Genomic DNA, 142031 nt, shown 5'->3' with positions numbered 1-142031 from the left:
AAGAAAACTTTAATATTATATTTAAGAAATAAGATATTATAAATATTAATATTTGAATTAATTATAATAGATAATCATTGATATATATCGTGTAATCTATGGAGATTTCATCCATATAAAAAAAACAAAAAAATACATTACAGGTATAATTTTGAAAATATAAACTTTTTAGGAATAACAAAAATATAAAAAGTATATAAAAAGATATTTTAAATTTCATTAAAAATATATATTGTGATTTAAAACTAGTAAAATTATTTTCAAAAAAAATAATGAAATCACATATTGGAATATGAACGTTTAAATTAAATGAAAGGTAATAGAGAAGAAATAAAAGATTTTGAAAAGTTTTTAATTGTAGATTTAAAAATACAAAATCAAAATTTTTAAATAACTAAATACCATAAGATAAATATAAAAATAAATAAATAAATTTGATACGTAAAAAGATAGATGAGTGGTCTAGATATAAGAAAACTTTAATACTCGATGTTAGAAATAACATATTATAAATTTTCATGTTTGAATAAATTATAATAGATAATCATTGATATATATCTTGTAATCTATGGAGGTTTCATCCATATGAAAAAAAAATACATTATATATATAATTTGGAAAAGATAAAGTTTTGAGGAATAAAAAAATATATAAAAAAGTTTATAAAAAGATATTTTAAATTTCATAAAACATATATATTGTGATTTAAAACTATTACAACTATTATGACAAAAAGATAATGCAATCACACATTAGAATATGAATGTTTAAATTAAATGAAAGATAATTGAAAAGAACTAAAAGATTTTGAAAATTTTTTAATTGTAGATTTAAAAATACAAAATCAAAATTTTTAAATAAATAAATACTATAAGATAAATAAAAATAAATAAATAAATTTGATAAATAAAAAGATAGATGAGTGGTCTAGATATAAGAAAACTTTAATACTCTATTTTAGAAATGAGATATTATAAATTTTCATATTTGAATAAATTATAATAGATAATCATTGATATATATCTTGTAATCTATGGAGGTTTCATCCATATAAAAAAAACAAAAAATATACATTATATGTATAATTATGAAATGATAAACTTTTTAGGACTAAAAAATATATTAAAAAGTATATAAAAAGATATTTTCAATTTCATTAAAAATATATATTGTGATTTAAAACTATTAAAATTATTTTGACAAAAAGATAATAAAATCACATATTAGAATATGAAAGTTTAAATTAAATGAAAGATAATTGAGAAGAAATAAAAGATTTGGAAAATTTTTTAATTGTAGATTTAAAAATACAAAATCAAAATTTTTAAATAAATAAATACCATAAGATAAATATAAAAATAAATAAATAAATTTGATACATAAAAAAGATAGATGAGTGGTATAGATATAAGAAAACTTTAATACTCTATGTTAGAAATAAGATATTATAAATTTTCATATTTCAATAAATTATAATAGATAATCATTGATATATATCCTGTGATCTATGGACATTTCATCCATATAAAAAAAATACATTATATATAATTTTGAAAAGATAAACTTTTCAGGAATAAAAACCTATATAAAAAGGCATATAAAAAGATATTTTAGATTTCATTAAAAACATATATTGTGATTTAAAACTATTAAAATTATTATGACAAAAAGATAATGAAATCACACATCAGAAGATGAAAGTTTAAATTAAATGAAAGATATTTGAGAAGAGATAAAACATTTTGAAAAGTTTTTAATTGTAGATTTAAAAATACAAAATCAAAATTTTTAAATAAATAAATACCATAAGATAAATATAAAAATAAATAAATAAATTTGATACATAAAAAGATAGATGAGTGGTCTAGATATAAGAAAACTTTAATACTTTATTTTAGAAATAAGATATTATAAATTTTCATATTTGAATAAATTATAATAGATAATCATTGATATATATCTTGTAATATCCATATAAAAAAAAATACATTATATATATAATTTTGAAAAGATAAATTTTTGAGGAATAAAAAAAATATAAAAAAATATATAAAAAGATATTTTAAATTTCATTAAAAATATATATGGTGATTTAAAACTATTAAAATTATTTTGACAAAAAGATAATGAAATCACACATTAGAATATGAAAGTTTAAATTAAATGAAAGATAATTGAGAAGAGATAAAAGATTTTGAAAAGTTTTCAATTGCATATTTAAAAATACAAAATTCAAAACTTTTAAATAAATAAATACGATAAGATAAATATAAAAATAAAAATAAATAAATTTGATACAAAATATGGTCTTCCCATTTAAAACCTCGGAAAATTTTGCATCTTATGAAACTTCCTTTTGTATAGTCTATGGAGCTTCCATCGTTAGCAATGATTGCTGCGTTTTGCTGACTACCAAGACATGGTGGCAAGGGAACACTATTATTGTTAACAATATCTCTTCTATCTCCATTAACATTGTTGGTTCTCATCTTTTTGTGTGTAGAAATAGATGCCACACAATATATAATGTTTAAGAAGTTAAGGAAAGAAGAAAACTACATAAAAACAGAAAACTACATAATAATTAGTTATTAGTTAGCTATAATAATACTTTGACTTGATAACTACATAATATTTTAGTCAATTAGAGACCAAGTTAAAATATTTAATAATGCCATGATAGTAACTTTATAATTATTGACATGTAAACTAATCTTAAACTTTAAAGGGATTTTTAAACTAATAACAATCCTTAAATTCAAGCTCAATAATGATTGGTATAACTATGTTTGAAATTAAAGGTTATGTGGTGAAAAGTAATGAGATATTTAAAAGGAATATATATGGTGAATGTTGATTAGGATAAATTCCAAGTGAAGTATAAGCTTTCAATAGTTATTCTCTGAAATTTCAGATAAGGCCGAAATACTATGAAAATGGATGATCACATGTAAACACTCAAATTAATAAAAAATTTAGATTCACAATATAATGTTTATGCTAATTAACATGTTAATTATATTATGCAGTATGTGAAACCCTGTGGAGAAAACATGCATGTCGTCATGCATATAAAGTTGAAAGCATGTAAATAGAGACGTAGGAACATAAATATTCTCCTATGCATTTTTTTTTTAAAATGTATTCACACTTTTATGCATCTTAGCACACACACATCAAAGATCCTTGTTAATTAAATGGAGTGATGATATCAGCCAAATATGCATGCGATTTTATCCTCCACTACTACTTAAACTTTTCCTTATATTATTGGAGTCAATAAGCTCACAAGGATTCAATAAAAAGCTACTAATCATATACTAAGTTTCTCATAAATGTTTGTAAAACATTATTTTCCTTTTATTTTTCTGTTCTAAAAATATTTGTAGAAAGGTTTCTTAAAAGAGTATAAATTAAAACTAACTTAGTATAAGTTAAAAATCTAATTTTGAAAAAGTTAAACGAGAAAAAGTTTTCCATATAAATAATTTCAATCTATAAATTTTTTTAGGGTTAAATATGTTTTTGGTCCTTCAACTTTAAGTGAAAATTGGAATTAGTCATTTAAAAACCTTGAACTAATTTAGTCTCTTACCTTTATAAATGCGTAGATTTAGTTATTTTAACAAAATTGTATTAAGTTTATTTGACGTTTCAAACACATTTCATTATAATATTTTAGTCTGTATACACTGTTTGACACATGTTTGCTACAATGTTAGGTGAGAAACACGTTTGAAATGTCAAATATAAATTTTTAAAAAATGATTTAAAGGATTAAATTCACGTATTTCTAAAGATAAATGATTAAATTAGTTCAAAATTTTTGAGAGGGACTAATTCCAATTTTCACTAAAAGTAAAAAACCTGCAACATATTTAACCCATTTTTTTAAGATATACTAAATCATAGTATCGCTTTTCAATTCTTTTTTATGAAGTGGGTTTCGTCATAAGAGGGGATGATGCTGAAAACAAAAAGAAAGAGAGATCCAAGTTTTTGTAGGGTATTCCATTGGCAAAGCCAACCAAATTGAAATGGAACGAGGAACTATATCCTTGAAATATGTGATTCTTGTATAACAAAAAGAACCATGAATTTGCATCTAATAAGATGGTGGTGGTCCCATGAATTTGTACATTTTAGCTTCCTTGAGGTTCCATCTATATATGCTTTCATGTCCTTGTTATCGCTTTTTTTAATCATTTCCAATGTCAATGAACAACTTTCTGCATCACCCTTCATAAAACAAAAGTTTCATAAACTTTTCTCACAATATTCCATCATCATCAATGATGCTATATAAATTGTTGTCAACCCATATTCCTATATATCAACTAACATTTATACTTAGAGGAATTTTTCTTTCTCTTTCAATTAGGGTTGGAACTCATGCACATTTATCTAAAGACATATATATAGCATATGGATGTAGATCGAGGACATGTAGCTTTTAATATGTCATTGAAAATAACATCTTATAAAACTTTTAAGTCATGTTAAATAGGAGAGTGGTGTCGATATAACATAACTTTAGTTCAAAGTATTTTTTAAATTAAAATTGTACTAAGTTGATACAATTTTAGTCTAAAATGTTTTGAATTAAAATTATGTCAAAATTATCAAATCTTTTTTCTTGTGTTTTATTCAATAAAAAAGAAAGAAATACAAAATGAAAAGAAAAAAAAAATATATATATATATATATATATAAAAGAAATGAACAACAAATGAGGTAAATAAGAAATATTTAGTTTATTATTACAGTTTTTATTTATTATCGTAAAAAAAAATAAAAAAAATGAAAAAAACTATTCATACCAAAATAATGATGTGAGAAAAACATTTATTTTGGATTTTGTAGCGGTAACATATGAATATCTAGGTTTCTTTTATTTATTTTAAGGTTGTTTCGAAGCAAAATTTGTAAAAATAGGTTTTTTGAATTCTTTTTAATATAGGTTTTGGAGAAAAAAGTGAAGTCGTCAGGTCAAGACTTTACTTTTCAATTTTTATTTTTATTTTTTTGTAACACATTGAAGTTTTAAGTTTTTGTAACACGTTGAAGTTCTGCATTTCAATTTATGTTTACTTCAATTGGGAAAGTAATTAGAAGCCAAGGAAAAGCAAACGGGATACAGCTTGAGATGATGAATGTACATACCCAATCAGGAAAAACAGAAACACTCTGAATTAATTAGGGAAGAGGATGTCTTCAGTTTTAAATTTTTTAAATATATAATCTCTAGAAAAGAAAAAAAAAACTTATAAAAAAAATTTAAAACTGGAAAAGTGTCACAAAATAAAATAAAAAAAAATTGAAAAGTGAAGTCGTCATATATCCTGAGGACTTCACTTTTTCTTTAAATTGATACGGTTCTCATGTATAATGACTTTGCTTTTTTTAAAAAATAAAAATAAAAACCGGCAGGAGAGGAGACAGGACGACTTTACCTGTAATGTCGTCTTGACGACTTGTTTCTATTTTAAAAATAAAAAGTAATCGACCCATTTTTACAATTTTGAGTCCAGAAATTCTGAAATACAAAAAGGCCGAATATCTAGATTATATATCTCTGCTCGTTTCTTTACACTCAAGTTTGTAAAGGTTTCTCTCATTTCCCTTCTTCCTTCTTTCATTCTCTCTCTCTTTTTTTTATACATATTTACTCATTTAAACCACTATTCATCCTCCATTTCTTTTTCACATAATAATTTATATTGTTCTATTTAAATCTTTGTAACAATATCCACACGTATCCCTTTTTCTCTTCTGGAGGTATAAGGTTCTTTCTATTCCTCTCCTTTTCCTGTTTCACCTCTTTATTCTATTCTATACGTGATGAATATCATAAAAAAATTATGAGAATGATTCTGTTTTTTTACTAAAGATTATATTATTCAAAGCATTTAAGTAGTATGATTCTTTCCCACATTTAGCTTGATTTTCCTTTTAAAAACACTTTTAATTTCTTTTCAACAACAACAACACTTGAAAAGGTTGTCGTTTATGTCTAGTACGCTGTATTTGATAATCAAACATTGGTATCAATAGACAAATACTCTTCAAAAATTCAAAGCAACTTTCCCTTTTTGTCCTATGTTATAAAAGAACTATGTTTCGTATGTTACAGAAAATGAAAAATAACATTTTCCCCTAATATGTTAATAACCTATGTATAGATCTTCAATAAGATATGTTAATAACATTTCTACTCTTTTTAATATTTGTATTTACTATATTGAAAATATTTAACAATTTCAATTTAAATGTTCAATTACATAGACCTTTCTTCTTTTACTAGGTAATATAACAAATTTATCTTCTTTATTTTATTATTATTAATTTTTTATTTTATTTGAAAACTCTTTTGTTTATTAAAACAATTTTCGTTATCTCTCAACTATCGACTAAGTTGATATTTGAAAAGTTTTCTTAAATCTATGAAGTATTTTTCATCTTATCATATCTTAATTACACATTTGTTTTTCTTTGTACTATTTTATTCAATGATCTCTAAGCTTGTTTCTAAGACACACATTAAAATATTTTTTTAATATTTTTATTTGTTGTTTATTTTTATTGTGTGTAAATTACTATTTTGGTATTTTTTATATAATTATTTATATTTTCTAACTCATTATCCTACGCGTAATTTTATCATTACAATTATAAATAAAATTTATTTATAATAACATAATAATTTAATGTAATTGTCATAAATTATTTTTATCACCATCCAACATATATTGAAATTCAAATATGAAAGATATATGTTAAAATCTATTATTATTAGTTTAATATTTATTTTGTGTGATTTTGATCAAATGATATGTTATAACTTTTATTAATATATAAAAGAAGATATTTCATTAGAATTTAAAAAATTGAAGTAACTAGACATTTAAACTACTCTTTAATTTAAATATTTGTTTTCTTTTTATACTTTTTAAAACTTTATCAACTAGATTTCATTAACATTTTTAAATGCAATAAATGTTTTGATTCTTATCAAATTTTATTCTGTATTGTAATTTGAAAAGTATACAATTGTAATTTCTTTCTAAATATTTGACATTGAAGAACCAATTCTTCTTTTAATATTGAATATTTAATTCTTCTTTTAATATTGAATATTTAAATATTATGTTTCTCAACCACAAAAATATAAGAAATTTATTCAAAATATTTTTAAAACCTTTTTTATGGTATTGGTTACATTAAAACAATGTTTTCTCTAACATGTTGCCATCAATAATTATTTTTCCACAGTGTCAATTGTGAAGTATTTCTTCTAAATGCTACAATTTTAAAACCCTACAACCATAAATTTATTCAAAACATAACAAGTTTTGGAGAATTATAAAGTTTTCTTGTGGTCATTTATCTTAAACTGTTCCACAAGAAGGTCTTTTGAGAGTAAGGTATTCAATCTTTAAATTTATGAAGGTAATGACGAAGAAAATCATATTTCTAGTATTATCTAATCAAATGTTTTCTTTTTTTCTTAATGGCATAACTAAAATTCATTACATATAAATGTATTGCAATATCTAATATCCTATAAGTTTAATAGTATTTTGTGTTCCTATATTTTTATCAATGATTCAATATTTTGTCTTTCGTTAAATATCTTTCTTTTATTATTTTTTGCATGTTTCTATTTTTTTTAAAGAGACTCAACGTTATTCTTTTATTACGTTAATGTCATTTCTCTTTTTTTTATCCTATTATTGGATAATAAATATATAAAAAAGGTGGATAGTTATATTAACAAATATGACTCATAATCTCTAACGATAAAATGATTCCATCGATTTTTTTCTAGAAAATTAGGGTCACACTTAATCAAAAATAGATAAAATAATATTAAATTATTACTATTAATATAAGTACTAAACCTACTACGAAATATATCTAATATAAGTAATTCCTCAAATATACTGATCTGATTTAAGGTCCTGTTCTTTTTCTGCCTTTAACATAAATGGCTGCCCCAAATCTGATGGGTCTAAGAGCTGACCCAAAGGATAAAACTGATCCTAGTCTGCCCTAATGCGTACGCTTTCACTCTTTCAGAAACCAGCCGTCATCCCCCTTACTCTCATAGGACGCTCTGCTAGGGTTTTGTCCCAAGCCTTCTCGAACTAGCTCTGAACCAGTTCCTACTCCACGTAAGTGCCTCTTTCTAGATCGTATGAGTTCCATTACTTTTCCTTTGTATTTCACAGTTAGGGTTTCGTATTAATCCGCCCCTTTGTTCCGTGTACCTTCTGTTTTCAGCTCATTAGTCAAGGTTCTGTAAACCCTTTCCAGGTACGGGAAGTTAGGGATTTTGAGTGTATGTTGCTTGTAGCTTGTCCTTGAGTTTGCTTTATGTTTGTATGGATTGATCACTATTTGGTTGTGCGTGGAATGCTTGGTATGAATGGTTGGTTTGGAAAACACATCTGCTGCAGGTGAGTCCAGGGCGAGAACTGGTAATCTCACCCAGGCGAGTCGGACTCACCTAAGCGAGTCTGGCGGAGGCTCGCCCAAACCTTTTTCGCCAAAGGTCGCCAAGGCGGCCAACTCATTATTTTGAGCGAGCAAACAACTCGCCCAGGCGAGAGGGTCTCGCCTAAGCGAGATCCCGCGATGATTCCTATTTTTGTTTTGAGCCCTCGCCTAGGCGAAGGGAGACTCGCCTGAGCGAGACCCTCCAGCCTGAGCGAGGCACTGCGTGGTTTGGTGGTTTGGTTGCTCTTGGATGATTGGTATTGTTTGGGTATGATTGATATGATGAGAAATATGTATAATGGATTGCTATGTATGCGGGATATAATTCATGAACGGTGAATGATGGATATTGTGGGAACTTGGCATGCGAAATAAATGAGTGGGTTGGAATTAAAGGGACATGGTATTGATATGAGATGAGGCCCTATATTCATAGGGTGGAAATGACTAGTGGTATGGATTCAACATGCGATATGAATGAGAATTTATGTTCATGGGTTGGTATGAAATTGTAAGCATGATTAGTGTTCTCTCTTTTTTTGATTTATGATTTTTGGTCCGTGTCAATGTGTAATTCCTTGGAGTCTCTAGGTGAGACCTCCGGGGTTGCGCTTTAGTGGTCGGGACGTAATTCCATGGCCCCTGTTAGTGGGTGTCTATGGTGGTGCCCCATCTGTATAACTAGGTAAGGATTCAAGGTAAGGTTGTATCCTGACGCTCTAAGGGGTCAGTTAGTCTCACCTAGAGCAGACTGACTCCTGTGGTGAGGGTAGCAAGAGGCCTGAAATTCATTAAGGGCTAACCTTGTGGTGAGGGAAAACTGATTCATTGTAACACTTGTAACACATAGCTCGGGGGTGAGCATCTCGGGGGTGAGCAGAGGTATCCACCACAAGTGCAAGCATCCGCTGAATCCAACCAAGTTATACGTATCCGGATTAGTCGAGTCATGTCGTAGTGTATTGCCTGAGGAGTCATAACATGCTTGTCTGAGACGAATGTATGATTGTGTAAATATAACTGAATGTATGGATGAATTCTTTTGTGCTCTAGCTTACCCTACTTTCATTGTTGTGTGTTCTGCTGTGTGGTACTCTCTTTTGCGATGATCATCAACTTGTTGGTGTGAGCAGAGGCGAGGAACACCCGTGGACAACAGGGAGGTGATAACTCCGCTGCATAGTCCGCGTGGATTGGACTTTAGTTTCTTTTGGGCTTTTCTTTAGGGCTATGACTCATGTATTTGTTGTTCTTGGATTTATAGACTTGTAGTAAAATCGTTATCCTGTTTCTGTTAGCATCGTGGTGTGCCTAGTTTTGTAGGGATGACATTAAGGATCCCAGTACTGCATTATTATACTATTTATGTGTGACATTTCTTTTAATTATGCATATTAATTAAATGGAACGTTATATTTGACGTGGTCATAATTATTCATATTTTTTTTATAGAAGTTCACTTGTACAGTTATTATTAAAAAATATTGCAACTTTATACAAGCCGCGATAAACATAAGATTGATAATATATAGAGATAAAAAAAAAATATTCGTACTGCATGTAGTATAGAAAAAAAAGTATTCGTACTGCACGTTAGAATATATAAAAAAGATATTTCATTAGAATTTAAAAAATTGAAGTAACTAAACATTTAAAATACTCTTTAATTTAAATATTTGTTTTTTTTTTATACTTTTTAAAATTTTATCAACTAGATTTCATTAATTTTTTAAATGTAATAAATGTTTTGGTTCTTATCAAATTTTATTGTGTATTGTAATTTGAAAAGTATATACAATTGTAATTTCTTTCTAAATATTTGATATTGAAGAAATAATTCTCCTTTTAATACATAATATTTAATTCTTCTTTTAATATTGAATATTTAAATATTATGTTTCTCAAACACAAAAAATATAAGAAATTTATTCAAAATATTTTTAAAACCTTTTTTTATGGTATTGGTTACATTAAAACAATGTTTTCTCTGACATGTCATCAATAATTTTTTTTCCAGTGTCAATTGTGAAGTATTTCTTCTAAATGCTATAATTTTAAAATCCTACAACCATAAACTTATTCAAAACATAACAAGTTTTGGAAGAATTATAAAGTTTCGTGGTGGTCATTTATTTCTTAAACTGTTCCACAAGAAGGTCTTTTGCGAGTATAAGGTATTCAAATCTTTAAATTTATGAAGATAATGACGAAGAAAATCATATTTCGAGTATTATCTAATCAAATGTTTTCTTTCTTTCTTAATGGCATAGCTAAAATTCATTGCATATAAATGTATTGTAATATCCAATATGTAACATCCCATTTAATAGTTTTTCACACTATCAAATAAAACATTATATTATGATTAAGCACAGCAGACAGTAAAGAGAACAGCAATATAGAATATACAGCTGATACAGTCATCCAAAACATATCCTATGAATTCCTGGTGAAGAACATAGGTACTCAAACATAAACTAAAACATCCCAAAACTACAAGGTGCTAATCCGCGAGAACTATCACGGAATTGCTAATCAATCACTCAGCTCCTGCTAGAGAGAGGGGCATCATCATCTGGACTCGGCCCTGCTCACACCAACAGCAGGTGATCATAGCAAGGAGAAAACATAAGGAAAAACAGACATAAACGATAAGGGTGAGCAAACTGAGATTTGAGAGAAAAACGTACAATTCATATTGAAAATATCAATCACAAACATATTGCAATTATACATAAAATTCTAGACTCGATATCCGGATTGTGTAAGCGACATTGGAGCTCTTGGTGGCTTGCACCTGTGAAGGTTCCCAAACTCTGCAGAGTTTGGACACAAGGGGTTATCACCCAACCTCTCACAGGGTAAGTCCCATTCGCGTCTAAGGCTCTATCGAGTCCAAAGACTAGGACCTCCTACTACTCCTCACGACATAATCCATTCTACTCTACATGAGCATGAATGATTATTGGAATTTCAGGATGCCATCCAATACGAATTCCTCATGTCCTTACACACTAACAAGCTCTTATGAATTTCCCTTGAAACTCCATTACAAACACAACTTCTCATCATTCACAATCATCAACTATTCAATTCTCACTATGTTCATAACAACATTTCAAGCATATAGGAGGGTAACTGCACATAATTACAATTCTTCATATCATTTCACTCATTAAAACAAGACTCCAAGCCATCCACTGCAGTGACCCTTGCCCAAGCTAGAAAATCCATCCTAGCGAGAGGCCGTCTCGCTCAGGCGAGTCAATCTCGCCTAGGCGAGACTCTAACAGTGGCGAAATTAAAAACCTGAGCGAACTCTCGCTCAAGCTAGGCTGGTTCGCTTAGACGAGGACAGCTCTCGCTTAAGCGACTCTAGCTCGCCTAGGCGAGACTTCGAGCAGGAACAGGGGTGATTTCTCTGACAGTTTCGCTTAGGCGAGAGCCACTTGCCCAGGCGAAAATACCAGTTTTCAAGCCTGTTCTTACATGCAAGAGTCCAGATTCATCATAAAATCATCAAGACACAAAAATCACGCAATTCAATCATCAATTTAATAATTAAACATGCAACTCAGACTTATCAAGACAAATTCTAAATGATTTGAGTAAAAATTCGTTAACCCCCCTTACCTTTGGAATTTCCACTAGAAATTACTCTTCAACCAAAGATAATACCTCAACCTCCCAACCTAAGGCACTGAATTACAAATGCAATTGGTGAGAACAGATTCTACCACAGTCCAAAATGCTGGAATTACTTAGAATTCGAAAATCAGAATATGAGGGGGATATAAGTTGACTTACGCGTAGGAAAGGAAAACTCAGCTTGGGGAAGTGGTTCTGATCTTGCTTCAGCCCTAAATTATGCAACAGGAAAGAGGGTTAGACCTACTGCAGCAAAGTTTTGGGTGAATTTGGTAGAGAGAAGGCAGAGAAAGAGTAAGGGAAGGAGAGGGTATTAGGGAGAGACAGTGGGTTTTTGTTTTTTATAAAGTGGTGGCAGAGAGGGGTTCTCACATAATATCCTATAAGTTTAGTAATATTTGTTGTTCCTATATTTTTATCAATGATTCAATATTTTATCTTTAGTTAAATATATTTCTTTTATTTATTTTTTACTCAATTGTGTTTTTATAATTTTTTTTTATTTTTAAAAGAGACTCAACGTTATTCTTGTATTAAAATGTTAATGTCATTTCTTTTTTTATCCTATTATTAATTCGATAATAAATATATAAAAAAGGTGGATAGTTACATTAACAAATATCGGCTCATCATCTCTAATGATAAAATGATTCCATCGATTTTTTCTAGAAAATTAGGGTCACACTTAATCAAAAATAGATAAAATAATATTAAATTATTACTACTAATATAAGTACTAAACCTACTATGAAATATATCTAATATAAGTAATTCCTCAAATATACGAGATCTGACGTGGTCATAATTATTCATATTTTTTATAGAAATTCACTTGTACAGTTATTATTTAAAAAATATTTCAACTTTATACAAGCCGCGATAAACATAAGATTGATAATATATAGAGATAAAAAAAAAACATCGTACTGCATGCAGTATAGAAAAAAAGAAGAAGATAGAAGTACATTTACCTAATTGAGCACGTTAGAATCTTTGTGATCACAAGCTAAAGAGAAAAGAAAAGAAAAGAAAAGAGAATAAAAAGTAAAATTTATGTATTATCATTACGAAAATCTTATTCACAATAAAAAAATATAATTCAAAAGAATACAATTTGTGGATTACAAATATTTAAATCATGCAAAGATTAATAAATATGAGTGGCATGGAAAGCACAAAACTAATTATCAATAAAAAATAATTCATAACGATAAATTATTCATCAAGAAGATCCATATATCGGTGATCAAATTTAATTTCGAAATTTTGTAAAACATAATCATCATTTTTATCAGGAGCACCAATCTTTTATTAGGAATGTGTTTCTGTAAGTAAAACAATTTGGTAGGTGGAAAAATAGTTATTAATAGTAACCTATTTTCTGGATAATTAATGCGGTTAGCAAAATATTATTACCAAACTCCAAGTGGGTCTGCTATAACACCAAATTATAATCAGATATTGATTATTGATTAATGTTCTTTCATAAAATAACTATTTTATAATCAAGTTGAAATTTTGTGAACAAGCTTGTCAGCACCACTAAAGTTAAAGACTATCCCACAAGAAATTAAAATAAAAAAATATGAATAAATTAATTTCATTGATTAATAATTTATTTTGGCTATACTTCCGGATCTAAGGCCTATGGAGAGCCTTCGAAATTCTTCAGAGAATTTGAGTAATTAAATTGATAAATTTATATATATATATATATATATATATATATAATAAAGTAAAACTTATTTTATTTTATTTCTATTCTTTTAATTTCTTATAAAAATGTCTCTGAATGAATCTTAAGTTGAAATCAACATTTTTAGATTTTAGAAGGAAATATATGAAAAAGTTTATCTTATATTTTATTTAATCTTGTGTATGTGTAACCCACTATGACGAAAGACGTGAAAGAATTCAAGCTTTTTCTCACTCTCATCCTTCATTTAATTTTCCTGCTCCTCTCTTTTTCTAGAAAACTTTTATCTTTCTTTTATCTAATTTCATTCCTTTGTAAATTGTGTTTTTTAAAAATCGGATAGTAGTTGGAAAGTTTAGGATAATTTTTAATCGATCAAATTTTTAGAGTAAGTTTTTATTTATTTTAAAAGTTATTTATGCGAATTTGTCATCAATTTTAGTGAAATTAGTTCAGAAAAATAATCATTAATTTGGTTAAATTTATATTAAAATTTGATTATATTTAAAAACTTTACTATAAGTCCTTAAATTTTGATGAATTATCTTGCTTAAACATTTGGAAGTAAAGGTAAAATGTGCTTAATATCTTGAGTTTTTTTTTCCATAGAGTTGTGTTTTTGTTTAAAATATATTTAAATGTTTGAATTTGAAATAAGATTCGTATAGTTTGAATGAATGAAATTCGTCATGTGTTATGATTTTTGTATTAGATTATTGTTTTTTAGATAAATTAGTTTAGGTTGTAATTATTTGAAGAACAATATTTTATATTAGTTTATGAGTTTGATGATAATATAGAAGTATCTATAATCAATTAAAATGACGAAGGTTGAATTGAAATCAACGAAGATGATATTTGAGAAAAGATTGGATTGTATTGATCATTTTAAAATGTTTAAAAATTACATTTAATAAAATGACTTTGAATAAAACATTTGAAAACTGATTTGCGTAGTTTGGTTTTTAGATGTTTTTACTGAAGAAGAGATTCTTGCTCAAGCTCAAAACAAAGTCAACTTTGCTTTTTAGTCTTATTTTTACTCAAGAGAACAATATATAATTATTGTTTTATTTTCTTTCCTTCTAGTTTCTATTAATGGTTTTATAAATATATAATGAATTAATCTGTGTACTTGATTGATACGTGATTTTGTTTAAGTGAATTATATGGCATGATAATGTTTATTAAGAATGATGCAAATTTTATTTATAAATATTATAGTTTAATTAATAAAATATTTATACTGTCTTAATTAAATCACTTTTATTTTTAAATATATTATTATTATTATTGGGTGCAACTTATACATTAATAAAAGAAAAACCAAAAGAAAATTATAAATTATATGAACTCAAACTACTCCCTCCCTCTGACAACAAGACATCGTATACATTGCTGCAATTGTCTGACAATATATAATTCAAAATCATATTTTCTCTACCGTAACACATGTTTTACTGAAAAATATGAAACCAAGATGATTTAAGTATACATTATTTATTACACTCAATTAATTTAACCCAATTTTCTACCGTAACACATGTTTAATATAGAATATGAAACCAAGATAATTTAACTGTGCATTTTTTATTACAGTCAATTCAAAATCAATTTAACTCAATTTTAAAGGAAAAAATCCTTCCTAATAATATTATATTTGTGCAAAACTAATACGATGAGATTTATGCTTATATATAATTCTTAAATATGCCAAAAAAAGTTAATTTGATTTCTAATAAAATTTCTTATTCTTTTACATATCTAAAAAATATTTTATTTTATTTTTTCTCTTTGAAAATCTTTTACTCTTAAATGGTCCCTTTGAAAACATATATTTTATCTTTATAACATTTCATTTTAATAGTATAATAATATGGAAAAACATATTAATCAAGTATTATTAATATAGTCCTTTTAAAGATAAAACTATAATAATGTAACATTTATATAACATTTATACAAACAAACCTTAATTATTACTAGATCAATCAAAGACTTTAAAACAAAACATTAAAACTCATATTCTCATTGTATCTAACAATTCAAAATATTGATTACTCATCCTTTAGAGGTGTCTGTGCATCTTCATCTGCTCACAGAATAATGGTGGTGATCATCACAAAAAAAAAAAAGAAAAAAAAACACAACAACCAACAAGTACAAGGATAAGCTAGCTGAAAAGATATATGTATATATATACACACACCATTTAGACAGTGGCGAAAGAATGAAGGGACAGGGGGAGCTAGGGGTGTCAAAACGGGCCATCCCGACCCATTTTGGCCCGGCCCGTTTTTGGCTCGTTTTAAATGGGCCGGGCCGGGCTGGCCCGATAAGGCAAAACAGGTTGTTTTTTTGGGCCCGACCCGTGGGCTGGCGGGCTGGCCCGCCATCCTTTTCCTGATATGTTCATTTTGTTGTCCAAAATCAGATTTTAAATCAGGTCCTGTATATAAATGTAATAGTACTACATATGCATTAATACAACAATAACCTGCATAGTGACTATAATAATAGTCAGGGTGGTCTGTTATGTAACACAACCAAAGATACAACGGCGCTGTTTTCTCGCTTCTGGCAGCCACGCCGTGACTCACGGTGGAGGAGAAGAAGGTATGGCCAACGGCGATGTGGTGGCCAGCGTCTTTCGTGGTGGCCAGCGGCGAGTGGGTGGAGGAGAAGCGAGTCTGTGTGTGTGGCGCAGAGATGAGAATCGGGAAGGAAGAAGAGTCGCAGAGTTGTGGTTTTTGGTGGTGGGGGGCGCGCGCAGTAGTGAGGGAGGAGGGATAATAAAAAAAAATAAGGCACGTGTTTATTTGTTTTAGTAAGTGGTACGGGTCGCGGGCTGGCCCGTTTTGACCCGCGGGCTTGACGGGTCGGGCTGTCATGGGCTGGCGGGCTGAAATTCTTGGCCTGGCCCATACTTTTTCAGTCGGGCTGGCGGGCCGGTCCATCGGGCCAGGCCCATTTTGCCATCCCTAGGGGGAGCCACGGGTCCCCAACAATTTTTTTTACTTTATTTTCTATATATTTAAAAAATAATATCTATAAATTATTACTTTATTTATATTAATTGATTTTTATTTTATTTTATTTTCTATATATTTAAAAAAATATATTTATATATTATTACTTTATTTATATATTATTACCTTATTTATATTAATTTAGTTTGAAAATTCTTTTTTAAAATTTAAAAATCACATTTTTTTCTCTATTATAATTTCTTATACTTTTTTATTTAGTTTCTCTCTTCCGTGCTTCCATTTCTTTCTCTCGTTTTATTTCCATCTCAATTTTCACCATCAATTCCTTATTATTTTCAAAATCAAATTGCACTACGGCAAAATTGAAGAGTTAAGGAACTTTTTTGATCGAACAATTTTTTCTTGAGTAAGTTCATCTTTTCTTTTTTTTTTTTTGAAGCAATATGTTTCCCTCTTGTATGTTGTTTTTCTACGCTCTAGGCATATCTCTATCTCTTAGAGATCATAAACTCATCCTTTAATTGTTGATCAAACTCTTCTTTGTGTAGATAGAGCTATTTTAGGCTTTGAAGTTGTGTAAGGGAAGAACAAGATTAGGAATCTACCCTAAGGTAAGGAAGCTAATCATTTAGAAGTTATTAGTTTTCTTAAAATATTGAGTCTTGCTTTTAAGATTTAATTTGGGATATTCATAATTTTATCTTTTTGTAAATAGGTGAGAGGTGAAAATTTTATATTAGAAAAATTATGATAAAGAGTAAAAGAATTGATTTTTTTTTTCAAGAGGAAGGCTTGTGATGAAGATGAAAAAAATGCATCTACGTCATCTAAAATTGAGAAACTTCATGAGAATCCAAATATTAAAGAATCAATTACGTCTCAAGACTTCAATCGACACAATTCGTTTTTTATCACTTCAAGCTTGTGCTTTTAGAGGTCATGACACTACAAGAATGTAATGTATTAGCGTCCAATATTTGGCGTCGGCTTGGAGACGAACTGTGTTGGAGTCGGCTAATCCAACGTCACACCGACGCTAACGAATGTGATTCATTTCAAAAATATTTAATTTTACAATTGTCGTTTCAACTTTCACTTTCCCCCTTTCACTTTCCCCTTTTCGCGAAAATAACATTTCCCTTCCACGCTCTGCTCTCGAAGAACCCATTTCCCTCTCCCCTCTCTGGTTCCGAACATGCGAGTTTCCCCTACCCCTTCTCTGTTTCTACTAACCCTTCCACCTTCTTGAAAACGTTTTGATTCTCTTCCCCTTTCCATTCCAATTTTTGTGAGCCCTAGATATAGTGTTTTGTGGTGGATTGAGCTTCGTTGAAGATCGACAAAGGGGTTATCGTGAGAGACGAGCAGAGTGGTGGCTTCGTTGAGCTTGAAGGGTGTTCGAAGTTGTGGTTTTATTGGACATTGCAAGCTGTAGCGAGTTCATCCCCGATTTGTGGCAATCTAGCACATATTGTGCTCTGTGAAGGTACTTGGTAAGCAATGGAAACCTTTATGTTTGTATTGGTTATTAATATGCAGTAAGTAACCTAAAAGTTGAGAACTTGTTTGTTATTAAAGGGTCCCGAATGTTGAAGTGGAAAGGTGATTGAGAAGGTGTTCAGAGAAGTGTTGTGTTGGCTGAAGGTTTAGCTTGTGTTGCCGTGGACATTAAAGGTGAGTTTTTGGACATTGTATATGGTATAATTTGTTTTGAATGCATTGTTTATAGTTGCCGGCAATGTGTATAGGTCTTTTAATTATAGGTATCATTCTTATGTAAACCCCATACATATCTACAACAACCCATTGAAGAAGGCCTCTTAAAGTAGATAAATTCAGTATAGTTGCCTAGATCTATATTGAGAAACTTTTCAAGTAACTTTCCGTCTTCCATATTAAATCAAAGTTAGAGAAACTTTTTCATGGCAAAAGGATCTTCAAAGTTGAATTAAAAGGGGTTATTAGAATATAGAAATTACCATGGATAATGCCTGTTAAGTGCAGATGGATACTGGAGAATAAATAGCATTTTATTGCAATGCATACCAGAGAAGTGCATTTTTAGACTTTATCTTTTATGGTATATCATTTTTCATTTTTGGAGTTTGGGTAAATGATTATGCATTGTGCAGTGATAATTATATTGGGTGCAATTACTATATTGAATTAATATTATTTTTTTTTTAAATATTTTTTTGTTTGCGTCGGCTTTATCGTGGGCTTGACCCACTCTAAGTGCGTCCACTTCGGGCGTCGGATTTGCATCCATGGTCGTGGCGTCGGTTTTTTGGAGGACGCAAAAGCGACGCTAACTATCTTTTAGAGTCCGTTTTTAACACTTTGCGTCGGCTTTTGGCCCACTCTAATACGCATTTTTCTTGTAGTGTGATGAAAGTACTGAAAGTCATTGAAAGAGCGTAAAAGAGCACTCTGAATAAAGGTAACTTTTGTTTTTTTATATATTATTGTTGATGATAAACTTTATGTTACTCTTTCATATATATTATTGTTATATTGTTTGGATTCTATTGTCATGAGTGCTTATTTTGAATAAAAAAAATGTAAAAAAATTAATTTTTTTTAATTAAAAGAAATTAATTTTTTTTTAATTTAAAAATAATAATTTATATATAACAAATATAATTTGGCCCCCTTAAAATTTTTGGTCAAGTTCCGCTACTGCATTTAGATATATTTACATATGCATCATCAAACTGTTCTAGACACAATTATCCTGATACATGCATTTAATGTCAGAATCATTAGACATATTCAATTTTGGTGGCCACTACTACTCTACACAGCCATTGTCAATGGGTTTCATCCTACCACTCACAAGGTTAATCCCTTCTGGGTCTTAGGTCATTATCTTGCCCTCAGACTATAACATTTTGCTACTCTCACCACATAATTCATTCTACTTTATATGAGTGTGAATGATTATTATAGTGTCATGATATCTCCTTGCTTGATCCATGCATACGATAAAGAAAATATAGCAAAAGGATTTTCCCCATGAAAATACCTTATAATCTATCCATTCATACTATTGTTTCCCTTTACAACCCATCTACATCATTAGGCTCACAATTAATATCATAAAAACAGGAAAAACAAACAATCATAGATTTCTCATATAATTCCAATAATCTCAACAAAGAAATCAATGGCTCATGCTTGATACATTCACACACATGACATACATACAACAATTTCAATTGGGTCTATACATTCTCACACAAGCATTCGAAAACACATATTAGAAATCATACAACATATGTCTCTTTTAGAAATAATTAGTTTCCATCCTTTAAACAAAACAACTTTTTGATGTATATTGCACCATATATTTCTCATATATTTCCAACAATCTCAACAAATAAATCAATGGCCCATGCTTGATACATTCACACACATGGCATACATACTACAATTCCAATTGGGTCTATACATTATCACACAAGCATTTAGAAACACATATTAGAAATCATACAACATATGTCCATTTTAGAAATAACTAGTTCCTATCCTTAAAAAAAAAAACTTTCTCATGTATATTACATTGCAACTTAACAACACATTTTACAAAATGTTTGAGACTTTAGAAATAAAACTATAGCTTCTACAAAATTTCAAAAATTACGTTCTTACATTCAAATTAAAGATAATTGAGTTAAGAACACAATGTAGAAAGAATCAACCTAATTAGACAATTGTAGAAAAAGTTATGCATCGAATAAACAAGGTTAAAGTTGTCAACAACCTAATCAACTTACAAGAAAAACTAGGCTCACTACAGATCTCTAACTCAAGATCTAACCAATCACAGTAACAAACTCAGTGTCTAGGACCCGTTGTTAAAATTTCAGCTTAATTTGACGATCTCGAAAACACCATTTTCAGACCCCAAATCATACATGTAATGACTTAAACTTGTTCCTTTTAAAGCCTACACATGAAATATACATTTTATAGCACCCAACATGAAATCAAGACCTAGAATTCCAAACAATCACAATTGTTCCGGTACACCCAATAAATTCCACTCACTTAGGAGTCAAGATCAAGCGTAGTTTAAATACTCTTTTCTTCCTTCATCCTTTGAAACGTCTTTTAAGAGCAAAACCGTGACAAAGCTTCACACTCCAAAGCGAATAATAACGAGAGAATATAGATATTTAGGGAAAAAATTGTTTAAAGATAAAGGGAAAAGAGACAAACGGGAGGGAGAAGTGAGTTTCTTTTCTACTTAAAAAAAAAAAAGTCTTATGTTTTGCTTTTTCCTTTGAAAATTCTTTGATACGTTTTTCATAAAACAATGACATGCCAAGTCAACGTAGACAATTCAATGGCAAGAAATGGAATACAAAAGAAATCAGAAATCAAAAGACAATATTTTATATTTATTAAAACCAAAAAAAAAAATATCTAAAGCACATTTGAAGAAAAAAAAAACATATATAATTCTTTATAAAAATTATATGAAGAAAATTAAAAGGCTTATTAAACACGCAGCATATAGAGGGTACAAAATAGAGTAGTGTCTGAGTGTGACCCAGTTTAAGGGCAACCATGCAGAAAAAAACATGACGGTCGTTGTTTCTGCAATTTTCAAACCGTGCCAGCCACTGCTACGTTACCTCCATCACTTCCACTCACCAATCACAGCTCGACTAAGGTAAAGACAACACATTTTTTCTTAAATACACACAAACTTAAAATCTTGTGTATATAAATATGACAATAATATAAATATACAATCTTTATTAAAAAATAGGCAAGTGGGAGGCCTAACATAGACAATAAACATAGGCATCTAACAAAGGAAGCATCTTCCTTAGGTTGCTCCCACCTTTTGTTGGGTCCCCTTTGACATTATACCAAAGTCAATGCAAAAACCTTGCGAAACTAAAATAAAAAACACTAAATCCATGAGGGAATTAAAAACTCAAGAACAAAACAGTCTCACTTTCGTATCGACTTTTCATCTCTATCCTTTTCTAATAGAATCCATTTTTCTTCTCAGTATAAATAATTAACAATTACTCAACTGGGTCAGTGCTCCACCAGAGCATTCTCTCTTCTCTTTTGGTTCATACAAAAAGTCAGCGCCATTCTCTGTGTCTGCAATTTCACCTTTGCCCTCTAGCAGTTGTTGTCTCCATCGGGTACAACAGAAACAGAAGAACCAGACAAACACAACTCAGATTTGTTCTGCGAGGATTTCTAGGCATACCCACCACAACCTTTTCTTCAAAAAATGACTCATGAGGATTGGGATCTCTTTGCCATCGTTAGAAGTTGTAAAGCTGCCACCTTTACTGCCACCACAACCACACAAAACCCACCCACCGTGACTTCCACCGCCGCTTCTATATCTCCGAACACCACCTCTTGCTTCGATTCCGGCCACGAGAATGGCTCATTCTCTTTCCCCAATCTTGTGCAGCCACCGACCAATGAGTCTCAAGAGCTTCACCAGTTGCTAATAAACTTCAACCCCACCACCACCACCTCCACCATTTCTAGCACTATCACTAGTGCTATTGGCATCAATCCCAATTCCACTTTTTCTGAAGTTGCGGGATTCATTGGACAACAGCATATACAACAAGGTCATCACCATCATCTTGTTCCTGCTCCCACAAATCACACCTCCATTGGAGCACCCTCCACTACTGCTTTTGACAGATTCCAACACCAGCACCAGCACCACCAACAACAGCATCAAGCCCAAACCCCAGAACAACAGTTACAGAAGCAAAATCTGCCTCAACTTCGAGCATCCCAAACAAGTCCTATTCTTTCACCAACTACGCAATCACAAACACCCAGATCAAGAAAGAGGTAAACCATTTCAATTCCCGATAATAAACGCACTTTACTCAATCTCATTACATTAACAGAAAAACTCAAACTTTTTTCCCATACGGAATACCCCATACGATAAACCCACCACATCTTACATCAATTTCCATTTTTCTCCACAGAAAGAACCACCAGAAGAAAATTGTGCGTCATGTAACCGCAGACAACCTCTCAGCAGACTCATGGGCATGGCGAAAATATGGTCAAAAACCAATCAAAGGCTCTCCGTATCCAAGGTAAGCAAATAATCGAACACCTTATATACGTATATGAAACATTCTCTCATCAGGTCACAGTAATGTATTCACAAACACTACACTTCGAATCCCGTTTTTGATCACAAGAAAAACTCATTCAGCATAGTCTAAGAGATTTTATTTCATAGGAACTATTACAGATGCAGTAGCTGCAAAGGCTGTGCTGCGAGAAAGCAAGTGGAGCGAAGCACCACCGAACCCAACACGTTCATCGTCACCTACACCGGCGAACACAAACACGCCAAACCCGTTCACCGGAACTCCCTCGCCGGAAGCACCCGGACCAAGCCATCTCCGACCCGTTTACCCGAAGCCAACGAAGCTGTTTCTGGTATCAAAGAAAACGCGTGTTCATCGACTTCTGAGCTTTCTACCACGTCGTTGAAGTCCGGCACGCCGGAGAACGAGGAAACAGTCGCCGCCGGCGAACCTGATTTGCCTGCCATGGAAATTGACCCTGACGCGTTGTCTGATAACGACTACGACCTTCTGATACCCAACACGGGTGCCATGTCGGACGCTGTTCTCTTGGGGTTGACCAATGGAGCTGAAACAAAGACATCGGATCCGAATAGCGAATCCGGGTTGACCCAGTCCAAATCAGACCCTTCTTCCAACCCGTTGTAGACTCGGATCAGTTCATGACCCGTAAAACTTGCCATATTCTTGCGTATTGTAATGGTACCAATTTTTTATATAAATATATAATTTTTGTCTTAAATTATGCATATTTTTTTGTAAACATGTATAAAGATTACTCTAAAAGATAATTCTACACTTTTTTTCTTGTTTAACCCTAATTATTTATTTTAAGAACATCTTTATATTGTTTCTTTGAGTTTTCTCTTCGGAACGTATCAATCAAGTAAAGATGTACCTTATTTTTATAGGTGTTAGATTAAAAATAGTCTCTTAAAAGTTAGTATTAATGTAACTTATTATGTTATTTATACATTAAGTTGAATAATATTATATTAATTTAAAATATAATCAAATTATAATACATAAATAAATATAAATTTTACCAACACATAAATTTATGATCAAGGAGGGAGAATTATTCAAATTTTGGAAATAAAATCTTGATGAAGTTTTTTTTTTTAACTTTTTTTCTATTATAAGCAGGAATAAAATATATGTTTTGAATGTTACAAATGCGTTGGACTACTTTTAGCGATTTATACTTAGTTTACATCACGTTTTAGGACACTCAATTATATTATTTTTTAATGTTGAACATAATCATTTATTTAAGGTTTAATTAATCGGAAGGTACCCAGTTTGGTACCAGAGTGTCAAATTGGTACCCGCTTTTAAAAAAGTATCAATTGCGTACCCAAATACATTTAAGTGCATCAATTGGGTCCAATAATTTAGACGCCGTTACTGTGGTTAACGTTGACTGATTTAAGTTGGTCTGAGAAGCAAGAAAATAATACGTGGCCATCAGAGAATTAGTGACGTGGATATTGTTGGTGGGAGAAGTAATTTAACGTTATGGTGAAAATTAAGTGTAGAAGGCAAATAATTAAAAACGAATTTTGGTAAAGTTACTGGTGTAGTTCGAAGAAGAAAAGAGGGGAGAAGTCGAGACCGGCGAATCGATTCGCGCTTGCTTTCACTGGCAATCAGTACATGATCGGAAGCATCCTTGACAGCGACGTGGGTTTAGCGGTGGAAGAAAGGTATGTGTTCCTGCCATTCAGTAGACGAACCACTGGCGCAGGCATTCACTGCCATTTAGGGTTTTTGGTTTTGTCTGACATTGTGGTAATTTTTGGGGTTTTGTTCAATGTATTGATTGTTTTGTGTGCTTTTATTGCTGTGTTGTTGTTATTTGTATTGTGGTGCCGGTGTTGGTCCCCCACTTTCAGATTTCTTTATTCATTTGGTCCCCCATTACATGTGACGGTGACGGTGACGGTGTTGCGTTTATTGTGTGGTCCCCCTTTGTTCATTTTGTCGCTGTCTTTGTGTGTTGGATGGTATGGTTTGTAATTTCTTTTTGATTGTTTGGGCATTTTCATATGTGACAGGGATATATAGATAGGAATATAGTACTTCATATGGAAGAAAATTTCGAAGTTGTTTTTCACCATGGGGGAAGGTTTGTTAACGATGGGTCACTGAAATACGTTGGAGAGAGTAATATTTTGTCATGTGACCTAGACAGATGGAGTTACTTTGAGATTATGTCCATTTTGAGGGAAATGGGATACGTCAATGTGAAAGAATTGTGGTATTCAGTAGGTGGAGGTGTTGTATTGGATGGAAGGCTGGAATTACTGAGCGATGATAGAGGTGCATGTCACATGGTGAACATCGCCACACTAAATGGTCAAGTGCACCTATATGTGGTGCACTTCGTCTGTGAGCTTGTAGTAGTACATATGATAGAGGGTGGGACTGAGACAGAAGTTCGTGTGGATGGTGCAGTTGAGGGTGAGGTTGATGTGGAAACTCGGGGTGATGAAGAACCTGGTGTGGTGGGTGGGGTTGAGGTGGAAGGTGCAGTTGAGGTGGAAGCTGCAGGTGAAGGTGAGGGTGATATGGAGGCTGCAGTTGATGTAGAACATGTTGGGGTGGAAGTTGGTGAAGCTCCTGCAGATAAGGGTGAGGGTGAAGTGGAGGTTGAGCATGATGACCAAGCTGCTGAAGTGGGTGGTGCAACTGAGAATGAGGGTGAGGTGGAGGTTGAGCATGATGAAGAACTTGCTGAAGTGGGTGGTGCAACTGAGAATGAGGGTGAAGTGGAGGTTGAGCATGATGAAGAACATGCTGTGGAGAGTGAGGAAACAGACTATGAGGGTGATGATGATTATGAAGTGAGGAGTTGGACTGATTCTGAAGAGGAAGTAATGGGTGAGGATGAGTTATTTGATGTTAGAATTGAAACCGAGGAATTGGAGGATGATTTGTTTGATGTTACTATTGAAGGAGGAAGTGACCCAAAGGGTGAAAATGTGTTTGACAGGGGGTTGTCTGATAAGGAATGGGAGTCCGAGACTTTAGATAGTTGTGGAAATAATGATGCAAGTGATGATGATAGAGATAGGTATGGTAACTTTGGGATATTCTCCATGCCCAAAAGTATGGAAGACTATAATTGGGAAGTTGGGACGTACTTTATTGATAAGGAAGAATTCACTGACGCTATTAGAACTTATGGTGTCCAAAGTGGGAGAAAGTTAAAAATTTTTAGAAATGACAAAAGGAGAATTTGTGTGAAGTGTTTGGGTGCCAAGGGTAAATGCAAGTGGTATGCATATTGTGCTTATAAAGCACCACAAAGTACATGGCAGTTAAGGAGAATTATCGACAATCAAACATGTAGTAGGGAATTCAATGTGCGTTTGATGACTTCAAAGTGGTTATGTGGAAGGTTGGAAAAATCACTCAAAGAGAACCCAAATATGAAGTTGACTGATTTGAAAAACAAAATTGGGAGAAAATGGAACATTGGTGTTTCAAGATCAATGGCCTTTAGGGCTAAGAGTATGGCATACAAGAACATTGATGGGTCATTCCAAGAACAATATAAACGTGTTTATGACTATGCACATGAGTTGTTAAGGTCAAATCCAGGTTCCACTGTCAAAGTCCATGTTGATGAGAATGAGGGCAACCCAATTTTCAAACGACTATATGTATGCCTCAAGGCTTGTAAAGATAGCTTCTTCTGTTGTAGGCCTATTATTGGTGTAGATGGCTGTTTTTTGAAGGGAAGATATGGGGGAGAACTGTTAACAGCTGTGGGCAGAGATGGAAATGACCAAATGCTTCCATTGGCATACGCTGTGGTAGAAGTAGAGAACAAGGAAACATGGACATGGTTTCTTGATTTGATGATAGAAGACCTAGGAGGAGCTGAAATTTGTTCTAAGATCACTTTCATGTCAGACCAACAAAAAGTAAGTAACTATATCCATGTGGTATTTGATGTTTAATTGTGATTCCTTAATATTTGACCAATCAATTGTTATGTTCTAAAAATTACAGGGACTGCTTCCAGCATTGCAAGAACTGTTGCCTGGTGTGGACCAAAGATTTTGTGTACGTCATATATATGCCAACTTCCGCAAAAAATTCCCTGGAAAAAATCTGAAGAGACTACTCTGGAAAGCAGCATATGCCACACACCCACAAGCATGGGAGGCTGTGATGAGGGAGATTAAAGAGTTGAATGTTGATGCTTTTAAGCATCTCATACAGATTCCCCCAAGGCATGTTTTTAAATATTTTTTTATATTTACTGCAGACGAAGAACCTCACCACAATGATAGCGAAAACCCAATTCTACAATTAGGGCACAACACAATCTGATTTTTAAATATACCACCACGTCACTGTACAATTATTTTTTCAGCCACAACTGCTCTTTAAATTGACACGTATCCATTCACAAATGCCACATCATCTCATTTTTAACGCCGTTTCTCACAATTTAACGGTATGGACCCAATTGATACACTTAAACGTATTTGGGTACGTAATTGATACTTTTTTAAAAGCGGGTACCAATTTGACACTCTGGTACCAAACTGGGTACCTTCCGATTAATTAAACCTTTATTTAAATAGGGTTAAGTATGTTTTTAATCTCTAAACTTTCATTTAAAATTGGAATTCGTTCCTATCTAAAACTTTGATACATTTTTTTCCCTAAACTTTAGAAATAAATGAATATAGTCATTTTAACCCAATTATGCTAACTTTTTTTTATGTGTTGAACGTGTTTTTCATGTTAGTATTGAAGTTGTTTACGTTGTTTAACACATTCCTGATTCAATATGTACCGAGAAATATGTTCGACACCTTAAGAAAAGTTAACGTAATTGAGTTAAAAGGATCATATTCATTCATTTTTAAAGTTTAGGGACAAAAATGTATTGAAATTTCGGATAAGGACGAATTCCAATTTTGGGTCAAAGTTCAGGGATTAAAACATATTTAACCCATTTAAAATAAATATAAACAATAATATTTTATTAAATTTTTATAATAAATTAAAATTATATAGTTTAAATTATTATGCAAATTGACGTACATAAAAACAGTTAAACTTATGAAAGTGTTGAAGAATATATTTATGCTTTATTTAAAGATTTTACTGTAAGATAAATTTTAAATATACATATTTTGCTGTTTTGTATCATATTTATTGTTTACATAATTGTATATGAAGGTAACTATTAGTTAATATATTTAGACTTTCCAGTTTGAAATTTTTTTAATTTACATCGTTACGATGAATTATCACATCTGAAATTTTGTCACTTTGAAGATTAAGCTTCGTCACGGTTTTAGATATTTTATAATTAATCTTTTGAATAGGCTTATGTACGAAGTCAAACTTTTACACAAGGTTAAGTATTAAATAAACCTATGAAATAAACTGGTTTCCCGACATTACTTTTTAATGAAAAAAAAAAAACAATTTGAGGATGGTAACTTGTTTTCATTTGTTTTTATTCATTTTTATTTATTTTTTGACAGGGACTCCTGAATCCGTAATCAAATATCATTTGGCTAAGTAAATTTATATTTAAAAAATACTTTTTTTTGACATACCAAATTCTTTTTTATTAACATGTATTTCGTTTAATATTATTACATAATAAAGATTTAATAACATTTTAAATGTTTTAAAACAAATTATAATTAATAAATATTTGATAATTCATTTATATTATGGAATATTTTTTATATATAAAACAGTAACTGCGGAAGAATATTATTATCAAAAAGAGAAATTTTGTTTGCTTGTGATATCTTGTTGACCATGTCAAAGTTTGAAAGACATCATTATCAAGGTGGTGGCATGGATAGCACCAAAACATACCCAATTTATTAAGCATGTAACATTTAAGTTTTTTAAATGAACAGCATTTAGGTTTTTTTTTTTTTTATTAAAAACGGTGATGTTCTGTAAACCTCAATTCATAAAACTTTTCTATATTAATTATTGTTAGAGTAATATATTTTTAGTTAATATCAGCGAGGGTATGTAGGTATTGTCCGATTTAGAGTATTTTACTTCCGTCACGGTTTTGTTCTTAAAAAACACCTTAAAGGATGAATGGAGATAGGAGTATATAAACTTTACTTGACCTCGACTCGCAATGTGGGATTTATTAGGTGTACCGGAACATTTAGCATCATTCATTAATATTGAAACAATTTATATAACAGTAAATCAAGAAAAAAAATTAATAATACATTACAATATTTTTAATCCAAAAAGATTGAACAAATGTCGGTAACTTTACATTATAATATCGAAACATAAGTTTTTTTGGGACAAATTATATACACTAAAATTAAACGTATTTGGGAGGTGGGGTATTATAAACTAAATTAACTTTTTTGATCATGATAAACTTGGTAACTAAGGGTTATATATGTATACATGTTTTAACAAAATTATATAAAAGAAAATGCAAGAATTATTTATAGAAGGTTTGAAAATGAATGTGAAATGACAAATTTTGAAATGCACAAGTGGGGTGTTTCATGTGTGGACTCAATGTAAAGAAAAGTTCCCCACCTGTGCAAACCCTAATTTTGTTTTTATTTGATCTATTAAAATGTATTTCTCTTGTACCAACTAGTAGTTGGCACTGAAGTCAAACCTTTTTTATTCCTAGGAGGATGAGCTGGTCAACCATGTTGTATTGACTCTTTTCATGTTGTTTCAATTATTGTGCAAAAAAAGGTCACATTTAAGGTGGGAAAAGAAAACATCTATGTTCATGGATATAGTATTGTTTGGGACAAGTATTTAATTAGGGTTGAGTGATACAAGGGTTGTTTAATGGTCATTGTATGATGTAATATGAATGATGCAAGTTGTTTTAATATAAAGTTTTGTAAATTTGTGAAATTGTCAAATTATTTTAAAGGGGTTAAGGGGTGACCTAGGGTTGGGGTTTGAAGTGGTCTTAGGAAGTCATATTCTGGGAATTAAATTCAACTTGTTTAGGTCATTGGGAGTATGTTTCTTGAAGAAGATAAATAATTATTATAATAAATGGTCGGTTTAGTTCTCACTTCTTTTTAAATAAGATTTTTTTAGGTTAAACAATCAAAATAATATCTTAAAATTATAGAAAGAAAAAAATAGAAGAATTTTAAGTTGGTATGTTGAATCCTTCCTACAATTTTTTTTAAAAGATAAAAATTATATTGATCAATATCACATATATCCTCAAAAACTAAGATGGGTGTAGAAAAACCCAATTCTTTAAACAGAAATAAGATGGGTGTATTACTCAAACAATTATAAGTATGTGTGGTCTGTTGCATATTTGGGACTCTTGCTGGTTCATGGTTGGAAATGGGCTTCCTTTTCACTCTCGATCTCGGCTTTTTTTATGCACCTCCAATATTACTAACTGTACCCTCATTCTACATATGAAAAAAGAGAGAAAGTTTGAGAGAGAAAGAAAGAGAAACAGTGGGTTTGGTTGGAAGCTTATTTTGGAAAGCTTGTTTCGACTACATTTTCCAGAGAGCTTGTTTTACAAATTTTGTTCGAGAATGCATCTCATATATTTAAGATAACTTATTGTAGAAAACTCAATCTCAGAAGAATCTCATATGCCCTAGAAAGCTTATTCTAGAAAAGTAGTTTTTAAATTAATTGTATATGTTCTAAAAAGCTTGTTTCAATAATCATATTCCAAAAGTCCTATTTTAGACATCATGTTTAAAATATTTCGGATAACTTATTCTGAAGTATTTTTAGAATAGATGATTCAAAAATCATTTTTACAAAAATATCAATTTAAAAATAATGGGACTGCAATTAGAAATTATTGAGATGCATGAAGAAAAAGCCTTTAGTCTCTTGTAGACTATAACAAAGCCCACAAAATGTTGCCGGCCAAACTTCTGAATCTGTCTTCAAACATTTGGTACTTGATACAGAAGTCACGATGGGTTTCGATTGGTGAGTGATCTGGTTTTACCATAGGTTTGAACTAGGTTAGTTCAAGAAAAATTCAATTATTTTAAAAGTGGATTGAACTGAATTGGCTCATTGGTTCATTTAACTTATGGATTAAACAGTTCAAGCCGGGTTGAAGATGAATTGACCCACTTAATCCACTAACATTATTTTACAATTTTTTTTTGTTTTAAATTTTTTAAAATTTCATATTTTTAAATACTAGAATGTTGCTCAATAATATTTGAATAGTTTGAATGTTTAATTAATTTGTTTGTCATATACGTTCATACTTTACTTTTTAACTATAATCTTTTTAATAATATTTTGAGAATTAGGTGAACACTTTGATTCCACTATTATGACAAATAAATTAAGTCAACTTTTACTCTTATTGTAATGCAATCAATATATCAAATAAATTGTAAAAAAGAACAACACTCCTAAGTGAGTCAATTCACTAACTCATCAATCAGTGGAAGATTGACCGGGTTGCAAAATTTTTGACTCATCAAAAAGTGAGCCGGATTGGACTAGCTTTTTTTTAGCGCAACTCATGATGAACCAATCCATATGAACCGAGTTGGCTCACTTTGACACTCCTAACAAACAAATTATTATGATTATTAAACTTCAATTTAAAAAAAAAAAAAAGACATAATGTAGATTTTGTTTCTATAACAATTTCTATTCATCTGCATGTTTTATCGTATAGTTATGATTTCATCATTTTCAATATTTACAGTAAATTATATAATAAACAACTTTTCAATTTGGTCAGATTGTCAAATTAATATAACGTGAAAAGTGATTTTTTTTCTTCTTAAAATTAGGTGTAAACTTTGTTTTAAGAAAATATGTAAGCAAATTATTTTGCAGTAAGTGGTTGTGGTTGAGACCAACTAAATCATAGTAAAAATTAATAAGATATCATAAAGATATTAAATGAAAAAAGTATAATCATAATAAAATTACAAAATACTATTTATTATTGGTTTGATTAAGATGTTAAGAAGTGAATTTTAAATATAACTTAATCTCACAACCTAATATAAGGTAAGGTTTGCACCTATTTATATATTGTAAAGTGGCCTTATATTTAGTCAATGTGAGACTTTCAACTCATCCTTTCACACCGAGTCATATACATTTCGAGCATGAGACTAGACATTAATGAGTGGTCTAATAGCGGCCAGATAGCGGATGAAATAATATACTCAACAAACAACAAACTTCACTTAGATAATTCTAACCATGACTCTAATACCATGTTGAGAAGTAAACTTTAAGTCTAACTCAACCCTACAATACTAGTTTGTGAGGTGAGGTTTGCACCTACTTATATATTATAGATTCATCTTATCCCTAGTAGATGTGAGATCTCTAACACACCCCTCACATGAGTGTGAGACTGGACATTAATGGGTGGTCTAATAGTGATCTAATACCAGGTGACATTGTAGGCTCAACAAACAACAAAATCTCTTGATAATGGATGACACAATAGGCCCACAAACAACAAATCTCTCTAGGATGAACCCTAACCCATGACTGTGATATCATGTTAAGAAGTGAAATTTAAGTCTTACCCAACTCTACAAAATTGAGTCATATACATTTTGAGTGTGGGACTAAACATTATTGGTTTGATTAAGATATTAAGAAGTGAAATTTATTTGGATGAGTGTGAGATTAGACATTAATGGATGATCTGATAATGGTCTGATAGTGGGTGACACGACAAACTCAATAAAAAAACAATTTTTCTGATGGCAACAAGTGACACAATAGGTCCAACAAACAACAAGTCTCACTAGGATAGGCTCTGACTTATGGTTCTGATACCATGTTAGGAAATTTTAAGCTTGACTAAACTCCACAAAATCGAGTTAAATACATTTTTGAGCGTGAGACTGGAGATTATTGGTTTGATTAAGATGTTAAAAGGTGAACTTTAAGTCTAAATCAACTCCAAAAAAGAAACTTGTAAGCTGATATTTGCAACCTCTTATATATTGTATAGTGACTTTAACTTTAGTAAAAGTGAGACTTCCAATATAAGAAGAAATAAATTTATAAATTATTAGGCTAAATTAATCTTTTAGCCATTATTTTTGTCAAGAAGTGTCAAGTTGGTCCTCCAAATTTTTTTTGTCTCAAATTGGTCTTACTTTTTTTAAAAGTGATTCAATTTGGTCATTACTGTTAGTTTTCACAAACCGTGTTAAAAGTCAGTGTCACGTGTCAATTTATGGTTTTTAAAATTTTTATTTTATTTTAATTTTAGTTACACATGTCACTTCAAGGTTGTGTCACGTGGAGATAGTCTCAATTTGATATCTACATTTGTTTTTTAGTATGTAGTCCCAATTTTTGTAGAAAGGAAGCAAGTTTGTTCCTCCTAAAATTGACACTCAATTTATTTTTGGTATAAATCTTAGGGTTAATTATGTTTTTCGTCCCTCAACTATTGCTAATTTTTTGTTTTAGTCCCTCACCTAACGTTTGCACTATCTTAGTTCCTGACATTTTAAATTGGATGGAATTAGTCCTCAATTTTAAACTCCATTAATTTCAATTGACACTTGTCAAATGGAATGACATATCAGAATCTGTTTTCAGTTGACTTAAATTTTTTTTGCATGCGGTTATTTTTTTGGTAACTTGTGAGGGTTTGTTCTGTGCGTCCTGCTCCACCACTCCACCAGTGGCACTGTCACAGTGGTTCCTTCTTCCTCAAAGTTTATGGCCACCACAGATAACCACCGCAACACCCACTACAGGCGCGTCTCGCCTGCGTTGACAGCAGGCCAGCTCCTTCGATTTCTCTCTTTTACGCGACTCCGCCTTCCTCTTCGCCCTCTGTTACACCGAGTTCGTCGTCGACATTCCAGTTGTCGGCGGCTCCTTCTGCTTCCTTCGCATCGAGCTTGGCGACTTCCTCGCCTTCGTCGCCGCCGGCAACATCCTGCTGGAGGTTCAAACTCGGGTTCTTCTCATTACCAACGACATTGCAGTTAGCGGTACCCACAAAAATTTAACCTGGCTGAATTCCCTGATCACCACATTGGTGATCACATTCATAATTATAATCGGCTTCATCCACGGAAAGGCATCGAACTTGTCGCCATTTACTCCTTTCGGCGTAAACGGTGTGTTCAACTCTGTTGTCGTGGTGTACTGGTGGCTGAAGAGACGAAGAAGCCTTTGAGGGATATCCCCATTGGTCTGGTTGGGTAAATGAGCATGGTTACGGTTATCCACTGCTTGATGGCTTTGTCCCTTGTGAGCATGGTGAAGTACACTAAGATTGATGCTGACGCTGCTTACTCTGTGGCCTTTGTTCAGATTGGGATGAGTTGTGCGAAGTACCTTATGGCCTTTGTTCATTCTTGGCAATAGTTGAGGGACTAAAAACATAATTAACCTTATGTTGATATTTTTAATAAAATTAACAATTTTATTAAATATTTCTAGAAATATTTAATAATTAAATTTAAACATTATACGAAATACATGTTTGAAATCATGTTAGTTAGAGTTTAAATGTGATTATTAAATCTACTTGAAACGGAACACAAATCATGCAATAACAAAATACATGAACAAATTAAAATTAATAAGTTAAATAGTATAACTCAAGATTCAAGTATTAACTCTATTAATTCACCCATGAGTTGACCTAAATATTCCGTATAGATTTTAAATTTTGTTTAAAAATGTTTCTATAAATTGTCAGTGCCACGTGGCATTGTAATTGAAGCAACTCTGTCTGATTGACACGTGGCACGTTGACTAACAACTCTGTCTGAAAGGGACCTAATTGAAGCAATTTTCAAAAGTTGGGATGCAATTGACACTTTTTTAAAAATGGGTACCAATTTGACACTCTAGTACCAAACTGGGTACCTTACGATTAATTAAACCAAATATTTAATAAAAGTTTCAATTTTAGTATGTATATCAACATAAGATTTACACAAAAACTAAATTAGGTCTCAATTTAAAGAGAGGCAATATTGTTTTATTTTTAACAAAAATTGGGACTAACTTAAAAATAAAAAATAAATGTAAAGATCAAATTGAGACTCTCTTCATACACAAAACCTTGAGGTGACATGTGTAAAAACTTTTAAATTCAAAAAAAATAAAAAAAATAAATATAATTTAAAAAAATCACAAATTCACGTATGACACTAACCGTAAGAACTAATGACAATTCAACAAATTAAATTACTTTTAAAATAATCAAGAATGAATTGACACAAATAAAAAAAACTAGAACACACTTATACTTCTTAACAAAAATAATAACTAAAAAGAATAATTTAGCCTAATATAATACACAAATTAATTATCCCTGCACCACTATTTGTCTGTTTTAGGTAAATAGATTCAATTCAAATAAAATCTAAATTTAATTAAAAGTTAATGCAATTAAAATTTTACCTTTTCTTTTTCAGATGCAACTCTATTATTTCTTTTAATGAAATCTTAATTAAAACAAAATTAAATCCAATTAAAAATTAAGAATGTTCTTGACTACACCCTTCATCTACTTCTACTTGGCTAAATGAATGGTTTAAATTAAAATAAAATCCAATTTAAGTATAGGTCCATCTCTTATAAAATTAAGAACATCAAAAGTTAGATTTGAAAATACAAACAATTTATTATGCAATAAGCGTTATTTAATCTTATATAGTACTACTTGTTTGGTGCAAGTTACAAGAAATCAATAAATACTTAATGTAGAAACATGTTAACCTAATATTCAAAGATTAAAATATGTTTAACTGAAATTTAATTTGAAAGCACAAAATACAATAAACGTTATTTAGTAGTTTATACACTTAGTCTGCTTGATTGATTGATGCAAGTTCCAAGAAATTCAATATATTTATATTTATATACGAAGAATTATATTATTTCATTATTATTTTAATATTAAAAACCGAAATAATTAAATTTATTAATTAAAATAATATAAATTTATATAACAAATTTTCTAAATACAAAATTATCTTTTAAAATTTTTAAGCAATTCTGATATAGAATAAGTACTTTTTAATTTTTATGGTAAGTTTATGTAATCAATTTTTTTATATTCCAGAATAAGTACTTTTTAATTTTTATGTTAAGTTTATGTAATAATTTTTTTATATTGCTAAATTTATGTATTTATAATTAATAATTTCAAATTTTAAAATATTATTTATTTTTTTAATATATGGGATTTTGTTAGTTATCAAGAATTTTGTAAAAAGTTATCAAGTTACAAAAAAAAATTCAATGAAGTCTTAAACTGATACTTTAATTTTATTTTATTTTTTTAAAACTTTTAATATGTTTAACATTATTTTTTGTTGGTTTTTATATAAATTTAAACTTTTTTATGTTTAATTATATTTTAATTTTTAACAACATTAAAATGTAAATATTTTATTATTTAATTATTTTTAAACTTTTATAGGTAAATATTAAATAAAATATTAAATGCAATCTCATAATACTTAAGGATATTTTTATCTTTTAAATAAAATAAAACTGCGTTATTTAAGTAAGATTTTATTTATTATCAAAATTAATTAATATAATCACTACTCTTTTATGATTTAAACACTAATTAATCTTTTATATCTTAAAATGTCAAGCTACATGAAATTCAATAAATATCTAATAAATATTATATGGTCCAGAAATATTTAATTACTTAATTGAATATTAGTACATTTTGATGCCTTAGAACATTAACCAATCATATAGTTACAAAAAATCAATAAATATCAAATACAAATTTTAAAGATCTAATTATATTGGGCTAATTTGATTTGTAAATAAATACAAATATAATTTATCCCATGATAAATTATATTTATTGAATTTCATGTAGCTTGTCATTTTAAGATATAAAAGATTAATTAGTGTTTAAATCATAAAAGAGTAGTGATTATATTAATTAATGTCATGTGAAACTCCAAAAATATATAATGTGGACCTAGCAATTAGTTTCATGGTTAGAAATTTGGTTTGTAGCGTTTTTAACTACAATCATTTACAATTCTAAACATCACAAATGTCACACTTTTTCATAATGTTTTTTTTTTTATATATAGGAAAGTGATTTTGTTCACTATTAAACACAATAAATATATCCACATGAGAGAGCATAAGTTGAGACCTCATTATTAGCTTTTTCAAAAATATTAAAAGTAACAAATAACAATTAATATATTTATTAATAAGGGGATAATTCAATAAATGTTTGCTTTCATTTTCTCAAGTTTTCTTATTAAACTATTATTCTGCTGCTTTCATAATTTACGTTCTCATCATACAAAAATTAAAAATAAACAAAAAATTGGCTCACAAAAAAAGTAAACAAAAATAATGCTCACATTATTTCATAAACTTCAAACTTCGTCACATTACACAAAGTAATACATTTTAGATCAATTTTTCTTTTTCCTTATATGGAAAAAGTTAATAAAAGAAAATGACATACCATGTAACAACATACAACCCAACCTCTCAAGAAAGTTGTTGCCATGGTAAAAAAATATGAACATAAACCCTTCTAAGGTTCTCCATATTCAACTAAATAAATAATTCAACACAAAATATATGCAACTGATTTCCCCACCTTTGAACCATTACAACTTTAATCTCACTCTCAAAAATATAAATTAATATATATATTTATTTATTTATATTTGAGGGGTGGGAAGGGGGTTAACAATTTAGAACAAGAATATGTTCTTCGTCCCCCAGAATTTGTCAACCTAATTACTAACAATAATAATATTATATTTTTTATAAATATAAAAATAGTTTTATTTTAAAATAAATTATATATAAATTTTTTGTAAATATATAAATTTATATTCTTATATCATAATTTTTTTATTGAAATCCTCATGGTGCAAATAAGGTTAAATAATGATGTAGAAAATAATTGCATAATTATCTTCTTTGTCATGCTTAACCCTAGTTGTACTTGAGGTATATTATATAACCTTTTTATATTACTCACACAACCTTAACCGGAGTATGTGAGTTTTGTTGTTGCATCTTTGAGGATTATTGAGTTTTGTTGTTGCATCTTTGGGACTCTTCATCTTCATGCTTGCAATTTTGTTTCATTTTCACTTTTGGTCTCTTCAAAACTTTAACAAACCTCACACTGTGAATGTTGCATGCAAAACTTCTGAATCTGTCTTCAAACATATCTAGTACCTGATTAAACAAAAGTATTATAAAATTGAACTTTTAAGAGATTTAGCCTATTTTTATTCATCATGTGCATGGTTTTCATAAACATGTAAAAATATTAGAGAAAAAAGATACACCAAAATTTCGCCAAAATTTCACACATAAATTCTCTTTAGGACAACTAAATAATAGTAAATTTTTTACAGAATATTATAAGATGTTAAATGAAAAGGGTAAAACTATAAGAAAATTACAAATAAATAATGTTATTTTTTGGTTTGGTTAGGATTATATGGATTTATAAATCATAAATATATTATCGAAATTAATGACACTTCTATTTGGTTAAATTGATTTCGGTTAGAGTCAATTAGCCCACGAGTTCAATCCAAATTAATCGATTCAATTTGAAGTTTTTTTGAATTGTTAAGGTTTATCTGATTTTATAAATATCCCTAATTTTACATCCCTTTCAAAATAATCAATTCAATTTTGAATAAAAAGGTGAAAAATAAGATTATTATGGTATAAAAATAAAATTATTAGAGTATAAAAATTTTATTTTTTATGAAAAATCTTTAGAGATTGAAATCAAATAAAAATTTGTTAGATAGGAAAAAAAGTACTATCATGAAAAGTTAGAGAGAAAAAAATAGAGAAATTATTGCTCAAAAACAAGTTTAATGGAAATTTGAGGAAACACATATATCTAACTCTTGAATAAAGAAATTTTACAAAACGATGAAAGCTAAAAATATAAAGAGAACAAGATTGGATCTTAGGTTGTTCCATTAATAGAACAAGTATATTCGAGAATCAAGAAAATTATTATAAAAACTCATGAAGAAATAATCACATACCTTTCTTAATGTAATAAGTATTCAGAGATAGTTCCGCACACTTTTTTTATGGTATGTTTTCAAGTTTATTTGACAATGTTTTCACATAGGCACCAAGGAACCTTTTATACTAGTTTTAGCATAGAATTATTAAAAGCACATTAATTGTTTAACTATTCATAAATAATATTTTCTATAAAAAAAATTAGAAGTCTCACTTCAACTAAAGATAAGACAACTTTATAATATAAATGTAGATGTAAATTTCATCTTACAAATCAATTTTGTTAAATTGAATTAGACTTAAAGTTCACTTCTTAACATAGTATCAGAGTCATTGTTTAGATAAAGTCTATCTTAACAAAATTTGTTACTTGTTAAACATATTGTTTCATGCGTTATCAAACTACCCACCATTAATGTTTAGTCCTATGTTTGAGATGTAAATACCTCGGTGTGAGTGATGTGTTGAAAATCCCACATCGACCAAATAAGGTCAACTTAGAATGTAAGTGTGAATGCAAACCTTACCTTACGAACCGGTTTTGTGAGGTTATGATAGATTTAAAGTTCACTTTTTAACATAGTATTAAAGTCATTGTTTAGATAAAGTCTATCTTAACAAAATTTGTTACTTGTTAGACATATCGTTTCACGTGTTATCAAACTACCCATTAATGTGTAGTCCTACATTTGAGATGTATATACCTCTGTGTGAGTGATATGTTGGAAGTCTCACATCAACCAAAGATAAGGTCAACTTAGAATGTAAGTGTGAATGCAAACCTTACTTTATGAATCAGAGTTTTGTGAGATTAAGTTAGACTTAAAATTCAATCCTTAACAAAGATAAAAAAATAATATTAAAATTATATATGTTACTCATAAATCAGATCGGTTACAGAGACAATGAATATGTGTATTTAATCGTATTTAATTATTTATTTATTAAGAAGACATGTATGACAGCAGATACAAATGCAATACCAGTTACTTCATAATTATTAATAAATTTTATTGAATATTTTTTAAAATTTAAGTAATAAAAAATATTATCTGTGAAAGAAATATAAATCATAAATAATGGTTTAAAGTTTGTTTCATATATATTTTTTATTTAAATATATGAAATTGAAGTTTTTTAAAAGATTATTTTTTTTAAATTATATTTTGGTGTAATTCATTTTAAATTGTTTTAAAGAAAAAATAAATTTATTTACATTAATATTTTATTCAATAATTTGATTTAAATTGTACATAAAATTATATTTTTATATAAATTAATATTTAAAAATTATTTTAAATAAATTTATTTAAGTTTGTTTATAAATACAATATAAAAATATTCATAAATATCCATAAAATATGTGAACATAAAAAAAATTTATGAACATTTTTTTTCACAAATATCAACCGAGTATCAGAGCATGTGTTTTTTAGACGGATCGATAATATATAAACATTATTCCGACGTGTTGTTATCCTTAAGTTTCTAATTTGATTAGTTGACATTTGATAAATTTTTAACTTCAAAGTTTTGAATTGATAAGTTAAAATATCTATGTTTTTTTTTAATTAATTTATGAACTAGTTGAAAATATAATATATATATATATATATATATATATATATATATATATATATATATATATATATATAATTTTCTAAATTTTATTATATCAATAAAATTTGAGAAACACATTTAAATCGTCAAATAAACTTAATAAAATTTTGTTAAAAAGACTAAAATCAAGCATTCATATGGGAGACTAAATTGGACAAAAGTTTAGAAGATTGACTAATTATAATTTTCATTAAAAGTAATGTTAATTAAGAAATGTGTTTAAAACGTCAAATAAATTTAACAAAATTTGATTAAAATGACTAAATTTATGCATTTTTAAATATGAGAGACTAAATTGTACTAAAGTTTAAAAGATAAACTAATTCAATTTTCACTAAAAGAAAAAACCATATTTATCTCAAAAATCTAAGTAGGTTCACACATTTGCTAAAATTGAAGAGTTGCTTATATAACCCATTTTCTTTAATTTATAAGCACTTGTTTTTAAATTTAAGCTTTTCATATGTGCATATTAAAATAATACTTTTACTTGCAAACATATCCATCCAATTGGAAATTGTCATCCTAAAGTGAATATAAAAGTGTTACTTATTAGAAGTGAACGTTCTTAGCGCACTGGTTAGCAAGACCCTTTAGAAGATATGCAATAAAAGTCAATAAAATTTAATATCAGAGTTAACTTTGAACTTCTACAATTAATTTCATTAATTACACCTTAAACAATGTCTTTAGGCACTGGTTAGCTGGACTCTTTATAAAATATGCAAAGAGTCAATAAAAGGTAATTAGTCATTTTCACTTAGTTGTTTGGTACAAGTTACAAGAAACTCAATAAATGTTTAATGCAAACTTTGAGGTAATTAGTCATTTACACTTAGTTGTCTTGTACAAGTTACAAGAAACTCGCGTATTACAAACTTAGAGCATTCAATAACTATAAGAGTACCAACGTTTTGACACTTATTTTAGTGTTACTCCCATTTGCCACTATGCCAAGTGGGGAGTTTATTATCCTTTTTAACAAATCACAGACCCATAGACTTGTGTAGAGGAAAATAGTTTGGTAAATTATTGCTTTGAATTTTTTATTTTGTATTTCATTTTTCCTCATGAGGTGGGTCAAATTTTTACTAATCATCCATTGGTGTCCCACTTGTTGTGCCATAAGCTATGCAATCTAACGTGTGCCTTAACTATTCTCAACAGAGGTTTGCTGTCGATTGAACCCTAACCCTAAGGTTGTGATTGTGTGGTTTATTTTGGGTGTATATTTCATTTTGGTTGTCTCCTTTTGTTGTGAAGTTGGATTTGGGTTTGTTTTGTTCTTAGTTGATTTGTTTTGTTTATGAAAAGTGCTAATTTACTTGTTTTGGTATATGTTTTTGACACTTAAATTTCACAAAATTGATACAATCTTTAGTAAATCAAACCCCTTTTTGTTTAAAATTACAAAATTAGGTATTGAAAATTAGAAAAACATGAAATCGATGGATTTTTGGTGTTTTACAAAGATTTTTGAAATAATTAAAGAATGATGCAGCCAAGCCTAAATCTAACACTCAACACTGAATACAGGTTAAGAAAGAATTCAAATATGACCTTTGTAGCTAAGCAATGATATTGGTGTTGAGCCACAAGAGGAAATGTTCACAACTAGGAAACCTTGAGCACTAAAGTAGGGAGATGAACCATGAAGAAAACTCTCTAAGGTGTGTTTGGATTTGAAGATGGATTTGATAGAATGAATTTAAGTATATTTAAGAGGAGAAAGAGGTGGAGGCATGGTTGTTTGGATTAAGTGCAGAATGGTATGATTTGAGTGAATTTGAGATGAAAACGTGTGAAAGTTTATGTATGATGTGATAGGTACCATATATTAAAAAAATGTTTTAATATATAAAATTATATGATTACCATTTTATCCTTGATCATAAAAATAATTTAAAATAAAAAATAATTAATGTAAATTATGTTAAAATAATTACTTTTATTATTATTATTATTTAATTGATAATAATAATAATAATAATAAATTATTATTCTTATTATACTTGTTATTATTCATTTTATCATAAAGTTTAATTATAATTGTGTGTTAGGAAAAAAAACAAAACTTCATAGGTCAAACACAAGTTAAGATTGTGAAGGGCTACAATTAAAATTGTAAGGCAAATGCGTAATTTTAACATGGTGACTGTCTTTCACAACAATTCTTCTCTCCATAGCAGGGACACTCCTTTGCTACTTATCTTCAAATTCTTGCTCGTATTTCAATGCATTTCTTCTAAAACAAACACACAGAACACCCATTTTTTTCCTCATGAAGACATCATCAGAAACAAACACAACATAAGGGAGGAAACCTCTAGCGTTGACCATCAAAACAAAAGCCTAAGCCAAAGAGAAAACCTTCCAAGGAAGGAACCCTTAATAGCTTATCACCTTAATTGAAGTTGAAGTTATGTTATATTTTTCATGATAATAGAGTCATGTTTTGTTTTAGATATACTAATTTTGGCTTTTCTCTAGAACTATTCTTAAACACTTATGTAATATCTTTTGTAAGAGATATGGGAGGGGGAGAACAACTCCAAAATCGTTGTGCCCAGATCCATTATCATGACAAACTAAACTATCTTGTGTTGGGATTGAATGTAAACTTTTTTTATTCTCTGTCACGCACACGCACACGCACACGCACAAATAAAGAAATTTGCCAAAATTTACGAATTTTAAATTATTTACGAATTTTATCGATGAATATTTTTATCAGTAATTAAAATTCCAATTTAACAAGGGATAATATGAACATATTTATTTTTATATATAAAATCTGTTACTAAATGTTATTTTACCAACAAATTTATGTCCAACTATAAAATTTTCGTTAGTAATTAAAGAATTTCTTGTAATATGATATAGGTTAAAAAGACTATAACAAAAATGAATTGAGAAATAATTTTGACCTACATCGATAAATAAATAATTTCAAGAACAAAAAAGTAATTGATATAAATGTTAACTAAAAAACACTCTACCAAAAAAAATAGTCCTATTGGTATCTGGTGTCCATAAAACGAAAGCTCATCTAACATTTGTTAAAAATATATTGGCCAATATTGTTTAAAAAGAAATCTTAATTCACATTAATCAAGAAATAAGCATGACCTATACTCTGATCAATGTTTGGTGAAATCAAACCCCTGATTATCATGAATTGAAAATAATATTTATTGATATTAACTATAATAATTATGTTTAATACTGATCGGAAAATATAATTATCTTGAAAAAAACTCGTCAGTTTTAAAAAAATATTAACTTATATTAACGAAAAAAATTGAAATAATGATTGAAAATAATCATAATTAATTTGAACTTGAAAAAGAAAACTCTATCAATAAAAAAATAATATCAAGACAATGGTGTTAAACTAGAAAGAAAAATAAAATAAAAAAAGACATAGATTTGATAGGAAAAAATACAAAAAAAAAATCAAAATCTTATTTAAGTATAATTTAAAATGATCTAATCTTAAATAATCAAATCTTTCTAATTTCAATTTACTTTAAAAATATTTATCCAAATAAATTATTTCGTCATATAGATTTTAATTTTTTTAATTAAAATGAAAGACTTTTCTAAAAGTCTCTCATTTAAACACAAAATGAAGGAGAAAATAAAATGTTTTTGAACAGCGATGGGAATGATCCACGGATGCAGGGGCAAGCAATGAGATGAGAGTTTCTCATTTTCCAATATTACATTTTTAGGTCAAACCATCAATTAAAAAAAAAAATCCTATAAAAAATCATGCATGATGTATTAGCCTTAAATACAACATTTTTGTCTTGTATATGCTAAAATTATTCTTTGTAGTGCAAAATTGATGTTTGTTCCTGCAGAGAACAAACAAGAAGTCAGGCACAAGAGTCACCTTACCATGTAGTCCGCTATCTCCTCAGTTGGCCTCTTCCCATTCGATAGATGTCGGCTTGAACCCAGGAGGGGTTACCTGCAGAAGAATCTCCGAAGCTCAAGTAAGTCAAAGCTCAGGGAGTCAAATCAGCAATTAATGAATGCGTACCTTTAAATGATGGGGTCCACGTGTATTTATAGAATATTAATGATGTTTGACTATTGTATGGGCTGGGTTTTGTCTTGGGCCCCAGCTTGGGCCCCAGCTTGGGCCATGAGTGGGCCTGGTCCTAAAACAGGTCTTAGAGGTCTATTGAAGATAGGGTATTGATGTTGGTTAACTTTCTAGACAAGTAGTCGGTTTCGGCCGGCTACCTGCCCAGATGGCTTGTGCTGGTGGTGTCCGGGTACTAGATGGTAGGTGGTTTTGACGTGTATACTGTTTACTTGATTGAGTTTGGCTAGGTACGGTACACCAGTCCCCCAGCCTTGTCCGATATGGGTTGTCGGTCAAGGATGATATGTGTTGGTGAACTAGCAAAACCGACTAGGTGTGATACACCAGTCCCCCAGCCTTTAAGTGTGGTGAACAGTGTTAAGGCTTGGAAGTGTCAGAAGGTAGGTGAAAAGGCGTCAGGTGGTCACATCGTTAAAATTTTGGCGCCGTCGTTTTTTATGTGTCATATCCTTCATAATGATGGTGTCGATTGGTCTGGGGTTTCATTTTGGCGGGAAGAGTTTTAGTCGTTTGGGATCGTGGACTATAAATATGGGTTTGAAAGCAGCTGAGGGTTCACTTGGTTCATTTGCGAGTTTCGAAATCAGAGATCTTGTGCGCATCATATTGTCCGACTAGTTCCCAAATTCCGCCGATATCTTTCCGTAAAAACGAAAACAGGTATGTCTAGTAGCGATAGCTCATCGTTATCTGCGTCTAGTAGTAGTCAAAGTACTGAGTCGGATAGGAGTAGAGATGACCGGCTTCGTGGAGAGGGTATGAGTGCTGGAGTTGGCACAAGCGGGATGCCAATGGAGGTGGTGAGGGAGGTCCGAGAAGATCCTCCTGAAGAGCTGGAGGAAAGTAACTGGCCGGCTAAGGGCGGTTATGCGTGGGTTGCATCCGATGTTCGTGACCAGTCATCACTGTTTAGGTGGTCTCGTCTGCTGAATTCTTGGCTAAACTGTACACCCGTCATATCTAGAGGGGTCAGTGGAGATATTGTTTCATTGGAAAGAGTGAGCGCCATCGACCGGGTATGCCACAGGCAAGAAGGGGCTACCGAGAAGTTCTTTTATATGTACATGTGCCATTTTTCTCAGCTTCATATACGACTACCTTTCGACGACTTTACTATGGGCGTGCTGCGGGCTTTGAATGTGGCGCCTACTCAGTTACACCCTAATAGTTGGGCTTACTTACAAGCCTTCCGCATTCTGTGCGAGTCGTTGTACTTGGAGCCTTCACCTTATGCGTTCTTGTATTTTTATGATACCAGACCCCGGAGGCCGGCTACCTGGCTGTCATTGATCAGTCGTCCTAGCATTAGCAGGTTGGATGCATTCTCCCAATCTTTCAAGCACTTCAAGGACGGATACTTCAAGGTTGTAGTGAAGGAGGGAGGCGAGCCGTATTTTTTGAATGCGGATGGGAGTACAAAATTCCCTTTTAGTTGGACCAATAACCCTTCGCGTTACAAGGATATGGGAGTGGAGGAGTTGTCGTCTGGAGACAAGGAGGTGGTTGGGATGTTGTTAAAATTTGTGGATAAGTTGCCCACTAAGGGCTTAGTTAGGGTTTATAATTCGGTGCATCCGATTATAGATATTGAAGGTATCTGTTTATTACTTAAGCTGTGTTAATGATGCTAAGTTGTTTTGATCCGAGTTGTGATATGTTATTGCAGGGCATATGGCGCAATCTGGTAAGAAGAACTTGGCGCTCTTTCAGGCACTGAGGAAGGAGATGGCCGCCAAGGCCAAGGAGGCTGGGAAAGCTGGTGTTCCCAATCTGCAGGAATCCGTGGTGGAAGTACATGTACATGGCGGCACGAAGAGGAGGCTGAGCTTCCGCCTCGACCTGGGAAGGGTAAGGATGTAAAGAAAATAAGGGCAGCTATCCTCGGGTCAGGTGATGGGGCGGGATCGGCTAGCGGGGAGAAGTTGCCGGAGGCCGGGCTAATTGAGTTGCCAGAGATATCCGTGAGGAAGGACATCTCAATCAACTTGCCCGATACTATTGTGAACTCTATCGATAATATGGAGGTTGATCATATTGTGAGAACCATGGTTGAATTTGGGAGTAAGGCATTAGTGTTGGGTAGACGTGTGGGGTCCCTTTACAGAAGGGAAGTGAAGGAGGTGGGGGAGTTGCAGGGTAAGGTGGACAAGCTGGCGGAGGAGAAGGCGGCGTTGGAGATGGAGAAGGAAGGGTGGGAAGCTGAGAGGAAGAGGTTGGTGTCATGGAAGGTTCGTTGTTTAGATTCTGAGGAGAAATTGAATAAGCGTATAAGGTAGCTGGAGGAAGACTATGAGGATCTAAAGGACAAGTATGACGGGGCTGTCGGTGAGTTGGATGACTTGAAGAACAGTGTTATTCAGGAGCATATAAATGGTTTTGAGAAGGGGTTGCGGCAGGCGGCCTTCTTCTACAAGGATGTGGATGCCCTGGATTCAAGGTTCGATGTGGATAAAGATGTGGTTGGTGGAAAGCTGGTAGGGGAGGATGAAGAGGGTGGGGAAGAGGTTGGGAATGAGGCGGCCGAGGCAGAGAAAGATGTGGATGTGACCGTGGAGGGTGATGGCAACAAAGCAGCTTAGGATGTAGTTTTTATGTTGTTCTATTTAGCAATGAATCCTAAGTCTGTAATAACTCGTACAATATTTTGACTTGTTTTTAATGTGATGCATCTTGTGGATATATATGTTTTGTGGTTGTTGATGATAGCATATGTGATAGGAATATGCGATATGTTGTGTTGTATGCGTATTTACCTAGGGGAGCATTGTTGGCGTTTGTATGTTAACCACGAGTAAAGGGTGTTCGACCCAGGCCGCTTACTTGTGGTAAGGGTGGGGAACTTAAACGAATCAACCACGAGTAAAGGGTGTTCGACCCAGGCCGCTTACTTGTGGTAAGGGTGGGGAACTTAAACGAATTAACCACGAGTAAAGGGTGTTCGACCCAGGCCGCTTACTTATGGTAAGGGTGGAGAACTTAAACGAATCAACCACGAGTAAAGGGTGTTCGACCCAGGCCGCTTACTTGTGGTAAGGGTGGGGAACTTAAACGAATCAACCACGAGTAAAGGGTGTTCGACCCAGGCCGCTTACTTGTGGTAAGGGTGGGGAACTTAAACGAATCAACCACGAGTAAAGGGTGTTCGACCCAGGCCGCTTACTTGTGGTAAGGGTGGGGAACTTAAACGAATCAACCACGAGTAAAGGGTGTTCGACCCAGGCCGCTTACTTGTGGTAAGGGTGGGGAACTTAAACGAATCAACCACGAGTAAAGTAGTATAGAGTCATAAAGTAAGGAACCACTCATTTTATTTATTCAAATGGGGGTGCCTCGTTAAAACCTCCTTGGCCAAAACCCTCCTTAGGGAAAAAAGACCAAGTGAGGAAAAAGAGTACACCCGTGGTTACAAGTATGGATCCGCTTATGGTGTATGTTCAACTGAAATAAAACTTGAGGTGGGATACATTCCATGTGTTGGGGATTTCTTCCCCAGATAGTTGTTCTAGGCGATAAGCCCCACCTCCTGTGTCTTCTCGTATGCGGTATGGGCCGTCCCAATTGGCGGAGAACTTGCCATCCTTCTTTCTAGCACTGCTGGCCATTCTCCATACTAGGTCTCCTATGACAAACGATCGCGGGTGCAGGTTTGCGTTATATTTCCTGGCGGCTCGTTGTTTGGCGGCGAGATTGCGTATTTGGGCTTTTTCTCTGAGTTCGGGAAGGAGGTTGAGATGCAAGGCCATGTTTTGGTGGTTGTGAGCTGGGTCGTATAGTTCTCGGCGCAGGAATGGTTCGCCAATTTCTACTGGTATCATGGCGTCTGCGCCGTAGACCAGGCTGAAGGGGGATTCGTTAGTTGACGATTGCGGGGTGCATCTGTAGGCCCATAGTACTTCAATTAACTCTTCTGGCCATCGGCCTTTAGCGGTATCCAATCTTTTACGCAGTTCCACGAGGATAACTTTGTTTGCCGCTTCCGCCTGTCCATTGGTCTATGGGTGTTCTACAGAACTTGTGATATGTTTGATGCCCAAACCGGTGTAGAATTTTGCTAGTTCCTTGTCAATGAATTGTCGGCCGTTATCTGTTATGATGGTATGCGGTATACCATATCTGCATATGATGTCCTTCCACACAAACTGCTGGACTTGCTGGGCCGTGATAATGGTCAATGGTTTGGCTTCAATCCACTTGGTGAAGTAGTCAACGGCTACGATTAGGAACTTAACCTGTCCTTTGCCGGGTGTGAATGGGCCTAGGATGTCCATTCCCCATTTAGCGAATGGCCAGGGGGACAATATGTGGTGTAACTGTTCTTGTTTTTGATGTATAAGGTTGCTGTGCTTCTGACACGGTTTGCATTTTTTGACGTAGTCTTGGCAGTCCGCCTCTATTGTAGGCCAGAAGTACCCGGCTCTGAGAATTCTTGTGGCCATGGTGCGCGCGCCTGAATGATAACTGCAGATTCCTTCGTGTAGTTCCTTAATGACGTACTGAGCTTGTTCTGGCATGACACATTTAAGTAGGGGATGGCCGTATCCGCGTTTATAGAGGTCGTCGCCTACCATAGTGTACCTGGCGGCCTTGGCCAGCCAAGTTTTGTCCGCGTCGGCCGGGGGGTTGCCAGTTTTGAGGTACTGAATGTAAGGGGTGGTCCAGTTTGGGTTTTGGGTAGGGGTGAGATTGTCTGAAGGGGTGTGGGTTAACGTTTGGCAAGTGTGTGTGACGGAGGGTGTGGATAGTGTTTGCTGTAGCAAGGACCGGTTGCGGTTTTTGAGTTTGGTGCTGGCTAATTTGGAAAGGATGTCGGCTCTGACATTGTCGGTTCTGGGTGTGTGTTCGACGCGGACTAGTTTGAAGGCGGATTGGATGATTGCGCGGGCCAAATGGTAATATTGTTGGAGGACGGGGTCTTTGATTTGGAACTCGTCGTTCAGATGACCTACTGTAAGTTTGGAGTCGGTTTTACATGTTAGCTTTTTGACGCCTACTTCACGGGCTAGAGAGAGACCGGCCAGGATAGCTTCGTATTCGGCTTGATTATTCGACGTTTTGAAAGCGAAATGAAGAGATTTCTCAATGAGAATGTCGTTGGGGCCTTCCAGTACGATGCCGGCACCTGCACCCCTTGGGTTCGAGGAGCCATCTACATGAAGCGTCCATTGGTCCTCGGTAGGTGTTTGTTGTAGGTCGTTGACGAAGTCCAAGAGACATTGGGCTTTGATGGGGCCGTGTGGTTCATAGCGGATGTTAAATTCGGAGAGCTCCACGGCCCATGACGACATGCGCCCGGCTAAGTCTGGTTTTTGCAATATTTTCTGAATTGGATAATCGGTCTTGACGGCTATGGTGTGGTTTTGGAAATATGGACGTAAGCGGCGTGCGGCGTGGACCAAGGACAGGGCCAGTTTTTCTACCATTTGGTATTTGGTTTCAGGGTCTTGGAGTGTCCTGCTTACAAAGTAAACAGGGTGCTGGGTGCCTTCTGCTTCTTGGACAAGGGCAGCGCTGACGGTGTGATCGGTGGCCGTGATGTATACTAGCAGGGGTTGGCTGGTGTCAGGTTTGCAAAGGATGGGGGGTGAGGTTAGGGATGCTTTGAGCTTGAGGAAGATTTGTTCACAATCTTCAGTCCACGTGAACCGGGCGGATTTCTTTAGGAGCTGAATTATGGGTTGAGTTTGTTCTGCTAGTTTTGGTAGGAAGCGAGATATAGCCGTGAGGCGGCCAATTAGTCGCTGTACTTCCTTGATGGTGGTGGGGCTACGCATCTCGATGATGGCCTTGCATTTTTCGGGGTTAACCTCTATGCCGCGCTGGGTTAACATGAAACCGAGGAATTTACCTCGGTCCACGCCGAATACACACTTTTCAGGGTTCAGGCGGAGGTTGTACTGGCGCAATGCGGAGAAAACCGCCTCTAAATCTATAGCGTGTTGATGATGGCTTGGGGATTTGACGACCATGTCATCAACGTAGACTTCGACACAGTGTCCTGTGAGGTGGCTGAAGACTTTGTCCATTAGCTGCTGGTAGGTTGCCCCAGCGTTCTTGAGGCCGAAGGGCATGACTCTATAGAAGTAGTTGGCATCATCTGTGATGAAGGCGGTCTTGTGCATGTCTGCTGTGGCCATGGGTATTTGGTTATAACCTGAGTATGCGTCCAAAAAGCTAAGTACTTTATTTCCTGCCGCGCCGTCTACAAGGCGGTCGATGTTGGGTAGGGGGTAGGCGTCGCGAGGGCATGCCTTGTTTAGATCTGTGTAGTCCACGCACATCCGCCATTTACCATTGGCTTTCTTCACCAAGACAACGTTAGAAAGCCAGGTGGTGTAATGCGCTTCATCTATGAATCCTGCGCTCAGCAACTTCTCGGCCTCTATTTTGGCTGCCTGTCTGCGTTCTTCACCAAGTTTGCGTTTTTTCTGAGATACGTAGCGGGCTTCTTTGTATACCGAGAGCTTGTGGGATGCGACGTTAGGGTCTACCCCTGGGAGGTCAGCGGCTGACCAAGCGAAGAGATCCGTGTTGTTTGTGAGGATGGGTGTAATTGTGGCACGCTTATCAAGACTTAAACCAGTGCCCAAGTTGATGGAATGGCCGTTGGGGAGTGCCAGGGGGGTTGTGTCCTCGACTGGTTCGAGGCGGGCATCTCGGCCTATTCTGGGATCAAGGTCTTCACCGGATAAGGCTATGCGGGAATTAGGTGGTCGCGCGATGTGGTTTGTCTGTTGGATTGGGAGTTGGGGCCTTAAGCTTGCCATGTAGCATTCGCGTGCCAAACGTTGGTCACAGTGGATGGTTAGGATGTCACCGGATGGTGCTGGGAACTTCATGGCCAAATGCGGGGTGGAGACGACTGCACCAAGGGTGTTGAGGGAAGGACGGCCCAGGAGGATGTTGTAGGATGTGGGTGCGTCGACTATCAGGAAGCGGATTGAGATTGTTTTTGTTTGGGTTCCTTCCCGAAAGACGGTATGGAGGTCTATGTAGCCCCGGATAGATACTTGTTCGCCAGAAAAGCCGTATATGGGCTCGTCATATGGTATCATAGCGGTGTCAGGGAGTTGCAATTTCTGGTAGGTGGCCCAGTAGAGGATGTCAACTGAGCTGCCTTGGTCCACCAGTACTTTTTTAACGGCATAGTTTTCGATTTCAACTGTGATGACCATGGGGTCGTCTTGTTGGTGGTCGAGGCCGTGGAAGTCGTCATCTGTGAACACGATGGGGGGCATACGTCGTCTGTGATGGGATTGGGTGATGTGGTTGATGGATTGTATGTGGCGAAGGTGTTTCTTTCTGGCAGACGAGGTGGAGCCTCCGCCTGCGAAGCCGCCAGAGATGGTGTTAATAGTGCCTCGCAAGGGGGGATCGGCAGGGGTGATGTTGGTGTGGGCGGGTTGTGATTGTTGGTCATTGGGTTGGGTGGGTTGGTTATTGTGGTTGACGCCGCTTGGTGGTCGTCTGTGGTCGTGTCGTGGAGGGTGGTGGGTTCGGGAGGAGGTGTGGTCATCCCTGCGGATGAAGCGGCGAAAGTGGCCGGCGCGTACCAGTTCTTCGATCTTATCCTGGAGCGCTTTACACTCTTCTGTAGTATGACCGTGATTGCGGTGGTATCGACAATACTTGGTCATGTCAGCGTTAGGAGGGGTGGTTGTTTTGCGTGGTGGGGGAAGGAGGTCAGCCTGGAGGGCTTCGTCGAGGATGCGGGAGCGGGCTACTGTGAGTGGGGCGTATCTGGTGAAGCGTGGTTGGCGGGGTTCACGTGGACGGGTATCAGGGCGCGGGTGAGGCTGTGGGGTGGGATTGGGAGTGGAGGTGTTGGCGGCATAGTCGTTACAGAATTTGGTGTGAAGAGTTTGCATTTCTTCCATGCGAACGTAGTCAGCTGCGCGCAGCTTGAGTTCGTGCATGGAGGTGGGTGGGTGGAGGTAGACATTGTTAGCGAAGGGTCCGGGTTGTAGGGTGAGGGTCATACATTGAAGTATCATCTCCTGGTTGAGGTGTGGTGTACGAAGGGCTGCTTTACTGAAGCGATCGATGAATGTTCTGAGTGGTTCATTGGGCTCTTGTCTGATGCCCAGTAAGGACATGGTGGTGGTTTGGTGTGGGCGGCTGCCGGCGAAATGTGTGGAGAACATGTGGGAAAGGGTGTCGAAGTTATCAATGGAGTAGGGTGGGAGGGTGGTGAACCATTCTAGGGCGGGGCCTTTGAGTGTTGTGGGGAAAGCTTTGCAGAAGACTGCGTCTTGGGATGTATACAAAGCAACATGTGTGATGTAAACTTTCAGGTGTTCATCGCGGTCGGTTTCGCCAGTGTAGCGATCGAGGTTGAATGGTTCCCATTAAGCTGGGAGAGGGGTGTTAGCGATAAAATCTGTGAACGGGTGGCGGCGTCTGGGCTGGTGAGGGGGGAGAATGTGGGGTGGGGGTGGGTGGTTGATCATGGTAGGAAAGGTGGAGGTGATGTTATGAGGAGGGATGTGGGTTGTGGGAAGATACGGGGGGTTGTAGGGTGGGACGTATGCGGTGTGGAGGGTATTGGGTATGTTGTGGGGAACGTGGGTGGTTGAGGGTGCGGTAAGTCCTGGGTGACCGGGTGGGAAGTGTTGGGGGTGCGTGGTGGTGAGAGGGGTTTGTTGGGTGGAGGTGAAGGTGTGGGGGGTGGGGTTGTATTCACTTTCTTCCTCTGTAGGTTGGAAAGCCGGAGACTTCACAGCTTCAGAGGTCTCTTTGGCTTTTCCCTTCAGGTTGGCATCTGCCTCGATCCTCCTCCTGAGGCGGGAGTTCTCTTGTTTGAGCGCTTCCATCTCTTCAGCGTTGCGCTTCTTCAGGTCTGCGAGTTCCTGTTGCATCTTCATCTGGCCGAATAAGATGGCGGCCAAGTCAGGGGTGACGCCAGAAGGTCCAGAGGGACCAACGTCAACTTGCTTGCTAGCTCCAGCTTTGCTGCGGGTAGAAACCATCTTCAGAGAAAAGCGGGTACTAAGGGTGTTTGTCTCGTGCCCCACGGTGGGCGCCAATTGTTCCTGCAGAGAACAAACAAGAAGTCAGGCACAAGAGTCACCTTACCATGTAGTCCGCTATCTCCTCAGTTGGCCTCTTCCCATTCGATAGATGTCGGCTTGAACCCAGGAGGGGTTACCTGCAGAAGAATCTCCGAAGCTCAAGTAAGTCAAAGCTCAGGGAGTCAAATCAGCAATTAATGAATGCGTACCTTTAAATGATGGGGTCCACGTGTATTTATAGAATATTAATGATGTTTGACTATTGTATGGGCTGGGTTTTGTCTTGGGCCCCAGCTTGGGCCCCAGCTTGGGCCATGAGTGGGCCTGGTCCTAAAACAGGTCTTAGAGGTCTATTGAAGATAGGGTATTGATGTTGGTTAACTTTCTAGACAAGTAGTCGGTTTCGGCCGGCCACCTGCCTAGATGGCTTGTGCTGGTGGTGTCCGGGTACTAGATGGTAGGTGGTTTTGACGTGTATACTGTTTACTTGATTGAGTTTGGCTAGGTACGGTACAATGTTCTATAATTATATTTACAACAAATGTTTCAAATAAAAACAACTCTTAATATGAACAACCATTGTAACCATCAAATTAACACTAAAAATAAGAAAGAATCCAGATCAAAACCAAATTAAAATTAATTCGTGCATAGTTCTTTTCATCTTGATATTTTGTTTTGCTAACACGAAAACAAGTATAAAAATAAGTGTAATTGTATTAGAGGAGGGTAAGGGAAGGAGAAGAAAGACACAATTTTCTTTAATTGAGCTCCGATCTTATCCCTTTATAATTTTTAATCTTAATTTAATAATTAATATTGTTTGTTCTAATTTATCATTTTAAGATTTGTTTTTCATTTAAAACATCCTTTTAATTACATATTCAATAAATAGATATAAAAGGTATATTTATCGAGGGTTAAATTATAGTTTTATATGAATTTTTTGTTTCAAATTTTGTTAAAATGGGATAGTAAAAAAATTAAGTTATTTAAATTTTAGTATATCTAAAAAAATATATTATGTTAATTTGATATATAAATAATTTTATATTAATATCTATTTGTATATACCGATTTATGAAAGAATAATCCGATTGAATATTAATGTATTAAAGTTAGCGATTTCTTTATTCTTTTCCGGAAAGTTTCAAATTAAAAAGTAAAAGCCTTTGGGAAACGGGCTATTTACAAGCCCACCCGATTTGGGCCATTTGGGCCAAGGAGCTACAGGCCCAATCGGGGGCTTCTCCATTTCGAAGCCACGCACGCTCTCATTTCTCTGTGAGACTCGAACAGCAGCATCGTGTTTGGAGACATTGGGGGAGAGTGAGATCGTAAGTGAAGATGTTTCTACGTGCGGTGGCGCGGCCGTTGATGGCGAAGGTTAAGGCTTCCACGGGGATCGTGGGGTTGGAGGTGGTGCCGAACGCGAGGGAGGTGCTGATCGGACTATACAGCAAGACGCTGAAGGAGATCCAGAAGGTTCCAGAAGACGAGGGTTACCGCAAGGCGGTGGAGAGCTTCACGAAACACCGGTTGGGCGTGTGCAAAGAGGAGGAGGACTGGGAAGCCATCGAGAAACGGCTCGGTTGCGGCCAGGTCGAGGAACTCATCGAAGAGGCTCAGGATGAGCTCAAGCTCATTTCCTATATGATCGGTATTCTCCATTGCTTCTTCCTTTTTATTTAATTTTCTTTAAATATTTTGTTATGAATTTCCCGTTGAGTGGTTTGGTGGATGATCCTGTGTGGGTTGTGAAATCAATTAATCTAATGGTAGAGTAATCTGGATTCGACTTTTGTATATTTTTTTTTTGTCGGTTTTAATTGGCAATTTCAATTTCGTCGTGATCCTTGATATTGCATAGAATTGCTAAAAATGCGGCTTTTGCGGTAGCAAATGTGGTCGTGCAAATGATGAATTTCTTAGGTTTAGTTAAAATTTTTGTTCTATGAAATGACCGCTGGCAGGTCATCTAAGGTTACTGTTGATTTTTGTGATAAGAGTATGACCATACTAAATCCTTTGGACTTGTATTATTCTCACAGTTTCTGATTAGGATCTTGATCTTGTGTTAAAACCTTTGCATTGCTTTACAGATTTTCAAATACTTGTTCAAACATTATCATCAGTGACATTTTAATAGTAATTGTGCTGTGTTATGCTATCCTGCTCAAACATTTTGGATTGAGTCAGAGGTACGATAAAGATAGTAAATGCAATATGAAAGTCAGTTAGTTCTCCATCAGTCATGTTTATCACCAACATTATGCAAAATTCCGTAACATAGCTCTATCAAAGCCGTCTATACTATACATTATGCTCTCTCCCAGGCCAATCAGAGTTTGAACTAAATGAAGGGGAGCAAAACTCCTTTGAATATATATTCTCCTGTACATGCAATTTTCTAACAAATACATTTTCAAGCCTAGCAATTGTTCTGCAACCACTTCCTCATTTTTGTTACTTTTCACTGCCCATGAGAATTTTTTAGCCTGTTCAAACTATGAATGTGTAGTTACATCTTGTGAGCATTCCATTTTTTTATCCACAATCTGTACCTATTGTGCACAATATTTATGAATATCTGTACAATGCCGAAGTTGGAAATTTACCAATCTAGTGCAATTTGGAATGGTTAATTTTTTTTTAAACTTATAAAGGTGGGTACCTTCGTACTTTTTTAAAAATTTACCTATTTTGGTTATTTTGTTTCCAAATTGCACCAATATAGTAAAAATCCCGCCAAAGTAATGGGTAATACTTAAATAATTCATAATACATTTAGAGAATATTAATTGTATTGGGTAGAGTTCAAGCATTAACTTTGGGGCATTTTTTTCAAATGTAATGCAATCTTAACTGGATGAAAGAAAGTTGACAGGAAAGAGAATCTTATATCATTGCAACATTTGGGAGGGGGTAGTGATAAGTGGAAGGGAGATACTTTACCTTAGCTGAGCTTTTTCTTCCTAGGAAATTGCACTAAGTTTCATTTCTGTGTAAGAATAATTAGCTATTGATTGCAAAGGATGAATATACTCTAGTTTCATATAAACGTTTGAACTTTTGTTAGAGATTGATATCAATTTTCGGTTGATTTTGTTGCTTAAAAGTGGATGAGTCAAATTATTGTGTGGAACAAAGTTGCATGTACATTTCATCTCCTGATTTACTTATCCCATTATGATATATTATAGGGTCACTATATCCTCTGTTATCCTTTAAACTATTTATGTGAGTCTTCAGCAATTGTAGTATTGGTAAATGATAATTAACAACCAATCATTGTCATTCATCATCTGTTGCATAAAAAAATATTTTATTTCCTAGGCTGGTCATGGTTGTAAACTATTTCCTATACAACTTGTAAACTATAAGAGCATTTAGTATATAATGCAGCTCGGTCAATATTGGTCTTGATGGTCCTGAATATATTTCACTTAAGATCATATGCATGAGAAATTCCTTAATTTTTAAGCATCTAAACTTATGGTCTTTATAGCTTACAAATCTAAGTGTAGTTAGCCTTGATTTTTTTGTACATGGTTATTGAATTGAGATTTGAATCGTGATTATTTTGTTACAAAATTTTTTGTATGTCTTGGTGTGACAACTTGGTCTGGAATAGGTTGAGTAGTAATTTTAGTGCTCTTTGTCCACATGTGTATACTGTGTATATGAATGGGGATTTTACCTTGGTTAGGGTATTTTGAATTTTGCTAATCCAGGTTGTTCACATTATGAATTTGGCAGTTGTTGGCTTTTCCTTTTATCACAAATGCAGCCTAGTTCCAAAGTCTTTTGTTATTTCTTGACAATGGTTTTAACTTTGACTCTTCCTTGCTTTAATTGAAATCTACATTTTTTCTGTATCTCCTAATTTTTGCTGTTTTATAATCATTCTTCTCACTATATAACAAAAATTAACTTGCCGTTTCAAGTTTCATTATTTTTACTTTAAACCAGACATTGAACTAAAATTTTCGTCATGGAATAATGAAAAAGTATAATTATTTTGGAATTCTTTGACAACATTGTTTTCACTCTTATTCAAATTTTTGAGAATGGGAACCCAAGTAAAAACAAAATAACATTTTTGCATGTAAAAGTGAATACGAAAGAATATGTTCTGCATTCAAACAAATATTTATGACTTAGTCTCTATATGTATTATGAATCTCAATTTTGTTCATCCATGTGCAAATTTATTATTTATTTGAAGAATTTGAAATTCTTTGAAGGAAAATGACTTGTCTGTGTGAGAAAATTAAAATAAAATTGAAATTGAAGAATTTTAAGAAAGTATATTAAATAACTAAAATAATAGAATTTGAAATTCACTCAAAAAATAAGAAAATTGAAATTTCAGAAGTTGTGGAATTTATCAGTGGTTAGGATGAAAAAGTGCATAGGTCCAAAAAGTCGGGTCTAGGTCCGAAGGTTGAGTTGAGTTTGGGTAGAAGGGGAAGTCGAGTCAGGCCCGATCTGAAGTCATGTTGAGTTGGCCTGGATCGAAGGTTGAGCTGAGTCCACACGATTGAAGGTCGTGCCGAGTCAGCACAATCGAAGGTTGTGCCGAGTCGACCGAAGGTCGAGTCAAGTGGCTTGGACAGAAGGTTTAGCGGAGTCAAATTCTTAATCTAGTTTCTACGTGCAAAGGATCAAATTAAGAATGTGTTACACACATCCCAATTAAGAATGTTCTGCTCGTAAAACAACCAAATTAATAATGTACATGTATAAGCACCAAAATAAGATTTCGTAAGGGTATTCAGAGTGACAGAGACTAAATTGATAGTCTAAACTTAAAAGGATAAATTTAATGAGTTTTTTACATATATATAAACCAAAGTTAGAACTCACAAAATATATATAGATTAAATTTAAATTACATGCGTACCTTGAAATGTTTTTGCATCAATTGATTAGAAATATGATTGACATATATTGAATGTATATCCTTGAATGCAGAGTGGGAACCGTGGGGTGTTCCAGATGATTATGAATGTGAGGTGATTGAGAATGATGCACCTGTTCCTAAGCATGTTCCTCTCCACCGGCCACCTCCTCTCCCTACAGAATTTCACAAGACACTAGAGACACTTTCGTCGCAATCAGGAAAAGATACTCCTCCTGCTACCTCTACTGAATCACCGTCCAAGACATGATTTGCGCCCACTTTAGATCTTTGGTTGATCAATTTGACCATATTTTTCTTTTCTATGTTGAACTGTTGTAGTTTGCATGAACTATTTTCAGACTTGAAGCAGTTTTTTTTGGTAGAAAAGCTGAGCTTCTAAATAACTTGAATGGTTTGGAATAACAAGTGTTTCTTGTTTCAATTTACAAGTAAATAATATTATGCATGGAATAATTTAGCTCACAGATTCTTAATTAATATTTTATTTATTTATCTGGATTACACCACTGTCGAATATGTCTACATAAACAAAGTGAAGTACTATTCCAGTGAGTCCGCTGGACGGTTTCTTTCTCCAAATACGTTGAAACTGCATAATTAACATTGTCTCGTTCACCTTCCAAACTGAAATTTCAAGAATTCTGTTTGGCCTATCAAAATTTTCCCATCTGAATCACACACTTACCATTACATTATTTTTCATATGCTCAGGAATTCGTATCACATTTATAACATTAAATGGCCCAGTCAGAATATTAGCTTTTCAAAAGTTTGCTTAATCACACATGAATATGATGATAAGAAGTCATGTCAGGAGTAAGTTAGAAATCCTGCATTCTATCATCAACCTCTCCAACATTCTACTTTTGCGATTTCTTGGTTTTAAAACATCCCAAATTTAATATAAATTTCCATTATTTTATACATTATGCGATGTTTGTTTGACATAACTCGCATATCCTTGGCAATATATTTCTCTACTTTACTTTCTATTCTCAACTCTGAACTTATTCTATAATTTCATTTGCAACACACCCTTATTTTATATTCAATATTTAAGATGTCTTGAATTTAAAATGACTATTTTTCATTTTACTTTTTGATCAACTATATGTATATAGTAAATATTTAATCTCTATAAATAAGTTTAAAACGGTGGTCATCACGTTATACGTATAAAATTTCTCCATAAAGTGTTTTACAAAATTGGCAACAAAGGCACTCATCAAGATAATGAAACTTTCCTTAAGCAAATATATGAAATGTAATTAACTAAAAAATATGTCAGACCGAAGTTTGGATTATAAGAAAAGTAAGAGTGAATTATTAATAAAATGTATGATAATTTATATTTCACTACAAAGCACAATGCTTAATGACGTTTATAATTTAATAAAAAGTAAAACTTCAAACAATAAGAACATGCAGACTATAGTTTCCAATTGACAGTGAAGATGTTTTTTATCAGCATACTAAGGGAATTTGAAGAAACCATTGCCTTGAAAGATGGAGTCGTACAAGAGGATGGATTCCAAGTGCCTGAAAATTGAAAAATAAAATGCAACGAATGTTAGTTATTCGAAATGTGTACATTAAAATAAACAAAATTCCCATTCTTATTCACTAGAAAAATATAGTTGATATGTTTAAAATTTGGAGTAATAAGAATAATAATCAAGTTAATTAAAAAAAAAAAAAACTAATGATAGATAAAAAAAACTATGGAAAAGAACATGATTTCACGGTAGCAAGGGAAACCATTGTTTGTTTATAAGACCATCAAGTGTTGAACATCAATGATGTTATTGCTATTTTATTTCGTAATCATGCAAACTTTTCATTCAAATTTTGAAAAAAGGTTGTCCAGGACATAGTTTTATTATTACTTTTTAAAGTAAATAAACACTAAATGCATTCAACATTCAAACAAGCAAGAAATCATGATCTTGATTAGTTAACATGCATGTTTACACATTTAATTGCTCTTGCGCAATAAATCTTATGTCTTTGACATAATTAGTTTCAAAACTAACTAATTGAATTGTAAAGATTGGTTCAATATTTAACATACAAATTATACGTTAGTTTTATTTTAATTAATTAAATGTTGTAGAAATAATAAAAAAGATATATGATAATGCACATATAATATACAAAGACAGCATAATTATATAATATTATAATGTTATTACCTGCTAATCTTTCTCGAGCTTAAGCACTCTAGCAAAGATTGCTATCTTGACATGAACATTGTCTTCTAAATTATTCAAGAAGTTGAAATATGCACGTTGCCATGAACGTTTCAATAAGAGCGAGCCAAATACCATCCAAAAGCTTATAATAAATCCAATTGCCATACTTATAAAAAAGTCATTATTGAACAACGAATATTCATATTTATCTTTATGAACTTTAATATTTGGTTCTTGTGTTGACCCACCTTCAATACATAATTTCTCAAGTGGTGGTCCACAAAGATCAAGATTATCTTCATAAGTGGATGTACTAAAACTTTGTAATTGTGTACCTGTTGGGATTTCTCCAATTAGATGGTTATGTGACAGATCTAGCACACCAAGTCCATAAATTTGAGCAAGACTTGGAGGAATTGAACCAACAAGTAGGTTTCTTGACAAATCAAGGGAATCAAGTGATGCTAACTTTCCAATGTTTGAAGGAATTTTTCCAATCAAATTGTTTCTCGATAAATTCAATGAAATCAATCCACTTAATTTCTCTATTTCTACAGGAATTTCTTCTGAGAAATGATTACTTGAGAGATCAATGCTTTTTAAAAGTGACAAACCTTCCTTTATAAAAATATGTTTTGAACCTTTCCATGTCAACCATGCACTTAAATCAAATGACATGCTATAGTTAGACCAATATGAATGAGTTTCATAATATATGGAAGATGTTAATTGAGCCATTGAAGTAAGGTTGTTTATGCATTTAGGAATTTTTCCAGATAAGTTGTTTATTGAGAAATCTAAGAGATGAAGGTTTCTTAGACAACAAACCTTAAATGGTAAACTCCCAAAGAATTGATTCTTTCTCAAACTTAAAAATTTCAAATCTTCTCTTGTTCCAATCCAGTCAGGGATAGATCCTGATAATTTGTTTTCTGACATATCAAACATTACTAGCTTTGTACAATTTCTTATGGACAAAGGGATTCCTTCTACTAAATTGTTGTTACTCAACAACAATGCTTCAAGATTAAGAAGCCATCCCATTGAAGTAGGAATTTGTCCTGAAAATTTATTATGACTCAAATCTAAATAAACTAGTGAGCTCATTTGTCTCCAACAATCTGGGATATCTCCGGATAAATGATTATATGAAATGTATAATTGGTTTTGAATTGAAATTGTACCATCTCCACATAAATATGAAAGATGATTTGAGAATTTATTTTTTGATAAATCAAGAATTTGAGAATTCCGTAGAAATAGAGGAATAGAACCTTCAAATTGATTTGATCCAAGGACCATGGACCTAGAAACATATGTTGATGAAAGATTTGGAATTGTACCTTGTAGATTATTGTTTGAAATATCCATTCTCATCACTTTTTGTAGAGGTAATTTAGTCCAAAACCATTCAGGAATAATATCTGATATTGTAGCATTTGAAATGTCAATATTAATAAATTTTTCTTGCGACTCCAACCATTTGGGAAATGTTGGACCTAGCTTGCAAGATCCCAATTCTATCGTTAACAATTGAAAAGGTGGGACCCAATTTTGGGTAAATGCCAAGCGCAATGAGTTGTGAGATAAGTCCAAGTGTTGTAACTTAGACATATTAGCAAAGTGGTAGTCAGTCAACACACCCTTTAAAGAATTTGAATTCATGTTGAGGCACTCCAATGTAGGTGGAAATTGAATCTCCTTAGGAATCTCTCCATTTATCTTATTCTCCATAAGATATAATGTTTTCATAGATGTGAATATGGAGAAGTCGGGTAAGGTGCCATTGATTTGATTACCGCTTAGACTTAATTGTTCCAATGAATATCTAACACATCCAGACAAGTGAGAAATTATCATTGGAAGCTCATCACTTAAGTTATTATCAGACATGTCCAAGGAGAGTAATGAACATGCATCCCCAAATGATTTTGGAATTCCACCTTCTAATGAACTTGAGCTGATTGACAAATTCTCCAAAGTAGATGGTAACTTCACACCTTCCGGTATCCTTCCACTTAACCGATTTCTATCAAGAAATAGTGTTTTCAAAGAGGAGAATACCGAAATGTCAGTCAAAGTGCCAGTGATCGCATTATATCTCAAATTCAAATCTTGCAATGAGTGTTTAATGCAACTACTGGACAAATTACCAAGAATGTAGGGAAGGTGTTCAGGCAAATAGTTTGAAGCCATGTTTAGAGATTGTAAGGTGCATATATTTGTGAAAGATTTAAAATCCATGACCTTGAAATTATTATCAGAGAGGTCAAGATGCCTAAGCGAATTCTTGAGCGTGCCAAAATGACTTGATGTGGAACTTTCCAAGAGGTTACAATGAAGGTTAAGGTCAACAAGGTTGGAAGTGATGTTTGACACCCACTGGAATACCAATGGTGACGTTAAGGTGTTCCAACTAAGATCAAGGACAGAGAGGGAAGTAGAAGAATTGAACTTAGACGGTTTGGATGAGAGAATGAAATGATCGGAAAGGTTACAATCAACTAAACTTAGTTGTCTTAGTTTGGGTAGCTTGGCAATCACTTGCAGCCAATTATTAGAACGATCAAGAATCGATACACCTATCAAGGAAAAATGGGTTAAAAAAGGGAGATTTGAGAGCCACTGACCTCCATCTTCAATTTTTATACCTCCTCCTCCAAGATAGAGCTGTTCCAACTTGGTGAGATTTCCAAGTTCGGACGGTATATTTCCTTCAAAATTATAGCAGTTGAGACGAAGATGTTGTAATTGGGAGAGATTTCCAAGATAAGATGGTATATTTCCTTCAAGAAAATTGTTCCCAAGATCAAGATATTGCAACTGGGAGAGATTTTCAAACTCACGAGGGATTGAACCGTTCCAAAAATTACTAGCAAGATTTAAGTATTTCAATTGAGAAAGAGAGCCTAACTGCCTTGGAATTTCTCCACCAAAATCACAAAACGACAGATCAAGGTATTTCAAGTTTTTGAGAGAACCAAGAAACTCTGGGATGTGACTGTCTTCAAAGGAATTATAACTGAGGTCCAAATATTGTAATTGTTGCAACTCCATCAACGACTTGTGGATCTCTCCGCCTATATATTTATATTCATAATATACATATTCGTCAGGAAACCCACCGGGAAGGTGGAGGCCTATAATATGATCGGTGAGGTTGGTGCAGCGAATCCCCTCCCATTGGCAGCAGTGAGGAGTGTTCCACGAAGAGAGCATGCCGAAGTCATCAACAATGGCAGCCTTGAATTGGAGCAGTGCTTCCCTCTCCTCTGGAATGCATCTGATTTTCTGTTCACCGTGAACAACCTGCGACACCACACACACCATAAACATCATCAATCCTAATCGAACTGGATTCTTCATTGACATCGTTGTGGGTGTTATCATGACAAAGGAAAAGTGACGAATAAAATGCAGTAGTGAGTATTCAAACTGGATTGGTATTGATGACTTAAGCACTCTCCATAACCACATATATATATAACATTCAATGCATCCACTGTTCATAAATCACCAAACTCAAAACTACTGCGGCTGCCATTCTTTTCTTGAATTCATACTTGCCAAAAAGAGTTCCATCCTTGAAAATTTTCAAAAATTATTTAGCAACACCTTTACAACTTTTCCAGAGCTAAACAATTATTATTTCTATTTCATATTTTACAATTTTGCTATATTAATTACTTTTGCTTAAGTGTTATTAATATCAACCAAAATTTTTACCATAGTTATCGTTTTCCTGTTCTTTCATTACTTTTTATATTTGGACCATTTAAATATGAATTTTTATATTTGCGTATATATTTCTATTCTATTTTTTAAAATCTTTTTAGTGTATAAATGATATAAAAAATTGTATTGACTCTATCAATTTTATTTTTATCCTGTTTAAAAGCTAATACAAATTACCTAGGAATTTGTATCTTAACTTCAAAATTTATTCCAGTCTTTTAATGTATCTAAAATAAAACAAGAATATATATTTTTTTTTTATAGTTACGGATTATGACTTAAGTTTTAGGTAATTTTCTAGTGTAATGTTTGAACTAAGTTTTAGATATGATTTTTTGAATATAATGTCGAAAAACAAATTAAGATAACTTCCAAAACTTAATTAATAAAAGTGAATTACACAAGTCATTAAAAAGATAAGAAAATCTAATATTAGAATATTTTCAATTGTTGGGATTCAGTTTCATATGATTTTTATTATGTTTATACTATTTTATGTGAACATATGATTCTATCTAAATAGTTTCATGTAAGTAAAAAAATTTGGAGAAGAAGACTCGAGCAATCATCACGTCAAACAATAAATGCAACAGTTGTATGGTCGAACAAAACCAAGAAAACTTTGAAAATTGAGTCATCCGTATTCCACAAAATTTTTAACAATGATTTCAGAGTTCAATTTGTCTTGGTGTTATATTCTAAGACCAAAAAAAGTACGATCTCTTGTGGTAAGATCCAACAACAATTACATTCAGAGAGAAAGCGCATTAAAATAAGAAAAATATTTGTTGACTATTAAATTTTAATAACTTTTTTCTTATAATTTTAGTTGAGGTGGCCACGTAACTTTTTATTTTTTCCATTTTCTTATTATTCTATATTCTAAAATTACTTATAGAATATTACTTTTAAGTTATAATAAAAAATTATTAAAATATCACTGTCCTTGAAATAAATGAACAGGACAAAGTATGTCTTGTGGTAGAAACTCATTATAAAACTCACTTATAGTTGATAAAGATATTCTTAAGAATCAAAAATATTAATCGAAAATCTCACATGAAGACATAAAAAATTTGAATAACATAAAATATAATTATAACTATTGAGCCAAAGTTTTGTGTTAAAAGGCGGTAGGGTAGTCTTCAATAAAAGCCAGAATCAAAAGCTAGAATTTATCATAAACTTTTATAATCTTTAAAAGCTAATACAATTCTAGGAATTTTTTTCTTGAATTCAAACTTTATTTCTGCAATTTACCGAGTCTAAAATAAAAAGGAATATATTTTTTAAATAATGAACGATTGTCACTTAAATTTTAGATATTTTTTTACTGTAATGTCGAACTATGTTTTTGATATAATTTTTTACTGTAATGTTGAAAGACAATTTACAAATAATATAAAAATCTTAATAAAACGTTACACAAGTCTCTAAAAAATAATAAAATTTAATATTTTTTTTCAGTTATTAGTGACCAAAAGTTGTCAGTTACTATAATGACCAATTTAGATATTGATTTGCAAAATAAAAAATTATTGGTTATTAAAATAGTTACTATTATGAATAAAAAATTATAATTAATCGCTAAATTAGTCACTAATTAATTAAAGACTAATTTAAAAATCAATTCCCTTGGTAAGAAAAACCTTAGTAACTAATGTTTAGTGACCAATTTCTTTTGGTAGCTAAATTTTAAAAACCAATTTGGAGACCAATTATAATTTTTTATTCATAATAGTAACTATTTTAGTAACCAATAGTTTTTTATTTTGTAATTTGATATATAAATTGGTCATTATAGTGACTAACAACTTTTGGTCACTAAAATTAGTTGTTAATAATGCATTTTCTTGTGGTGTAAGAGAGTTCCAAAGGGGTTACATCTTTGCTTCAACATTTAAAAAGATTTAGCTCCTCTGACTAGATGAGAACATTACAACATATGGAAGAATTGTCTCTTCTTTTACCCTCAAATAATGTTTACTAAGCACAAGGGAAAGTGTCTACAAAAACTCTATAGGAGTCTCTCAAAAGAACCCTCACAAAAAGTCTCTCTAAACAAGGGTGCAACTCTGTTTTTATAAATTATCCAAGGTAGTGTCAGTAGTGCATTTGTGGCTTTAGTTGTATAGTTTCCTCCGTAGGTGGTTTCTTATATGGATCAAGCCTCATACTTCGATGTTGTAGTTCCTGAGATAACTTCCTAAAGAAGGGATCTTCATGGCTTAGCCTTAGGTTCAATGCTTGAGGTTTCCTTCTGCAATAGGTTTACTAGTGTGGTGGCTCAAGCCTCAACTTTACCGCCCAACTGCACCGGTGTCAGTTTTGCCTAGAATTGCTTGAAATTTATTCATTTTCTTTATTTTTGCACTTTGACTCTTTCTTGATACTAGGAACTGCAAATTAAAAGTTAGAGATTATACATTAATTAAAAATGTAATCAAATTATTACATATAAATAATTTTATCATAGTATAAGACTTTCTTAATTATTTTTCTTTTGAATAAATAGTTGATTAAGTATAACAAGTATTGGTATATTTATTGAGTACCATAAAAATAAGAAAAAAATTACAATATTAATACAATATTTAATTTTGTTAGTTTTGTTTAAACTTCATTAATAATTAAGATAATTGAATACGTATTTGATTTTAGTCATATGTATTTATTAAAGTAAAAATGAATGTCATTATGCAACAATTAACACAGAAACCTTAAAGAATTCTAAATTTGCAAAGTAAAAAACTGTTGTTTTAAATTTTGTATGAAGATTAGGATAAGTCACCACCTGATGATCAAAAATTTGAAAATGAGATTCGAGAGAACTCAAGACGATTCACTTGTGTGAGCTTAGCGAATTTGACTACCAAGTGTTTGGGTTGCCCGACAATTGGTAATGTCGTTGAGTTAAAATATTTTCTAAAAATATTAGAGGACTCAAGATGGTTAGGTCGCCAGACGAGGTATGACCTCATTAGGAAAAATTCTTAAATTTTCACTCCACTACTTGGTTGATGGGCAAGTTAGTTTTCTCGTTGAGTGAAAATATTTTCATAAAATCCAAAAAGCTCAAAGGGAATTGGATACTAAGCGAGTCAAGTATTCGTTAGGCGAGACCACCTCTTGGAGGAACTTGGTGGGCAAATGATGAGGGTGATTGGGTAGGTGTTATTATTTGAAAACTCCTAAGGTATACACATAAATAAATAAATAAATAAATATAAATAAAATGGATGAGACGGTAAAAAAACTTTACTATGGAATTCGTAAAGAAGTCTATGATATATCAATAAAATTTTACATATTTTATAGTATGCAGCGAAAAACACAAAATTGCAAAATTTCATAATTTAGGATTATACTAATTTGAGAGAAATATCACAATAGAAGAATAAAAAATGCACAAATAATAATAAGATACTAACATTGATTTATGAGAGATATTGTGATAAACATCATCGATCCTAACCGAACTAATCGAACTGGATTCTTCGTTGACAGCGTTGTGGGCGTTATTATCATCACACACAAAAATTGATAGATAAAATGCACTGAGTTCTAAAACTGGATTGGTAATGGTGACTTGAGCACTGTCAATTGCCAAAATATATAATTTTTAAATTCTAGTTTTGTAATATATAAATTATAGATGACCAAGTTGCTGATACTCAATTAATTGCTGCTGATACTCAATTGATATATTAAAAGCACACAATTACGTTTTTAATATGAAAGTTTTAATTTTATTATCTTTATTTTAGTTTAATTACAGGTTTGGATAAACAAACACGTGTCTAATATTTAGAAATTGTCACATATATTTATTAAAAAAATAAAACATATAATTCATCTTAAAAGATTTTTTTTATCATTTATCTTTATTTTATAAGTTTAAAATTCTTAGTCTTCAAGACCAATCATACCTTAATATCATTATTATTATTATACATATATCCTCCAACAAATATATTATTACCTTATTCAATAATTTCACAAAATTGAAATACCTAATAATTAAATTACTTGTAATTGAATTATCTTCATTTCTTAACTAATTATCACATGAAGTAAATGAAATGTCTTATATTTCAATTTTATTATTTGGATAAAATAATTTAATTTCTAATTTATAACAAAATTAACTCTGTCTTTTGAGTCTAACTTAACTTAGATCGATCAAAACTGGTTTGACCTAGGTCGATTCAAATTGATTCTACCTCACTCGATTCGAATTGATTCAGCCCGAGTTGACTTGACTCAACTACAACTAAGTTAGATTAGTTTAAACCTTATGTCAAGGATAACTCAATTCGACCTTCAGCCTAGGCCAACCTAGCTCAAACTTCGGCCACAACTGACTCAGCTCAAAACCATCTCGTTAGACCTTCGGTCTGGGTCGACTCGACTTGACCATTGGCCTGAATCGACTTGGCTCGATTTTTGACACGGGCGACTAGGCTCGACCTTTAACCTGGATAAACTCGGTTCAGATCCATCTCATCTCAAGGTCAACCCAACTTGACTTTCGACCATAGTCGACTTGGCCTAGAGCCATCTCGTCACAACCTTTGACCAAAGTCGACTCAGCTCGACCTTTGGCCTGAGCCAACTTTGCTTGGCCTTCGGTTTGGGCTAGCTCGGCTCGACTCGACCTTCGACCGAGCCAACTCTGCTAGACCTTTGGCTTGGGCTGACTCGACTCGACTTTTTTGACTTGTGGACTTTTTTTGTCCTGAGCAATGAACGATCCCACAAGTTAAGAAATTTCAAATTCTACTATTTTATTTATTTGAAATACCTTTTTAAAATTTTTTAATTTCAATTTTCTTTTAATTTTCTCATCAAAACATGTCAATTTCTTTGAAAGAATTTCAAATTCTCCAAATAAATGAATTACTTTCTTAAATTACTTCATCCAAACACACCATAAAGAGTTTGGCTAAACAAGGCTCAATTAGCATTATTAGTCCTAAAGTGGCTAAATAATATTAATAGATATATTTGTTAGTGTAGTTATCGTGTATTAACAAAATACATGGTCAAATCTGGGTAGTTTGATTAATATCCTTTTATACCATATATCAACAGAAATGGTTAACCTAGTCAAAAAATATATTATTATTATTATCATGTTGATTTATCATAAATATGGTTAGTTTTTAGGGTTAAATATGTTTTTGGTCCCTTAATTTTCAATGAAAATTGTAATTAATCTCTCTTCAAAATGTTGACTCAATTTAGTTTTTCAATTTTAGAAATGTGTGACTTTAGTCTTTTTAAGCAAAATTTATTAAGTTTATTTGACGTTTAACACGTTTTTCGGCTAATATCAAAACATAAAAATATCAAATGGCGTAAACAACTCAAATATTATGATAAAACACGTTAGAATAAAGTCATGTAGTGTAATGTTTGAACTAAAAGCATCACTTGAGTTTTATATATGATTTTTAGTGTAATGTTTGAATAAAAAATTACAAACAACAAAACATCTTAAAAAGTGAATTACTCAAATCATTAAAAGAAATAAGAAAATCTAATACTATTTTATTTATCATGTACACTAAATAAAAAGAACATAAAAAGGATTGGAGCAAATCCCAATCCAGAAGCATCATCACGTCAAACAATAATTGTGGAAATTGTATAGTGGGATGATCCCGTATACCACTTTTTTCAAACAATAAATGTGGTATACACTTTTTTCAAACAAAAAATAAATGACTTTGAAAATTGTCATCTAATTACAGAAACGGAACAGAATAGAACTTACGCGGAATCTTCCTTATAATTTTAATGAATCAAAATAATATACTTAAAATTTATATATTTAATATTATTGTATCTAATTTAATAAAAATAATATATAATCTAATATATTTATAACTATCAAATATATATATATATATATGAAAGAATGTTTATTATCTTTTTATATTTTTGAATTTATGATAATTAAATCATAATTAAAATTTTCATTTAATTTTTTTTACAAATTATTTATAAAATATTCATCTTTCATCTTATTAACATTCATTTGATTCAAAAAGTCTTCACAAACTTTTATTTCATTGTTATGCGATGAGTAATCATATTATTATGTTTTCATCTTCACCGACAGTCTCTCTATCAATTTTAAAAAATAAATTTATTCTTTCGTTTTTCATCAATATACCTATTTAAAAGAAAAGTTGAAGACTAAAAAATAATTTATCATAATCTAATCAAAAGTTAAGAGACATAATTACTAAGAAAACTATGATAATCAAGTTATAATTAAAAATCGACTATGAAAAATCACATAGTATATTGCTTCTTCTTCTATATTAATAAAAAATGAATATATAAAAAGATCATGAGATAAAAAATAGTTTTAAATCTTAAACAAATATTTTACTATCAACTAAGACAAGAGAAAGTTATCTTATTTATTTATTTAAGGTTTAATTAATGGTATAGTACCCAGTTTGGGGCTACTGTGTCAAATAGGTACCTGGTTTTAAAAAAGTGTCAATTGCATCCCAACTTTTGAAAATTGTTTCAATTAGGTCCCTTTCAGACAGAGTTGACTAACGCTGTTAGTCAACGTGCCACGTGTCAATATGTGGTTTTTTTGATTTTTTTTTAAATTTATTTTTTTTTTAATTTTTAAACTTTTTTTTAAAATTTTTTTTTAAAAAAATTAAAAATGCCACGTGTCAAGTCCCTGTGTGACACGTGGCATTGTTAGTGCCACGTGGCATTGTAATGCCACGTGTCAGTGTCACTATCAAATGTCATTGTGTTGATTTCGATTTAGTCCCCATATACGTCTTTTTGTTTCAATTTAGTACCTAAGTAGGTGTATCTGATTCAATTTTGTCCCATTTTTTTTTAATAATTAAAATATTTTTGTAATCCATTTTTTATAAGATTAAAATTAATTAAGTATAAATATTTTTACAAAACTAAGTACTAATATTTATAATGTTTTTCTCAATTTCAGACCAAATTTATTATTTGTATAAATGTTATACTAATATTTTTTATTAAAAACGACTTTTTAACATATTACTTTATTAATTACTTTTTTATTAAGTACTCATGTTTTGTTAATTTTTATTTTTTTTTCAAAATAGAACAATATTGTCTCTTACTAATTTTAAATCAAAATTTTTATTGGTACGAATGTTATACTAATTTTTTTTTTTATTAAAAATGACTTAATAAAATGACTTTTACCACTAAATTTTAATATAAATATCAAATACTTAATTTTTGTAAAACTTTTATACTTAATTACTTTTAATTTTATAAAAAAATATTTTAATTATTAAAAATTATTAGGTCAAAATTGAATCAAATACACATAAGTAGGTAGTAAATTGAAACGAAAAAACATAAATGGGGACTAAATCGAAATCAACACAATGACATCTGATAGTGACATTAACACGTGGCATTATAATGCCACGTGGCACTGACAATGTGCCACGTGGCATTTTTATTATTTTAAAAAAATTAAAAAATAAAAAAAAAATTAATTTTTTTTTTAAAAAAAATCAAAAAAATCACAGATTGACACGTGGCACGTTGACTAACGGCGTTAGTCAACTCTGTCTGAAAGGGACCTAATTGAAACAATTTTCAAAAGTTGGGATGCAATTGACACTTTTTTAAAACTGGGTACCTATTTGACACACTAGCCCCAAACTGGGTACTATAGAATTAATTAAACCTTTATTTAATAATGAAAGAGAAAATATGAAAAAATATGATAGAAATACTGAATTTATGTCTAACTTCTTTTAAGTAACAAAGAAAATAAACATGAGAGAAGAATTCAGCATATGAAAAACTCAAAAGACAATGAGAGAGAAAATAAAAAATATCTTAATAATTTTATTTCTTTATATATTTGATTTTATGTTTTATTATTTATTGTTATACTTTATAAAATAAATAAAAAATACTTAATTTAATTTTTGTTAATTTTGAATATACTATTATTTAATTTAAAAAAATCAAAAATTTATATAATTTAAAAAATTAAATATAAAATAATAAAAAAATAAATAAAAAAAATTGGGGGAGGGGGGGCGTAACCCCGTCTGCCCCTTCCGACCTCCACCACTTGGAACACTATTTTATGTGAATATTATTTTATTTGGATTGTATCATGTAAGTAAACAAAGAAGAAAAAAGAAAAGCTAGAAAAGACTTGCATCAATCCCATTCCAGACGTGGAAATGTTTGTGAAGTGCATTGGCATCTTCTGTGACATTCCACGAAAGAAACAAAAAGACTTGGCAAAGACGTGTAAATTGTACAGTTGAATGGTCCCTTATACCAAATTTTCCGAACTAAACAAAAAAGACTTTCAAAATTATGTCATCTCATTATCGAATAGAACCACGTATACGATACATTTCATATTCAAACTACAATAAAACAAAAATAGATTTGGCATCAATTTTTTCTTAATGCTTTTTTTTGTCGAATTTATGTCGTACTTGTTATAGGCGTTAATTTATTTATATTATTTTTTCGAAAACAGATTCTAAATAGTGTTGATTAAGTTGGTGTTAATTTGTCACTAAATTTAAAATTAAAATTTTAATTAAAAAAAGTTTAGTATTGGCTTAACCAACTTTAATATGTTTCTATTTTAAAATTTATTAAATTTAACATTGATATTAAATAAAATATATTTTTAGTATTAATTTAATTTGCATAAGTTTAGTTTGACACCAGTGATAGTAATTTAAAAGTTTTTCTGTATAACACCTTCCTCTCCAGAAAAATAAAATACAATTGGAAAAAAAAATGGTACTGGATGAAGGAAATGAATGAGGAGGAAAATATAAATGAAAGAGATATGTATGGACTAAAGAGATGAGTAAATGAAGCACATAAATGTGATAAGATTTATGATAATTCATCTATGATATATTCTGTGGTCACTTATATCCTTTGTTAAACTTTTACCTATTTATTTGTATGGACCCATTTCTTTGGTGGCTGTGTATACAATATAATAGCTAAAATATTTCATTACAAGCACAACGCTTAATAAAGTTCGTAATTTAATGAAAAGTAAAACTTCAAACAATCAAAGGATGCACACTACTTTCCCAATTCACAGTGAAGATGTTTTTATGAGCAGTAAGGGAATTTGAAGAAACCATTGCCTTGTCCAATCATTAACAAAATGTTGGAGTCACCAAAGAGAATCCTTCTTCAAGGGCCTGAAAATTTAAAAATAAAATAAAATGTTACTTCTCTTAAATGTGTATATTAAAATACATAAAATTCTTATTGTTATTCACTAAAATTTATATAGTTAATATATTTAAAATTTTGAAGTCATAAGGATAATAATGACAAGTTTATTTCAAAAAAGGAAAACTAATGATAGATAAAAAACATCTCATAAGTTTTACTCGGAAAAACAAACTTGCAAACTTTCCATCCAAATCTGCAAAAGGTTGTCCAGGATAGAGTTTTATTGAAAAAAAATAACCCAAGTAAATAAACACTTAATCAGCATCCAAAACGAGAAAGAAGTTACGATCTTCATTAATGAACATCTTATATTTACACATTTAAGTTTTATTGAGCAATAAATGTCAAGTCTTTGACATAATTGTTTCAAAAGCAACTATTTGTATTTCAAAAAGTTATTTCAATATTTAACATAGATTATGATATTTTGACCCACTTTTGACCTACCATTTTAATCACTCTTCAATTATCTATTTGGATTTTTTTAGTGGACTAATGTGATAATCTAAGAGTAACTGAAGTAGTGAGTTAAAAATATGTCAAAATATCATTATCCATTTAATATAATGATTTTTTGTTATCGGTGAAATTTGTAAAAGAAATAAAAAAAACATGATAAAGGAGAATTAAAACGAGAAAAGTAAACAAATTATGTAAGGAAAATAATGTATTGATCAATTAAATTTTACTCACCTTAAATCCTTTTTCTGAGAATGGCTACTTTGACAAGAATGTTATCGGTTAATTTATTGAAGAAGTTGAAATAAGAATGTCGCCAAGAACGCTTGAATAAGATTGAGCCAAATACTATCTAGAAACTTAGAGCAAATCCAATTGCCATACTTATGAAAAAATCATTATTAAAAAAAGAATATTCATCTTTATAAACTTTAACATTTGGTTCTTGTGTTAGCTTCCCATCAATACACAGTCTTTCAAGTGGCAGTCCACAAAGATCGAGATTATTTTCATAGCTAGATTTATTGAAACTTTGTAGTTGTGTACCAGTAGGAATCTTTCCACTTAAATGGTTATGAGACAAATCTAGCACACCAAGTCCATAAAGTTGAGCAAGACTTAAAGGAATTGAACCAACAAATCGGTTTCTAGATAAATCAAGAGAATCAAGTGATGTTAACTTTCCAATGTTTGGAGGAATTTCCCCAGTCAAATTGTTTCTTGATAAGTTCAATGAAATCAATCCAGATAATTTCTCTACTTCTACAGGAATTTCTCCTGAAAAATGATTGCTTGAGAGATCAATGCTTTTTAAAAGTGACAAACCTTCTTTCATAAACCTTCTTTCTAAACCTTTCCATGTCAACAATGCATTCAAATCGTATGACTGGCTAGTTAGAAAAAGACCATTCTTTAAAAGATATGAATGATATCTATCATTTATTGAAGATGTCGTTTGAGTCATTGAAGTAAGGTTTTTTATGCATTTAGGAATTTTTCCTGATAAATTGTTTATAGAGAGATCCAAGACCCGAATGTTTCTTAGATAATAAACCTCTAAGGGTAAACTGCCAAAGAATTTATTCTTTCCCAAACTTAAAATTTGCAATTCTTTTTCGTTCCCAATCAAATCAGGGATAGATCCTGATAATTTGTTCTCTGACATATCAAGCATTACTAGCTTTGTGCAATTGCTCAAGGAGAAAGGGATTCCTTCTACTAAGTTGTTGTTTCTCAACAATAGTGCTTGAAGATCAAGAAGCAATCCCATTGAAGTAGGAATTATACCTGAAAAGGTGTTGTGACTCAAATCCAAATAAACTAGTGAGTTCAATTGTCTCCAACAATCTGGGATATGTCCGAATAACTTATTGTAAGAAAGGTCTAAATACAATAAAGTTTGGATAGTACCATCTCCACATAAAAAAGAAAGAGGATTTGAGAATTTATTTTTTGATAAATCAAGAATTTTAGAATTTCGTAGAAATTTAGGAATAGAACCTTCAAATTGATTTGATTCAAGGGACATGGAATCAGAAAGATGTGTTAGTGGAAAATTTGAAATTATACCTCGTAGATTATTGTATGAGATATTCATTGTCGTCACTTGTTGTCGTGGTAATTTAGCCCAAAACCAGTTAGGAACAATATCTGATATTGCAGCATTTGAAATGTCAATATAATAAAATTTATTTTGTGTCTGCAACCAGTTAGGAAATGTTGGACCTAGCTTGCAAGATCTCAATTTTATCATTAACAACTGAAAAGGTGGGATCCAATTTTGGGCAAATGACAAGCTTAATGAGTTGTCAGATAAGTCCAAGTTTTGTAACTTAGACATATTAGCAAAGTGGTAGTGAGTCAGCACACCCGTTAAAGAATTTGAATACATGTAAAGGCCCTTCAATTTAGGTGGAAATTGAATGTTCCAAGGAATCTCTCCATTCAGCTTATTGTAGTGAAGATATAATTTTTTTATAGATGTGAACGACGAGAAGTCAGGTAATGTGCCATTGATTTGATTACTTTGTAGACTTAACTCTTCCAATGAATATCTAGCACATCCAGACAAGTGAGAAATTATCATTGAACGCTCATCACTAAAGCTATTATATGACATATCCAATGAATGCAAAGCACATGCATTCCCAAATAATTTTGGAATTCCACCTTCAATATCTATTATCGGATGCACCGAATTATAAACCCTAACTAGGCCCTTAGTGGGCAACTTATTGACAAACTTCAACAACATCCCCACCACCTCCTTATCACCAGCCGACAACTCCTCTACTCCCATGTCTTTATATCGAGAAGGATTGTTGGTCCAGCTAAAGGGAAACTTGGTACTCCCATCCGCATTCAAAAAGTGAGATTTACCCCCTTCCTTGACGACGAATTTGAAGTACCCGTCCTTGAAATGCTTGAAAGACTAGGAGAAGGCATCCAGTCTGCTGATGCTAGGGTGACTTATCAAGGATAGCCAAGTAACCGGCCGCCGAGGTCTAGTATCGTAGAAATACAAAAAAGCGTAAGGAGTGGGCTCCAAGTATAAAGACTGGCACAAGATGCGGAAGGCCTGCAAATAAGCCTAACTGTTCGGATGCAGCTGTGTGGGTGCCACATTCAATGCCCGCAACACGCCCATGGTAAAATCGTCTAGCGGCAATCGTACATGAAGTTGAGAGAAGTGGCACATGTACATGTAGAAGAACTTTTCGGTAGCCCCTTCCTGCCCGTGGCATACCCGATCAATAGCGCTGACCCTCTCCAAAGAAACAATGCCCCTACTGACACCCTTGGAGATAACAGGTGTGCAATTCAACCAAGAGTTCAGTAAGCGGGACCACCTGAACAGAGACGACTGATCACGAACATCACCAGCCACCCACCCGTAGCCGCCTTTCGCCGGCCAGTTGCTCTCCTCTAACTCTTCGGGGGGATCCTCCCGAACCTCCCTCACAACCTCCACTGACATCCCACTGGTACCAACCATAGAACTCGTACCCTCGTCACCAAGCCGCCTATCTTTACTCCTCTCCGACTCAGTACTCTCGCTACTACTAAACGTATACATGCTATCACTACTAGACATACTTGGTTTTGTTTTTTACGAGAAGATGTCGGTCGAAAGTGGGGACTAGTCGGACAGTATTACGTGCACAAGATCTCTGGATTCAGAATTCTCGCAAATGAAACAAGTAACCTCCCATCTGTTTTCAAATCCACATTTATAGTCCACGATCTCAAACGACGAAAATCTTCCCGCCAAAATAATACCCCAGACCAATCGACACCATCATTAAGAAGGATATGACACTTCAAAACGACGGCGCCAAAACTTTTCCGATTTGACCAACTGACACCCCTTCACCTAACTTCTGACGGTTATAACTTCTTAGCCTTAATACTGTTCACCACACTTAAAGGCTGGGGGACTGGTGTATCACACCTAGCCGGTTCTGCTAGCATATTAACACATATCACCCTTGACTGACAACTCACATCGGACAAGGCTGGGGGACTAGTGTACCACACCTAGCCAAACTAGACCAAATAAGTAAACAATGTGCATATCAAGGCAGCCAAGTATCCAGCCTAGGTTGGCTTAGCCTAACCTACACCAACGTAAGCCATCAAGACAAATAGCCGGCCTAGACCGACTACTCCAGCATATCCGCTAAGTTTAGAACCTAGGCCGACCACTCTAATGAACTCAACATAATGGAAACGTCCACGTCCAATAAACCTTAAGGGCCTGGGTTTGGGCCCTGGCCCACTCACAAGCCCCACCTAGAGCCCAAGTCAAGGCCCAGCCCATGAAATGGTCAAACGTCATTAATGCTCTATAAATACACGTGGACCCCATCATTTAAAGGTACGCATTCATTAATCACTGATTTGACTTTCGGAGAACTTTGACTTACTTGAGCTTCGGAGACTCTTCTGCAGGTAACCCCTCCTGGGTCCAAGCTAACATGTATCGACCGGGAAGAGGCCAACTGAGGAGATAACGGACTACATGGTAAGGTGACGCTTGTGCCTAACTTATCTTATTTGTTCTTCTGCAAGAACATAAATGAAATTTTTTATCATATTTATTCTTATTCTTTTATGTTCTTTCATTAGTTATTATTTTCGTATTCTTTCACTTATATTTGAATATTTAAATACAAACTTAAAAAAAAAAGTATATCAATGTATTTAATTTTTTATATTTAACTGCTCATACTATTTTCTTTAAACATCTCCATAAAAATTAAAAGTTAGACATGAAAGTAACATACTTAATACATATTTAATACATAAAACACAAAAATGTAATAAAAACTTCACTGAAAATAACCAAATTTAAGAAAGACTTAAAACTTAATAATATATCTTACAATTTTATATTCATTCATAAATAAGTTTTTTGTTATATAATGTTACAATAATAACTTAATTTTTTACAACAATTACCTTCCTATTAATAGTTTCTCTTAGCGGAGCAATAAGACGTTAAAAATAAAAGAGTAAAGAATTTTGTAGTGTGTTTATACTATTTTATGCGAACATTATTTCATTTAGATGGTATTACCGTAAGTAAATAAAAGGAACATAAAAAAGATATTAGCAATCCAGTCCAGATTTGGAAAATTTGACGTGAATGCATTGATCCCTAATATTGCATTCCATGAAAGAAACCAAAAGACTTGGAAAAGACTTTTAAAAAGACGAGAAACATCATCACGTGAAACAATAAATGTGGACATTCAATAGGAAGATGCTCCCTACCACACTTTTTTCTATGACTGAGAAAATTCATTCATCTCATTATTAAACGACTAAAGTTCTATCCATTTATTTTATTTAGATAGTATCATGTAAGTAAATAAATAAATAAATTATCAGCCAAAAATATATATTAATATGAAGTAAAGCATTACTCTAATCCTTTTACACCATATTTACAAATAATAATTTCCAAAACTTTACTTCTAAATAAATTAAAAAAAATCACTTTCTTCTTTGCGAACCAAACACCCTTACCCGAACACTTACAACAAAAGCATAAAAATGATTTGAGCAATCCCATTCCATAATGCGTGAAAACTTTTATAAACTGCATTGGACTTCTTGTATAGCATTCCACCAAAGAAAAAAAAAAAAAAAACTTGGAAAGGACTTGGAAAAGAGTGGAAGCATCATCACGTAACACAATAAATGTGGAAATTGTATACCGGATGCCTTTATACCACTTTTTTCCTAAAAAAATAAAATAAAAGACTTTGAAAATTGGGTCATCTCATCTTTAAATAGAAATGGCAAAAATATATGTTTCCTTACATAATGGGTAATGAATATTTTGATATTTGTTTATAAATGGTTGGATTGGGATATTATACTGTTTTTATTGTTTGTAAAAATTAAAATTTAATTTATATTTTATTAAATTAAATTTATTTTTAATTTTATTAATATTATATTTTAAATTTTTTATAATTTTATTTGAAAAAATTATAAAAAATATATATTTTAAAAATATTTGTAGTTATGCGAGTATCTACAAGTAAACGGGTATTTGATGGATAAACCGGATAAACATGTAAGTAGTGCATGAACTTTTAATTTCTTGTAACTATTTGTGCTCGACCTGACCTGTTGTTATCCTTATTTATACTTATATAAAAATATTCTATTTTTGTGTTTACAATTTTACTTTAAATATTATCTTTTATAAATTTTTAAATTAAAATAATTATTTTACCATTTTTATTTTTTAAATAGTCTCTTTGTTAGATTTAACTATTTTATTAATTTAATTTTTCTTTTACATTAATATTTTTAAACTAAAATAAATATTTTTAACAAAAAACTATCTACAAAGTAAAGAAATAAATAGACCTTATAATAAAATTTAAAAAATTATTTATATTAATTTAAAAAATTTTTAAAATAATACACATGCGCAGTGCATAAATTTTCACTTGTTACGAGACAACTTCATATTCAATCCAGAGCAAGACTTAATCTAACTTTAAACTTTAAATTTTAAACTTATTTTAATCATACAAAATATAATATACAATTTAATAAATGAAATGTAGTTTTTTTTTTAAATTTAAAAATTTAGTTAAAAGTGAGTTTATAAACTAAATATAAATTAATTTGGTTATTCCAACTAATTCAAAATGATTATTTTTAATTTTCTTAAAAAAATTAAAAATTAAAATATAATTTTGAAAGGGAGCCACTAAAAAAATAATTTTTATTACCGGTTTAGTTTTGCTGGTTACGCCGTAAAAAGAATATAAATTCGGATACTTTTTATTACCTGGAACAAAATTTTTCACGCTATTTTAATATTTTTATTTTTTTTCAAATGTTCAAATGGTAGGTTAAAATAATTTATTTTAGGTTTAGTTATTTATTTTCTTTCTATTTTTGTTTAAAAATATTAATTTGGTCTCTTTATTTTTATAAATTTCAATTAGGTTCTTAATTTTGTTAAATAATATCTAGGATGTCCTTTCTCTTAATATGTAGTAAACAATGTTAAGTAAACACTGAGGTGACATGCTTATTTGTAATTTGTTATGAAACAGATCATAAAACGTGAAAGTGATTACTAACGTGATACAAAACAAAAAAAAGAAAAAGATTATTTAATATTTAAAATTAAATTTGAAAATAGGTTTATGTAAATAAAACAAATTGGAGATTCTACTTATATTATGTTTTCTAGGGTTCGAAGGTTAATTGGGAACACAGAGCTTGAATAGGGTTATGGCACTGCAAACTATTCGCAACAATATCATAGCATCTACTCTTATATCTACAACAACCATTACGCTGAGTTCACTTATTGACATTTTTGCTAGTAGTACCTGGAATAGTGACGAGCCTTTCACACCTTACAGTAATAGTTCACTCATTATTAATACTTTTTAACAAAAATAGGAACCACTGACATAATTAAAAAGTGAATGAATTTTGTTATTTTTGTTATACATGGGATTTTTCTCCGACCTTTCAACGACATCACAGAACACCAATAATCATAATGCATGTTCTCTTCCTTCCCAACTCTCTCATCCTTCTGCACCATCCTCATACAAAATCTTATGGATTTATTCGCTGGACAATATTAACAACGCTGAGAGTCTTAAGGATTACTACGCTTATAAATTAGGACGTCCCGTGTACAAATCAACCATGACTCTATTCTAGGGGAAATGAATTTAATTAATTCAGAAATCATTTGCTAGTTCAAAATAGTACATGATGTGACTATTGGAGCAATGAGTAATAACGAAATTGGATTTTGAAAAGGCGTGATGTGAGTAAGTGCAATTGGTAGATTGGATCGAAGTGGATCAGCTGGTAAAGAGCTGGGTAAAGGGTTAATAAAGTTAATAAGGACGTATTCATCATGTACATCAAAACGGAAAAAAAAAAAGTATTTATCTAATCTAATACCTCTAATTCACCATCTTAAAGGTTAAAGTGAAAAATCATATTTCTATAACTACTTGTCAAAATTTTAGTCTCACCCAACAGTTAACAAAACAGGAATAAAAGAATTTTATTGATGAAACTTAGGAGTAAAATTCAAGTGGCTCTTGGTGTCCAACGTTAAACCCTTGGTATTCACGCCCTACGCGACCAAGAGAATTGTCTAACATCTCAGATATGTAGAGCTCACTATCAAGTGAGCGTCCAGAGAATTATCCCTGGCAGTGACAGGTCTTTAGATAAAAATTAAAGGATATTATGTTAGAATTAAATGACGAATTAATTTTATTACGTAATTCATTTAAAATATTATGATGAGCTCAAATGTAATTTAATAAAATATTATGATTTCCTTACTGCATTCCATTCTGTATGATAAATGCATAAGTTGTTATGAAGTTATGTGACCCTCATAGATATAAGACTTTTCAAGAAGAAAAAACAAGGTTCAATTATATCTTTAGTTTCATTTTCGTAGCAAAATGTCAATTTAGTCACTTTTTTTTATCTTAATTTAGTCTCTATTTTAGAAAATTTGATGTAATCAAGTCATTTTTATTAGTGGTGCAATAACAACATTAAAGAGGTGTTACGTGTCAGTTCCTGAATTTTTTAATTTTTTTTTAAAAATTAAAAATTTAAAACATGTCAAGACGTGCCATGGGGAGTGACATCGTGATGCAGTAGTGACAGTGCCACATGTCATTATTATGCAAGATGTCATTTCCTCGTTCTCAATTTGGTCTCTGTATTTTTATTTTTGTCTCAATTTAGTTCCATTATTTGTAAAAATTGAGCAATCTTGTCCCTTTCCAAATTTTGAAACCAAATTTAATTTTTATGTAAATGATACATAAATACTTCTATCAAAATTGATTTTTCTAATAAATATTTTTAACAAGATTAAGTTTATTTAAATTTATGTTCTGCATTGAACTTCATTTAAAATTGTTTTAAAGTTGTTAATAGAAAATAATGCTAATAGAAAAAATAATTAATAAATTATATTGATATTTTATTACATCATACTTTAATATTATTTTTTATTTGAATTTATATTTCAAATAATTGTACATTTTTAAAATGTGTAAAGTTCAATAATTTCTATACATATGTTTGAGTTGGTGTGAAAATAACAATTATATAAATTTTAAAATAATTTTAACCATTTTATATATCAATCAAAAACAAATAAATTTGAAATTTGAAAATAATTTTAAATAAGGTTAAATGTGAAATATAAATTTAAATAAACTTAATTTTGTTAAAAATATATAATAAAAATATCAAATTGAATAAAATTATCAAATTTAATAAAAATATTTGTATAACATTTATATAAAAATTAATTTTTTTTTTAATTTGGAGAGGGATGAAATTGCACAACTTTTACAAAAATTTGGACTAGATTAAGACAAAATAATAATACAGTAACCAAATTAAGACCAAGAAGATGACACCAGACATAATCGTGATACGCGATACTGTCACTGTCACATCACACGGTCACTAGCACGAGATTAACTTGACACATGATAAATTTTTTAATTTTGTTAAACAATTAAATAAAAGTAAAAAAATTCAGAAACTGACATGTGTCACCATTTAACAATGTTACTGCATAACTAAAAAAAACACTTAATTACATCAAAAATTTCAAAGTAAGGATCAAATTAAGATAAAAAATAAAAAAAAATTAATATTTTGCTAAAAGAATAGAAACCAAACACAATTTAAAAAAAATAAAGAGAGAATAGCCGACATATTAGGTTAAACACTGAATTTGGAATTGTATAAAGTGGCGTGATCCCATATACGACTTTGTAGGAACAAAACAAAAACACACCTTGAAAATCATGCCAGTGCAATAAAATTCGAAAATTGATATTTCAATGTCTTGTATAAACAAAAATTTATGCACCAATTATTAATTGTTCTGTGTAGTTGTTGATTTTTGTAGAAAATAATTTTAAAATTATGTTTGAAATTATTTACAAATAAATTGATAACAGAAAAATATTTATATTAATTAATGGTATGCATGAAAACAAAATTCATTTGTATTTGATGTGGATATTGGCTGTAATAATTTTAGATTTCTTTTTAACTTATTTTGTTAAGCATGTTATACATATTCAGTTGTTGCTAATAATAATACGTAATAGATAAAGTTTTTTTTTTTTAAATGTAATCACAACTAAAAATTTAAACAATAAAAATGTTTAAACTGAAAAGGTACATATCCCTATTTCTTCTAAACATAATTAAATATTTATTAAACACAAAAAAGAAAAGATGCAGAAAGTAATCTAAGTTTGGGGAAGACTTGGAAAAGTCTCCGTCAACCCTTATCAGAAATAACTTATGGCTAATACTAAAAGCTATTAGTTGGATAGGAAACTGTGATTAAAATATCAACAAATTTGAATAGTTAAATTTTAGATTAAAAGATGTAATAAAAAAATATGGCAGCATTCATAAAAATATATAAAAAATCATCACTTTTTTAAAATCTTGAAAGAGTGTTTATTATAAGATGTAATCCTTGTAAATTTTAAAACTGTTATTTGTTATCCAAGTATGATGTTATATATATTCTCTTTCAATTTACATGTGAAACCAAAAATTAAGTGGCCATTTTAGTTGATGTTTATACCAGTATTATATAATATCATTAAGTAAACCTTTCAATAAATTTAAAATAAAAATAATATTCATTTATGAACATTTTTATTTTTTAAATAAAATAACATAAAATTCATCATTTAAATAAAATAAAATTATATTTATGATAATTAGGTTAAAAAAAATCTTGTTTATTTAATCTGCCGTCCATCCATCTAAAACCATAATTGTCTTCACATAAACATAGTTTTGTTTTGAGTATAGATAAGCTAAACTATTTGACCAAATCAATACATATTGACCAAGCTATTTTCAGTAATACATAAATAATAATTTTAAATTAAATAGATGATAAAAATATTGGTTATCAAATAAAAACAATTAATAAATATTTTTAGAATTTAAAAAAATTTCAAAGTATTTTAAACATTTTTTATGATTTTAATCGTTAAAATATAATATATTTTGTAGCATTGTGACGGTTTTTAACTGTTAAAATATGATGTACTTTTTGGCGGTTTTTATATTTTGTGACGGTTTTTAACTCTTGGTATTTTCTTTCTAATAACAATTCTAGTGGTAAAAATTTTTTGTACAAATAATTTTTGACATGTATAATTTTGATGATTTTTTAAACCGTTAGAAATTTCATTTGTGACGGTTTTTATTTCTAAAACTTGTAATTTTAATCGTCACAAATATTCACTCTTTTGTAGTGAAAGAAGGTTTCAAAAAAAAATTTGTACTACTAATATTTTTATTAAATTAATTATAATATTATATTTAAGAAAAAAGGCCTCAAATTTTTTTTAGTACTAATATACCTCTTTTAAATTAATTATATAAGAAAAAAAACCTACAAAATAATATTTTATTACTAATCTAGCTCTATTAAATTAATTATAAGTTTATGTGTAAAAATAAAATTTAATTAAATTATTATTAGTGTCTATTAATTTTTATTGGTATTAAATATGATATTTAATTAGTTAAAATCTTTTTTTAAGTAAATTATGATTTTGTTTACGAAAAAGATAATGATTAATTATCTTTATTTTCTTATAATCAATCTTAATTCTATTTTCTTCTTTTATCTCTATGTGACTTGTGACTTTTGTTTTCTCTCCTTGCTTTCTTATATTCATCTTCTAGAGTCTTCTTTTAGGATTTGAGTTTTGGCAGGTTACATTTCTTGAATCCTATGTTGCTTGTGTGTATCAATCTTTTGTCCTCATTTATGGTTAGTATGTTTTTTCTTTCTGTTTGTTGTTGTTTTTATTTTGTTTGTTGGATTTCTATAAGAATTAGAAATACATTTCTTTTGCCCAATTATGTTTTTCGATACTTTTAGATTTACATGTTTATGGAGAGTTTTTTTTTTTTTTTGCATATATCATGACAAAGAACTAAATTTTTTTTACAAAACTATTAATTATATTACGATTTAGTATGTTTTTGGTGGATAATAGATTAATTGAAGTATAATTTAAAGTTGAGATTGAGTTTTCTGTAAAAAGTTAATTTAAGTTTAGCGATAAATAGATTTACTATTGAGTTGAGAGGAACAATACATTTTTTTTAATTATTTTAATTAATGATTAATCTTAAAATGATTCATGAAAAAGTTGAGACTTGAGAAGGAGAAAGAGACTTAAAACTTCAAGATATTGTAAGTCTACTATCAAGTTTACTTTCTTGACACCCCGAACCAGATCTTATTGTTTTAACTCATTTGTTTCATCTAGATATCTTTAGTAGTGTTCTATAAATTATATATATATATTTTTATTTTATATAAAAATATGTAGATATGTTAACTAGAAATTTTGAATCAACTATTTAAAAATCTAGAGGAAGAGAATAATTGAGCTTTAATTGCATAATAAAAAGGAGCTATGAATAAATTTATAAAAATAGATAAGAAAAATGAATTAGAAAATGCAGGTGGATGCTCTTTGAATAAAAGATAATAATATAGATATAAATGAAACCAACAATAGAGAAAGAGAAGTAGTTAGTGATGAGTGTAAGACCCACTAATTTAAATAATTAAATAAATCTGAATTTAATTAAATGAGGGTAGTAAAAGCCTTTATCACAATTAATTATAACCTTTATGATGTGGAGAAGTATTAGCTCAAATGGTTGAGAGTATTTGATTGACATTGACATCAGCATTTGTATGGTTATGGGTTCAAACTTGGGGAACCTAAATTAAACTTCATTTTTGGCTATTTTTGGATTTGGCTTGGAATTTGAAGGGTTAAAGGAAAACCCTAATAGACATGGCAGCCAAGGGGAGGGGGCTGAAAAACAGAACCTAATTAGGACATTGAATGGTAATTAACTTAGGATTAATGCCATTTTCGTTTTTTCTCAATAAACCCACATTATGACCATTTTGAAAAGGGCATTTTGAGGTAGGAGAGAAGGTTTGGTTGGGCTGTCATTGGGGTTGCAGAAGAGAGCACGAAATTGTGAGTTTTGGTGAGTGTTGGGTGAGGTTTTGGGTCTGAGTTGGTAGAAGAGCAAGAAGGATATTGGCGGACGAGGATGAAATAGAGAATTTATCAAATTAAGCAAGGAATCCAGGTTAGGGGAGTTCCTATTATGTGTTTTAATTTTTGCTATCGTTTAATGATGTGTTCTGGGTCATGCTTGAAATGAAAAACTTGTAAATTCTTGTCCCTTATGCGTTTTCTGGATTTTTCCAGAAATCGCTTAGCGGCGCATGATGTAACACCCTCTATTTTATATTAATTATATTTAACTTTCTTGTTTAAATATATAGAGTGAAGTAATTTTATGATTTCATAAGTAAATTGACAAAGGGTTTTATACAATGTAAAAGATGATTTATTTATTTGTGCTAACTACTTATTTTGCGTTGTGTAAGTAAAAGTGTGAGTAAGGCTTCATTAACCATTGGATTAAGCCGAAATTTTTATAAAGCATTCTTAAAACATAGTTCTTCAATATGAACGGTGAGATTTTGAATTGGAGGTGTATGCAAAGAGCAGTTACTTCCGCACTTTAGTGTAAAAGTAAGGTCTCCAGCTGCTGTGCAGTTCTGAGTTACCTTAGTAAATATTTTATTCCCGCTTTGTTAACCGTTGGATGAAGATAAAATTTTTACACAGAGTTACTAAGACATAGTACTAAAGTTTGACCGTTTGGATTTGTATTTAGATCTCTTTGGTGAGAGAAATAAGTTTTACAGTTTGAACTAGCGTCAGTTACGTCCTGTTTTGGGTTATTTTAGTAAATATTTGATTCCCGTTTTATTAACCGTTGGATCGAGCTCCAATTTGTTCGACCAGTTCTAGAGACATAGGTCTTTAGTTTCACCGTTGGGATTTACAAATAGAGTTGTGTGTTAAGAGATATGAATTTTACACTTTGGAGTGAAAACAAGTCTTCTAGAAAGTCAACAAGTCTTCTTGCAACTACCATGAAGTCTCCTACAATGAGAATTTCGACCAAGCTTCTCTATATGGTCAAGATAAACTTATCCTCACTAAGGAATCTCATAAATTTACCATCAATACATCCTTATCCCTTTGTCCAAGATTTTTCCTATAAATAGGACTTCACTTTACACATCTTCTTCACAAAATCCAAAACAATATAGAAGGAAAGGTATAAACTCTTGTGAAAAAAATTGAAGTTGGAGAGGGAAATCCAGAATCTTGAGGTCTTCATTTTCATCTTAGAGTATATTTAGCATCTTCAAGGTATGGGGGGTCTATCTCAAATCTCTAAGTCTTTATCTTAGCAAGTTTTCTTTAAGTATACAATCTATCTTCTTGATTCTGAAATTTTTATACATTATCTTGAAATTTTGAGTTGAAAAATGGATTCCTTGGGTATGAAAACCTAGGGTTAAGTTCAAGAATCATCTTATTTGGAGTTTTACACAAAAAGTTACAAATAAAACAAGTTTGCTATTTTACTTATAAAATTTTATACGGAAATTATGTTTTAATTATGATTATTGTTTTGATTAATTTTCTGTAAAGTTATTGTGAAAGAATGATTTATGCTTGGTTGTTTTTACTATTTTGAAAATTGTGACAAATTAAAAATGCAGTTGTTATGCTGCCAAAATTTTGTGAAAGTCTCAAGAATTATAAAGATAATGCGAAAGGATGATTGTAAATTAAAGTACAGAAATAAAGAATAAAAAGGACTGTATGGATAGTACAGAGATACACTGGGTATAGAGTCCAGAGAAAGGTCTGATAGACCTAGGAGAATCGAGGGTGGTGATATAGATACCCTGGATTGACGTATACAATTAGCCGGGTATTCGAAAATTCACAGGCCTCACACTCTATTCTCGACCGTCCTCTTGACTATACTTTAAGACCAGGAAGGTGGAATAACGTTCACGTTGTATCCGTGAGAACGTTTAGCCTGCTGGCACTATCCATATTGGCATAAGACCATTATGATTCGGAAAAAAATCTAATGGCAGTGTTTGGGACCCAAAGTATATAAAGAAAGAATATGATATAAATATACTAATGAGTTGAAACTCGGAATTATACAAATATGATTATTAAAAGATTGATAATGAGGATTTTGATATCCTAAATTTAAAACATACGGAAATGATTATTTTATTGATTAATTTGATTTTGATATTTTTGGCATGGTTAGTTATGACATTATGGAGATTTAAACTTTTGTGAAAATGTTTCATTCAATTGAAAGTTTATTCAAATGACCATACTTTGAAATGTTATGATGAAGTTTTGGAGTTAAGGGAAAGACTCACCCTTACTTTCTTTATTTTTCAGAGGAAGAAATTGGAGACCTAACATGTAACAATGAGATTGTTTAGCCTAACTTTTCTTGTAACCTTGGATTATGTTAAAGCTACAACTGATATGGTGTAACTTGTTTGTGATGTATTTCAAACTAAAAGTACCTTTAGTTGGTTGTAAAAGTATAAACAAACATCTCTTACAAACACTTATATGTATGTTAACATTTTATTCTCATAAATATCATGTATGTCTAACAGATGATACATTCGAGTGATGTATTATTATTATTTTTTTGTTTGGTATTTATTAATTGAATACAAATAAATTTTTCCTTAAGTAAATGATACATTAGACAAGTAAAGAACATCTAGTAGCACCGAATTCTAGTTGGGGTGTTACACATGAACTGCCGCTAGGCGGCACATGCATTTTGCACCCAGTTTTCTGGGTTTCTTTATGAATCGCCAGGTGGCCGAAGGAGACCCGCCAAGCGACACCAATGTATTTACATTATCTTTTATGGTTTTGGGTATTTTTAGGGTATATGTGAGGTGGCCGTGATATTTATGTGCTTGAATGTGAATTTTGATGAGTATGATAGACTGTGTATATTATGGTTATGTTGGAATGCTGATTTCCGATCTGAAATTGGGGGCTAGGGTTATGTTGGGGATTGAAAACCATTATGCATGATATAAGTTAGTGATCAGTCCACTGTTTGATGGAATGGGATTATTATATGACATATACATATTTGTTGCCATGTACGAGCATGTGAAATTGTCTATCATGGGCTTGGTTGATGATCCTTTCTGAGTTTCTGCTATGATTGTATGCAAAGGAGAATTATGCGGGATAAATTGTGTGTATGATGGGCAGAGGGGTGTAAGGAACTATAAACATGAGATATAAAATGAGAATACATGAGAAGTAATAATGGAGACATAAGTGTAAGTTAACTAAATGAGAATATGTTGGTATGCACTGAAAATTTTAGGAAGATTATGACCATGTGTTAATTTGCCAATAAAGGTAGGATTGGTATGAGTGATATTGCATGTGTGGTACCTGTTTCTTAGTCAATTGTTTGTGAAGGCGATTTTGTGATAATCTATTGGTGCTATGTTTGGTAAAACTGCAGTGGTATGAGTTATATAGTCATTAGATTGTATGACCAAAAGACTGTGAGCATGTGTGCATGATGATGATTAATTTGGTGGTGTTTTGAATGGATGTGATGTAATCTAGTTATAGATTTATGACTGGAAAATCATGTTGTGCTGCAATTCCATGTGCTGAATGTTTTGGGATCCTTTGGGATCTGTTTTAAGTGTCAAAAACCAGTAGCATTGCGCTACTGGTATGGCGCCTGGAGGCGTGAGCGAGCCGCCAGGCGGTAGAGTCACACACTAGTGATAGTAGTCACTCTGCGCATAGGGCGCCTGGCGGCAAGGATGGTCCCACCAGGTGAAATGGTGAAACAGAAGGTCTGGAAGTGGGTTGGCGCCTGACGACACGAGATGGGTGCGCCATGCGGTGACGGACAATGAGGCGCTTGGCGGTAGGGTGGAGTCCACTAGGCGATGACGGTGCAGTGAGGATTCTGTTGGCGCTTGGCGCCTGACGGTGTGTGATGCTCGCCAGGCGGTCTGGACCCAGATTCTGCCTAGTGGCGTGAGATGCGCGTCAGGCGGTTTTGGTTCAGTGATGGTGTGCGAGGAAAGGTTTCTACACAGCCTTTGGTGACGTTCATGATGCGAGGCTTTGGTTGGGGGCCTAGTTACGAGTGTATCTTGTATTGGGGTAACACGTGACCACTCTAGGTTGTAGCCTGATGGTTTAGGAAGTCCAGTGGAGTGTGCGAGTTGTGGCTCGTACGACGAGGTTTCGGGTGATTGTCCTCTTCAATGTATTCTGATAGAGTTTTGGTAGTTTGGGAACAACTACAAACTTATGTTTGTTTTGGGAAACTCACCTTGGTGTCACGGTGAGATGCTGTGGCAAAGTTATTCCCACGTGTGGACTATCAGGTGGTGGCCTGTAGTCGGAGGGGCGAGTAGACATTCGTGCAGCAGAGATCGATCATTGATTTCACCTAAAGAGTATAAAAATGATAGATGACTAATGCAAATGCTGGAAATGGAGAAGTAAGAAAAAGGGAGAAGAATACTAACCTGGGTTTTAATGTTTAGATGTTGTATTTAATATTATATTTGTTTGATTTTATTTAAATGAGCTCACCCTATCTGTGTGTGTGTGGCGATGATCATGTAACTTGTTGTTAAAAAATAGATTTGTCTAATATTCTTAACCACGAAGGGATCTGAATTGATTAATGAGTTTTTCACTTGTTTAATGTGAATCTTGAAGGAGTCTTTAAGTCTTAAAGCTCAATTAATCAATTTCGCAGTTCTGGGTTAATGGACTGTTTAAAAACAATTAAGAAAGATTGTGAGAGAAGAGAAAGAAGCAATACACCACAATTTATACTGGTTCGATTCAAAAAGAATCTACGTCCAGTCTTCTCCTAAGTAAACCCACTTAGGAGGATTCCACTAATACAACTAGGATCCAAGAATTACAAGAACACCTATATAATTCTAGAACCTAAAACCCAAGAACTTGATCTACCAATCAAGAACTCCCCCTAGGAGCAATGCATCCACACAATTGCACCTAGGCCTACACTTCACACAATGAAGCAACTGTAATCAGGAATACAATAAACAGAATCAAGAAACGAATACACCTATGTTGTGCAGATTTGACAATATGCTCCTTGATTCAAGCAAGACCCATCATGGTAGAATCAACTATCAATCTTCTTGGATCTGCACTTGAATGATCTTCCAGAATGATCAATCTCTCTGTTACTATCAGAAGGCTCTCTCTCAGAAGGAAAAACTGCGTGATTTGTCAATGCTCTCCAGTCCCAAAACAGATTCTAAAACCAGCTTTTGTACAGATTTTTCTGTTGTCATTAATTGATTAGCAATTTACCTAATCGATTATTGTGAGTGTATTTTCACTGCCTTAGTGCAGTACTCACAGCTAATCCAATAGTTAAACAGCTAGCCATTCATGTTTGCACCAGCAAGAATGTAATGGTCCAAAGCAGCACAAAGCAGGCCTAATTTACATCTGATAAAGAAAAACTATTAGCCTAATGCATAACCTAACTAGACCAAATCTATGTTCTATTCTAATCCAGTAGACATCATCAAAACCATTCTTCATTCATAGGTGAAGTAGCTCCCCCTACCAACACTTGTTCATGGGAGCAGATGTTGATGCAGGTGAGCAGACTGATGCATAGAGACGGAGTGGGGATCTCTCGGGGATTTTATCACTGGTTTATTTTGTTGGACTATGGTTTTATTGTAATAGTTTTATAGACAATTTTATCTGTAATATGGTATTGCCGCAAATTATTTTATCTGTTTTGGCGCGTTGAACTTAAGGTTTTAAATATTTTCCGCGATTTGGGAAATTGATGAATAATAAATGAGGTTGTTTATCAAAATTTATTTTTTTATTTATTTTAATAAGTAATTTTCGGCTAGGACGTTACATTGAAGATAATTTTGATTCTCAAATCCAAGATAACAAGGAGGAGATTGAGAGACTAAACGATGATTCTACTTTTAATAAAAACATATATGATCTAAGCTAATGGAAGAATATTAATACAAATTTAAGAGATTTATTTGTAAAAAAAGGTTATATTAAAATCAATGATATAACTTTTCCTAAATATATACATTTTAGACCATTTTTTTCATTAAATTATATTCAAAGACTTAATTTTGTGCAAAAAAAAAATTAAGTTTGCTTTTAAATTTCCCAAATTCTAGACACCCCTGTGAAAGGGTAAGGGTTTAATTAAGGAGAGAGACGATACCGGGTAGTTAATATTTATCTAGTCAAAGGTCAAATGAGAACCCATTCTCTCTTGTATCTTTAGGAGTAAGTTGGGCCAAAAAGAAAAGAACGTATCTCTTTTTTTTTTCTTCTTTTGTTTACTTTTTATTTTTTTCTTTTATTTTATTTTCATTTCTTTCTCTTCTTTTTCTTTTTCTTTTTCTTCTTTTTATTTTATTTTATTTTATTTTTTGTGTGTATGTACTTTTTAAATATTTATAAATTATTTGAATTTTAAAAATAATAATTAAAATGGTAAAATTGAAAAACAAAATATATATATATATAGGTATAGTTATAGTTATATATAAAATAAATTATAGTTATTACAAAAAATAATATAAGTAATATTGTTTAAAATAATAATTTATTATGAATAATTATTTAAATTTGAAAAATTGTTATTGAAAAGATAAAAGAAATAAATAATTTTTTAACAATAAGTAATTATTTTTATTTTAAAAAGTAGTTACTAATGATAAAATTGAAAAATATTTCTTTTATAATAAATATTATTTAAACTTAAAAAATAGTTACTAAGAGGGTAAAATTAAAAAAAAAAAAAGACATCAAATATCAAATATATGTATCTCTTATGTTATATGTTATAGATTATGACAGTGGACAGTGATGGATTCATAAAACTTGTACACTGTATTTTTTTTTCATATCTCTTTAGTTCTTGCAAAATTGAAATTGGGGTCAAATATCTGAAATATATTTAACTAAAGTAATATGTCAGACCGAAGTTTGGATTATGGGAAAAGTATGAGTAAATTGATACTTTATATTTCATTACAAACACAAGACTAAATAAGGTTTATAGTTTAATTAAAAAAGTAAAATGAAAATATGCATACTAGTTTCCAAGTTGACAATGAAGGTGTTTTTTAATAAGCACACAGTAATGGAATTTAAACAAACCATATATAATTTCCAACTTATTACCTTATCTAAGCATTATAACAAGTTCAAATGTTGGAGTCCTACAATATTACGACGTTCAATTGCCTGAAAACAAAAATAAAGGGGTTAGTTAGGTTAATCACACGAAAAAACTAGGGGGCAATCATGATTTTTCATGGTAGTAATTAAAATCATTAATAAATAAATTTTCGAAGGAACAAGCAGGTTTGTTGCTATTTCATGTCCCCAAATAAATAAAAAATATATTATTTTCACTTATAAATATATACAATGAATTAAAGAATATCTATAGTGATACTCACTAATGAAACAACTTTTAAACTTAAAATATGCATTTTAAATACTCATATTTTTGAAACCCACTTATTTAAAATATAAACATTCAACAAACATATAAAAAAAGGATACAGCTGTTTAATTTATTAACAAATACTTATTTTAAAGACTAATGATAATAAAATTTGCTTCAAGATACTATCAGTATTTGATAATTTTATTTTAATGAACAGATATATAGAAGTAACAAATAAAGACTTGGTTGGGAGACCAAATAAATTATATAAGGACTATACTATCATTACCTGTATCCACCTTAAATATCATCGTAAAGACGTTTACTTTGTCATTAATATTGTCCGCTAAACTGATCAAGAACTTGAAATAGACATGTCTCCAAGAACGCTTTAATAAGATTGAGCCAAATACCATCCAGAAGCTTATAATAAATCCAAAAGACATACTTATGAAAAAATCATTATTGAAAAATGAATATTCGTCATCATGACCTTTAACATTTGGATTTTGTGTTTGTTCTTCATTGATACACAATTTCTCAAGCGGTAGTCCACAAAGATCGAGATTATCTTCATAACTAGATGTACTGAAACTTTGTAATTGTGTGCTAATTGGAATTTTTCCAGATAAATAGTTATGTGACAAATCTAACATGGTAAGTCGATCAATTTGAGTAAGACTAATAGGAATGGGACCAACTAGTTGGTTTCTTGAAAGATCCAAAAATTCAAGTGATGCAAGCTTTCCAATATTTGAAGGGATTTTCCCTATTAAATTGTTTCTTGATAAATTCAATAAAATCAACCCAAATAAATCCTCTATTTCCATCGGAATTTCTTCTGAAAAGTGATTGCTTGAGAGATCAATACCTTTTAAAAGAGACAATTCATCATTCATGAACATTTGTTTTGAACCTTTCCACATCAAATTGCCATTCAACTCATATGATTTTATGCCTCCAGATTCCCATGTTCGGAAACTATAACCGTGATATTCATATGAAGACATGTTGTCAGCCATTACAACAAAATTTTTTATGCACTTAGGAATTTTCCCGAATAAGTTGTTGATGGAGAGATCCAAGAGTTGAATGTTTTTGAGATAGCAAATTTGCATTGGTAAAGTTCCATAAAAATTATTACTTCCCAAACTTAAAAATTGCAGATTTTTATAATTACTCCCAATCCAAGCAGGAAAAAGTCCAGATAATTTGTTTTCTGCCATATCTAACATTACTAGCTCTGTGCAACTTCTCAATGACAAAGGAATCTCACTTATTAAGTTGTTGTTTCTCAACAACAATGCTTGAAGATTAAAAAGTGAACCCATTGAAGTAGGAATTTTTCCTGAGAAATTATTGTAACTCAGATCCAAATAAATTAATGACTTGAAATGACTCCAACAATCTGGAATTTGTCCAGATAATTGATTATTTGATATGTCTAATTGGTATAAAGTCTCAATTGTACCATTCAAACATAAAAACAAAGTAGAATCTGAGAATTCATTTTTAGACAAATCAAGGATTCTAGAATTTCGCAGAAATAGAGGAATAGGACCTTCAAATTGATTTGATCTAAGTGACATCTCATCAATAAGAAACTTCTGTGGAATATTTGGAATTATACCCCGTAATTTGTTGTATGAAATATCTATGGTCATCCCTTGTAGTGATAATTTACCCCAAAACCATTCTGGAACAACATCTGATATTGAAGCATTTGAAATGTCAATATAATAAAATTTATTTTGTGTCTTGAGCCATTTGGGAAATGTTGGACCTAGCTTGCAAGATCTCAATTTTATAAAGAACAACTGAAAAGGTGGAACCCAATTTTGGGTAAATTCCAAGGCTAATGAGTTGTCAGATAAATCTAATTCTCGTAACCTAGACACATTAGCAAAATTGTAATCAGTGAGCACACCTCTTAAATAGTTTGAATACATGTGGAGTTTCTCTAATTGGGGTGGAAATTGAATATTCTTAGGAATCTCTCCATTTAGCTTATTTATATAAAGAGATAATCCTTTTAAAGATGTGAATATGGAGAAGTCAGGTAGTGTGCCATTAATTTGGTTAGAGTTTATATCTAATTCTTCTAATGAATATCTAGCACATCCAGACAAATGATGGATTATCCTTGGAAACTCTTCACTGAAGCTATTTTGTGACATATCTAGTGAACGTAAAGCACATGCATTTCCAAATGATTTTGGAATTCCACCTTCAAACTTGTTTAATTGGATAGACAAATACTCCAATGAAGGTGGCAATTTGCTACCTTCATATATCTTTCCACTTAATTGATTTTCAGTAAGATCTAATTTTTTCAGAGCTAAAAATATTGAAAGATCAGGAAATGTACCATTAATCTTATTTCCTTGTAAGCTCAATTCTTGTAATGAGTTTCTTGCACATCCAGATAAGTGATGAATTATCACCGAAAACTCTTCACTCAAACTATTAGAAGACATATCCAATAAGCACAAAGCACATGCATTTCCAAATGATTTTGGAATTCCACCTTCAAACTTGTTTAATTGGATAGACAAATACTCCAATGAAGGTGGCAATTTGCTACCTTCATATATCTTTCCACTTAATTGATTTTCAGTAAGATCTAATTTTTTCAGAGCTAAAAATATTGAAAGATCAGGAAATGTACCATTAATCTTATTTCCTTGTAAGCTCAATTCTTGTAATGAGTTTCTTGCACATCCAGATAAGTGATGAATTATCACCGAAAACTCTTCACTCAAACTATTAGAAGACATATCCAATAAGCACAAAGCACATGCATTTCCAAATGATTTTGGGATTCGACCTTCAATAGAGTTCAATTGAATTGAGAGAGACTCCAATTTTGGCGGTAATATGATGTCTTGAGGTATCTCTCCACTTAAATGATTTTGATCGAGGAACAATGCTTTTAGAGATGAAAATACTGAAAGCTCGGGCAAATTTCCCGTGATGTGATTATTTGACAAATCCAATTCTCGCAATGAGTATCTAACACAACCACTAGACAAATGATCAAGAATGGATGGGAGGTCTTCTGTCAAATTGTTCATATACAAGTTTAAAGAATACAAGGTGCATATATTCGTGAAAGATTTCAAATCTCTGCCCTTTAATGTATTAGAGCGGAGGTCAAGATACCTAAGCGAATTCATGGCCATACCAAAATGACCTGATGTGGAACCCTCCTGGAGGCTAGAAATAAGGTGAAGCTCAACAAGACTGGAAGTGGTATTTGAGACCCACTCAAATATCATCGGTGACGTGAAGGTGTTGAATGAAAGATCAAGGAACGAGAGGGAAGTAGAAGAGTTGAACTTAAAAGGCCTAGATGACAAAATGAAATAATAGGAAAGGCTACAATCAATTAAACCGAGTTCTCTTAGTTTAGGTAGCTTTCCAATCACATGCGGCCAAGTATGAGAACGATTAAGATTTGATACTGAATCCAAGTAAAGATGGGTTAGAGATATGAGATTTGAGAGCCACTGACCTCCATCATCAAGTTTTAGAGCATGATTCCCTATAATATAAAGCTCCTGCAAATGTGAGAGATTTCCAAGCTGAGATGGTACATTCCCTTCAAAAGAACTGTCTCCAAGAGAGAGCACCTGCAACTGGAAGAGATTACCAAGTTGAGATGGTACATTTCCTTCAAAAGGATTGTTTCCAAGATAGAGCTCCTGCAACTGGGAGAGATTTCCAAGCTGACGAGGGATAGAACCCTCCAGAGAATTCCCAGCTAGATTTAAGTATTTCAAATGAGAAAGAGAGCCTAACTGACTTGGAATTTTTCCGCTAAAACGACAAGAAAAGAGATCAAGGTATTTCAAGTTTTTGAAGGAACCAATAAACTCTGGGATGTGACTGTCTTCAAAGGAATTATAACTGAGGTTCAAATACTGTAATTGTCGCAACTCCATCAACGACTTGTGGATCTCTCCACTTAGATGAAGGTCGACAATCTCTCCATGAAGGTCGAGACTCAGAATATGAGCGGTGAGGTTACTGCAACGAATCCCCTTCCATTGGCAGCAGTGAGGAGTAGTCCACGATGAGAGCATGCCGTAGTCATCCACAATGGCAGCCTTGAATTGGAGCAGTGCTTCCCTCTCCTTTGGAAGACATCTCACTTGCTCTTCACCATGAACAACCTGCAACATCAGACACAGCATAAACATCATGAATCTGAAACGAACCGGATTCCTCATTGACGTTGTTGTGGCTCTTATCATCACACAGAAAAAGTGATGGATAGAATGCAGGGAGTATTAAAGTTTGATTGGTGTTGGTGAATTAAGCAATCTCCATAACCACATATATACACATTCGATTCATCCACTGTTCATCAATGACCAGTGTTTATATATTTAATATTTTACGCTTTTCAAATCGTATAATGTTTTTTGTAAATATTCATACAAATTGGAAATGAAAGTGAGATCTTTAAAATATATTTAATATTTATTTATCTAATATTAGCACAGAGGCACGTATTTGTATTATATTAAAAAATATGTAACTAAAAAACATTATAATAATTATAAAAAAGAAAAATGAATTATTACACTACAATAATCCTTGAAATGACTTGTCAGAAGATACCGTCAACAGAAAAATCAAACACTAAAAATAATACTTAAAATGACTTGTCAGAAGATACCGTCAAAAAAATAATAATCAAACACTACAATAATTCTTCAAATGACTTGTCAGAACGTACCGTAAAAAAGAAACAGAATTTTATTATTTAATAGTATTTTTATAATTTATATAATAAATTTTAGGCTGATAAAAGATGAGATAAATTTATAATATATAAATAGATATAATATTATTTTATAAATGAATTTGTTAAATTTGAATTAAATTTAAAATTTATTTTTTAATATAGTATCAAATATATTAATAGAATTTATCACAACAAAATTGATTAAGTTTATTGTTTCACCTACTCTCATAATATTATCAGACTAGCGATTAATTATACGTGGAAAATATTATGAAGTGCAATTGTCCCTTGTATCACATTCCACAAAACAAACAGAAAAAAAAAAAAAAAAAAAAGACTTAAATCGTGTATAATGGGATGGTCCCTTATACCACATTTTCCAAACAAAACAAAAAGATTCGTCACATTACAGTAAATACAACCACATATTGAGCACATTTCATGTTCAATCCATCTCAACTCAATTTACTTGGTATGCGTATTTTATTTTAATTTTACTTTTTACATTTTATTATTTTTTATTATAACAATATTTGTATAAAAAATTAATTATATTCATATATTTTAAGTATAATTACTGATTTAGTCCCCTAATTTTTTGATTTGGTTCAATTTGGTCATCTTATTATTGGTTTGTTTAATTTAGTCCCCCAATTTAAAAAATGTTCAATTTGGTCATCTTTCGTTAAGTTGGAGTTAACATCATGTCCGTATAGGACACATGTCAAGTTTTGAAAATTTTTTTATTTTTTATTTTTTTATTTTTTAATTTTTATTCTAAATATTTATAAACTACCACGTGTCAGGTTACCGTCGTGCCATGTGGTAGTTTACCATCTTGACACGTAGCAGTGGTAATAGTTGTTTTCAATTTACTTTCCTATTTAAATCTAAGTTCAATCCAGTACTCTTATTTTGTAAAATAATCCAATTTTGTCTTCTCCAATTTGAGATCAAATTATTAAATAAGCTTAATTACAGTATATATATACATATATAATGTTACAATAATTTTTTTTTAATATATACATCAAATCACTATATTTAAATACACAAATTATTTTATTTTTTACATTATTACCTTTTTAATTTTTTACACTTGTAAAAAATAAAATAATTTGAGTATTTAGGTGTAGTGATTTGATGTATAAATTCAAAAAAATTATTTTAACATGTATATACAAGTTATAATTAAGCTTATTTACTAATTTGGTATCAATTTGAAAAAGACAAAATTGGATCGTTTTAAACAAATATGGTACTAAATTGAACCAAAAATTTAAAAAGAGAACTAAATTGAAAAAAACACATGTCATGATGATAAATTGCCACGTGGCATGACGATAACCTGACATGTGTCATTTTATAAATTTTAAAAAAAAATAAAAAATTTCACAGCTTGACACGTGTCATGTATGGACACGGTGTTAACTCCAATTTAAATAAAAGAACCGAATTGAAACCTTTTAAATAATTGGAGAATTAAATTGAACCAACCAATACTAAAAGGACCAAATTGAACAAAAAAAAAATTAGAACTAATTACTAATTATATCTATATTTTACTATCCTAAAATAATTTGAACACATTAACTCAACATTTCGCGTGTTTCCGATAGTTTTAAAAGATAATGGATAAGGCTACCGTATTTAGCACCCTTAAAGATGTCTAAAATATTAATAAATTTAAATAACTAAACTATTACAATATAAAAGCAATATAAGAAAATAGGGCTCATTAAAGAAATGTATAAAAATCGATACTATTTTAAACTAGAAGAGGTTTATTATAATTATAAATATTTAATTGGAAATAATAATAATACTTATTTTATTTTATAATTGTTAAAAGTATTAACCATTTAATCACTAACTTGTTGTCATGTGTTGGTTACTCTAATTGTTGCAACCTTCAAATAAATTCATTACCAACATTCATGCAACACCATTTGGACGGATCATATATACATCTATATATAAATCTGAAAATGTATATACCGAATCATATGATCTACTCATAAACACAATATTTATTGGTTGGGAATTTAATTATGAGTCTAAGTCTCATACTGAGTAAAACTGAGAAAGTGAGCACTATATAAGAATGAAGACTGATAAACTTATTGTTTTAAGGTTTTGGATTAAGAGTCATGTCAATCCCTTATGTGTGGATTGTCCTCATGTCTCATTGATGTTGTATCTTCCCGGTAATCTCTTCTCTCAAAAGACCCAACAGTGGTATTAGGGGCAAAGGTTCGTGTGGTGACCAGCTCAGACAAGTCCTTGTATTGAAAGTCTTCCTGACAATGTGAGTCAGTTAAGTGTGTCTCGTTAAGATGAAAGGCTACTCGTGGCTTAAAAAAAATACTTTCGCTCGAGGGAGAAGTACCAATGTGAAGGGACTCACATTTGAAGGGAAGATTGTTAAGAATTCAAGTGTGAGTCTAAGTCTCACGTTGAGTAAAGATGAGAAAGTTGAGCACCATATAAGGATGAAGACCCCAAAAACTCATTGTTTTAAGGTTTTGGATTAAGAGTGATATTAATCCCTTATATGTGAGTTAAGCTCATATTTCATTGGAGTTATATCCCTTGATGATCCTCTCTCGAAAGACCCAACATAACATAATCCACTTAGACATGGTCAAAATATAAAAATGTTGTATTCGGATATTTGTTAATAATCCACGTCCAAATTTTGATTTTTTGTTAGGATAAATATTTTCTGAACAACAAGTTTAGAATTTTAAACTATGATATTATTTATTTAAGTCCAAATATTTTATGTGATTTTTTTAATGTAATGTTTGAAAAAAAAAATGTTACAAACAACATAAACATTATAATAAAAGTGAATTACACGACCCAATTAAAAAACGGAAATCTAATATAAATTTTTTTCAATATTGTTTGAGTTTCAATTTCATATAATCTTTATTATGTCTATACTATTTTATGTGAAGATTATTTTATTTAGATAGTATCAATGTAAGTTAATAATAAAAACAAGAAAACTCCGAGAATCACTTTATTAATAAAGAAATAAAATAAATATAAGGAAACACATACACAACATACTCATGCCTTTTAATCTCGATTACACACACACTCTCGAAAACTCTTATTACAAAAGTATAAGAAATAAGAAGAGTCAAATATAAGCTTAAGGTGTCTTTGACTCAACACAAGGAACATCGTGTACTTAGAACCCATTATATAGTCACTAACACTCACTCCCTTGGTTGTCTTAGGCGATGTGGGACTTTTCAAGACATGTTATTTTCATCAGCCCAACATTCTCCACCCTAATTAAAATAAACACATCTTCATTGTCTATACCAGCAATCATACTCCACCATAAGGGGTATCACTTGGAATCAAGTCGTCCCGAGAATTTCCACTTGAAATCAAACTATCCCAAGAATTTCACTAGGAATCAAACCATCCCAAGAATTTCCACTTGAAATCAAACCATTACAAGAATTTCCACTTGGAATCAAACCATTCTAAGAATTTTCACTTGGAATCAAACCATCCCAAGATTTCCAATTGGAATCAAACCATCCCAAGAATTTCCACTCTGAATAGTCATCCCAAGAATTTCCATGCACCTTGCATCAATGCTAACTCATGCTCGTGTATAATCACCACACATCTTGCATAAATGTTAGTCAATCCTCGCACATAAACATCATACACCCTTTTTCGGAACCATGTCGCAACCCACGACGTAAAACCACACCACAAATCGAACATCTGCACTTCGGAGCCACCGTGTCGTTTGACTCCCTCATCGGAGATGCAACACCTACCAGCGTATCACCTCCATTGACTCTTGTTGAAGCATATATGTAAACCGTAAAACACTTCCTGCACGAACATGCCGCAAACTGTGACTCACACAAATCAAATTTCCATCGTGCATCACTCACCAAGCCATGCGAGCACCAACTGTGTTGTCCTCCACAAATCCAGGAGCATCTCGCCACACGTGAACTCCACTGCAGATCCAACATGACTTACCGTCCTTGCACCACCACAAACTCAATTGTAGATTCATCGCGTCAACACAACACTAAAATTGATCCTTCCATCAAATTTCGCATTGCAACTTCAACAACCAAGGATGATTCTCCAACAACAAGGAATTAATCTTTTCTAATGTGGAAGATCATACTACATTGCAACCACATGGCATACTAAGAAAAAAATCCTACCGAACCATAGCTCTTAATACAACTATTGGGAAAAACCCCCCGAGAAAAACTTTATTAATAGAGAAATAAAATAGACACAAGGAAACACATAGACAATACACCCATGCCCTTTTGCCCCGAGTACATCCACACTCTCCAAAGCAATAATTTAACCCAAACCTCACAACGATCTTATTACAAGAGTATAAGAAAAAAGAAGAGTCAAATATAAGGTTGAAGTGTCTTTGACTTGGGACAAGGAACATCATGGACTTATAACCCATTATATAGTTACTAACACTCACTCCCTTGATTGTCTTAATCGATGTGAGACTTTTCAAGACATGTTATTTTCATCAAGAAAAAAACAAAATTAGAAACGACTTAGCAATCCCATTCCTCACATGGAAATTTTTGTGAAGTGCATTGGCCTCTCACGAGACATTCCATGAAAGAAACAAAAACACTTGGGAATTGTATGGTGGAATAATCCCTTATACCAATTTTTCCGAACAAAACAAAAAGACATTCAAAATTTTGTCATCTCATTAACGAAATAGAACCACGTATACGATACATTTCACATTCAACCTCAAAAGTATATAGATTTTTGCGTCAATTTTGGCTTAATGTTTTTTTTTTTTTTTTTAAAATCCGCAATAATTAATCAATAGTATTGAATTTGTGTCGCATTTGTTAGACATGTTAATTTATTAATATTAGTTTTTAGAAACTGACTTTAACTATTATTGGTTAGCTGATGCCAATTTATTACTAAGTTTAAAATTAAATTTCTAACTGAAGGACTTTAAAGTTGACTTGACGGACTTTAATTCATTTTTATTTTTAAATTTATTGGTATGCGTATTTTATTTTAATTTTACTTTTTACGTTTTCATTATTTTTTTTATTATTATAATATTAGTATAAAAAATAATTATATTCATTATATTTTACTATCATAAAAATAACGTGAACACATTAACACAACAATATATTTATTTCCGATAGTTTTAAAAGAGAATGGATAAGGTCAGATGTAACATTTCAATTTTAGCAGCTTAAAGATAATAAAATCGGATATTTCACCTTAGTGTTCAAAACAAATAAACAAATGTATAAAGTATATTAATACAGTCTTACAAATTATCGGACTATATAAATATATCAATTATACATACCAAACATTTCTAATTCTAATACAAGCTAACAACTTACAACAACTTCCCATTGAGACCTCCTTCTGACCTAAAAGATGGCTTCTCAACCTCCAGAGGTGCCTCTGAAACTGCAACCACCACTGCTCCCACCGAATAGGTGATCATCGCAAAAGAAAAACATACAACACAAGACAGAAACACATAAGAAGGGTAAGCTAATGACTTTTAAAGAATTTTCTTAAACCATGTAATATTGATATATCTAACAACTACAGACAAACAAATATTCATATATATATATATATATATATATATATATATATATATATATATATATAAACTACGACTCAACTAATCCAGATACATGCATTGAGGTCGGATCTAGTCAGTTCTGCACTTGTAGCGACATCTCATGCTCTGCAAAGCGACGAGTTAAGAGTGAAAACTCTACCACATACAAGGTAAGTCCGTTAACACCTATGGTCAAGGAAAAACCCCTAGGCTAGTACCTTCTGCTCCTCTCACCACATACCACATTCCTCTCTACTTGAGAATTTGAATGATTATTAGAGCATCAGGATAACTGCCAAGACAATCCTTACCACAATCCAAACACTACCACAATCACTACTAATCCTCCTTGGGGTAGCATCAACCAATATCAACTTAGTCTCATATAAAAAATCTCATATTGTATACTCATCATTCATAATAATTACAAAGCTTATGATAACTAAAATACCACCCAATTTAACTCAAAAATACAAGTTTCAGGCTCTAACTCACTCGCCCAACTAGTAGCACTCACCCAGCAACTCGCCCATGCTCATCTAGCCACTTGCCCATGCTCGTCCAACTAGTACCACTCGCCCAGCCACTGGTCTAGGTTTGGAAGTTCCTGACTTGGAAATTCGCCCAACGAGTAACACTTACCCAGCGAATCTGCCTAATTCTGCAGATCAGTGTTCTGCATAATTCTACAGATTAGCTCACTCGCCCAACGAGTACCACTCGCCTAGCGAGTGTGCAACTTTGTAGAATTATACAAAAACTGATCTAACCTATTTTGTGCATCTTCAGCCAACCCGTACCACTCCAAAACCAGTGCAAAGATCATTCAATTATCAAACATCAATTCTATCTAATTATCCATACCAATTGAATGTAAAATACATCTAAACCACCAATTATTCTCAATTAACAAGAAAAATACACATCTTCATAGTTTTCAACATCACAAGCAATTCCATATATCAGATATATCAATCAATCACAAATTAAACACACAATATGCATTCTTAACATGTTTATGAATTAAGACAAAGAAAGCTTCCCTTACACATGTTAGTGAAATGGTAATCACTAAGCACACCTTTTAAAGAATTTGAATGCACGTAGAGTTCCTCCAATAAATGTTATTATTATTATCATGTTGATTTATCACAAAAATGGTTAGTTTTTGGGGTTAAATATGTTTTTTGTTCCTTAATTTTCAATGAAAATTGTAATTAATCTCTCTTCAAAACGTTGACCCAATTTAGTCTTTCAACTTTAGAAATGTGTGACTTTAGTTCTTTTAAGCAAATTTTATTAAATTTATTTGACGTTTAACACGTTTTTCGGCTAATATCAAAGTATAAATATATCAAATGGCGTAAACAACTCAAATATTATCATAAAACACATTAAAATAAAGTTATGTAGTGTAATGTTTGAACTAAAAGCATCACTTGAGTTTTATATATGATTTTTAGTGTAATGTTTGAATAAAAAATTACAAACAACAAATGTGGATTGGAGCAAATCCCAATCCAGAAGCATCATCACGTCAAACAATAAATGTGGAAATTGTATAGTGGGTTGATCCCGTATACCACTTTTTTCAAACAATAAATGTGGTATACACTTTTTTCAAACAAAAAATAAATGACTTTGAAAATTGTCATCTAATTCCAGTAAGCAGAAAAGAATAGAAGTTGCGCGGAATTTTCCCGAAAACTTGAAGAATAAACTAATATATTTAAAATTTATATATTTAATATTAGTGTAATTAATTTAATAAAAATAATTTATAATCTAATATATCTATAACTATTAAATAAATTATATATATATAAAAGAATGTTTATTATTTTTTATATTTTTAAATTTATGGTAATTGAATCATAATTAAATTTTTCATTTAACATTTTTCAATGTAAATAACTAAATTATTTACAAAATATTCATCTCCCATCTTATTAACGTCTATTTGATTCAAAAAGTTTTCACAAACTTTCATTTCATTGTTATGCGACGAGTAACCATATTATCATGTTTTCATCTTCACCCACAGTCTCTCTATCAATTTTAAAAAATAAATTTATTCTTTCGTTTTTCATCAATATACCTATTTAAAAAAAAGTTAAAGACTAAAAAATAATTTATCATAATCTAATCAAAAGTTAAGAGACATAATTACTAAAAAAACTGATAATCAGTTATAATTAAAAATCGACTATGAAAAATCACATAGTATATTGCTTCTTCTTCTATATTAATAAAAAAATAAATATACAAAAAGGTCAGGAGATAAAAAATAGTGTTAAATGTTAAACAAATATTTCACTATCAAATGAGACAAAAAAAATTACCTTATTTATTTATTTAATAATAGAAGAAAAAATATAAAAAAAATGAAGATAGACTGAGTTTATGTCTAACTTTTTTTAATAACATAAAAAAATAAACATGAAAGAAAAATACAATATATAAAAAACTCAAAAGATAATGAGAGAGAAAATAAAAAATATCTTAATAATTTTGTTTCTTTATATATTTGATTTTATATTTTATTATTTATTATTGTACTTTGTAAAATAAATAAAAAAATATTTAATTTAATTTTTATTAATTTTGAATATAATATTATTTAATTTAAAAATACGAATAATTTAAAAAAAAATTAAAAATTTATATAATTTAAAAAAGTATATATAAAATAATGAAAAAATAAATAAAAAAATTGGGGGAGGGGGCCCGTAACCCGTCTGCCCCTTCCGGCTTCCGCCACTTGGAACACTATTTTATGTGAATATTATTTTATTTGGATAGTATCATGTAAGTAAACAAAGAAAAAAAAAAAGCTAGAAAAGACTTGCATCAATCCCATTCCAGACGTGGAAATGTTTGTGAAATGCATTGGCCTCTTCTGTGACATTCCACCAAAGAAACAAAAAGATTTGCCAAAGACTTGTAAATTGTACAGTTGAATGGTCCCTTATACCAAATTTTCCGAACAAAACAAAAAAGACTTTCAAAATTATCTCATCTCATTATCGAATAGAACCACGTATACGATACATTTCATATTCAAACTACAATAAAACAAAAATGGATTTGGCATCAATTTTTTCTTAATGCTTTTTTTTTTTTTGTCGAATTTATGTCTTACTTGTTATAGGCGCAGTGACGGAACTAAGAGAAAAAATTTAGGAGTGCCAAATTAAATTTGTTATATATAATTTTTTTAGTTAGATTTTTTTTTTCATTTATTCTCTTCATTTCTTCTGCTTTAAACAAGCATAATAATAGAATTCAAAAAAATATGACTATTATTTGTTATTATATCATGTTATTATATCATGATACTAACCATGAATATCATTTTAGATCAGCCCTTTGTACCTTATCAATTTGATTTGATGGGTATTGTCAGATTTGAAGACGCTTTTCTCATATCGCGTTCTAATTAATTTTTAAATTCATTATATATAACTCTAGGAACTTTAGAGATTTGATTTTCATTCTCTTGAATTCTTGGTTCTCATGAAAAGTTTAGTTAACATATATGCAGGTTTTTCATCTTTATCACAAACCCCCTTCTTTAAAAAAAGAATCAATTTTTTTACTCTTTATCATAATCTTTCTAATATAAATTTATCACATCTCACCTATTTAGAAAAAAATAAAATTTATATTAAGAAGTCACAATTATCACATTGCAAGACATAACAAAACTTATACCACTTTAATTAAATAAGCAACAAGTATAAATTTAAAACTTAAACAAAATTACCATAGACAACAGAAAACACAAAATCCATAAATTTCATAATTAAAGATTATAATAATTTAGGAAAAAGTATAATTAGGGTTCATACCAATTTCATCAAAGAATCCCTAAAATCATAATTAAGTTTATATTAATTTGAGATAAACTTAATTTGGATAAACATCCTAAAAAGATTAATAAATTTGACGTACATAAATCATAATAAGATACTAAACTTGATGCGTGAGAGATCATACAAGAATTACTTCATCTCAATCTATATGTTCCCCAATCTCTGTTTTTCCATCTATCTCTTTATATTTATTTCTCCTCATACACTTTCATGATAATTTACACGGTGAAAAAATCCTATAGCCAAAAAAAATTCTAATCTCTTTTGTAAATCAATGTCTCCAACTAATTTTTTATTTTATCTTTTATTATAATTTTCATAATATAAATAATATATAAATAATATATAAATATAATTTTAAAAAATATAAATATTTATATATATATATATATATATATATATATATATATATATATATATAATAAATTCAAAAAAAAAAAAATGGGGAGCCGTGGCTCCCCTCTGTTAATACATAATTCCGCCACTGTATAGGCGTTAATTTATTTATATTATTTTTTCGAAAACAGATTCTAAATAGTGTTGATTAAGTTGGTGTTAATTTGTCACTAAATTTAAAATTAAATTTTTAATTAAAAAAGTTTAGTATTGGCTTAACCAACTTTAATATGTTTCTATTTTAAAATTTATTAAATTTAACATTGATATTAAACAAAATATATTTTTAGTATTAATTTAATTTGCATAAGTTTAGTTTGACACCAGTGATTGTAATTTAAAAGTTTTTCTGTATAACACCTTCCTCTCCAGAAAAATGGTACTGGATGAAGGAAATGAATGAGGAGAAAAATATAAATGAAAGAGATATGTATGGACTAAAGAGATGAGTAAATGAAGCACATAAATGTGATAAGATTTATGATAATTCATCTATGATATATTCTGTGGTCACTTATATCCTTTGTTAAACTTTTACCTATTTATTTGTATGGAACCATTTCTTTGGTGGCTGTGTATACAATATAATAGCTAAAATATTTCATTACAAGCACAACGCTTAATAAAGTTCGTAATTTAATGAAAATTAAAACTTCAAAGAATCAAAGCATGCACACTACTTTCCCAATTCACAGTGAAGATGTTTTTATGAGCAGTAAGGGAATTTGAAGAAACCATTGCCTTGTCCAATCATTAACAAAATGTTGGAGTCACCAAAGAGAATCCTTCTTCAAGGGCCTGAAAAATGAAAAATAAAATACAATGTTACTTCTCTTAAATGTGTATATTAAAATACATAAAATTCTTATTGTTATTCACTAAAATTTATATAGTTAATATATTTAAAATTTTGAAGTCATAAGGATAATAATGACAAGTTTATTTCAAAAAAGGAAAACTAATGATAGATAAAAAAGATCTCATAAGTTTTACTCGGAAAAACAAAACTTGTAAACTTTCCATCCAAATTTGCAAAAGGTTGTCCAGGATAGAGTTTTATTGAAAAAAAAAAAAACCAAGTAAATAAGCACTTAATCAGCATCCAAAACGAGAAAGAAGTTACGATCTTCATTAATGAACATCTTATATTTACACATTTAAGTTTTATTGAGCAATAAATGTTAAGTCTTTGACATAATTGTTTCAAAAGCAACTACTTGTATTTTAAAAAATTATTTCAATATTTAATATAGATTATGATATTTTGACCCACTTTTGACCTACCATTTTAATCACCCTTCAATTATCTATTTTGATTTTTTTTAGTGGAGTAATGTGATAATCTAAGAGTAATTGAAGTAGTGAGTAAAAAGTGTGTCAAAATATCATTATCCATTTAATATAATGATTTTTTGTTATTGGTGAAATCTGTAAAAGAAATAAAAAAAACATGATAAAGGAGAATAAAACGAGAAAAGTAAACAAATTATGTAAAGAAAATAATATATTGATCAATTAAATTTTACTCACCTTAAATACTTTTTCTGAGAATGACTACTTTGACAAGAATATTATCGGTTAACTTATTCAAGAAGTTGAAATAAGAATGTCGCCAAGAACGCTTGAATAAGATTGAGCCAAATACCGTCCAGAAACTTAGAGCAAATCCAATTGCCATACTTATGAAAAAATCATTATTAAAAAAAGAATATTCATCTTTATAAACTTTAACATTTGGTCCTTGTGTTAGCTTCCCATCAATACACAGTCTTTCAAGTGGCGGTCCACAAAGATCGAGATTATTTTCATAGCTAGATTTATTGAAACTCTGTAGTTGTGTACCAGTAGGAATTTTTTCACTTAAATGGTTATGAGACAAATCTAGCACACCAAGTCCATAAAGTTGAGCAAGACTTGGAGGAATTGAACCTACAAGCCAATTTCTTGACAAATCCAGAGAATTGAGTGATGCTAACTTTCCTATGTTTGAAGGAATTTTTCCAATCAAATTGTTTCTTGATAAGTTCAATGAGATCAATCCCGATAATTTTTCTATTTCTACAGGAATTTCTCCTGAGAAGTGATTGCTTGAAAGATCAATGAGTTTCAAAAGTGACAAACCTTTATTCATAAACATTTGTTCTAAACCTTTCCATGTCAATAATGCACTCAAATCATATGTCATGCTAGTATCAAAAACACCAATCTTGAAAAAATATGAATGATATCCATAATCTATTGAAGATGGCGTTTGAGTCATTGAAGTAAGGTCTTTTATGCATTTAGGAATTTTTCCAGATAAGTTGTTTATTGAGAGATCCAAGACTTGAATGCTTCTTAGGCAACAAACCTCTAAAGGTAAACTCCCAAGGAATTGATTCTTTCCCAAACTTAATATTTGCAATTCTTCTTTTGTCCCAATCCAATCAGGTATAGATCCTGATAATTTGTTCTCTGACATATCAAGCATTACTAGTTCTGTACAATTCCTCAAAGAGAAAGGGATTCCTTCTACTAAATTGTTGTTTCTCAAGAACAATGCTTGAAGATCAAGAAGTGATCCCATTGACATATGAATCTTTCCTGAAAAGTTGTTGTGACTCAAATCCAAATAAACTAGTTTGTTCAATTGCCTCCAACAATCTGGGATATGCCCAAATAACTTATTGTATGAAAGGTCTAAATAGAACAAAGTTTGAATGGTGTCATCTCTACATAAAAAAGAAAGAGGATCTGAGAATTTATTTTTTGATAAATCAAGAATTTTTGAATTCCCTAGAAATTGAGGAATAGAACCTTCAAATTGATTTGATTCAAGGGACATGGAATCAGAAAGATGAGTTAGTGGAAAATTTGAAATTATACCTCGTAGATTGTTGTATGAGATATTCATCGTCATTACTTGTTGCAGTGGTAATTTAGCCCAAAACCATTTGGGAACAATATCTGATATTGCAGCTTTTGAAATATCAATATAAAAATATTTGTTTTGTGTTTGCAACCATTTCGGAAATGCTGGACCTAAGTTGCAAGATCTCAACTTAATGGTGAACAACTGAAAAGGTGGAACCCAATTTTGGGTAAATGTCAAGGCCAATGAATTATCAGATAAATCCAATACATGTAATTTAGACATGTTAGTGAAATGGTAATCACTAAGCACACCTTTTAAAGAATTTGAATGCACGTCGAGTTCCTCCAATTGGTGTGGAAATTGAATATCCTTATGAATCTCTCCATTTAGCTTATTTTCAGAAAGATATAATACTTTTAAAGATGTAAATGTTGAGAAGTCAGGTAGTGTACCAGTGATTTTATTCATATGTAGATATAATTCTTGCAATGAATATCTAGCACATCCAGACAAGTGAGAAATTATCATTGGAAGCTCAACACTTAAGCTATTACCACTCATGTCGAATGAGTGCAGAGCACATGCATTCCCAAAAGATTTTGGAATTCCACCTTTAAAGAAGTTTCCACTAATTGACAAATCCTCCAAAGTAGATGGTAACTTCACACCTTCAGGTATCCTTCCACTTAACCGATTTGTATCAAGAAACAATGTTTTCAAAGAGGAGAATACTGAAATGTCAGACAAAGTGCCAACGATGTGATTTAATGACAGGTCCAATTCTTGCAACGAGTGTCTAACGCAACCACTGGACAAATTACTAAGAATGGAAGGAAGGTCTTCTGTGAACTTGTTTGAAGACAAGTATAAAGAATGTAAGGTGCATATATTTGTAAAAGATTTCAAATCTTTGGCCTTGAAATTATTAGAGGAGAGGTCAAGATGCCTAAGCGAATTCTTGACCGTACCAAAATCACTTGATGTAAAACCCTCCAAGTGGTTAGCACTAAGGTCAAGCTCAACAAGGTTGGAAGTGATGTTTGACACCCACTGGAATACCATTGGTGACGTGAAGGTGTTCTGAGAAAGATCAAGGACAGAGAGAGAAGTAGAGAAATTCAACTTAGAAGGCTTGGATAAGAGAATGAAATGATCGGAAAGGCTACAACCAACTAAACTCAGTTCTCTTAGTTCGGGTAGCTTCGCAATCACTTTTAACCAACTATAAGAACGATCAAGATTTGATACAGATACCAAGGAAAAATGGGTTAAAGAAAGGAGATTTGAGAGCCACTGACCTCCATCTTCAATTTTGATACCTCCTCCAAGATATCCTCCAAGATAGAGCTGTTCCAACTTGGTGAGATTTCCAAGTTGGGACGGTATATTTCCTTCCAAATAATAGCAACTGAGACGAAGATGTTGCAATTGGGAGAGATTTCCAAGAAAAGACGGTATATTCGCTTCAAGAAAATTGTTCCAAAGATCAAGATGTTGCAACTTGGAGAGATTTCCAAACTGACCCGGGATTGAACCGTTCAGAGAATTCGAAGCAAGATTTAAGTATTTCAAATTAGAAAGAGAGCCTAACTGCCTTGGAATTTCTCCGGCAAAATCACATGACGACAGATCAAGGTATTTCAAGTATCTGAACGAACCAAAAAACTCCGGAATTTTCTTGTAACCAAAATAATTTGAACTGAGATTCACATACTGTAATTGTGGCAACTCCGTTAACGACTGATGGATCTCTCCGCTTATATAACCTGTCTGAATAAAATTTGGATATTCACCAGGAAGATGGAGGCTTAGGATATGGGCGGTGAGGTTGCTGCACCGAATTCCCTGCCACTGGCAGCAGTCGGGAGTGGTCCAAGATGAGAGCATGGCGTAGTGATCGACAATGGCAGCCTTGAATTGAAGGAGTGCTTCCCTCTCCTTCGGAAGGCATCTCATTTCCTGTTCTCCATCAACAACCTGCGACACCACACACAACATAAACATCATCAATATGAAACGAACTGGATTCGTCGTTGACATTGTTGTCGGTGTTACGATTGACAGAGAGGAAGTGTGATGGATAAAATGCAGTGAGTATGAGTATTTAAACTAGATTGGTATTGGTGACTTGAGCACCGTCCATAACCACACCTAGTTGTAACATTCAATGCACCCACTGATCATAAATGATCGCTATTCATTTCATAACATTAGCGCAAAGTCAAACACGTATAAGTCAACCTTGTTTTTATTATAATAAAAAGTATATGTAATTAAAAACATTATAATCATTAAAAAGAAAAAAAATGTTATTACACTACAGTGATATTTTAAATAACATGTGTCGGTAAAAAATAGGACTCTATAGTGTGGGTTAAACGAAATTTAAAACAACAAAATGTATTTTTCATAATTTATGAATAAGTATAATAATATTTTGTGTTGATTAAAATGATGCCAAACAACTCAATCTTAGCAAGGAGTTGAATATAAGTTATTTACCTAGGAGTGGTTGTGTTTCAAGCGATATCAGTCACATCTCTTTAAACAATAAAAACATTACACCCTAGTTTCCCAATTGACCGTGAAGTTTTTTTTTTTTTTTTTATCAGCACACTAAGGAAATTTGAAGAAACCAATGGCTTGTCCAAGCATTAACAAACTCTAGTGTTGGAGTCATGAAAGAGGATGGGTATTCAAGTGCCTGAAAATTGAAAAACAAAATACAAAACAATGTTACTTCTACGAAATGTATTAAAATAAATACAATTTATTTTTATTCACTGAAAAATATAGTTGATATATTTAAAATTTTGAAGTAATAAGAATAATAATGCCAAGTTAATTAAAAAAAGAAAACCTAATGATAGATAAAATCACAGAAGTTTACTCGAGAAAAAAAAAAATCATGATTTCATGGTAGTTATGAAAATCATTTTTTTTTTTAATAAGACTATCAAGTATATATTGAACATCAGTGATTTTATTGCTATTTTATTTTGTTGTCATGCAAACTTTTCAAATTTGCAAATAAACACTAAATGCACTCAACATCCCAACGGGAAAGAAGTTATGATCCTGATTAATTAATAAGCTATATTTACACATTTAATTATTCTTGACCAATATTTACTTATTGCAAAAAATTAGTTCAATAATTAATATAATCATTATTTATTAACTTTATTTTTTGAGAAATAAAATATGATAATGTGGAAAAAAAACAAACAAATTAGACAAGGAATATAATATAATGACCTATTAAATTTTATCCAAGATGGCTACTTTTGACATGTATGCTATCCAAATGTCATGTCAAGAACGCTCGAGTAATATTGAACCTAACACCGGCCAGAAGCTTGAAACAAATCCAAATGTCTTGTCAAAAAACGATTAGAAAATGAATATTAATCTTTATGAACTTTATGACTTTTATGACCTTTATAATTTGGATCTTTATGAACTGTAATATTTTTTGGTTTTTTTTTTTTTTAAATCATCAGTACACAATATCTTAAGTGGTGGTTTACAAAAGTTAAGATTATCTTTATAGGTGAATGTGCTAAAACTTTGTAATTGTTTGCCTCTTAGAATTTTTTCGGTTAGATTGTTGTGGGACAAGTCTAATACACCAAGTCCATAAATTTTGACAAGATTTGGAGGAATTGAACCAAAAATGAACAAATTGAGAGAATTAAGTGATGTTAACTTTCCAATGTTTAAAAAAAAATTTCAATCAAATTATTTCTTGATAAATTTAATGAAATCAATCCAAATAATTTCTCTATTTTTATAAGAATTTCTTTTAGAAAATAATTGCTTGAAAGATCAATAATTTTAAAAAGTGACAAACCTTTATTTATAAACATTTATTTTGAATCTTTCTATGTCAACCACGCATTCAAATCGTATGAGGTATGAGGTGGTGATATGAGATATACTGTCAACAAACAAATATTGATGTCTTTCCTAATATATTGAAGATGTTGTTTGAGCCATTAATAATGCATATAGAAAATTTTCAAGATAAGTTGTTTAGTGAGAGATTCAAAAAAGATGAACCTTTTTTAGACAACAAAATTCTAATGATAAACTTCCAATTCTTTCTCAAACTTAAATTTTGCAATTTTTTTTTTCCGATCCATTCGGGGATAATTTCTGACAATTGGTGGATGCTCAACTTTAATTTGAATTGATATACAATACTCATGAAAAGTATGAGATTTAATTTTACGAGTATTATCAAAATATATTTTTTTAATCGAATAATCTGGAAAATAAGCTCTTAATTGTATTAATAACTTTGCAAATACTTGATTGTAAATTGATAATAAACAAATATGTGACCATTTAGTTGATGCATCAATCAAAACCATAAAATGATCCACATGGTGGGTATATTGGATCACAAATATCACCTTGCATTCGTTTTGAATATGAAATTGATGTTAGAATTAATTGACAAATTAATTCTATTATGTGACTCATTTGAAATATTATGATGGACGACCCAATTGTGATTTAATAAAATATAAGGACCTATTGGTTATTATAGGAAGTCATAATAAAATAAATAAAATAAAGCTCAACCCAACTTGATGGACGTTGGCTTATAAAAGGATATTAGGATTTTGTCTCTGGTCATAACGTTCTCTCGCAATAAGCTATCAAGGAAGAAAGTGTGAGAGGAGTAACGAATACAAATAGATAGATTGGATAAAAGGAGGTTAAAGAACGCAATATTATTGGATCTCTCATGGATCAAGGTTAGTATCATATTATGATTTATGAGCATGAAAGTGTGATTATAACATGTGAGAATCATGAATCTTAAGATAGTATAGCAGTTCTTTATAATGAAGTATTATTGCATGGAAACTACAAAATAATTTGCATGTGGTATCAGAGCCAAGTTATTAGATTTATGATTCTCCAATTATGATGCTTTTTCCAAAATTGTGTTATCGTGAAATTATTATAAACCCTAATTATGAATTTAGGGATTTTATGACAGTATTAATCCTAATTATGAATTTAGAAATTTTATGCTATAATAAACCCTAATTATGATTTAGGGATTTTATGATATTATAAACTCTAATTATGATTTTAGAGATTTTTGAAAGTAAGATAAATCCTACTTATGGATTTAAGGATTTTGAAATTTATATTGTTTCCCAATTGTATGAACCCTAATTATAAGTTTTAGGTTTTAGGGATATATTGTTAATTGAAGAATTGCATTGTTATGTTTCTTTAATGTTTTTCTTTTATGCTTTAATTGACTTCAATGGCATGATGATGAAAGTTTTTTCTTGGTTAGGTGTCCTTTGTGGGCATCAAGTTTAATGATGGATCAAACAAATATTTAATGTGCAATTGTAATGTTTATTTCCGTTGTGTTTTAACTGCAAAATAAAAGGCTTGAATTATTATGAGAATTTCTTGAATTAAAGAAATTGAATGTTTGAATTGCAAATTCCATGAATCAATTATTATTGGATTAATTGTTTGTTTTTAATGGATCAAGTGTGGTGATATTATTGAATTGTGTCACCAATTAACGTTAATATTTTTATTATATGAATAATGTATTTTTAATTTACAATAATGTGTATGTTTTGTTATTGTTAAATTAAAATTAATGAGAATGCTATGTATGATTTATAGAAATTAAATGTATATTTATTTATTTGAGATCAAGTATGATAAATTTTGTTAGTCACCAAAGTGGCCAAAATTTTAAAGTTTTTTTGATTTCAAATTATTAATGATTTTATTTCAATTACCCGTAGTATGGATGCTAAATTATGAATAATTGATTTATGGGTTAATTAAAGTTCATTATTTTAAGGTATTTTAGGATCGCCCAAAGGTTGATTAGTTGTTTTTATAATTAATGAGCATGAGGTTGATGCATATTTTAATTATCAATAATGTTATATAATATGATCAACATCATTATGTTTATGTTTGTATATTAGTGGATCTCCCAAAGGAGAACATTAGTATGCATATAATGGTTATTTATGTCTAAATTTGTATCTAATTTAGTTTTATGACTCAAAGCATTGATGTTAGGCATGTGATAATTGAAGTTATTGTTCCAGTATCTTTATATATTTGTTTTAGTCTTCAATGGGTCGAATTTTCCTGACTAGATTTTCTGTAAATGTTTATGCGAATGAGCATAGCAAGCAACATTAAGGTTGCTCTTCCCAAAATTGATAATGTGAAAGAGTTTAAGAAATTTGTGGAAGAGCACTCCCAAACCGTTGATAAGTCCCTTATTGGGACATTGATGAGTACGTTGACCACCATGAAGTTTGATAGTTCGCGTACTATGCACGAGCACGTGATCGAGATGACAAATATCGTAGCAAGACTTACGTTTCTAAGAATGGAAGTGGATGAAAATTCTCTCAGGTGTTCATTATGCGAAGAATCAAGGAGCTTGAGAGAAAGTTGCAAAGAAACATGGAAAGGGTAAAAGACAATTAAAGATTAACGAGTCCTCAACCAAAATCCTCAGAAGAAAAATGGCAAATGTCATTTCTATGGAAATTCTGGACATTTCCAGAAGGACTGCGTAAAGCGTAGAAAGGTGAGCATAATGCTCACTTATGTTTTGAATCAAACTTAATTGAAGTTCCCCATAATGCTTGGTGGATGGATTCTGGATGTACGATTCATGTTTTTAATGTGATGTAGGGATTTTTTCAACCCGAACCATAAACCCAAATGAGAAGTTCGTCTCCATGGACAATAAAGAGAAAGTTTCAATGGAAGCTGTCAAGATTTATCTTCTAATCCTTGACATTGGACATCACTTAGACCTTATGGATTTTTGTATGTACCTAGTATCATTAGAAATTTAATTTCTTTGTCTAAGATTGATATTGCTAGATAGTATTTTAAGTTTGAGAATGATTGTTTCAGTTTGTTTAACTGTACTTGTATGATTGAATTCGGTACACTTTATGATGGTTTATATAAATTGAATTTGGATAATTTATATGCTGAAACTCTTATGACCTTACATCACAATGTTGACACTAAACATAGTTTAGTGGATGAACGTTTTGCTTACTTGTGGCATTAGCGTTTGGGACATATTTCCAAAGAAAGAATGCAAAGATTAGTAAAGAATGAAGTCCTTCCGAATTTGGATTTTACTGATATGAATGTATGTGTGGATTGTATTAAAGGCAAACAAACAAAACACACAAAGAAAGGAGCCACAAAGAGCACTCAACTTATTAAAATCATATGCACCGATATATGTGGTCCGTTTAATGTAAATTCCTTCAATAAAGAAGTATTTCATCACCTTTATTGATGATTTTTCGCGTTATAGACATGTCTATCTACTGCATGAGAAATCTCAATCAGTGAATGCCTTGGAAGTTTATATAAATGAAGTGGAAAGACAATTAGACAGAAAGGTGAAAATCATAAGGTTAGATAGAGGTGGTGAGTATTATGGAAGATATGATGAAAGTGGATAACACCCTGGTCCGTTCACTAAGTTCCTTGAGAAACGTGGTGTTTATGCTCAATACACAATGACAGGCACACCACAACAAAATGGTGTATCAGAAAGGCATAATAGAACCTTAATGGATATGGTTAGGAGTATGCTAAGTAATTCATGTTTACTTGTACCGTTTTGGATGTATGCTTTAAAGATTGTCATGTATTTGTTGAACAAGGTTCCTAGTAAAGTTGTTCAAAAAGACTCCTTTTGAGTTTTGGACGAGTAGGAAACCCAATTTGAGACACCTGCAGGTTTGAGGTTGTCAAACAGAAGTAAGAAGATACAATCTGCAAGAAAAGAAACTGGATGAAAGAAAAATTAATGGATATTTCATTGGTTATCCAGAAAAATCAAAAGGGTATATGTTTTGTCGTCCTACTCATAGTACAAGAATCGTTGAAACTGGAAATGCTCGGTTCATTGAGAATGGTGAAACTAGTGGGAGTGAAGCTTCACAAAGTGTGAGATTAACAATGAGCCAGTAATAGAACAACCATAAGAAGTAGTATTAAGAAGATCTCACAGAGATAGAAAATTTGTTATTTTGAATAACTATGTGGTTTATCTACAAGAGTCAGAAAATGACTTAAGTATTGATAATGATCCAGTTTCATTTTCAAAAGCCATTAATGGTGATAATTCTGATAAGTGGTTAAATGCCATGAAGGATGCAAGAGAGTTGGGTGTAAATGACGTATGGGACCTTGTGGAATTTCCTGAAGGATGCAAGAGAGTTGGGTGTAAATGGTTTAAGACTAAGCCTGACTCTCAAGGTAATATCGAACATTACAAGACTTGACTTGTTGCCAAAGGTTTTACTCAGAAAGATGGTATTGATTATAAGGAAACATTTTTGCATGTTTCTAGGAAAGATTCTTTTAGAATTATCATGACATTAGTAGCTCATTATGATCTTGAGTTGCATCAAATGGATGTTAAACTTGTCTTTCTGAATGAGGATTTAGAAGAGGGTGTTTATATGGGCCAACCGGTGGGGTTCACTAAAGAAGGAAAGGAACACATGGTGTGTAAACTTAAGAGATCAATATACGGACTTAAGCAAGCTTCTCGACAATGGTATCTTAAGTTTAATGATACTATTGTGTCCTTTGGATTTAAGGAAAACACTGTTGATCGGTGTATATATCTGAAGGTTAGTGGGGGCAAGTTTATATTTCGGATTTTGTATGTTAATGATATCTTGCTTGTGACTGATGATCTTGGTCTATTAAGTGAGACTAAGAGGTTTCTCTCTAATAACTTTGAATGAAAGATATGGGTGAGGCGTACTATGTGATAGGAATAGAAATATTTCTTGATAGATCACAAGGACTGTTAGGTTTGTCTCAGAACACATACATTAATAAAGTTTTAGAGAGATTCAGAATTGATAAATGTTCAACATCTCCCGTTCCAATACAGAAAGGAGACAAGTTTAATCTCATGCAATGTCCAAAGAATGATTTGAAACGAAAACAGATGAAAGATATCCCTTATGCATGTGTTGTTGGGAGTTTGATGTATGCTCAAACATATACGAGGCCAGATATTAGTTTTGCAGTTGGTATCCTTAGTAGATACCAGAGTAATCCAAGACTGGAGCATTGGAAAGCTGCAAAGAAAGTTTTAAGATACCTATAAGGAATAAAGAATCACATGCTTACTTATAGAAAATATGATCATCTTGAGGTGATAGTTTATACAGATTTAGACTTTGCCGGTTGTATGGATACAAGAAAGTCTATATTTGGTTATGTGTCTCTTTTAGTCAGAGGAACGATTTCATGGAAAGTGTGAAGCAGTCTGTCATTATTGCATCCACCATGGAAGCTGAATTTGTGGCATGCTTTCAAGTCACAGTTCAGGCTAATTGGTTGCGGAACATTATTTCAGGACTTGGAGTAGTCAACAATATTGCCAAGTCACTGAAAATTTATTGTGATAATTCCGCAACAGTCTTCTCTTCTAAAAATGACAAGTATTCCAAAGGTGCTAAGCTTATGAAATTGAAATACTTTGTCGTTGAAGAAGTTCAGAAACATAGAGTGTCAATAGAACATATTAGCACAAATCTTATGATTGCTGACCCTTTGACAAAAGGGTTACCACCCAATTATACGTTGGCCATGTAAAGAAAATTGGCATTGTGTCTACTAGTGAATGTTAAATGTTGAATGTTAAAGTTATTAATGTTTATGTGACACTCTAAGCTCTTTAATGTATAAGTTTCTAAAGGTTGTGTTTTCTTCTTTATGTTTATGCATGCAAATTATGATGAAGAAAACAAATTATGTTATCTTATTATTGAAAAAAAAAATGACATTATGTTTGAACTCATTAAAGATTTCTCATCCTAAAGTCATATTAAGGAGAAAGGAATGATACAGTAGTACATGGAAGGAATCATGTCGAGTGAATAATGTATGACCGCCATGACTCTTATTATCTATGTATCTTTGATTATGAATAATGATTGAACCAATTAATGTAAGGTCCTTTAGTGCGCATTATGTTTATGTATTAGATCACATAATGTTATGACATCATATGAGTCAAGTGGGAGAATGTTAGAATTAATTGATGAATTAATTCTATTATGTGACTCATTTGAAATATTATGATGGGCCCAATTGTGATTTAATAAAATATAAGGACCTATTGGTTATTATGGGAAGTCATAATAAAATAAAATACAACTCAGCCCAACTTGATGGACGTTGGCTTATAAAAGGATATTAGGGTTCTGTCTTTGGTCATAAGGTTCTCTCGCAATAAGCCATCAAGAAAGAGAATGTGAGAGGAGTAACGAAGACAAAGAGATAGATTGGAAAAAAGGAGGTTGAAGAACAAAGATTATTGAAGAACGCAATATTACTGGATCTCTCATTGATCAAGGTTAGTATCCTATTATGATTTATGAGCATGAAAGTGTGATTATAACATGTGAGAATCATGAATCTTAAGATCCTATAGTAGTTCTCTATAATGAAGTATTATTGCACGGAAACTACAAAATAATTTACAATTGACTCATTTCTAATTTTTCTTGTGATAATCTTATTATCAACTTTCCTGTGTGAATGTATAATACATGAGAATTCATTGGTCTGAAAAAGTCTTTTGACTCTTAAATGTGTGTCCACAAGAGTTTTTCAACCTTTTTTTTCGCATAATAATAACTGATCATGCCAACCAAGGAATTCATTTTGATTCGTAAACTTCTGGTTTACCATGAGAGGCATTTTAATTGTACTGATATATGTGTAGTACAAACCATCCAACTGATAATGCCAAACAAGGCATTCATTTTGATTCGTAAACTTCTAGTTTACCATGACATGCATCTCAATTGTACTAATATATGTGTAAACTATAAGAGAAGTTTGATAATTTCTCCAATACACTTTTTTTTTTCAACTCATTTGTAGAGATATAAAGATATTTCATCTTTTTTTCATTATTGTTTGTCTCAACATGATATCTATTTAGACAAATATTCTTGAAACTTAATAAATTTCTATTCAACTTCTTGGTAGAAGTATAATAGCTCTCTCGGAGCCTTCACATATATTTGTAGTACTATAAATAATACTAACATTGGTGTTTCGCATTACCAAACAAGAAAAAAATTTATTACTCTTAAGAATTGTATAAACATAAATAACAATATGATTTTTTTTAACACTCTCATAACCAATGAGGTGATCAATCTTTCCATTTGGTTTAGCAAATAAAATAATAATATCAAGATAAGTAGCATCCATATTGCCATAATTAGAATCACCATCTTCATAAGCAAAATGTGTTTCTATTATTTGTAAGATGCTTTGGTGTACGACAAGTACAACTCAGATGGCCTTTACTATCGTAATGATAATATATACTTTCATCTTATTTACCAATATTTTCATGTGTTTCTTTTCCCTTTTTCACATTATTGTGCCACCTTTGGTGACAAAATGTGTCTTTGAAATTTCTTTCATAACCATGTCCATAATCAATATCACGATCATGAAAATATAAATAAAATGTTGTTGCATTCACTTTTGAGAATGGAGCAGAACCAATTGGACAGATTTCATGATTTTCTATCAAAAGCTCAGTGCTTTGTTCAATTATACAAAGACATGAAATAAATTCATAATATTTATTGCTGCATTCACTTTTGGGAATGAAGCATATTGAATGGATCTCATGATTTTTCATCAAAAGTTTCACTGCTTTGTTCAGTCATACAAAGGCATGAAATAAATTTATAATATTTATTGTTGCATTCACTTCTGGGAATGGAACAGATTGGATGGATCTGATGATTTTTCATCAAAAGCTTCATTGTTTTGTTCAGCCATACAAAGGCATGAAATAAATTTATAATATTTATTGTTGCATTCACTTCTGGGAATGGAACAAATTGGATAGATCTGATGATTTTTCATCAAACGCTTCATTACTGTGTTCAGCAATACAAAGGCATGAAATAAATTCATAATATTTATTGTTGCATTCAATTATGGGAATGAAGCAGATTGGATGGATCTCATAATTTTTTATCAAAAGCTTCATTACTTTGTTCAACCATACAAAGACATGAAATAAATTTGTAATACTTGTTTATTTGTGAAATCTCTTTTCACAATATTGTTCTCGTAGGAACAAATTAGTTGTTCAGATGCTTTATTTCCTTTTTTAATGGTATCACCAAGACTCATTGGATCTAAATGTATTTCAACATTTAATATCCAATATAAGTAATAAGTAATTCTTCCTTGTAATATCAAAGGTCACAAATTCAAATTTTGCAATGTTTCGCGTGTTTAGAACTAGTACATAAAATAATAATAATAATAATCACCATGATAATAAAAATAATAATAAGACGGAGAAGAAAATTGATAAAGTCAAACAATTCTTATCCGAAGAATAAACATATAAGATAAAATTGTAAATGAAGAAAGGATTAAAAAGAGTCTAGATTGAGACACGCAGAACATTTTCCTTGAAGAGAAAAAAGAAAACTTCCATTAGCCCTCAATTGGTTGAAGCATCGTGCGATAACGTATTATAAATAAAGCTAATAATAGAGAGAAAGAATAATAAAGAATAGAAGGAAGAATAGAGAATGAGAGAATAGGGAGCAATTTCTATGTCTTATTATTGATAGGAAGAGTCCTATTTATAGATAGAACATTTAATTCATAAAGGAAACAAATCAACTAGTTAATACAAATATTTATATAAAGAGTGATGTGATGAATTATATGAGTAAATGTATCAAATCAATGGACAATCATTAATTCATAACATTAACTTTCTAAACACTTTAAAAACTATTTATAGTCTTCTTTTTGTTTATTTGGTTTTTAAAAAGGAAACAATTTTGAGAAACGAGAATTGTAATTGTTATTTCAGAGACCTTAAAGTGAGTAAAGAAATCACTACACTTTAGTTTACATACATGATGACCTTATAAATAATAGGAAAATTATACTTTGATTTCGATTTTTTTTTTTACTTTCATTTTATTCTCTAACATGGCTTAACATGAGCTATTGATTCTTTAAGAAAAGTAGTAATACATTAGTCAATAACACACGTTAAACCACATTAAGAAATAAAGGATATGATTCGAAAAATGGAAGTCATAGTATAATTGTTCTAAATAATATTTGTAGCGGCATTTAAATGAATGAAAAATTTAAGGGCATGGGAAATAAATTAGGATGTGCAAAATTATGATGTTAAATACATGAAAATTGTATGGAAATAAAGAAAAGCATGCTAAAATGAACTATTAATGAAGAGCTACAATAATATTATCTCGTAACCTTTTGCTGTATTCAGTGCTTTACAGAACATCTTTATTTTTTAATACTAATATTTGTCTGATAAATTGTTCAACAACTAGAACTTCTGAATATCATGAATCCAATTACCATCCAAAAACTTATAATGAATCCAAATGGCATGCTGATATAAAATTCACGATTGAAAAAGGAATAATTATCCTCGTGAATTTTATTTTTTTTCTCTTCTGGTGATAATTCGAAATTACACAATTTATCAAGTGGTGGTCCACAAAGATGGAGATTATCTTCATAGCTTGAAGCATTGAAACTTTGTAATTGTGTGCCCTGAGGAATTTCACCAACTAAATAATTATGTGATAAATCTAACATACTGAGTCGATCAATTTGAGTAAGACTCATTGGAATTGAACCAGCCAGTTGATTTCTTGAAATGTCCAAAAATTCAAGTGATGTAAGTTTACCAATATTTGAAGGAATTTTTCCACTCAAATTGTTTCTTGACAAATTCAATGAAACCAATTCAATTAAAATCTCAAATTCTTTTGGAATTTCTCCTGAAAAGTAGTTGCTCGAGAGGTCAATGCTTTTTAAAAGTAGCAATCCATTATTCTCAAAAATTTGTTCTGAACCTTTCCACGTCAAGAATGTATTCAAATCATAATATTGAGGACCCCCAAAATGTGTGGTCTCAACTTCATACCAATGGCCACTTTTTGAAGATGGCTTTTGAGTCATTGAAGTAAAATTTTTTATGCATTTAGGAATAAGTCCAGATAATTTGTTTAATGAGAGATCTAAGAGTTGAATGTTTCTTTGGAAACAAATCTGCAATGGTAAGTTTCCTTGGAAATGATTCTTTCTTAAACTTAAATATTGCAAGTTTCCTAATTCACTCCCAATCCATGCCGGGATAAATCCGGATAAATTATTTTCTGCAATATCTATCATCACTAAATTTGTGCAATTCCTTAAGGAGAAAGGAATGTTATCTGTTAAGTTATTATTTCTCAAAAACAATGCTTGAAGATCAAGGAGGGATCCCATTGATGTAGGAATCTTTCCTGACAATTGATTTTGACTCAAATCCAAGAATGATAATGACTTGAAATGGTTCCAACAATCAGGAATTTGTCCAGATAAGTTATTGTTTGAAAGGTCTAACTGGTATAATATTACAATTGGATTACCCACACACAAAAATGAAAGAGAGCCTGAAAACTTATTCTTGGATAAATCAAGCAATGTGGAACTTCTAAGAAATGGGGGAATAGGACCTTCAAATTGATTTGATCCAAGAATTAGAGAAGAATAAGGATTGTTTGTTGGAAAATATGGAATTGTACCATATAAACTATTGCATGAAATATTCAATGAAATCCATTTTCGCAATGATAATTTAGTCCAAAACCACTTTGGAACTATATCTGATATTCCAGCATTTGAAATGTCCAAATCCATGAACTCGTTTTGTGTGTGTAACCAATTGGGGAATGTTGGACCAAGGATGCATGATTGCAATCCTACTTTCCTTAATTGAAAAGGTGAGACCCAATTGGGAGAAAATGTCAAAGCTAATAAAGAGTTTCTAGATAAGTATAATGAACATAACTTTGACATATTAGAAAACTGATAATCACTTAGCACACCCTCGAAGGAGTTTGATTGCATATATAGTTCTTCCAAATGATGTGGAAATTGAATATTAGAAAAGTCTCCATTTAACTTGTTTCCATCAAGATTTAAACTTTTTAAAGATAAGAAAATTGAGAGGTCAGGTAGCGTACCATTAATTTGATTCATGCCTAAACTTAAGATTTCCAATGAATTTCTGGTACACCCAGATAAGTGGTGGACTATTACTGGAAACTCTTCACTTAAGCTATTGTTAAACATATGCAACAACCGCAAAGCACATGCATTGCCAAATGATTTTGGAACTCCACCTTCTAAAGTATTTGATTGTATTGAGAGAGACTCCAACTGACATGGCAATGGGTTACCTTCTGGTATCTCTCCACTTAATTGATTCTCTGAAAGATCCAATATTTTTAGGGTTGAAAAGCTTGAAAGGTCAGGGAATGTACCATTGATATTATTTGATCCCAACTTCAAATCTTGTAGCACGTTTTTAGCACATCCTGACAAGTGCTGAAATATTGAAGCAAACTCTCCACTTAATCTATTACAAGACATGTCCAACGAGTGTAAGGTACATGTATTTCCAAATGATTTTGGAATTTCACCTTCTAAAGAGTTGAATAGGAGTGACAATGACTCTAAACGAGATGGTAATATGCCTTCAGGTATCTTCCCAGATAATTGATTACTAGAAAGATCTAACGTTTTCAAAGTTGTGAATGTGGAGAAATCTGGGAAAGAACCATAGATTTGGCAAAATGCCAGATCCAATTCCTGTAGTGAATATCTAGCACATGAACTAGACAAATTACGAAGAATTGATGAAAGACCTTGGTTCAAATTGTTTCCACCCATGTTTAAAGACTTTAAGGTGCATATATTCATTAGTGATTGCAAAACCTCAACCTTGAATCTATTGTAGTAGAGGTTAAGGTGCTCAAGCGAATTCATTACCACACCAAAGTGATTTGGTACAGAACCCTCCATGAGATTACCACTAAGGTCAAGCTCAACAAGGTTGGGAGTGAAGTTTGACACCCACTGAAATATCATTGTTGACATGAGGGTGTTCTCGGATAGATCTAGGACCGTGAGGGAAGTAGAAAAATTGAATTTAGATGGCCTCAGTGAAAGGAAAACATGATCAGAAAGGCTACAATTTTGTAAACTTAGTTCCCTTAGTTTTGGTAGCTTACCAATCATTTGTAGCCAACTATGAGAATGATTAAGATTTGATATGGATGAGAAGTAAAGATGGGTTAAAGAAATGAGATTAGATAACCACTGACCTCCATCACCAATTTTTAGAGCTCCACCATGTCCAATATAAAGCTCGTGTAAGTTTGACAGGTTTCCAAGTTGACTTGGTATATTCCCTTCCAAATCATTGGCCCTGAGATCAAGATATTGCAACCGGGTAAGATTTCCGAGTTGAATTGGTATTTTCCCTTTCAAATGATTTCTGCTGAGATCAAGATGCTGCAACTGAAAGAGGTTTCCAAGTTGACGAGGGATTGAACCCTCCAAATTATTATCAGCAAGACTTAAGTATTTCAAATGAGAAAGAGACCCAAACTGGGTTAGAATTTTTCCGTTGAAACCACAAGATGAAAGATCGAGGTATCTCAACTTGGTAAGAGAGCCAAGAAACTCTGGAATATTGTTGTCTCCAAATGAATTGGAACTGAGATTCAAATACTGTAATTGTCGCAACTTCATCAAAGACTTATGGATCATTCCACTGACAAAACGTTGTGACATAAATTCAAGGTAAAAATTGAAAGAAATTTCTTCATGAACTTCTCCGTGCAGATCGAGCATTAGAATATGGCCTGTGAGGTTGCTGCAGCGAATTCCCTGCCATTGGCAACAGTGGGGAGTGGTCCAAGAAGAGAGCATGCCATAGCGATCTACAATGGAAGCTTTGAATCGGAGAAGTGCTTCCCTCTCTCTTTCTATGCATTTTACTTCCTCTTCACCATAAACAACCTGCGTCACCAAACACGACATAAACATCATGAACATAAACATCATGAATTTGAGACCAACTGGATTCCTCATCGTCACAAAGGGAAGGTATTGGAACAAACACACTCAATATGGCACTGTGAGTTTAGCTCTGTCTATAACCGTATATATAACACTTCATGCATACGTAACTCACCCAACAAAGTACCAGAGAACTAGAGACGACGCTTCGGTCTCTAATTACAACATTAAATAAATTAAGAGAGAGGACTTTTCTCTGTTGATTACGAAACAACTCATGACTGCTTCAATCTTAATTTCTTATTATATTGTTAGAACCAATAAAAATGAAATGACTGGCATACTCTTTTGCCGTATGTGAAATTGATAAATAGGCTTTGTTATTACATGATTGTAAGTATTCTAAAACAAAACAGACTAAAATACAAGCTACGGAACTTATTTGTCATGACCATATAAATCAATTTATCTTTTCCGGAGCAAATAATTTCTTATGTGCAAACTATTTAAATAAGAGTATGCTTAATCTTTTAAATTTAACAAGTTGTATCTATGTTAGAAACAAAAGTAAGAATTTTAAGATATTTTTATCTTTTTTCAAATTTGTTGTAAAATATATATGTTAAATTATCTTCTATATGTTGGAGAAGAGAAACAAAGACGAAAGACTTTGAATAGGATTTCGGTAAATCGCATTCCATAAACAACAAAAAGTAGTTGTTATGAAGTTACATGATCCCCTTCTAGATATTGACTTTGCATGTAAAAACCAAAGAGATAATATCCAACTTATCATATTAGGTTAAACACTAAATGTTGAAATTGTATGAAGTGGCATGGCCCTTATACGACTTTGTAGGAACAAAAATAAAAACTATGTGTAACGTCCCATTTAATTTATAAACGCAATTAAAGGAAATGCCACACAAAAGATAGCATAACAACGCAGTCCTGGGGTTCCCAACATCACCCCTACAAAACTGGGCACACCACGATGCTAAAAAGTAGGATAGCTGTTCAACTAAAAGTTACAATCTAAAAACCACGAATACAGGGGCCATAGCCCTAAAGAAAACACGAAAGAAAGAAGTGTGAGATCCAGCCCAGATGGCTAAGTAGCGGAGTCGCCATTCCCTTGTTGCCCGTGAGAACCTCGCCCATCTGCTCCCATCAACCAAGTTGATGATCATCGCAAGAGAGAACAGCCACATACATCACAACCATGCAACAAAACGGGTAAGCTAGATCCAACAACATATTCATCATGTAGTCAAATATATTTTCCTCATCTCATATCCACATAGCAACCAAACATGTTATGACTCTTCATTCAATACACTACGACTCGACTCGACTCATCCGGATACGTATAACTTGGTCGGATTCAGCGGACGCACGCACTTGTGGTGAATACCCCTGCTCGACTCTGAGTTGCTCATCTCCGAGCTATGTGTTACAAGTGTTACGATGAATCGACTCCCTCTCACCACAAGGTTAGCCCTTAATGAATTTCAGGCCTCCTGCTACTCTCACCACAGGAGTCAGTCTGCTCTAAGTGAGACTAACCGGCCCCTTAGAGTGTCAGGATGCAGTCCTTACCTAATTATACAGATGGGGCACCACCATGGGCACCCACTAACAGGGGCCATGGAATTACGTCCCGACCACTGAAGCGCGACCCCAAAGGTCTCACCTAGAGACCCCAAGGAATTACACGCTGACACGGACCAACATTCATAAAACAACATTAGGAGAACATCAAAAGCATGTTTACAATTCCATACTCATCCATGAGATTTATTCCTCATAAACGCCACACATTTTGAATCCATACCTCTGATCATCACCGTCCCATGAGTCTAGGGTCTCATCTCATGTCAATACCATGTTCCTTTAATTTCAAACCACATATTCATTTCACATGTTAAGTCTCGTACCAATCCATTCATCCACAATTCATGAATCATGCCAAAAATATACTTCATGCTCCATTATGTACATGTCCATCATCACACAATCATACTCAACCAAAATGGATCACTCAGGAAACATCAAACATCCAATTCACAGCACTGACTCGCTCAGCATCTCGCTCAGGCTGAGGGGTCTCGCTCAGGCGAGACATGCTCGCTCAGGCGAGCCTCCCCCTCGCCTAGGCGAGAGCACAAGAGCAGAAGCAAGAGCAACGCGGGATCTCGCTTAAGCGAGATCCCTCTCGCCTGGGCGAGTTGCCTGCTCGCTCAAAAGGTGAGCGAGCCGCCTGGGCGACTTTTCGCGCAGGAGCCCTAGGTGAGCCCCCTGTTTCATCTCGCTTAGGCGAGACTGACTCGCCTGGGCGAGATTAACAGGTCTCGCCACTGTTCTTCACTGCACAGCCATGTTTTTCAACCCAAATCAAGCATACAGAGTGTTCTCACGCATCAAAACGAAAGATTAAACCATACAAGCAGCAACCAACGCAAACACTGACCAAAACGAATGGAAACTAAGGATTCTAACTTCCCGTACCTGGGATTTAAGCTAGCAAAACGCTCCGACACGTCCTCGCTACCGAACGCACGAGCACAACAGCTTCAAGGAACGAACGGAAGAACTGGAAAGATAGCGAGGCAGAAGCACAGTATGGGTCACTTGGAACCCTAGCTATGAAAGGAACGAAATGAATGATAGAGACAAGTATGGGCTAGCCACAGTACTTACCTGGAGTAGGAGACAACTTCGAACTGGCTCAACAACAGTAAGAACCTAACCCTAGCAGAACGAATTCTTGGTGCACTGAGGAAGGTGACGGCTACGGTTCTGAAAGTGAAGAGAGTGTGGAATTAGGGCAACATGGACAGCTCTTAACCTATGGGCCGACCTTTAGGCCCAATACTATAGGGCAGCCCTCAAAGAAGGCAGAATTAAAATAGGGCCTTACACTATGCACCAATTATTGATTGCTCTGTATCTGGAGTCGTTGATTTTTGTATAAAATATTTTGAACTAGTAATAACAATTGTTTATAATATTATGTTGGATAATTTTTAATTTTATTAGATAATATTTAGATTATATTTTAGATTATAGAGTTGTTTTTATTTAGCAAAGTGATAGGGTATTTTATATTTGGTTAATTAGATTTAAGTTAGTTGTTATTTTAGTTAGTTAGAGTATATAAGATTTAGTTTGATAATATGAAGTATTAGATAAGATTAGATTAGATAAAGATTTAGTTTGGTTTGTTATTATTTGGTTTGTAATTGGTTATATAATAACGCATTCTCCATTAATAAAAAACACCACATTAAGTTACATTGCATATTCTTTTAGTATGTGTGAGTTTTTTCTAACATATTATAATAATATACTTCATGTAACACAAATCTATATGAGGATTTAAAACTTTTCTTTGTTAATAAACTCCACTGCTGCTTCGGTATTCAAAGTGTGTAATAAATAAGTTGTTATTGTTGTGTTTCCATGATTTAGTATGGCAGGATCTTCCGGTGTACTTGCCCTCCATTTTTCACCACCAGTTGAAGACAAGTTTATATTAAAGAGGAGTCCCAAATGAAGGTTTAGAATCTGAATGGACATCTTCAGAAGATTCCTTTCGATATCCATTATTGAAGCCCCACGAAGATCTTTTGGACTTTGTGCAAGGAACATACACAGATTCAGGGGAACATTGGGAGTGTGTGGTTGAAGATAGAAGAATGGGGAGTAGAAATAACAACCCCTTCTCCTTTCTTTCTCTTTATGGAACAACATGGGCCAAACAAAAAGGACCCAACTTCTCTTTTTTCTTTTCTATTTTTTTTATTTGTTTTCAATTATATTATTCTTTCTTAAAATAGAAAATAATTTTTTATTAGAACTTGATTTTATTCGTCCAATTTTTTTCTAGATTAAAAACTTAATTTTAAAATATATATATAGATAGATAGGACTGGATAAAATTAACTTAACTATACTAAACTGCAATTAATTGAATTATTAAAAACTAAAAAAAAAATATTTATAATAATAATTGATTTGTACTGTATAACAATTGAGTTTCAAAAAATTGTACTTTTATCGGTTAATTAGTGTTAATTGGTTCAACTTTCATGTTAGTTTGTTCATTCTACAAATGGGCTTTGGGTTGGTAGGCGAACTTTAGAAACCAATTAGAATCCAACTACTGCATACGGGGGCTTCTCCCCGTACCCCAACAATTTCTTCTATACCCTCAAACTTTTGGTTATTTTCAGTTTTGTCCAAAGTAAAAGGGTAAAAGAAGAAAGAGAAAAAACAATAAAATCCTGCACCCGAAATAAAAAAAAAAATCGTTTTATAAAAAAATTTACTTTTTTGGATGTATTGTGGATGTCGACATCCGCTTCATAGTTTTCAGACACGGATGTCGACATCCGTTTCTGTTTTTTTTTTTAATTTTGTTGCATTGCGGATGTCGACATCCGCTTCATAGTTTTCAAAAACGGATGTCGACATCCGTTTCGATTTTTTTTTTAATTTTGGTGCATTGCAGATGTCGACATCCGTTTCAATGTTTTAAGAAACGGAAGTTGACATCCATTTCCTTTTTTTTAAGTTTGATTAGGGTTTTCTCGGTGCTGCTTCGATGGCTGCTGAGGTTCATCAATGGTTCGTTCATGGTGGCTTGATGGAGGTGCGTTGAAGGTTTCGTTGCAAGTGTGCGAACTAATAGTGGTGACGCAGTCTCGTTTCTGATGTGGCTGCGATGCAGATGAATAGGTGCATGGTTGACGAAGGTTCTAGCGCTGGTTGAACATTGAATGTCGCGTCGCAGGTGCAGGTTTCGCTGCGACAGCTTCATGGTGGTTCAAAGGTGTTGCTCATGAATGTGTTGCGGTGGTGGCTCCGTTCTACAAACGATGGTCGTCTTCAGGCGCGGTGGTGGCTCACGGTGGTGCGCGATGTTGAACGCTGTAGGTGCGTTGTTGGTTGCCTTGCAAGGTTGGAGACTTATAACAATGCTAAGAAAATCCAGTAGCGCAGTAAATTCACTTTCAAACACTGAGACAGGTAAAAATTAATTATGGTTAAAATGGTCATTTTTGGGGGTATAGGAGAAAGGTTAGGGGTGCAGCGAGAAACCTCCCTACATACTAATGACACAAAATGTTATGGAGGGAGATGCGGGAATAGAGTAAGAAAATAAAAATAAAAAAGAAGATTAAATAAATAAATAAAACTAAGAAAAATAACACCATGAATTAAAAAAACAATTACTTGATAATTTCGTCGGTAATATTTAAAATTCGTTGGTAAATCGAAATTTCTAATAGCCTACCTAGGGATGTCAACGGGGCGGGTAGGGTACGGGTAATAGCTCCCTTGTACCCTACCCGCTAGATAAATATCTGCCCCGTACCCGTACCCATATCCGTCGGGTATCCATTATACGGGTACCCGTCTATTTTTTTCATATCCGCGGGTATCCACGGGTACCCGGGGGCATTTATAAAATTATTTAAAAATTAAATATTTAATTATAAATTCAAATAAAATAAAATAAAATACATCACTGCCATAAATTTTAGATAAAGTTCAAACAAACTAAAGTCTATACAAATCCAAATAATTATAAAAATAAATATAAAATGACGTTCAACCCAATACAAATTCTTTAATTAGTGTTTTGATCAACAAACTCACTTTCTGCGATTGATTCCTGAAAAATAATCAAATAATAAACCTCAACTGCTACGTGCCAAGTATTCTTATTTTGATTCTATCATTTGACAACAAGCATACCATAAACGTTATTGTCTATATAGAGTTTGATGTATATGCCCAATTTCAAAGAAGGGAAAGAAAAGAATGTTAAGAGGCGTACTTGGAAGAATACAACATACCAATACTTAAAGCTAGAGAAATGAAGACAAAAGACAAGATAAGATGTGCAGCTTAGAAAAAATTAGGCCATAATATTTTTTACTAATATATATATATATATATATATATATATATATATATATATATATATATATATATATATATATATATATATATATATATATATATATATATATATATATATAACGGTATTTTTGTGAATTAAAGTTTAGCGGGTACGGGTATCCACGGGTACGGATACTATGATACCCGTACCCGTCCCGTTAACATGCAGATATCAAAAATACCCGTACCCGCAGGTAGCGGTATCCATTTTTAATATATGTTTCATACCCATTGCGGGTTTTATCCACGGATACCCGCAGATACGAATATTTTTGACATCCCTAAACCTACCAATGACCAAAATTTTATCGGTAAAATGTTTTTGAATTCATCTTTTTTTTTTGTTTGTTTTTCTACTGCTTGAAGGTTTGCTCTTTGGTTGTTTTTTCATATTAAGATTTGAGGTAGGTTCGTATATCTCTAGGAAGTTCTACATTTGGTGTTTTGATTTTGGTTAAGGTAAAATGTTTGTCATCAACTTGGTAACGCTTTGGGATTCAGGCTTTTGTTTGTCACCCTTCAAGTTGTATTTTTGGATTCATTTTTTTTGTTTACTTTTTTCTACTGCTTGAAGGTTTTCTCTTTGGTGGTTTTTAGATTGAGATTATGGTTTTGCAGTATCCTTCATATTATAGACAATGTTTTTAAGTTGGTATACATGTTTTGGCTTTTCCGATTAAGATTTGAGTTGAGAGAGGTCATGCATCTTGTTTCAGTGCTAATGTTTGTTCTATTTATGCCATTAATTTAAACTTGTGTTGGCAATGTTGCAGACATGAAAAGAATCTTCACAAATTCCTACCACAGTGCCTATATTTTTATGCCTTTTTCAGTAATTTTGAACTCTGAATTTTGTCTTGCTTGCTTTCTGTCAGTTGTATCATTCATGAGCAGACAATGTTTGAAGTTAATGGACTCCTATGTTGCTTCTAAGTTTGTTTGGTGATGAAGAAATCGATGTGTTAGTCTATATGATTCTTTCAAATTTTATCTTTCTTTGGAGCCACTAGGTAGTGACCCAAATTTCTCCCTCTATCTCCTAGTAGTAATTTATGTGTGTATGCTAAGAAGATTCTTAGTGGTAATGTTAAAAATGTATTCAAAATATGAAATGATTAAGGGAAATTGTAAGGAAACTAAAGACACTGGAGTGAGAGAGAAATATTTTGAAGCAATGCCAACATAGTATATTTTGCAGTGCTCTATTTTCAAAGGACCATGGTGGAGATTCTCGAAGAAATCAACCTTTTTGATGAAGAACAGAGCTTGTTGGTTGTGCTTAGATTAATTGCTCGATTGAAGAAAACCTAAGAACTTATTGTTAAAGTAACTCTGATACCTCACGAAATAAATCACCATTTTTTTGAAAATCATTCAAATTGAAAATTGAAATATACAAGAAGGAGGAAACCCCTTAAGAAAAAAATAACAAAAACAGAGGTGCAACTGAAGAGAAAATTGAAAAAATATGGAGAAAGATTACACTATTATCTCATGGAATCTACCACTTCAATGCACATCTTCTTGTTTTGTGCAACGAGGGAACTATCTAGTTTGGGATCAGATAGATATTGGAATGTACATTTGTATTTGATTTAATGTGTATGCTTGATTGGCTTGAATAACATTGCTAAGTTTATATATAAGAATTGTCAATAATTTTTTTTATATGGGTTGAGACACCTTTTATCTCTTGTACATTTATATAGTTATATTTATATACTTTTACTCTTTGTCGATGAAAAATAAAAGAGTAGTATTGTATAAAGCTCTAAATTGTAATTATTTTCAATTGAATGTATTCCTTTGTAATAGCGATATTAGTTTAAGAGTATAGAAATAATGATCTCTCGTAAAATAATACTCTCAAAGTCAATATTACTTTATGATAATAATATTGGTTCAAGAATATAACATTATATTATCTCTTCTGAAAACATAATTGATTTTTTTATAAGCAATATTAATTATGCATTACTAATAGAACTTTTGGGAAACTCAAACTCTTTTACAATTTATATACACACATTTCTTGTAAAATGGAAAGACGGGTTCTCAAGAAACAATTACATACAAATCCAAAATTTCCACCTGCCAACCCTTCATAAGATATGAAAGTCTATATTATATTCGTCTACTATTTGGTCTCCAAGTAACTTATTGGCCAATGAAACAGTTCAACATTTGTTTTACCCTTTACACTTGTTTGTTTCGCCATGGATGACTGAATTCTCCATTGACATACTCCCTGATTGTAGGTTCAATAACATAGTCCTGGTATCCCTAATTATGGTGACTTCCTTTATCTAAGAAAACATTTTTATTGCAAGTTGTAGGTTCAAGCTGCCTTGACCAAATCATTTTAACCCCGCAGAAGCTTAAAAGCAAATGAGAAAAGGGAGGCTTGCAGCCTAGATAAGAACACAATATCTCCTAGGCAATATTTCCAACAACTATGAAACTGCTACCGTTCAAACTACTTTGCACCACACCCTTACCAAGTTGGGTTTCTTCCCTTGTCACCTTACCTTTTATGCATTTGATTATTAGGCTAAGGATTTTATGCATGTTGTGGGATTCATGCACTAATATGATTATGTAACATTCATAAATCAATAAATAATATATTACTTTATTTATAAATATTTTAGTATCTATCTATAATATATATATATATATATATATATATATATATATATATATAATATATACATATTATTAAAATAATAATATATCTATTATAATAAATTATGAACATATGAATATATATATATATATATATATATATATATATATATAAATATATATATATATATAATATATCTATTATAATAAATTATGAATATATGAATGTAAAGATTATAAATATACAAAATATATAAATAATTGAATATTTTATAAAAAATAGATTAAATATTTTAGAATGTTAATAAGAAAGAATTTTTTTTTTAGTAATAGAAGAAACGTAAATAAAATGAATGTGTGTGATATAAATATATTCAAAGGTTATCCATAACAAAAAATATATATAAATAAATCTAATTAGTATATATATATATATATATATATATATATATATATATATATATATATATATATATGAACGTCTGGAAGCACATGAATTAAAGGCACGTAAGAATGGAAAGAATAACAATAAATGCACGTACATCTGATGAAATATTAGGAATGAATGTTTAGTTAGTAATGTAACTGACACAGTGTTGGAAAGAATTTAGTTCAAATAAAACTAACACTAATCATTACTTGAGTAGTAAAAATAGGAGAAGGGTAAGGAAATGCAGAGGGAGAGAAGAAAAAGAAAACAGAAACAAAAGAAGAGTCATGTGTGTGAGAAGAAAGAAAGAGAAAAAAATTTTATATATCATCAAAGTCTTTGTACAATCTTGGTATAATTTTCATAATAACTAAGGTAAGGGGAGGAGACATCTATCATTTTTTTTTTACTTTCATTATTTTTATCTGTTCATAATTATTTTTTATCTCTATAAGTGAGGTGTCCCTAACCTCATTCTAATTTATATTTAGTTCAAGTTCCTATTTATTTATTTATATTCATCTCCAGTTATGCACTGGTCCTATTTACTCAATTTATATTTACTCTTATTTACTTATTTATATTTATCTCCAGTTACGTATGGGTCCTTTTTATTTATTTTAATTATTCATTGATCTTATCTATTTATTTATTTATATAATTATATGGTTTAGTATTGAAATAAATTTTATGATAAATAAATATTTGATTATTGTAGTTGGAGGTATGACCTTGGAGATTTAAACGAGTTAGTATTATTCAAGATGAGATGTTCTTGAGTTACGTTGTTGGCCATGAGCTCATTTATCCTTACTAGTCACTACAAAATTAATCAATATCTTTATAAAAGTATAATAAAAACCAGGTTTTATGGATTTGGGAGAATTTTCATTTCATTTTATTTTATTATGATATGTTATATTTTTTATGTGATATTTTTCTCACTTCCCTATTTTATGATTGTGTATGAAAAACAAAATTTTATAACCTTATCATAGATGGTTGCTCCCAACATGCATGATCCCTTCTTCGTCGACATTGTGGTTGTTTTCCCGGGGAATGCATGGCAAACCATACAGTGAATAATTCTGTAACATTTCAGGGAACGATAAACTCTACTATTACTTTTCTCTCTGCTCCAAACGCGTCGATTGTCATCGAAGGACAAATCGGAGTTAGCTTCTATTTACCCCTAACAGTCCAAGTGAATCATATCCATAACATTTTCCCTCCACCTGTTTGAAAACCAGTACATGAGGGAGAAACTGTAAATAAATAACACTTCTTCCTCTTCTAGTGTAAGAAATATAAGATGTACTAAACGGTATGGATATGAGATACATACAGTATTGTAAATATATATATATATATATATATATATATATATATATATATATATATATATATATATATATATATATATATATATATATATATATATATATATATATATATGTGTGTGTGTGTGTGTGTGTGTGTGTGTGTGTGTGTGTGAATATGTTAAGTATAATTAGATATCATTGTATAATTTTGCCTCTAAATTTTATAAGTATATTGTAGAAAATAATAATAATAATAAATAAATAAATAGAATTTTTTTGTCACATGAGTACATAACATTTGCCTTTGGATATCTATTCGTGATCCACGCTCAAACCTTTAATTGTGTCGTGCAAAATATTTCTTCTGCATCCACTCTCTTATTCTTAAAGATAACACTATTCTTATGACTCCATATAGTCCAAATGATTGTCATTTCCATTAGGTCGAATTGTTGAAAGTTCATATTTGATTCACTATGAATAATAGTACTTACCCCAACCCATTTATTGCACATGTTTCAAACGATCCCAACAATCTTACATGTAAAGAAAAGATGATTGGTAGATTCCTCTGTTGATCCGCACATGGGACAAAGATAGCTCTCTAGCAATACTCCCTTTTTTCTTAGATTTTCTTTGGTTACAATAGAATTTAAAAACACCCTCCATGTGAAGTGTTGCACAGAAGGTAAATCCTTCACTTTCCAGAACAAACTATAAAGTTCAAAAGCTTTGTTCTACGAGTGTTTTGCAACTTTTTATAAGCTGATTTTACTGGGTTTTGTTTCATCTTTTCATCTTTCCAAAGCCACTCGTCCTCCGTTTGAAAGTTCAATGTATTTTGTGTTAAGTGTTGCATTAGTTCTATGACTTAAGATTTTTCTCATTCAAACCATTCTCGCCTCCATTCTGTTATCTATTCCCACCTATTTTCTATCCATTCGCCTAACTCCCCCAATGTAGCTTGCTTCAATGTTGCATTTGAGTATAGTCAAAGGTATTTTATACTTAAGAGAAGTATCTCCAATCCAGTTGTCTTCCCAAAACCTTACTGTTAAGCCTAAGCCTATTTTCCATCTAATATTCTCTTCAAACCAACTTCCTTCTCCACCTTACCCATATATCTTTCTTAAGCCTCTCCACCACCATAATTCATACTTGGGATAGTTCTATTATCAGTTCCTCCAAGACTCATTCTTAGACTCTAAGACTTCCTTCCATAGGCCTTCTTTTTTTGTTTCAATCTCCACTTCCATTTACCTATTAGAGCTGTGTTGAAGAGTTTAATGTCTTTAATTTTGAGCCTACCTTCATCTTTGGTTTTCCATATGTGCTCCCATTTCATCCTGACTGTCCTTCTACCTTCATGTCTCTACTCCCATAAAAAATTTCTTTGTGTCTTCTTAATTTCTTTAGTTATAACAGTGGATGCTTTTGAAGAGTATATAATGGTATAGATGTTACAACTGATTTTATAAGAGTTATTCTTTCCGTAAAAGGAAGCTAAACCAATAAATTTCAACTACATTAAAAGGGAACTAATTAGAAAAATTTTACCTAATAAACAAATGTTTTTATTAATTCAATATCGTTCATCATCGTTTGTAGTTTCGTCCGAAAACCATCGGATCTGGACCGCCTCTCCAAGCGACAGCCACCCCTGCCGGTGCCGAAGGCAGACTCGTTGCGATGCGCCTCCATGCACGCCATCTCTGTTCGCTACAGTCAGGCGCGTGTTGTCCATGCGTCGTTGTCCAATCGCTGGTTCGTCATTGTGCCAGCTCCATAGTTGTCGTCGGAGCCTCCTCTACCTGTTTTGACCTTTAAAACCTTGTTCCGGTGAAGTCCAATAGAACCCCTTGCGGAAATCTCCTTAGGGTATTCGAAAATTTTCACTATTTTTCGAGATCCTCTCTGTTTTTTTATTCTATTTATCATATATGGCCACTAGAGGTACTGGGAGTGCTATTTCATTCTCTAGAAGTCCATGCATTACTTCCGAGAAACTAAATGGCCAAAATTACTTATCTTGGTTCGCTACCGTCGAGATGTGGTTTCTCGGTCAAGGACATCACGACCACCTTGAGAAAGATGGCAGCCACGTACCCTCTGAAAAAGCTTAACAATGGAAACAAGCAGATTTCCAACTATGGCTTTATTGTGGCAGTCGGTGGAACCACGACTTTTGATGTCCCTTCGAACCTTCAAAACATGCCACTCGTTTTGATAGAAAGCTCAGAATATCTATGCAAATGATATCTAGCGCCTCTATGATTCGGCGAACAAGTTGGCATCTCTAAAAATGACTAACCAACATATGATTTCGTTCATACGCTCAAGCTGCTGTGGAAGAACTTCGAATGTTCTTGGAAGTCGACTCTCTAGATGAAATGAAGAAAAAGCTCAATAAGTACTATATGGTGATGATCCTACGCGCAATACATCCAGACTTTAATCATATCAGAGATCAACTTTTGACCTCTCATGAGGTTCCTTCAATGAACACTTTGATCTCCTACATGATACGTGTTCCAACTTTTCAAACTCCAGAAACTCTTGCTGTAGTGGAACCATCTGTCATGGTCGCCACCCAAGGAAGAGGAGGACGTGGAACTAGAGAAGGTGGATGTGGAGGCCGTGGGCGTCCTCAGTGCACGTATTGTAAAAGGATGGGTTATACCCAGGAGAACTGCTACACTTTACATGGTTTTCCTGCCAAAATAGCCAATGTCTCCCAGGCAGAGACTACTAACCCCAAGTTCACTAAGGACGAGTATCAAAACTACCTACGACTCAAGTCCAACAACTTGGCACAGTCATCTCAAGCTCCAAGTACATCAATTGCTTGCATCTCTCAATCCATGAA

At 31.8% G+C, this 142031-nt stretch overlaps 6 protein-coding genes, 1 long non-coding RNA gene and 2 pseudogenes across 9 annotated transcripts; 5 read left to right on the top strand and 4 right to left on the bottom strand.

Annotated features, from left to right (window-relative positions):
- The first annotated feature begins 21603 nt into the window (after positions 1 to 21603).
- LOC114182292 (uncharacterized) lies at positions 21604 to 23679 on the top strand. Of its 2 annotated transcripts, none has more exons than XM_028069135.2 (3): positions 21604 to 22680; positions 22824 to 22937; positions 23099 to 23679. In XM_028069135.2, exons 1-3 carry the CDS (start codon positions 22094 to 22096, stop codon positions 23583 to 23585), a joined length of 1188 nt encoding a protein of 395 aa, XP_027924936.2. In that variant the 5' UTR covers positions 21604 to 22093; the 3' UTR covers positions 23586 to 23679. The 2 variants fall into 2 exon arrangements, with proteins under 2 accessions (XP_027924936.2, XP_027924935.2); XM_028069134.2 differs by having other exon boundaries at positions 21613 to 22680; positions 23087 to 23679.
- A 2359-nt stretch (positions 23680 to 26038) lies between these two features.
- LOC146887256 (protein FAR-RED IMPAIRED RESPONSE 1-like) lies at positions 26039 to 37097 on the top strand. The gene is made up of 3 exons (XM_085672074.1): positions 26039 to 26869; positions 26958 to 27186; positions 36988 to 37097. Exons 1-3 carry the CDS (start codon positions 26039 to 26041, stop codon positions 37095 to 37097), a joined length of 1170 nt encoding a protein of 389 aa, XP_085528200.1.
- Positions 27411 to 34307, top strand: LOC146887257 (cationic amino acid transporter 8, vacuolar pseudogene; annotated as a pseudogene).
- Positions 37098 to 54926: 17829 nt separating the features above from the next.
- Positions 54927 to 59094, top strand: LOC114182627 (NADH-ubiquinone oxidoreductase-like protein). Its single transcript, XM_028069529.2, has 2 exons — positions 54927 to 55365; positions 58683 to 59094. Exons 1-2 carry the CDS (start codon positions 55053 to 55055, stop codon positions 58877 to 58879), a joined length of 510 nt encoding a protein of 169 aa, XP_027925330.1. The 5' UTR covers positions 54927 to 55052; the 3' UTR covers positions 58880 to 59094.
- An 861-nt stretch (positions 59095 to 59955) lies between these two features.
- On the bottom strand, positions 59956 to 64291 carry LOC114181195 (receptor-like protein EIX2). 2 transcript variants are annotated; one of them, XM_028067571.2, is made up of 3 exons: positions 62168 to 64291; positions 60825 to 61159; positions 59956 to 60171 (listed from the first exon to the last, which is right to left on the bottom strand). In XM_028067571.2, the coding sequence occupies exons 1-2, from the start codon at positions 64212 to 64214 to the stop codon at positions 60828 to 60830; spliced, it is 2379 nt and encodes a 792-aa protein (XP_027923372.2). In that variant the 5' UTR covers positions 64215 to 64291; the 3' UTR covers positions 59956 to 60171; positions 60825 to 60827. The 2 variants fall into 2 exon arrangements, with proteins under 2 accessions (XP_027923372.2, XP_027923373.2); XM_028067572.2 differs by lacking the exon at positions 60825 to 61159.
- Positions 64292 to 87787: 23496 nt separating this feature from the next.
- On the top strand, positions 87788 to 93173 carry LOC146887255 (uncharacterized). Its single transcript, XR_014994328.1, has 2 exons — positions 87788 to 88144; positions 89213 to 93173. It is a non-coding gene; the product is annotated as an uncharacterized LOC146887255 (long non-coding RNA).
- Positions 93174 to 96001: 2828 nt separating this feature from the next.
- Positions 96002 to 98655, bottom strand: LOC114180842 (uncharacterized; annotated as a pseudogene).
- A 10840-nt stretch (positions 98656 to 109495) lies between these two features.
- Positions 109496 to 113913, bottom strand: LOC146887254 (receptor-like protein EIX2). Its single transcript, XM_085672416.1, has 2 exons — positions 110524 to 113913; positions 109496 to 109791 (listed from the first exon to the last, which is right to left on the bottom strand). Exon 1 carries the CDS (start codon positions 113885 to 113887, stop codon positions 110525 to 110527), a length of 3363 nt encoding a protein of 1120 aa, XP_085528542.1. The 5' UTR covers positions 113888 to 113913; the 3' UTR covers positions 109496 to 109791; position 110524.
- Positions 113914 to 125197: 11284 nt separating this feature from the next.
- On the bottom strand, positions 125198 to 129015 carry LOC146887253 (receptor-like protein EIX2). The gene has a single exon (XM_085672335.1). It carries the CDS (start codon positions 128888 to 128890, stop codon positions 125279 to 125281), a length of 3612 nt encoding a protein of 1203 aa, XP_085528461.1. The 5' UTR covers positions 128891 to 129015; the 3' UTR covers positions 125198 to 125278.
- Positions 129016 to 142031: the final 13016 nt, after the last annotated feature.

Source organism: Vigna unguiculata, chromosome 4 (assembly GCF_037176805.1).
Source record: "Vigna unguiculata cultivar grain cowpea cultivar isolate G323 ecotype 2 chromosome 4, ASM3717680v1, whole genome shotgun sequence".
NCBI classification, from domain to species: domain Eukaryota; kingdom Viridiplantae; phylum Streptophyta; class Magnoliopsida; order Fabales; family Fabaceae; genus Vigna; species Vigna unguiculata.
Note: the sequence above shows the minus strand (reverse complement) of the source record. Positions and strands in the feature narration are given on the sequence as shown.

Excerpts from the sequence above, each read along its gene's own strand:
- LOC114182292 (XM_028069134.2), top strand. The coding sequence starts at position 22,094 with ATGACTCATGAGGATTGGGATCTCTTTGCCATCGTTAGAAGTTGTAAA. Across the intron at positions 22,681-22,823 it reads ACACCCAGATCAAGAAAGAG|AAAGAACCACCAGAAGAAAA; the intron begins GTAAACCATTTC and ends TTTTCTCCACAG. Across the intron at positions 22,938-23,086 it reads AAAGGCTCTCCGTATCCAAG|GAACTATTACAGATGCAGTA; the intron begins GTAAGCAAATAA and ends TTTATTTCATAG.
- LOC114181195 (XM_028067571.2), bottom strand. The coding sequence starts at position 64,214 with ATGATAACACCCACAACGATGTCAATGAAGAATCCAGTTCGATTAGGA. Across the intron at positions 61,160-62,167 it reads TTCAAACAATAATCTACAAG|GTACACAATTACAAAGTTTT; the intron begins GTACAATTCCAA and ends AAATCCCAACAG.
- LOC146887253 (XM_085672335.1), bottom strand. The coding sequence starts at position 128,890 with ATGAGGAATCCAGTTGGTCTCAAATTCATGATGTTTATGTTCATGATG.
- LOC146887254 (XM_085672416.1), bottom strand. The coding sequence starts at position 113,887 with ATGTCAACGACGAATCCAGTTCGTTTCATATTGATGATGTTTATGTTG.
- LOC146887256 (XM_085672074.1), top strand. The coding sequence starts at position 26,039 with ATGCCCAAAAGTATGGAAGACTATAATTGGGAAGTTGGGACGTACTTT. Across the intron at positions 26,870-26,957 it reads TCATGTCAGACCAACAAAAA|GGACTGCTTCCAGCATTGCA; the intron begins GTAAGTAACTAT and ends TAAAAATTACAG. Across the intron at positions 27,187-36,987 it reads ACAGATTCCCCCAAGGCATG|CACTTTTTCATAATGTTTTT; the intron begins TTTTTAAATATT and ends TCACAAATGTCA.
- LOC114182627 (XM_028069529.2), top strand. The coding sequence starts at position 55,053 with ATGTTTCTACGTGCGGTGGCGCGGCCGTTGATGGCGAAGGTTAAGGCT. Across the intron at positions 55,366-58,682 it reads GCTCATTTCCTATATGATCG|AGTGGGAACCGTGGGGTGTT; the intron begins GTATTCTCCATT and ends CCTTGAATGCAG.